We start from the raw sequence: 144,179 nt of genomic DNA on the forward strand, positions 1-144,179 counted from the left end.
CATGTCCTTTGTTTTCCCGCCACTCATCTATCTCCATGCCAACCTTCATTAGTCCATCATCATCACCTGTGTATTGTTAATCACCTTCATCTGTGTCACCTGGTTTATGTTCATCAGTGCCTGTATTTAGTTCCCTCGGTTTAGTCAGTCTTTGTCCGTTCTCTTCAGTTTAACGCTGTTCTGTGACCGATCTGCCTACATCTCTGTGCGCTATTGTTATTAAAAGTGTTTATATTTGAATCTTCTGCCTTCTCGTCATCTTCTACCTGCACAAACCCTGACAGAAGAACGGACCACCCCAAGATGGACGATGGGGTCAAAATAATCGCCCTGGCTCAGGAGAGCCATAACATTTTTTATTTTGCAAGGGACTTTTTCCGCATTGCGGTTACCAGCTATCTCAGAGACGAGGCCCTGTGTACTTTGTTCCAGATCGGGGCCACTTTCAACCAGCGTATAGAACTCCCAGACACCACCGGACTGGACTGGAGAGCGACCGTCATCCGGTGTCTGGAGAGTGTCGGGCCTCGATCAGGGACACAGTCAGCCCCAAGAGATCGTCACGCCATGCCTTATCACCACGCCATGCCGGATCTTCTTGGCAGTCTTGACCCTGATCTCCACGTCTTGCCCGAGCCCTTGTCACCAACCAAGATTCCAGAGCCTTCTTCACCGCTGGTCCCGTCCAGCACAGAGCCTTCACCGCTGGTCCCATCCAGCACAGGGCCTTCTTCACTGCTGGTCCCGTCCAGCACAGAGCCTTCTTCACCGCTGGTCCCGTCCAGCACAGGGCCTTCTTCACTGCTGGTCCCGTCCAGCACAGAGCCTTCACCGCTGGTCCCGTCCAGCCCAGAGACTTCTTCACCGCTGGTCCCGTCCAGCACAGAGCCTTCTTCACCGCTGGTCCCGTCCAGCAAAGCGCCTTCACCGCTGGTGTCGTCCAGTCCAGAGCCTTCTTCACCACTGGTCCCGTCCAGCACAGAGCCTTCACCGCTGGTCCCGTCCAGCACAGAGCCTTCTCCACTGCTGGTCCCGTCAAGCACAGAGCCTTCAATGCTGGTACCGTCCAGCACACAGCCTTCACCGCTGGTCCCGGCAAGGGCCTACTTGGAACCAGCGGATGAAGAGGTCCCTGAATGCTCAGAACCAGCGGTGAAGAAATCTCCGGACTGGATGGAACCAGCGGTGAAGTGGTCCAGCACAGAGCCTTCTTCACCGCTGGTCCCGTCCAGCACAGAGGCCACTTCACTGCTGGTTCCATCCAGTCCAGAGATTTCTTCACCGCTGGTTCTGACCAGTCCAGAGACCTCTTCACCGCTGGTTCCGTCCAGTCCTGAGACTACTTCACCACTGGTTCCGTCCAGTCCAGAGACTGTCACTCACCCCAAGTATTTTTTTGGGGTGGGGCAGTAGACCCTTGCCGTGGGCGCCCAAGGGCCCACGGTCACCCGAAGAGTCCTCTCCGCCATGGCCGCCCGAATGGGGCTTCTCCGCCATGGCCGCCCGAATGGGGCTTCTCCGCCATGGCCGCCCGAAGGGTCCTCTCCGCCATGGCCGCCCGAAGGGTCCTCACCGCCATGGCCGCCCGAAGGGTCTTCACCGCCATGGCCACCCATAGGGTCCTCACCGCCATGGCCGCCCAAGGGGTCTTCACCGCCATGGCCACCCATAGGGTCCTCACCGCCATGGCCGCCCGAAGGATCTTCACCTCCATGGCCACCCGAAGGGTCTTCACCGCCATGGCCGCCCGAAGGGTCCTCACCGCCATGGCCGCCTGAAGGGTCCTCACCGCCATGGCCGCCCGAGGGGTCTTCACCGCCATGGCCGCCCGAGGGGTCTTCACCGCCATGGCCGCCCGAAGGGTCCTCACCGCCGTGGCCGCCCGAAGGATCCTCACCACCCTGGCCGCCTGCACGTCCTGCTCCGCCCTGAGGCCACGCCTACCAGGAGGGGGGTGTAATGTCATGTTGGTGTCTGTCTGTGCTGTTTAGTTCTTCTGTTTGTCTTCAGTATTAGTCACATGTCCTTTGTTTTCCCGCCACTCAGCTATCTCCATGCCAACCTTCATTAGTCCATCATCATCACCTGTGTATTGTTAATCACCTTCATCTGTGTCACCTGGTTTATGTTCATCAGTGCCTGTATTTAGTTCCCTCTGTTTAGTCAGTCTTTGTCCGTTCTCGTCAGTTTAACGCTGTTCTGTGACCGATCTGCCTACATCTCTGTGAGTTATTGTTATTAAAAGTGTTTATATTTGAATCTTCTGCCTTCTCGTCATCTTCTACCTGAACGAACCCTGACACAGATGACCGATAATCAGTAAATTGCCAATAAATGCAATACTCTTTTTTAAAATATTTATTTTATTTTATTTTTTTAAATAAGGCAAAATTCAAATGCTTTAGTTTCATTATTTTATTTAGGCTATAGTTATTATAAGATTGTAGTAATAACATATAGCCTAGTCAATAATAAAAATAATATAATAATAATTATATCACCATTATTTAATCTGTCAGTGAGCGTTATGTGTTAGCACATTTCAAAGTTGCTCTCACAAAAAAAAAAAAAATTATAATAATTTTTGATGGGGAACCATTGACAGTTTCCTCCGCTTCCACGTACACGTACTTCGTAGACGGTCCCTACCGGGCCAATGCACATGCGAGTCATTAATGTTGAATGTTGAAAACATTGAGCAGGATAAAAAACAAATAAACTGTCATCTGTGTTCATTTCTACGTCCTAATACCTTGCAGGTAAACCAAATTCTATACATTATACTCACCCAATCAGGATCTATTGAAGTTTTTAGCAGATGAATATCTGTCTAATGTCAAACTTCCAACGTCAAACCAACTTTATATCGGTTCAATATCACAGGGTAACACTTTTATAAGTTTGCACTTATCTTGATAAATTGACGAAGAGAAAAGCTGAATGCAGGTGAAAGCTCTGTGCTGGCAGGGTCACAGTCAGAGTGAAAATCATCTTTCTGAATTTAATCATCTTCTTACTCGTCCTTCTCGCGTAATACAATATTGAAGTAATGTAATGTTAATCCTTTTTTACTGCACGCCTGCTGATGGCAATTGATGAGTAGTGTAGGAAGTGAAATTTAAGGGTTATAAATGTTCTATGACTTTAAATAGGATTTGGGATAATATCGCGAGAACGGCGCCCGCGATTTAGAGAGCTGGAGAAAAACAGTTGTAGTTGTGATCAGAGAGAGAGATGAGACGCACTCTTAAATCGGCTGCGGCCAATTCACGATATTGAGATTGTTCAATAAACAAGTGTTGTAATCACCGGAGCTCCTTGTCAGTGTTCTCCCTACTGTGGTCATAACTGAACGAAGCCAAGAACCCACGGAACAGCGCTGGGTAAGAACTAAATGCAGAGGATAACTCACGCGCGTTACAAGTAGTGATATTCCTAGAAGTTGTGAGCGGGTTCAAGCACGTGACTAGACTAAAAATATTGTATTATCCTGTAAGACTGAACAGTAGCTTGCCGTTATTATTTTGCTTGTAAAATTCAGCGTCATTTACAGTATTCAACTGTATTTATGAATAACGGTAAATTACTGTTCAAAATGTCCCGTATTTTTACAGGATTTTTTTACAGTGTGGTCTATCTGAGGCTAATAGAATCATACCGGTGTGACCAGATATTGCTCACAGGTACGCAGTACCAGCACTTCTATAGATGTCTGTAGTGTATCTGCAGTTTTTCTAGGGTAGCGGTTTTTAATCCCGGTCCTGGGGACCCACTTCTCTGCACATTTTGAATATCTCCCTTATTTAACACACCTAGAGATAGGAAATGTGCTGAGCAGTGGGTGCCCAGGTCCAGGAGTGAAAGCCACCAGTTTTTAAAGTTTCTCAGTATAATGCAAATTTATACAGTTGCTTGTGGGCCTCTTTTAGAACTGCCGAGGCTTCATAAAAACAATACATGACAGATTACCTCAAAACTTATTTTAAGGCACTCATGACAAAGTTGGCTTTCTAGAATTTTTTTTCAAAAGTGTAAAAAAACCCACTCTATTTGGTTTTGCTTTGCCTGTTCTTGCTTTGTTCTGTAGACTTTTAGCCAATGTTTAGCCAATTGTTCTGTTGAGTTGCCAATCATTACACACACACACACACACACACACACACACACACACACACACACACACACACACACACACACACATTTATTAGATCATGATACTGCAACGTCATCATAACAATTGTTTTGGTAAAATAACAAAAATTGTTTATAAATAGTGCAGTCTTGATAAATGGAATAGTTAACAGTTAATAATAACTATTTAAAAGGAAAAAATAAAGAAATGAAAGTGAAGAAAGCAGTACCTTGGTAGACAAACAAATGCAGAGAAGTAATCCGAATAAGGAACATGCCTAGGAAGGTAAGAAGATCCTTTTCTTTTGATGACTTAGTTAATTATAAGAGAGCAGAGTAATCTGAACAAGCAAAAGGGACTATTGGAGGAAGTTCTGGGATAATATTGGGGGAAAATAGAAGTCCGTGAAGTATGGGGTATGATCAGGAAGATGGGTGGGAAACAAAAATATAACAGCATACACGTGTTAATAATTGAAGAAAGAGCAATAATACCTGATACTGAAAAAGCAGAGGTGTTGGCACAAGTGCATAGTAATCTTTCTGACGAAGAGGAACATTTAAAAGAGAATCCTGATGTTAAAGAACAGGAAAGACGTCCCTCTGCTTGTACATTGGATATTAATTTTACTATTAAAGAGGGGTCACAGACATAGCCAGGAAATTATGAGATATGTAATGAAATGATCAAGCACTTATCAGACATATCACTGAATGTTCTTTTGTCCCTTTTTAATAAGGTATGGGAAATAGCTTTCATCTTCTTGGAAACATGGAATTGTAGCAGTTGCTAAGCCAGGGATCGCTCACAAGCATCCAACTATCGGCCCGTTGCTCTAACATCTAATGCATTTAAATTAATGGAGCGTATGGTCATGATTAGGCTGACTCGTGTGCTAGAGTAAAGGACTAATATCTCATTATCAAAGTGGTTTTAGGAAAGGAAAAAACTATTTGGATGTAGTTCTCTGTTTAGTAGGGCTGTCAATGTTAATGCATTAACACATGCCATTAATTCAAAATCATTCACACGTTAAATTAATTGTATTTCTTTATTGTCCACCAAGGTTGATATTTGTCTTTTGCTCCCCAGCACATACAATAACTATAAAAGCAGTAGTAAAGAAAAAACAAGAAAGAAAAAAAACAGATCATTTCACATTACATAGATGTAAAAATACAGTTCATGCCACTATCATTTGGTTTATCAATAAGATTTTTAATAGCATTTGGAATAATTAATTGATCACAAATAAATTACTAAGCACATGAAATTGTGTCATTAAGGTAATTTATGCCACACAGATGATCTAAGAAGTCAGGAGTTTTGAGATACGTCCAACTGCAGAACGGCAGAACAATATACGTCACTCACAACAGTCTAAGAACAAGCAATACTAACGCCACGCCAGTCTATAACAGAACATATTTATGATATATAAGATCCAACTATATATATATAAATTATAAACCTAACACTTTTGTTTTTGCCCCCATTTTTTATGAGCTGAACTCAAAGATCTAAGACTTTCTATGTACACAAAAGGCCTATTTCTCTCAAATATTGTTCACAAATCTGTCTAAATCTGTGTTAGTGAGCACTTCTCCTTTGCCGAGATAATCCATCCACCTCACAGGTGTGGCGTATCAAGATGCTGATTAGACAGCATGATTATTGCACAGGTGTGCCTTAGGCTGTCCACTCTTAAATGTGCAGTTTTATCACACAGCACAAAACCACAGATGCCGCAAGTTTTAGGAGAGCGTGCGATTGGCGTGCTGACTGCAGGAATGTCCACAAATTGAATGTTAATTGCTCTACCATAAGCCGTCTCCAAAGGCGTTTCAGAGAATTTGGCAGTACATCCAACTGGCCTCACAACCGCACACCATATGTTAACACACCAGCCTGCGTTGGTTATTGCAATGGAGTAATGGTTGTAAAAAAAAAACTATAATGGTTTTATTTCATTATTATTTATTAATAAATATTTATTTATAGATTTATTTATTTATAGAATACAGATTGTTTCAAAGAAGCTTTACAGTGATCAACAGGAAAATGATACATTCAAGTGTTCTTTTTTGGAAAGACGTCTTTCCTTGGAAAGACACTAAATTTACCTTGAAAAAAAGCTTGCATAAAGTACAGGTTTGGGAGTATCACCCTTCAATCTGATGGTATACTTTGCTGGATATAGCAAGCAGGATGTGTTAAACAGGATGAATAGTGTATACTTCATTTATTTTTTTACTTTTATTTACAAATATGTACGTATATATACAAGTCAAATGCAATGTGCTTCGGTTCATGATATGAGTCTTAAAATGTGTGTTTTAAGTGCGTGACTCACATCAGATCTCTTTCCTCCAGGGAAGCAAACATAATGCAGAACAGGTCATTCCGGTTTGGAAGATTTAAACCCTACAACTCTACAGAAGTGCATTCAGAAAATATTCAGACCCCTTCATTTGCATGACACTTGCATGACACTAGTTAATTTCTCTGGTTTATCTTTCAGAAATTATACACTTGGAGTACCCAGGTGAAAAAGACGTACTGTTAAATGTATTAAAAATGCATTAAAGTATATTTGTATTGTACTAAAAATATACTCAAGTACATTTTTAATACATTTAATAGTACGTCTTTTTCTCCTGGGCACCTATGACAAATTAAACTGAAAAACAGCTGAAAAATAATTATTATAGCAAAAACTAAGCCATGAGGTCAAAGGAACTGCCTGTAGAAACAGTCAAACTTTTCGTCTTAAATGTACAGTAAAATACTGGCAGCTGGGTTGCCAGCCACTTACTGTATTTTCACAGGACTACAACAGTAAACAATTACAGTATAGTAGTGTTATTACCAAAATACAGTATCTTGCTGTAAAATGTATTTTACAGTTTTATCTACAGAAACTCATTGCATTTATACTGAAAATACAGTAATTACTGCTTTCCAAATTGTACTTATATTAAATTTGTCATGTAATACAAATGTTATAATGCTATTTGTTATGGCAAAGGAAATGGAAAACAACACACTGAGTTTTAAATCATTTATTTGTTTTTAAAACATTTTTATTTGTTTAAGGAAAAAAAACAGAAAAATGCCTTTTATGAACACATAAGCTGAAATGTCAATATTTAAAAACATTTAAAGTGGAGTAAACAGTGATCAATGAACAATACAGCTAGCATATTTCCTTCATTCTCCCAAATGCGGACTGAAAACAGATAGTCCAAGTTTTTCAATAATATATTTCTTAGTTCTGCTTTTTTTACACAATGTTGCCAGTCTTGGAAGTCACTTTCCCTTTGGTTGTTGAGCCATGTTCAGGGTTGAGGCGCCTAAAATGCAGAAAAGCAGAGAGAAAGAGAAATGTGGGTTGTTGCGGGTTTGCATGTGTGGGTTTAGTAATTGACAGTCACAGATAAGAGCTGTGTGTCATTTGAAGGTTTTCGAGAACCTAAACCTGTCTTCCACCAGCTCTCCACACTGCTGTTAGTTCATTTAGATCTGAGTGATAAACATGCACCTCAACAGGACTTTTGTTGTTTGCAAATGTAATGAGACTTTACAATTTTATTTACATAGCCAAATTTGATATTACTTCAGTCACTGTCACTATGCTGACAGGTGTTAGTCACAAAAAGAATACAGGCTTGATTTAAACCACTGTTTATTTCAGTTGTAGTTTGTTTTCTCGAATTTGTTCTATTATTTATAATGTGTTTCATTCTTTTTAATATCAGAGTGTAAATGTATATGTTTATGGTGTAGTGTCATGCCTCGTTGCATTTCACCCTGTGAAAACATGGTGTTAGTTTTCCCCTGTTAGCAGTCAAGCGCTGTGCACAGGCCAGCCTCGACTCTTCCCATAAACTGGCAGGATTTATCCCGATCTTCAAGCAGAAGATTGCTTCTGATATTGATTCTGTATCCTGGTGGAGTTTTCTGAGAACTGAACTGAGCTGGACGATGACATCATTTTTTGCAGAACTGCTTAATAGATGAAATGAACTAATTTCATAACTGATGAACTTTACACAGTCATTGGACTGAACTCAATCCACACTGAACTGAGCTCAGCTGATCAATTTGATTTTTAGAGCTGCTTTTTGCACTTTTTTCCTATTTATCCCCATAAAGCTGCTTTTAACCAATCTGTGTTGTATAAAGCACTATATAAATAAAGGTAATTGACTTAACTCATGGAGAGTAAGGACCATGTGAAGGAAACATTAGAAAAGTGGAATTAAAGTGCCTAACACTATAGTATTACTGGACAGCATCATAGGTTGATAAAAAAACATCTTTACTATGGACTCAATGTGTTCAAAATGGCTTTTATTTCCAGTATACGCACACAACTTATTACATACACAATATATTACATACACAGCTTATTACATATCACAACATTACCCCTGTTTTAACATAAGTGTGTAAACATCTCCAAGACAACATTTAGCTTCTCATTTACTGTGAATGGGTGATGTCATGCATTGCTGAACTGAATTGTGGGTCCTTGTGGGAACTTGTTCAACTTTTCAAGCTCCCATTCAGGCGTCAGCCAATCAGATCGCCTTTATGCAAAGACCCTAGCACATTGCAGTACAGGCTGGAAGTGATGTGATTGGCTGTTGTCACTATGACATCAGCATCAAGCCTCAGACACGCCCCATGTGAATGCACCTTTAGCTGTGTTCATTGACCTTTTACACAACTTCCGTATTTGTGACCGGAAATACGCAATCATCGTGGAAATCGTCTTCTTCCCCGGTCAGGGCAACAGGGAAACAAATGGCGCAAGCAACGAGCAAGAGTCATCGTAGCGTACCGGGCTGTTGCTGTTATTCACAAAATCAGACATATCTGTCATTTCATTTCTTTCCCTGTTGATAGTGAAGTTCGACGGAAATGGATTCAGGCTATCCGGCGGGATGAGGGATTCATAAATTTTGGGGCATCTCGCCCGGGGGGCGGGGTTACGTCCTGCGTCACATCTCTTCATGCGGGTTCTCGTCGACCAGGGTCAGCGCGCACACAGGCAGGCAGGCACAGAACTAGCTAGCGAACCTAGGTCTTAAATCGAATAAGTTATGTTTACAACACGGTTTTTTGATGGAAAAGTGATGTTTGATTTCCATAGTCTTTGTTTAGTGAACGAAAGCGAAATTAGGAATTGCGGTCTTTCAGTTTGTTTATCGTTACCTAGCTATGGGTTTAAGTTGTACAAGATGTGCTGTAGCCTTAATTACAATGGCCAAGTCGCGTTTCATATTAACAGATGAATAGGCTTCGCTCGGTTTATTAAATACATCCAACCTTAAATGTCTCTTACAAACTATGAAGGGAGAATGAATCAATCAATACACTGACATGGCAATGCTAGACAGATAGCCTACTTTGTTTGCAAAGCCCTACCGTGATTTTGTCACTTTTCTCTCCACTCCTAGACCTACGTCTGGTGACAGCGGGGAAACTTTTACCTCGATAAAGTTAGGCCTACTTATTGTATTGCAGAAAAGTAAACTCCAGTTAACCAGTTCATGTTTCTTCTTTAGGTGATTCAAGCAGTAACGACTAATTAGACTCAATACTGCTATTACAGATGGAATTATGAAATAGAAACAGGCCTTAATGCAAGATTTTAATCATGTAAATACACAATACATTTTTTTTGTAATGTGGGAAATATATACAGCATTTGTCAAATTTTCCCTTAACCCCCCCACCTCCACCCCCTTACCAACAACACATGGATCAGCATTAGTCAGCAGAGTACAAATACATGGGTGAAGTAATCATACAAAATAAACACACACACAAAAAGAAAGAAACAAAAAAGAAAAAGAAACACCTATCTACAAGATATAGTGAAGCAGTGTGGCTGTGCTGATCCTTCAGTACAGGTCCTATTCACCAGGCTTCTTGACCCAGGCGTTGCTTGTGTTGCCCATGAGGGAAGCATGAGAGTCTTGTCTGTCTGTCAGGAGACCTGGTGCGCCTTCTGTGTTGCTCGAAGCCAGGGGAAGATGGAGTCCTACAACATGTGAAGAAAAGGTTAGGGTTACAGTGTGCGAATACAACTTTGTCTTGTGCACACACGCGCATACCAAGGTTATAACCGTTATATAATAAATAATTTTTTACTTTAACACTGAATGTTTGCTGCTTCAATCCATTAATCCAGATGAGTATGCAATTGACTGTATAGACTAGAGTAAATAGGGTGTGAATTCTGTATAGATTTTTGGTACGGCGGTTGGACTTTGTAAGAGGTAAAGGAATTTCAAGGGGGTGTGATTAAAAACAAAACAAAAATTGTATGATGTTTTTGTTGAGTTATTATTACACAATACTTATTCTGACCTTTTTGAATCTTGCCCCTAACAAATAACCCAAAAAAACTAAAACTAATAAAAACTAAACTGAAACTAAGCATTTTCAAAAAAATAAAAAATAAACTAAACTAGCAAACACACTTTAAAAAATAATTAAAACTAAACTGAATTTGAAAACAAAAATTCAAAACGAAATAAAAATAAAACTAATGAAAAATGCAAAACTATAATAACCCTGGCGCATACACACACGCACACACAAACACGTCTTCTTGCATTCTATAAGCTTGTTTTTTTAGTTGTTTTACCTTGAGTGTTGCTTGTGTTGCCCATGAGGGAAGCATGAGAGTCTTGTCTGTCTGTCAGGAGACCTGGTGCACCTTCTGTGTTGCTCGAAGCTGGAAGAGGATCGAGTCCTACAAAGAAGAAGAGGTTAGGGTTAGGGCTTAAAGTGTGCAAATATAATTAAGTCCTACCTGTTACAGATAGCAATGGGAGCAATGGACAACTGGACCAATGGCTTAATGTTAACATTTTAACAAAATATAACCAGCAGAAAAATAACATACCCTGGTTCCATTTCCTTTTCTTCGTTTTTGCTACCCTTCGTTTATTAGCTGGAAGAGCCCGAAGAACTTCAGAGTCCTTTCTAACCATAACTATTTCCTTTGGGTTATTTAACATGAGGCCATTTTCTCTTCTGCACTGGGTTACAAATGATTTTCTTAGATTGATCAGTACTTCTGTTGACCTTGTGACAGTTTCCAGGTCGTTGCATAAATATGTGTCATCACTAAACATCTTCAGTTCTTCTCTCAATTTAAGTTGTGCAGATTTGATCTGCTGTGGCATAATGTCTTTTAGGCTCACTGCTCCCTTCATCGTGCAACCGGCAGCCTACTCCATCTTCCAGGCTCTCTGCCCCTTCGTCGTGCACCAGGCTCTCTGTTCCATCTTCTGTGCTCTCTCCCCCTCGGCTCTGTGCTTCTCCATCCTCCTGGCTCTGTGCTCCTCTGGATCTATCTACCCCTCTTACATCGTCAAATGTATCAAGTGTCAGATATGGAGACAGTGTGTAAATAAGGGGCAGGGAATCCCATGAGTGCTTTGTGTTACTAAAAATGGCAAAAATGTGCTTGCAGGGAAGATAAGAAAGTTGAAAAGCTTCACATTCACAAGACGGCTTTGTGAGGTGCACAGAATGAAATGTGTCTGACTGCTCACTCCTGACAAGACATGTATCATCATTTCTCTCCACTATATCCTGGGCACTGAAATGGGAAGCTGCAGTTATGTTCTTCAGACAGTGTAGGACAATTTCTCTCGGACGGTTTTGGAGAAAGGCTGGTACATCCTTGCTGTATGCTTTGTGGCATGTTCTATACCGGTAATTTAGGCTCTCGTAGCCTTTGATTTTTTCTGGGATGAATTGTGTTACAATAGTTTCGAGAAGAGAAGACACTGTCCCAGTGCCAGAGATCTTTAAAAAAAATGCTTTGAGATTTTTGTTAATTGTTTCCACGCCATTGTTTGTAGTCACTGAAACATTGAAGCCGTCTGGAGCATAAGCTCTGCACCATTTCTGAAAGGAACCAGAAGAACACTTAATAATTCAATCTAAAAATGTATGTCCCTAATAACACCCCCCTCCCTTTGGATTCAGTACTCAGAATTATTTTGTTGAAGTCTTGAATTTCCCCTTGTGGATCAATAAAGTATCTATCTATCTATCTATCTATCTATCTATCTATCTATCTATCTATCTATCTATCTATCTATCTATCTATCTAACCACCAACTCGCCCTTTCTTCTTTAGAAATGTTCATCTATTAGCCTAGTTAATCCTAGCACTTCACAATATTACCTCTTTGATGGAAATCCACCACTGTTCGACGTACGTCCTCACTTTTTCACTGTCTTGGTATATTCTACTCTTCCTTAAATTCTCTATCGCTACCAAGCAGCTCTCTTCTGTTCTGGCCCAAGCAATGCTGCGAAGAAGATGTAATAGTTCTCCCTGTTCCCTGTCGGCAAGGCTATTCTTCCCTAAAGTCACAATTATTTGGTCATTAAATCAGTAAGTCGCACTGTATTTCACAATTAATCAAAACATATTCATTACATCTACTTATTCCACTGCTTGGTTGAATTTCCCATTGTCCTACGTAATTTAGAACAACCATTAACATTGTTATTTGAACACCATATTTTTGGCCGTATCTCACTTGTATATTACTTCGCCGAACTCATTGTGAAGTTTAAATGAACTGTCACGTTGTATCCAAGCTGTAAAATGCAGACATTCAGAACATAGCAACATTGTAGAATATGACGGAGGTGGCTTTTAGCTAGATGGATGGCAGCAGGCTAAATAAAATAGCGATGTTTCAAAGCTAAAGTTCATCAGAATCTTGGGATACGCCCGCTTGACAACGGGAGAGATAGAACTAACGACTGGCCTTTGGCCGTAGCAACCATCCATTTAGAACTAGTAACGGCAGTTTGTCCTGCAAGTTGAGAAATTAGTTGATATGTGTCGGAAGAAAGTAGTTCTACAAACAAAACTGTTTTAGCGATTAAAACATTCAAATTGTAACATGAAATGAACACAGCGCAAGTGGCAACAGTGGAATAAGCGGGATAATGGACTCCACGGTGGTCTGTTACCAAACTAATGCACTTACGAGGTTTAAACGGCCCTCCGCTTTGCGTCGGGGCTGTCTTACAACCTCTACCGTGCATTAATTTATGTTAACAGACCACCGTGTCATCCATTATCCCTTACATAGAACAGGTTTTACTCAGGATTTTAAGATATTTTTAACTACATAGTGTGTGTGTGTGTGTCTGCCTATCTAGACTTGAAGCCAGGACTCACCATCTTTTGTCCACCTGAGCCAGGCCTGTTCCCGGTGGAAGGTGCACAGGTGTGTCTCTGCTGTAGGGAATACCTGGGCAATGGCCTGCATTTCCTGTTCACTGTAATAACAATAATAATAATAATGCATTGTATTGTGTAGCTCTTTACATCTGAAACAGATCTCAAAGTGCTGTAGTAAGTATTAGCTAAGAAATGACAAACAACAAAAACATGCTGAAAAACAAAGTAGAACAAAACAGATATCATAATCTAGCAGAAGGCTCTAGGGAAAATAGGGGGGTTTTGGGCCACGTTTAAGCATTAGTCTGTGGTACCCTAACCTGTAGTCGGTCATGAAATATCTTGGTCTCCACTCAGGGTTCCATCTCTTCAGGAGTTCAAGGGCTTCTGTGATTGATCTGGTTGTTTCAGACTCGCATATGAATTCCGCAACAGGTTTATAACCCACATTTGTTCTCACAACCAAAAAAAAAAGAGGTAAAGAGTATTTTGAAGTTTTATAGGTTGCATCAAGTAAAACCATTTCCCCGTATCACTGAAGGAGCCTGGCTTGCTTTTGGTTTTGGTGGACAAAGAGGAACTGATTTGATTGTCCATCTTCTCCAGCGGTGCACTTTCTGAAGAAAAAGTGATTACCCTGCCCTTCCTCCACTCATTGAGCAATCTTTCTTTCTAGGTTTTCCTGGTCAAGTGCGGAGTACCGGCCTGCCACTAAGGCTATGTGTATGTGGCTCTGTATGGTAGTGTTTGAAGGAAAGTAGGCCTGGTCTTCCTCAAAAGGTCTCTGCTGGTCATTGGGACAGAGGTCCTTCAATACATACTGTTTTAGGGCTCTTTTAACAAATGCGACAGATGTAATACCCAATCCCACCATCTCATGTATTTTATCCCGCACTTTGGGGTGAATTTGCCTCCCAAAGCAACACCCTTTGTCGATAATGTGATTCAAATGAGCTTCTACCAGTGGAATCCGGACATGTATGAAGGAAGATGTTGGTGGACTCCCCTGAGCCAAATCCTCTTTTAGCCTTTTCATAGCCTCTTCTTTTGTAGTTCTGGAGGCATCGCCTTTTACACTGTATGTGTCGTATCTAAAATATAAAAAACTATATTAATGACTCTCATCCCTTTGACCATTGTTGTGAAAACACACTTCAAATCATCCTCTGGCTCACTACCCTCACAGCTTCATGCCCCCAACCACCCCCACCCCCACCACCAACAGGTTTGTTACACCAACAGGCTACACATGAAAAAGGCTGTTCTTACATAACCTGTCTGAATAAAGTACAATAAAAACAATTGTGTGTTGAGAGTCAGCAGTCAGCACCAGTCTACGAATGAGCTGGAATACACACACACATGCCATACTTAACTGGTATACACATGGCTACAGTAGAGCAGCCAGGTGTTTGCAGTACACACACACACATGCCACACCACACACACAATCCTCTCTACCTGGCACACCTTAAAACTCACCTCTTCACATATCTTAAGAAGAGCTTGGCCGGACAATCCACCTTCTTCCCTTTTTGTACATGAAACTTTTTTTTTGTGTACACATGTTCAATGGAATGCTCCTGCAACGATTGGCAAAGCCGCATAATCAGCTAATTTATTTAAATAGTAGATGGACTGTTAAATTATTTGACTGTTATATAAATGGACTTTTGGCCTACATAAATCACTGATTGGTCAATTTACCTCTGCTGTAGGTGTGTTCCGGGATGCTTTCCCATGCTCGCAATCCCGGATCACTCGCTTGGTTACACACAGTGGGGTGTCTTCACAGTAGTCCTCCACTTGCCACACTAGCCTCGCCTTCTCATCATCCTTTACCTTGACAGACCTTAAGAAAGAGATATTTTGCCAAACCAAAGAATGTGGAAGGGGGAGGGGAACTAGATAACGGTGTAACGCAATGTCAGTTATGTTATGTTGAATGACTAATTACACAAAAACACATACACATGTCCAAGGATAACATGAGGAAGGGCAAGCACTTATTTCCATCATGGATAGTTAGTTAATTGTGTTTCATAGTAACTTAATACCATTTGTTGAAAGACGTGAGCGTTGCTCTTTTATGGTTTTCCAACAGAGTTGTCAGATCCTCCTCCGACTTGACAATTACGGAAATGTATCCCCCATCTCTCTTGACAACTTCGGAATGTGGAGGCATCCAAGGCAGATCTATAAATGATTTATATTTTGTTAACACAGACCAGGGGTGCAAACCAAATGAGGCTTCTGTAAGACTACAGGTGAAGAGTAAAAAAAAGTTTTACAAAAGTCTTACAATAACGTTAACTATTTTCACCAAAAGAGGACAGGTTTGCACCACGTGATTTGAAGTTGGTCAAGATCTATCTAGCTAATCTATCAACTCTATCTAACAGTCGAAATCTCAACTAAACAGGAAAACAATCTAACATGATTAAAAACTTATCCTCCATCGTGCAAAAAGATGTAACGTTACACAGGCCGGTCACGTTAACTTCCCACTCAACAGACGGTCAAGATTAAGTTACTCTATCTAGCTAATCTAACTCTATCTAACAGTCGAAATCTTAACTAAACAGGAAAACAATCTAACATGATTAAAAACTTACCCTCCATCGTGCAAAAAGATGTAACGTTACACAGGCCGGTAACGTTAACTTCCCACTCAACAGACGAGTCCAGAGAGACGGTTGGAAAAACTATAGAATCTTTGACGGGTGCGCGCTGACCCTGGTCGACGAGAACCCGCATGAGAGATGTGACGCAGGACGTAACCCCGCCCCCCGGGCGAGATGCCCCAAAATTTACGAATCCCGGCGGGATGAAGGACCAAACTTTACGATTAAAAAGGGGAGCACTTATGTTTGCAGCAGACACTAGCCTTTTTCCTTGGAACGATTTCACCCCTAAAGGAAAAAGGGACCCTATGTATGAGCGGTGCCAAAAACGGCAGCCGTTAACGTCCGTAGGAGTCGAGATAAAGGAAATAGCTTAAGAAAGCTTTGAAACTGGACCTCGATTATGCGACGCCGCTGCCCGCAGGTAAGAAATTCCACTTCCTGTAACGTTATGTCTTCATGGTAGAGTGGTACGTTGCCTTCTTTTATCACTGTAACAGCTTGTCAATATTTTACCACAGCTAACTTAAAGGATTCAAAAGCATTCCTTACCTCATATCACTGTGCCTAATTCCCTGGCTATGTTCTTGTGTTGTAGCCTACTTTGCAAAACTTAGTGTTACCCATCCTGCACCGTGTCTGTCATTATCATCCCCCTTCAATTTCTCCATTTCATGTAACCCATGGCTTATGGACTGTCCTAAATGTGCAGAATTGTGCACACTGCGTGATGTTTAACCTTTAACTGCCCCCACCCCTCCCTTCCTTTTTTCGCATAGACATGAAAATCACTTTCCAAACTTAAATGGTTGTAATTCAAGAATGCTTTGGAATATAGACCTATGGTTTGTCTTATTTTAAAGAAGACATTTGCCGTATTATTGTAGAAGTGTAGGGTTAAGGTTATATAAATATATATATATATATATATATATATATATATATATATATATATATATATATATATATATATATATTACAAAATATATTCGGTTACACTTTATTTCGATAGTCACTTTAGACAGTTTACTAACTATAAGTAACTTTTCAACTACATGTCAACTAACTGTCATTAGAGTATTAGTAGACTGTCAGTAGACTGTTAGGTTATGGTTAGGTGTTAGGGTTCGGGTTAGGAGAACAAGTTGACTTGTAGTCATTGGTGGACAAAGTACACATACCATGTACTTGAGTTAAAGTACAGATACTCAAGGTAAAATATTACTCAAGTAAAAGTAGAAGTGCTGCCTTTAAACATTCACTTGAGTAAAAGTAGAAAAGTATTTGCCTTCAAATGTACTTAAGTATCCAAGTACTATGATTTTTTTATGGCTATAATGTCCTATTATAATTTGTCACAAGACTCTTGCTTAACAAAATGACATTAATTAGTCAGATATATATGTATATGTATATATATATATATATATATATATATATATATATATTTGAATTGAATACATTTTTTGTGTTTAATTTTGGAGGAAAGGGGACTGTTCCCATAAGGTATAATACATTTACAGTATTTACTGTATACATTTTTCTCAAGCGTATATGGTCATAATTATTAACATCCTAAAGTTATGATACATTCACATAAACCTGCACAACGCCATTAAATATATATATATATATATATATATATATATATATATATATATATATATATATATATATATATATATATATATATATATATATTTAATGGCGTTGTGCAGGTTTATGTGAATGTATCATAACTTTAGGATGTTAATAATTATGACAAAATGGGGATTTTTTTTTCGTTTTGAATCCCATTTCCTCTATTTACACACATTTAGGGACTATGATGATACAAAATCCAGGAAATAAATTGATTATCAAAATCCAATCAAAAAGTTGATTTATAATGATAAATTCTGCCAAAAATAAAAGTAGGTTACTAAACTATGTATAACAAAAAGATATCTGACTTTTTTATTGTTTAATAGGGGCCGATTGCCAAGACTTGAGAGAATCAGTTTATAAAGTCAAAAATGTTAAAATGAATGAAAAAATAAACAAATAAAATTGAAATTATGTAAGACCCAATTTACACTGTAATGTAAAAACAAAATAAAGACAGTATATTTTAAATAATTGCTTAATAGCATATTTTTTTTGAATGAAGGCCAGTATCACTGATATTAATATAGCTACTGATGTCTCGATGAAAAGGACCCCCCCCCCCCCAGCCCCCCCCCCCCCCCAAATTTGAAACGGTAACACTTTAGAATACGGTTCCTTCGTTAATGAATAACTACACAAGAACCAATGATTAACACAATATTAACAATCTAGTAACTATTATTAACTAACAAGAAACTCTGATTAACGAACTAGTAAGTAATAGCGCACAGATGAAATTGGTAGTTCACTATTAACTAATCAATAACTACTATTTTTTAATGCTTCCCACAGAACTATTGAAAAAGTTTATTAACAATCTAGTAACTACTATTAACTAAAAAGAAACTCTGATTAACGAATTAGGAAGTAATAGTGCACATATGAAAGGGGTACTTCAATAACTACTATATTCTTTTATGCTTCCCAGAGAACTACTGAAAAATTTCATAATTCATACAAAACTAATCAACAACCAATGCAAGATAAATGACTAGCACTACATTAACATTTGAACTGCTACTGTAAACGAATACACAAGGTTGTTTACATTATCAATATGTAATAGCACAGCAGACTTTTAATAATTGGCCTATGCTGTCTATTTATCAACTGAATAATTTTAAAGAAATGGATTTTTAAATACAGTTCTCGGGACCTTACTGGTCCTGTGGCCAATTTTCTGGCATTCCTTTGGACTGGCATTGAGTCACTAGAGTCACGGTGACGACTGGAACATATTGAGTTATCAGCCACACAAATACCATATAGAGTGATTATATTATTTAACTTACCTCACAAAAAAATTTGTTTTTATGTATGTCTCCTAGCATATATATATGTGTGTATATATATACATATATATATATGTGTGTGTGTGTGTGTGTGTGTGTGTGTCTTGTGAGTGAGAAGATTATACACTTTATTGGCTTTTCATTAGTAACTACTGTAAGAATCATGGGAACAAACTAGTATTGACTCAAGTGTTACTACATACTTATATGGGAATTACTAATTATTCTGATCCATATTCTAAAGTGAAGATCATGGGAACTAACTAGTAATGACTCAAGTGTTAGCCTACTATACTTCTAAAGAAATTTTCTAAAAGTATACTAAAGTTCACCAAAAATCTCAAACGCTTGAAATGACTTTTGTGTTTGGTTGCACAAATCATGACTAGATCATGTAGTAACACTTGAGTCATTACTAGTTAGTTCCCATGATCTTCACTTTAGAATACATATCCGAATAATTAGTAATTCCCATAAAAGTATGAAGTATGACTTTCATCTGAGCACTATTACTTCCTAATTTGTTAATCAGAGTTTCTTTTTAGTTAATAGTAGTTACTAGATTGTTAATAAACTTTTTCAATAGTTCTGTGGGAAGCATTAAAAAATAGTAGTTATTGATTAGTTAATAGTGAAGTACCACTTTCATCTGTGCGCTATTACTTACTAGTTCGTTAATCAGAGTTTCTTGTTAGTTAATAATAGTTACTAGATTGTTAATATTGTGTTACTCATTGGTTCTTGTGTAGTTATTCATTAACGAAGGAACCGTAATCTAAAGTGTTACCTTTGAAACATGGGGGAGAGTGGGGTGATTTGTGCCAGGGGGGAAGTTGATCCACCCCTTGTTTTTGGAAAACCATAGAAGAAATTGGTCATGTGACCACATAATTTTGGAAAGCCATCCATTTTACATATCCTCCAAAGAAGAGAGACACATGGCATGAGATGTAAGCACATTTTAGCTCAAAAAACTGTTTTTTTCCTTTCAAAGTAAAATTTCTATGATTAAGGTTTTTTGATTGTAGTGTCTGAACAATTATAGACAAGTTTGAAAACATTTCACACATGTTTTAAGGCTTTAGCAGGCTACACAATGAGTCTATAGAGTTAGCATGATGTTAGCTCTTAATTGCTGGATCATGCTAGTTTTTCCAAACTTGTGGGTCTGGGGTGATTTGTGCCAAAGGGCCTGGGTTAAATTGTGCCAGTGGCACCTCCACTTATAATTATTTTCAACATATTATTAATTTGTAATTGTACATTGTACTCTTACATTTTAGCGCTTAAACTATGTGACATTCTTTTAGACCAAAACTTGGTGGTACAGGCAGAAGGGAGCAGAAGTTTATATTCCCCTCAGCATTGAATAGTGGGATGTTAAGTAGTAGGCCAGACCACCTAGACCTACATACTCACAGGGGATAATCTGGAGAAGTGAGGAGATGGGCATGCCTCATCAGTGTTTGACTAAGGCCTACCTGCCATTTGTTTAATTTAGCTAACACTGATTTGATTCAGTTTTGAATTTGCACTATGTTATTAAAGAGAAGTTTTATTAAGTTTTTAATTGGCCTAAGTCACAATAGGATGTTTAGAAATTAGCCTAGTCACTTTATTCTTATATGTTACATAATTGACAGACAGCCCAGACATCACATTCTATGTATGTCAACAGGCATCTATTGCCAAAGCCTTCATTCACAAATATCATATATTGTGTATTTAAGTGGACTTATTATAACAGTTTAATAGGGTATCCAAATATCCAAATGAACCTTACATTAGTATTTTTGTATTGAATTTGTCTTGCTTTCATATAGCATAACAGTTCATAACATTACAATGTTCTGTTTTACTTCAGAAATCACTGGCACAATTTACCCCAACGTATTCCCCCCAAAGGCACAACTTGCCCCGCACCAGGGGCAAGTTGTGCCACGACACCACTTTTTTCCCAAAAGCTATATTTCTGAAACAATTTATTTCAGACCCAAAGTTATTGTTCTCAGGGATGCACCACATCCTGAAATATATGTACATCCTTAAGTTGAAGGCATTACTGTCATGGCCTCACTTTAAAGTCACTTTGAGTAAAAACTCACACAACTCACCCCACTTTCCCCCTATTAGGCTTCAAAAATACAACTTTTAATTTAAGTGAACTTTAAACAATCCTCACATAAACCCATAATAAATGTCATATTTACCTGTGCACTTCCTGTCTAACAGGTATGAAATATACAGAAATTGAATAAGGTTATCAAATAGTCTGCACTGCATACATTATAAATTAAATATAGATTAATCCTTATTAAAGCTACAAACGTTCTTTAGTCAAGAGCAGTGAGTAATTTTCTCTGTTCCCCCTTTGTTCTTTGGTTAACTTTACTGACAGACAGAATTGGCTGCTGTCCCTTTAAGATGTGTCGCTAATTACAGGATCTTACGCATTTAATTTTCTCATTTACTCTTGACTTTCATTTAAGATTTGATTTAACTAATTTAAGACTGTTCTTGTGAGGATACAATTGACAAAACTGATATTTTGGCATAAATGTGTGTGTTATTATTCAAGCGCGAAAGAGAACTGGATTGAGAGAACTGGATTGTCCTGACGCACACGACGCACAGACAGCGCCCCAGAATCCAGTTCTCTTTCGCGCTTGAATTCGATACCTTAAATACCAGCGCGATACCTGCTCATTAGAACTTTCAGTGAGCTATTTTTAGATTGTGGACGTGGACGTTTAAAGTATGGTGTGGACGCGACATACATGGACGCGCTCATTGGCACAGGCTATCTCCTGCTCCTCCGTGGCTATGACGGCGTGCGGGTAAATATATTATAAACAACGAACATGAAAGTGGGGGACACACAAACTGGATTTTGAAAAGTGGGACATGTCCTCCCCTGTCCCCATAGGAAATTACGCCCGTGTACACACACACACACACACACACACATACACACACACACACACACACACACACACACACACACACACACACACACACACACACACACACACACACACACACACACACACACACACACCTAACCGAATTCACTCACTTCCTTTTGTTCACTCCTACTATATAGGGATTAGTGAATGAGTGAGCGGTTTCACACACAGCTACTGTGTCGCAACCGTCTATGTTCGCAACTCTCATAACGGCTCTGGTTCGCACTTAGTAGATACCGCCAATTCAAGTTCAAAACAAAGCGCACGCGCTGTACTGTGATCGGTGGCTCGTTTGACCAGTTACGTTTTTATCCACTAATAAATAAATAGGAACGACTGATTTTGAAAATGAGGATTTTGAAGATGAGATTTTACACCAAATTTCCATCTGAGCGCTTGTTTAAGATCTTCTGGGACTCCATTGCACCATCTGCCTCTCAACTGGTCTACTGGAGTAAACCAAAGAGGATAAGTGAAGGCACCAGTGAAAACATCAGTCCCAGTCCCCCTCGCAGCATGCCATTAATTGCTGAATTTCTTATTTACTGTATGCAAGTAGCTGTTGGCATGAAGGAGCAGGTAATTGCTGACATGTTCCTGATAAGTGTAACCACTGTGAGCCGTGTAACCATCACCTGGGCCAATTACCTCTTCTTTATTCTGGGGACGCTTCCTCTTTGGGTGAGTAGGGAGAAGTTGAAGTCCGTCATGCCAGGAAAAATCAAGAAGTATTGTCCCAATGTCCATGTGATACTGGACTGGACTGCACTGAGATTGCTGTGGCAGCAACCTCTTCACTGACCCTGCAATCAGAAACGTTCTCCCACTCCAAAAACAGGACAACCTTGAAGGGACTGATCGGAGTCGCTCCCCATGGTTTGGTGACAGTCTTCTCATTGCTGTAAACTGGAAGCATTTCTGACAAGGAGATAACAAAGATCAGCAGAATCCTTCCCTTACTTGAGTCAGGTGATGAAGTGATGGCCGACAAAGGATTTATCATCAAAGATCTCCTTTCTGGTCTTGGGGCAAAACTCATCATTCCACCCTTCAAGCGTTCAACCAAATTTACAAGAAATTCAAAGCCATTAACTGAATAAACAACCGATTTAATGCAATTCACTTTACATTTTACAGTACCAGTAAGTAAGGCAAGTAGGAGCATTAGCGAGGTGGAGGAACAGTCTTCACGCCAAGCTGCAGATAATGTGCTGTCTGATATAGGAGGGCCACAATGTGTTTGCAGAAACCTTTTCCAGCTACGCAGCTGCAGGAAAAGGCCATCAGACGCCCATTGTCAGCAGCAAGTGATATGTATATCTATATCTAGGGGTGGTGATGGCGCAGTGGACAAGACGCATGCCTTTGGTGTGAGAGACCCGGGTTCGAATCCACTGTGAGACACCAATGTGTCCCTGAGCAAGACACTTAACCCCTAGTTGCTCCAGAGGCGTGCGACCTCTGACATATACAGCAATTGTAAGTCGCTTTGGATAAAAGCGTCAGCTAAATGAATAAATGTAAATCTATACACACAACAACACAAAAAAAACATAGGGAAATACTAATAAGAATGGTGTACATGACATCACTGTTCATAACAGTACATCACTGTCAGCTGTAAACAGAAGTAACAGTTTATGGAAAGAGTTGAAATAGCAGTGGAGATTTATAACTTATGGAATGAGATGGAAGAGAAAGAGTTGAGTCAAAGCTCCTGCACATAATTAAGGTAGATTTCCAGACTAACGGCCGTTTCACACCGCAAGCGTCAGCGGCGCGTGAGCAGCGCATATTTTTTTCGGCGTGCATGTTAATCAATGAGTGCGTTCACATCGCGAGCAGGAGCAGCGCGTGAGCGTCAAGCAGGAGCGTCGCGTGAGCAGCAGTGAAGCGGGAGTTTCGGCTTCGAGTCTATTTATGCTGCGCTGCTCACGCTCAATTAAAATGAAAGCACACTTTTGATGAACAAAATTAATATGATTTCACACAAAAAGTGCCCAAAACGCATAGAATTTGCATGTCTAGTGTGTTTTAACAAGAATTGCAGTATGTCAGAAAAGGAAATGAAAACTAACATAAAGAAAATAAAATTTTATAGAAAATGTAGGCTACCCATTAAACTTTTTTTAATTATTCAGTTTGGGCTTTGAACAAACTTCAAATGTGTTTATGACCACCAACTTCTAAAAACAAAATTTTCAAAAGTCCTTGTAAAGAAGTGCTTGCTTATAAGTAGCCTTATATGTAGCCTGGGAGCCGCTGTACAAACACTTCCAGTGTGAATACTCGCGCGCGTCTGCAGCTTCAGTGACGATGTAGTTGCGCTGACGTGCTGCTCACGCGCCGCTCATGCTTGCGGTGTGAAACGGCCGTTATGCTGCACCTGAGAGCCCAGCGGAGGGGGTTGCACCTGAGACCACCGTGTCTCTGTGGGCAAGGGCGTGGTGAGCTGGTGCCTGCTTACGTCACGCAGTACCACAACATCCAATAGGAAAATTCAACTGCAGTAACCACCGTTCACCCTGAAGAGGGCAGCTCTCAGACGTTTTTACACCATATACTGTAGAATTAAAACACTTTATAAACAAATGTCAATATACAGTCTTATACAGTCTTAAAAGTGTAGTTCCCTTCAGAATTAAAATAATTTACTCTCCCCACGTCATCCAAGATGTTCATGTCTTTCTTTCTTCAGTGGAAAAGAAATGAAGGTTTTTGAGGAAAACACTCCAGGATTTTCTCCATATAGTGACTTCAATGGGGTCCAACGGGTTGATGGTCCAAATGTGAGTTTAAGTGCAACTTCAAAGTCTCGACACGATCCCAGCCGAGGAATGCGAGTCTTATCCAGACAAACCAGCGGACATTTAATAACAAAATAAACATTTATATACTTTTAACCACAAACACTGGTCTTGCACTAGCTGTGATGCGAAACACATCACGTTGAAAGGTCACACGTGTTCCGGTTCATAAATGTAGGGAAGGGCGAAAAACATATTTTTTTAAATCTTATTTTATCATCAAACTTTAAAATTGTCCAACATCGTTTTACCTTTTATTTATTTGTTTTATTTGTAAATGGCGTTTGATTTAGTCTTTGCACGTTTGCTTTGTAAACGTCATGCGTGACCTTTCAACATGATTCAAATGCACAGCAGAGCTAGTGCAAGACCAGCATTTGTGGTTAAAAGTATATAAATGTTTATTTATTTAGAAAAGGGCAGATGGTTTGGCTTGATAAGACTCTTATTCCTCGGCTGGGATCGTGTCGAGATAAGTAAATTATCAGGACATTTTTATTCTGAAGTGAACTAATACTTTAACAGAGTTGCACTGTATATACACGTAATTTTCTTTTATTAAATATGAGCAATTTTCACATGGATTTTGATTGAATCAAAATTTGTAATATTTTCCAACAATACACTTTTCTGTTCATAGATGCATAAGATATCTGTCAGGGATATTTGGTTCTGTTTGTTCTTAGTTTCACTTTCATGGACTTTTAGTTAGTATTTATTGGTTCCTGTCTCCCGCTCCTTGTCTGTTGTCATGGACACTAATATGATTCGTCTATGGTTTCAGCTGTATTATAGTACGTCACTTCAGTACTTCACTCTGTTTCAGATGGCATTTGTCCGGTCTATGTTTACGTTAGCACTTTAGTTTCTTTGTTTACCTGTAATTGTCATGACTGAGGCAAGGAAGACAGAGAGGGTCAAAGTGCGAGTGCAATAGTATTTATTTAAGGTGGTAAATAAACAGAAGTAGATGCTGGTCTGAGTAGAGGTAGGCAGAACACGAGTCCAACTCGGTAACACAGGGACGCAATGGGCAGACGGCAGACGAAGAACAGCAAGCGATCCCCCAGGAAGCATCGGCAATAATCCACAGGGCTGCTGGAGATAGGATCCAGAACACAGCACGGGATCCTCAGGGAGCACCGGAAATAGTCCACAGGAAAGCTGGAGATAAGATCCAGAGAACAGCACGAAACAAGGATTCTGAGATACCAAACATCGTAAAACTCTTTCTAAATCTTGGTTGGCTCGCTCAGCTTGCCCGTTAGTCTGGGAATGGAATCCAGACGAGAGACTGACACTCGCCCCCAGTAACCGACAAAACTATCTCCAAAATTTGGATATAAATTGGGGTCCTTTGTCGGAAACCAGGGCTGGACTGGCCATCGGGCATACCGGGCATTTGCCCGGTGGGCCGACGTGCTTTTTGGGCCGATACAGATCATTCTTTAAAAAAAATATAAAACATTTTTTTTGTCTAAATGGCCCATAATACTCGTACATCGGCGGCCCATTTGTTTAGTTTTGCGTAATTGGCGGCGCTGGGATCTTTGTGCCGGTGTAATGCATTGGACAAAAAAAGTCAGCGTAGGGTTTTTTTTTTAACAGACCGGCCTATGAAACACGTAGATCAGCGGCCCATTGGTTCTTTTCTTGATTAGCACTGGGCTGGTCCAATCACATCTTTAAACTCCTCCCCCTTTGGGCTCTGAGCGAACGTGCAGTGTCAGTGTGTATCTGTCAAAATAATCAGAGATGGAAAAGAAACGCAAGGAATGTGCAGAGAAATAGCGTGAAAAAAAGAAACGGGCCCTTCAAGTGTCTAATGAGGATATTGAGGAGGATCAGGAGAGAATGAGTGAGTGTAGAGAACTGTGGTAAGCAGAACTAGGCAACTTTCAGAACACTGAGGCGATGAGTGTAGGAACCCATTACCCAGTTACGCATTATTTACACATGGGCATAGTTGATGATTACGCATTTTACTAGAATTGTAATGAGACGCGTTTGTAAACCATGTTTTCCGCCAAAGTCAAAGATCATGTGTTCATCTCTTTCAAGCATGGAAATTAGTACAAAACTAATTATGAAAGTTCCTTTTATTTTTCAGTGCATTTGTTTTACAATATATGGCTATTACTGTCATTTAATTAATATTATAACTATTATGCAGTAGTGTAATGCAGACAGACACTATATCAGATTCACAGCTAAAAGAGTTTTGAGTTTTTCTTTGTTCCATTTGCACACTGATTTTGCGTTGGAGCTCTTAATTTTTAACTTTCAAAGTGCACCAGATGAATTTAACATTAAAAAGCACAATTTTTTCTTACCGGGGACGGGGGGCCCGAACCCCCCCGAACCACCCGAAGCCCCCCGAACCACCCGAACCCCCCTAAAGGGACAGAGATCCACCCACCACAGATTTACCAAAAATCCTTTGTCAAACACTGGTATTGCTATGCCAATGCAGCTAATAGCTTGTTTTAGGATTCATCATTGTGGAGTAGTTCGATTGTATTTTACAATTAGTAGTTATTTCATCTATTAACTATTACTCATTCCTACTCACTCATTAGGCTACATGGCATTAGTGGTTTTAATTGGAGTTAGTATACATATTCAGGGGCGTGAAAAGATCCCTGTTTATGATTATATGTAGCGGGCCAGTCTAGGCCAAAATGCCTGGGCCGATTTTTAGTCCCAGTCCAGCCCTTTCGGAAACAACGTCTGTCGGGAGGCCATGAATGCGAAAGACGAAATCTATGTCCGTAACCGCTGTCTCCTTAGCTGAGGGTAGTTTGAATAAGGGGATAAAATGTGCTGCCTTCGAGGCCCGGTCCACTACAGTCAAAATGACTGTATTGCCCTGGGAGGGTGGGAGGCCCGTGACGAAATCTAGTGCGATGTGGGACCAGGGGTCGATTGGAAGTCTTACCACGGGCGCAGACTGAGCAAGGCAAAACAAAATCCCCAATGTCACGAGCCATAGCTGGCCACCAGAATCTTTGTTTAACCAAAAACATGGTACGACTGACTCCTGGATGACAAGCCACATTGGAACTATGACCCCATCTGATAACGTCGGACCGTACTCCCTCCGGCACAAATAACCGACCCGGTGGGCAAGCGGGCGGAGGCTGTGCGGACCTTCGATTTGACCTCTCATGTGAGTGTAGAGACAATAAGTCTCTCAGGTAGAATGCACTCGGGAGTAGATGGGCGTTCGGAACGATCAAAAATGTGGGACAATGCGTCATGTTTGATGTTTTGGAACCCGGGCCGAAAAAACAACCGAAAAAAAGTGCCCACCGAGCCTGCCTGGAGTTCAGTCGTTTAGCTGACCTGATGTATTGGAGGTTCTTATGACCTGTCCAGACGATAAAGGGTTCCCCTGCTCCCTCTAACCAGTGGGGCCATTCTTCCAATGCTAACTTGACAGCCAAAACAGACAGTTCCGGTGTAGGTCAAGGCGGTCAGAGGAGCGGCTAGTTGGCTGTAATTACGAATAAAACGTCGGTAAAAATTGGCGAATCCCAGGAACCTCTGCAGGGCCTTACGGGAATCTGTAATTGGCCAATCATCTACCACAGCCTTAACCTTGTCAGGATCCATGCGCACTCCCTCGGACGAGACAATGTACCCCAAAAACGGGACTGACTGTTCATGAAACACGCACTTCTCCACCTTGACAAAAAGCCCATTCTCGAGCAGCCTCTGGAGCACTCACCTGACGTGTTGAACGTGATCCTGGAGAGAGGAAGAAAATATCAATATGTCATCCAGGTAGATATATATGAACTGGTCTATCGTGTCTCTCAACACATCGTTGACAAGTGCTTGGAAAACGATGGGGGAGTTGGAAAGCCAAAAGGCATAACCTAATATTTAAAGTGTCCCCTGGGAGTATTAGATGGCGTTTTCCACTCATCCCCCTTCTTATGCGAACCAAATGATAAACGTTGCGCAAGTCCAGTTTAGTAAAGAAAGACGCTCCCTGCAACCACTCGAAGGCTGAAGACATTAACGGCAAAGGATAGGTATTCTTTACCCTGATGTTGTTCAGCCCTCGGTAGACAATGCTAGGTCGCAGAGAGCCATCCTTCTTCCCCACAAAAAAGAAACCTGTAAACCCATTTGCTAGGATTAGGGGTGTGAAGTGCGTGTGTATTACACGCCATAAAGTGCATATCATATGCATGCGAAAACTGCGTATCATATGCAAGCAAAAAATATTTTTGGCATAAATGGCACGAGAAATAAAATTTGTGCTTTAGATGCGCACTTTCATGAGATCGTGGCGGGCTTTAACGAGGAGCAGTGGGTCTACGGCATAATGAGCAAGCCAACCTTTGATATGTTGTGTCAACGTGTGTCAACCTTCCTCTCCTACGACGACGCCATCCGTCCCTTCGCAGATGCGCGTCAGGGTTTCTCTCGTCATTAAACCGCGGATACATAGCCTAATGCCTCAGAAAATCCGATCTGCCTGTTTACGTTTCAGTCACATTGGCACATATCTGATTTATTTCCACATATGAACGAGGGCTGAAACCGATTTCAAAATATCCGAATGCATGCGTTTTTTCCCTTTTTACACTGTCATAGAACACATACGATCTGGGTCACATATGACAAAAATCGGAATTGGGTCATATTTCACTGACAGTGTCAACGAGGCCCATGACCTCCCTTTCTGGACCAGAAAGCAAATATAACTTGCCCTTAGGCGGATACGTACCTGGCAGTAAATCTATGGCACAGTCATTGAGACGGTGCGGAGGAAAAGAAGCAGCACGGGACTTACTGAACACTACCTTCAGGTGGAGATACTCCTGAGGCACGTTTGACAGGTTCACTGGTTCCTCCTGCAACATAGAATGAGAAACAGAAGAACAGGCAGACACAAGACATGAGGCATAACACTGAACACTCCAGGCCGAGACTGAGTTCTGGTCCCACTCAATCTTAGGTTCGTGCTCCACCAGCCACGGGTGACCCAAAACCACAGGAACCAGAGGTGACTCAGTGAGTAGGAAGGAGGTTTTCTCGGTGTGGTTGCCAGAGGTAGTCAGGGTGATGGGACCAGTGGAGTGAGTGATTCCCGGGAGTGCTTGTCCATTGAGAGCATTGACAGAAATGATGTGATCCAGTGAAGTGATGGGGATTTGAAGCCGTCGGGCCAACGAGCCGTCAATAAAATTTCCCTTGGCTCCGGAATCCACCAGGGCCTGACAGTTGTAGAATTGGTCCGCCCATTGCAGTCTTACCGGGAGGAGAATAGTGGACGAGGACATTGATAACCCACCCAACAGTAACCCTCGTCCTACTGTCGAGCTAGGTCTTAACGGACAGGCTGTAAGAAAGAGTCCGGCCCTGCCACAATAAAGGCAAAGTCCCTTGACTCTCCGACATTCCCTCTCCTCCCGGGAAAGCCGAGATCGACCTACCTGCATAGGTTCAGGATGGATTGGTGGGCTGACCGTGTTCTCACCCCTGTAAGAGTCATGATCCGGGAAATCGGGCGCCTCACGACCTGCTACCGCGTGGTCGAAGTCCCGTCTCATCTCCTCTCTGAGTGCGTGAAACGAAGAACAGCACTGGTGTTGATTCTCCCACACCACCGTTCCCCAAAGGGCCGTGCGTCCAGAAAGTAAAGTCATAACAAGCGCTACCTTAGACGGCTCGGAAGCGAAGGTCATAGGCTGGAGGGAGAAGAAAATGGAACACCTTGTTAAAAAGGTTCTGCAGAGGTATGACGCAGTGGGAACTCTCAGTTGTTGAAGTAGAGTGGTGAGCTCGGACATCTGCGCTACCAGAGTCTGTACTGCCCGACCAGTGGCGACGATGTTTACATCCTGTCAATCCATCCGGGCACATTTATCAGCGAGAATCTCTTCTAGAACAGGTGAACTCGCTGGACCAATTGATTGGTCAAGGCAAGGAAGACAGAGAGGGTCCAAGTGCGAGTGCAATAGTATTTATTTAAGGTGGTAAATAAACAGAAGTAGATGCTGGTCTGGAGTAGAGGTAGGCAGAACACGAGTCCGACTCGGTAACGCAGGGACGCAGTGGGCAGACGACAGGCGAAGAACGGCAAGCGATCCCCCAGGAAGCATCGGCAATAATCCACAGGGCTGCTGGAGTAGGATCCAGAGAACAGCACGGCAAAGCGGCAAGCAGCACTGGAGAGCCTCGTCAACAATCTGACAAAGACAGGACGAGATCACAAACAATATATAGGACTACTCATTCAAAACAGCTGGCACAAATCAACTCATCAGCCGTGCTAACGAGCCGACACACACAAATACACGCACACACATAGCGAGGGCGAGTCAGTGAGTCCATGAACCGTGACAGTAATTGGCTGTTTCTTTGAAGCTTATTAAAGCATATCTTCATCTTCTGATCTTCGTGTTCCTGTCCTCAAGCCTGGCTGACAATATCATGATGTACAATGACCAATATTTTGTTGTTAGTTCATACTGCATAAGTATTGAAACTAATGAGACAATATTATTAAAATATTGAAAATATTATTATTGTGTAACAATATTGTAAAATGTATCCCATTTGACTGTATTATGTATTAGGCCAATATTTCCTTCTGTCTATTTGTTGTTGTAATTAGCCTGTGGTCAGTTTTCAGATTGGGTGTTGTAAATTGGCTTTGCAATTGAGTTACTGTATGCTTTGTATTTAATATTAATTAATCTAAGTAATGAGCGGTCATTTTTTATTTGCATCTGTAAAAGTAGAGATAATGTTATTAATATAATTCCTGATTATTAATATAAATAATTTTCAGGAATGACTGAGGTCTTCAGAAATGCCATGATGTGGGTTTAAAAGTCAATTTTTAAGTGTATTATTTTTGTATGAAGTTAAGATGTTTGTTTTATATTGAGCTGTTTATACATATTTTTTAATTATTAGCTATGTTTTTTAAGATATCTTATTGATTTTCATATAGAGAAATGCACGTTTAACTTGTTCAAGGCTTTGTATCAAATGTTTATTTTGACTGTCATTAAGTACAGTGAAATTTGACATTAAATGCATCATACTCTGTTTCTTTATTATTTGTAACGACATGAATATGGAGGTAATAATATCATGTGATGCAGTCAGATTGAAAACACTTTACAACACGGTTAGACTTTTATTCATATTTTTAAAAAATAAAAAAAGTTGTATAGGCTAGTTATATAATTGAACTAACAATGCACTATATTGTGTTTGTCTCCATTAATTTTAAACATGATAAATAGGCAAGGTTTTAAAATATTGCTCATTGTAGAACAGAGTGACTTTAAAATAAACTGAAAGTGTGTTTGTGTGCTGTACTGTGTGAAATGCTCAGTTAAACATTACCCGGAAACTGGTGTTGCCCTGAGGCTTCGAGCTCGACAGAGGAGAGGCAGTGCTTACTCGATCCTCTCAAACTGCGCTCCAGATCCAGTTCCAGATCCGATCCCAGTCAGGGTTTCTGTGGAAGGAAGGAAGGAAGGAAACTCTCATTGGACCGTGACGGACTGCGACCGAAGACGGACACATAACGGTCAGGCATCGACTTTCTTACTCGCTCATTCTCTTACCAGTCAATAGCATGCATTATGATTTAAACCTGAACGCGTGCATTTAAAGTTTGTACAAAAGCTGGTTTAGAATAATCACAGAGCCTAATGCACTTTAAACGACGTCTGAATTAAATAAAAGAAAGCATGTATGTCGATGTTTGTGAAACACATCCTGTTGAATGAGGCTATGCGTTCAGTGGCTGAGTATTGCTGATCTCCTCAACATATATCGAAATATATAACAACTTTATATCATTGTCACATATTAGATTTCAATTCTTACTGCTCAGATCAGATTCGGAACTAATTGTTTAAATGTTATAAAATTGCGAATGTAATGAAGTGACAGTTGACATCCATCAAGGAGAAGCATAAAACATTATTAATATTGAAATTCAGTCTTCATTTGTAAGATCTAGCCTTTAATTTATTTGTATACTTTAATCTCCACCCATGAAAATTATGTTGTCATTTATGTCGTTTTAAAACTGTGTGACTTTCTCCTGTTGAACATTTATATCGTATATAAGCGTATATTGTTGTGTACAGTGGAAGTCAATGGGCTCCAATGTAGTTTGGTTGCCAATGTTTATATCTGAAATATCTGCATGACAGAATTACAATTGTAATCGCTTTAAACGTTACACCAAACTCTTTAAAGGTAATAAAATATGTAAAATGGTAAGTTAATTTAATTTGAGCTGCATTTTAAATAAATAGCTATAAAAGAGACTCTGAAAGACCACTTTAGATTGATGTAAAAACTGATCAACACAAGGAGAATCTTCTCTGCTGAACTATAAAGCCAACCATTAATCGAATGACTGTGCATTTGTAACTTTATAATGTTTTTAATTCATAATCGTCCATTGTGGCAACATTGTGGATCATTAATTGTGTTTTGGTAAATTTTATTTGTTTATTTATTAACGGTTATTTAATGGCCAGGCATTTATAGTTTAACCACATGTATGTCCTCATTTGACCAAACTAATTACAGGCGACATCTTAAAAAGCTCCTGCACTCAAAAAGTTCATGTAGGGTAATATTTAATATTTATGTATTTTAATTATATACAATATTGCCATCTATTTGAAATCAGTTGTAATAAAACTAATGAACTTAATGTGACGCATATTTGTCATACATTTGTCAGTCAGTCAAACAAACAATGAAACACATTATGTAGTACTAAACTAATTGGTTTAAATACACAATAACCAGGTGTATATATTCATCATCACTAAATCAAAATTATTATATACAAGCAATCTCATACATATATATATATAATGCGCTATAAATATAGCAGTCAGTCATATTTAAACAATATTCACACTTTTTAGCTGCTTATTTTTTCATAATTAACAGATTTTTTTGCTGATTCTAAAGAATCTGAATAAATGCATTTAGAAAATATTATTTAAATAAAATCATTATTTAAAATTAAAAATGTTAAATATATATATAATATTTATTTATAATATATATAATTATAATATTTATTTTTATTTTTATATTTTTATTTTTGGAGTGTGTGAATGATGAATGCAGACTCTAAATAGCATTTTTTTGGTCACAGTCAAACTGTCCTGGACTGAAATATTGTTCAATGTGCAAATTAACCAATAATGAAGCACAGTTATTTTTGCCCTATGTTCAATAAAGTTGAGAAGTTGCATGTAGGAAATGACATTACAATTGAATTCTATGGATTCCATATTCAGCTGCACTATCAAATTATATATTTTTTAGAATATATTTTTTTAAATTATATTTAAAAATATACATATGAATGGAATATGCAAATATTACTGAAAAAAGCAGTGTTTTCCTTTAGTTGCAGTAGCATAAATCCATCAGGCGTTTAAACTGTAGAGAAACTGTCACGGTTGATCTGTGTTTGTGTTGGACTTTGAGTTTCCAGGGCAGTTTTCTGTGTAATATTAATTCATCTGTTGCCATGGTTTTGATTTCATTAAAGAACTGTTTACGAATAGATCTAGTCTTTTATTTACGTCTTTAATTCAACCCCTCGCTGACAGTAAACGAGGTTCTTGTCTCACAGATGTGGAAGCTTGTTTCTGCTACTAAATAATAATGAAATATCATAAAGAAGGTAATTGTGACTTATCTTACATTTTAAATCTCTCTATTAAAAAAAAAACCCTCTAAAATAACTCCCATTAAAACATATAAGAAGTCATTGTTGTTTCTAGAAACTGTGGTTACTGTCGAATCAGAATGGTGAGCATTTGTAGTTCCTGCTACGGAAGTTTTTGTTTGTGTGTTAAATTTGAGTTTGTTTGTTTTCTCTTTGTCTTTAACATAAATCTGCCAAATAGATTACAGATCAGAATGAGCCATTTTGGCTTTTTACATGTTGCAGTAATGTGTATTGCCCCTGATTAAATAAACAACAATAAATAATTAACCAATTTAAAAAGTCAGAATTATAAAGTCAAATCACAATTCAGACTTCTAGTTTAAATCTATAACTTCTGACTTTTTTCTCAGAATTGCGACAGATCAAAATGTATTCCATGGCAGAAACCAGCTTTGATACTCGGTTATATACGTCACAGCAGGACAGAAAAGATGATCGCAACTTTAATGCCAACTTTACTTTTGTCCTCGTTCACTTTAATTATTCTTTCATAATGGAGAGTGTCCATTTGTCCATTGTGCAAATGAGATTGATGCAATCATTACGACTCTCAGTGAAAAAATAATCAGATTTCCAGAGCTCATAAATTCAACAGCCTTTCTCTACTTTACATTTATTTGATATGACGATAATAAGCTGTCTCCTCCTGTTAAGCTGCAACCCCACTTTTGAAAAATCCCCAGAATGGACATACACAAACTGAAACACATACAGTTCATGAACCCTTTGCACTAAAAGCACAAGTATGATCTCATTTGAAAGCTGACACCTGGGAGTTTATTGTAAATGTAGAATTAACTATTGTCATAATGAAAAAAATGTTATAAATACCTTCAAAGTTTTGTAAAGTTTTTAGAAATTTATTTTTTCTGAAATATCTTCATGAAAATAAAATAAAAGTTGGCATTGTATCAATCTATGAATGCACTGCAGCTAAAGCCATATGTCTGACCATGTTATATTTAAAATCTGAAGATGACAAGTCTAAAACTCTGTATTTAGTTAAATGTTTTTCAAGATCATGTCATATGACTTTATTTTGATTAGACTCTAAAATGCAAACTGATGTTTATTGTCGTCTTCTAAGCATCTATTCAGTCTATTGTCTCTATTGTTTTGTGGTGTAAACGAGCCCCATTCAGTCTCAGTCTCCTCTGCACACATTCACAGCTCTCCGGCCTGTTTATGGCTCTAAATATGTTTTTCTTTTGTCTTCATTATAAATTACTAACGACTGGCTATTCACACGGTCTCAATCCATAATTTCTTTTCTCAAAGTTCTCACTTCACAATTTGAAACTATATCACATTTCAGTAAGCATTCCTATTTAGAAAAAAATCATAAAAATAACCGCTAGGTGGCAGGTGCACCTGAGGGCTAACTAGCATGTTAGCTTAGCACACCATCAATACACGACCATTTATGAGATTAAAACCATGTTTGTTCTCCAAACGTACTTTACAGGGCAAGTCGAGTGTTTTTAATAACCTTCTGTGATCTGATTTGGCTTCAGATAAAAAAATTTGACAGAAAATTTATTATTTTATAGTATTCTGCACAATGATAAAGTCTATATCGATTAGCATTACATTATAAATATAATCTATTATTATGAAAATACCTGACATGGCTTGAAGAACACAGGTAAATCAAATATAATTGCAATCATGTTTATTGTCTTCAAAACGTTTTTATCTGCATGTTACAGCGATCTCTGGAAGCTTTGTTTGTGTCGGGACTTCCTGAATGTCACATGATTATGGCTCTTCTTCATGTGTTCCATATATGGACTGCGCCCTCAGGCTGCTGGTATGGATTGAAAACAGTACATCAGAGTATCCAGCGCTCATAATGATTACATCGGCCAATTTGGGTATAAATTCAATAAATATTATTCCTGTCTATATAAATCTGAAGTAAACCTATGAGAATCTATCAATATTTCTCCAAATCTGCACATGTTTTAGCTAAAAGCCCTGAGGGACGTTGTTTTGTGAAGCGCTGTCATGACGACCTCACAGGAGTTTTTTTTCTGAATGAGACCGGCTAACGCTCATAATTAAAGGTATCGACTAATTTTTTGATTACATAACTCCTGACACAAATTAAGACATAACTGTCACTATAAGTTTCTCAGAATACAATAGTGTCAAATACTGAATCTTATCTTTTTAATGATGTATAGTTTGTCAAGGTAATAACATTAAATCTGATAGTAACTTTGAACTATTTAAAAAAAAACGCTTCAGAGCGTCGACGCTCTGGCAACGGTTAACAGTTAACTTTTAGGAGGCAAAATATGTTTTTGTACTTCTGTGAATTACACTGCGCAAATCAAAAGTAGTACTACCCATCGGATGAAGAAGGGTTGGCTCTCCACAGAACATAAAATATTCATTTTATTTTCTTTTACGTGTTCTCCGTTATGGACGCGACCTCTCTGAAGCGGCACTAAAAGACTGTTTTAAAACTTTCACAGCGACCTCAAACAGAAGACACAAAGCTTTTCTTTAAAGTGAATTTCGATTTGTACTAATTGTATCTTAATTTTAATCAATGTTTCATCAACCAATTGCCTGGATTTAATAAATAAGAAGTAAATATAGCAGGATAGATCCAATAGATAATCAGGACACGGAGGCGCCTGCGTGTGAACTGGAGCGCGTCTCATAAATTAACCGAAACTCAGCGTATAAATTAGCCAACTTCACAGACCTGAAAAATATATCTATATTGAAATGTCTACTTGTAAACAGAACAATTCAAAACGAAAGAAAACGGACTGCTCTCTGCTTATAAAATGTGCATTTCTCTCTGGTGCATTCTAGTGGTCGACCGATATATCGCCACGGCGATATATCGGCCGATATTTGGCTTTTTTAAAATATCGGCATCAGCCAATAAGTTTTTCTGATTTGCCGATGTGTTGGAAGCGGGACTTTAATTTTGACGGCGCTGCAGACTTTTATTTTGACGGCGCTGCAGACTTTTATTTTGACGGGCGGCGCTGAGAACATCACACCTGAGAAGAGAACGGCAGCGCCTGAATCTGATCACACAGCGCTCACTCACATTCTCTGTCTCTCTGTCAGTCATATCTAATAGTTTGTTAGACAGAACCGGTGGCAACAGAACTGGTAATCAAAGAAAGTAAATGGTATGCAAAAAAGTAATGCGTTTGCTTTTATATTATTTGTAAACGAAAAGGCAAATAATCAGGCTAAAATACTTTCTCATTTACCGTCAACATTCAGCAAATGCGCATCTACATCATTTAAACAAATCTCTGAATATCTAATAAACATTTAATTTCACAAACCTTGCAGATTTAATCGAATCCAGCTGTGATATCTTAAGTGTGCGTTTGTAGTCTGCATAAACGTGTTCCTGCGAGTGACGGTCCGTGCGCAGTGAGTGAATGCGAACAGAAGATCAGCTTCACAGGAGACGCGATCGAAACACTTTAAATCCTTCATTTTAAAATATGCTGTGCTATATCCAGTGTCCCACTGTGTCATATTCATGTCGTTTTCACTGTGTGCTGTATGTAAAATTAGCGTTACCTTGTCAAAAGTCAAAGTAAAAAAAATATGATTATCAGTGCGCATGAAATTACTGCCGTTACAGTGTTTACTTCCTTTTTATTCACATATTTTTAAACAATTTCTTCATTTGTAAAAAATACTGTAACAGGATTGCAGATTCAAGAAGTTGCCATCTAAAGTATAGGGCCTAAGCATGTTTATTTTTAAATATTTATTAAATTTATCTAATTTATTAAGTATTGATTTATATAAAGTGTATATATGTATGTATGTATATGTATATATATATATATATATATATATATATATATATATATATATATATATATATATATATGCATATATATTATATGTGTGTATATATATATATATTTATATATATATATATATATATATATATTTATATATATATATATATATATATATATATATACATGTTTGATATATACATATAAATATCGGCTTTATATCGGCCATCGGCCACCCTGCTCTCAAAGATATCGGCATCGGCCATCAAAAAACCCATATCGGTCGACCACTAGTGGATTCACTACTGCGAAGATCGCGAGTCAGCAACGTCAACTTCAATAAGTAGCCTACTTAGATTTTTAATTCGTTAATGTCTCACGCTCTTGGTGTTTTTTTTGTGTTTTTTTTACAATTAAAACTAAAAGTGTGTTGTAACGCAAGCGTTACTGAACATGTACCGAGTAAAATATTACTGAAAATTGATTAGTAATGCCTTACACTACTGCGTTACAGCAAAAAGCAATAAGTTACTGTAATGCATTACTTTTGTAACGCGTTACTTCCAACACTGCCCGGCGGCCTGCGAGGGGCGATGGGGGTATGTTGCGAGTAGGACGAGCCAGAGGGCCGTGAGAGAGTGGCACGAGGCCAGTGGTGTGATTACATTTTCTTCAAGAAAAACATTTACTCTAAGGCTGGGCATTGACCAAAAGTTCACAATTTTATTCGATATTGATTAACTTGGGGCCTATCAGGTACAGGACATAGCAAATTGTATGTACAGTACCATGTATGGGGGATTTTTGTTGGTGTAAATATATTTATTCTGAAGCAATCTTCTCATCAGTGTTCAATCAGCTTTTACATACTTAAATCTGCATATGTGATTAGTGGTCGACCGATATATCGCCACGGCGATATATCGGCCGATATTTGGCTTTTTTAAAATATCGGCATCAGCCAATAAGTTTTTCTGATTTGCCGATGTATTGGAAGCGGGACTTTTATTTTGACGGCGCTGCAGACTTTTATTTTGACGGCGCTGCAGACTTTTATTTTGACGGGCGGCGCTGAGAACATCACACCTGAGAAGAGAACGGCAGCGCCTGAATCTGATCACACAGCGCTCACTCACATTCTCTGTCTCTCTGTCAGTCATATCTAATACTTTGTTAGACAGAACCGGTGGCAACAGAACTGGTAATCAAAGAAAGTAAATGGTATGCAAAAAAGTAATGCGTTTGCTTTTATATTATTTGTAAACGAAAAGGCAAATAATCAGGCTAAAATACTTTCTCATTTACCGTCAACATTCAGCAAATGCGCATCTACATCATTTAAACAAATCTCTGAATATCTAATAAACATTTAATTTCACAAACCTTGCAGATTTAATCGAATCCAGCTGTGATATCTTAAGTGTGCGTTTGTAGTCTGCATAAACGTGTTCCTGCGAGTGACGGTCCGTGCGCAGTGAGTGAATGCGAACAGAAGATCAGCTTCACAGGAGACGCGATCGAAACACTTTAAATCCTTCATTTTAAAATATGCTGTGCTATATCCAGTGTCCCACTGTGTCATATTCATGTCGTTTTCACTGTGTGCTGTATGTAAAATTAGCGTTACCTTGTCAAAAGTCAAAGTAAAACAAATATGATTATCAGTGCGCATGAAATTACCAGATTACTGAGTGCCCTGTTACAGTGTTTACTTCCTTTTTATTCACATATTCATATATTTTTAAACAATTGCTTTATTTGTGAAAAATACTGTAATAGGATTGCAGATTCAAGAAGTTGCCATCTAAAGTATAGGGCCTAAGCATGTTTATTTTAAATATTTTTAAATATTTATTAAATTGATCTAATTTATTAAATATTGATTTATATAAATATAAAGTGTGTATGTATATATTATATATGTGTGTGTGTGTATATATATATGTTTGATATATAAATATAAATATCGGCTTTATATCGGCCATCGGCCACCCTGCTCTCTAAGATATCGGCATCGGCATCGGCCATCAAAAAACCCATATCGGTCGACCACTATTTGTGATATTTACCCCAAGGTGTTACTTTTATAAAGGGCATTTTTTACCTTATTTATTTTATGTGTAATCACAGTCCACTGGAGGCAAGTTTGCAGAACCCAAGTGTAGTTTGATTATACTCAAACATGATCAAGCATAAAACAAAGGCTTGGCTTTTTTATGGCTTGATAAACATGGACTTAAACATGATCTTACCAACAGTGGTTACACGTAACAATACTTGATAATATTTCTCCTGTTTTGGCATCCCTTCACTGGCTTCCCATTAAGTTTAGAGTTGATTTTAAGATCCGTATGTTTGTATATAAGGTGTTGTCTGGCTGTGCACCAAGGTACATTTGTGATCTTATTGTGGCATACTGTCCTGCTAGGGATGTGTCACGATCTCGCTACAAATTAAAGGGTGATCGGGCTTTTTCTGTCGCTGGGCCTAAGCTTTGGAATGCTCTTCCTTATCATGTGAGGTCTGCTCGTTCATTGGATATTTTTAAATCTGCTCTGAAAACACATTTTTATTCTTTAGCTTTTGGAAACTTGTAATTGTTGTTTTTATAGCGTAGTTCTGCTATGCAATATGTACAGCACTTTGGATCAATTTGTATTGTGTTAAATGTGCTTTATAAATAAAAGTTGTTGTTGTTGTTGTTGACAAAGACACATGGCAAACATGAGGGCTTAAATGCACACAAGGTTTTGGCCTGAGTGGACTCACACTCTGGAGTGATGGCCATCTTGGAACTGGCCACACACACCAAATAGTCGTGGCCATGATGATTAGCGTTGCATCATCCGGAGCTGACTCTGGCTCGGCAGGCATGACGTGAAGAGACCCGGCTTGGCCATGTCTGTACCATGGCATCCAACTACAGCGGGGCTGGATGCATGAGGGAGAACTATAGCCGACAGTGTTTTGTAACATAGCTCCCTCCAGATGACCTCCACCACCTCAGGGTGGAGTCTCCACTCCCCAGGCTTCAGCCCCTGCCTCCACAGGATGTCTGCTCCATGAACAGTTCTGCTGTTGTTCATAAATTAAAGTAGTGATGCTGTACAACAAGGTCATTGTCATGTCACCATCAATGTCCCAATGTGTAGCCAACGTTTCATTGTACCTGGATTACTTTTTGTTTTGTTTGTTTAAATAAATGTCTTCACTGCATTTGAATTCTAATCTGCCTATTCCCTGAAACACCCTCCGTTAAATATACCTTAATGCATGTATTTTTAAACATTACACATTTAAAATGTGATCAAAAGCAAGTGACAAATATTGAAATCGGAATCGGCCCAGTGATGCCATTCTGCAACATTTTGTCTATCTCCATTCTTTTGGCATTTTTCTTTATGGGTGACACTCTATAAGCTTTATTCATCTGTTCTTATGATATGGTGAGTTACTTGATTTGTCTTGCCTGATTTATCTGAAGAGATTGTATGCTAAGACATGCAAGAGAGGCTGTATATTTGGATGATGACACTTTATCAAATCACTATTTCCACATAGAAATATTTATACACGTGATACCATGTTTAACAGTACAAGACATTAGGAAAATATGAGATACGGATGTGCCATCACAATAAATTGCTATAAATCATTCAGTAGCCTATCCTTGCTCTTTTTTTGAATAAATAAATCAAAATAGTATAAAACATAGAGAATGTTTTTCTCAATCTTTTCCACTGGCCAAAGAGTATTTTAATTGCATTTTATTTTTAATGGAAACAGATAGGCTTTATTGTGAATATTGATCATTATTTGTGCAAAAAATATTTTCTCAGACCATGAGTTCTGCTATTATCATGTGCTAAGCAATCCTCTCTGTAGTTAAAACATTAAAACTCAGAATGCCACAGGAAAAGTGTTCAAAAGCATTGCATCCAGTACAAATATTTATATTTATTAGAATATAATTTTTTTTGTAACTTCTTGATTATGATTTCTTGTAAATGAAGTGCTTAACTCCATTAATTAGAGACATATTTAATCTAAATGTGTACATATGTTTTTAATACATCACAATCTTTGCACAATCCTCTTCACGTTTATAAATGAGACCCTTGGAGTACCTCGGGAGTGGGCCGTGGAGGGGGTAATACTGTCATGGATTTGCCAAGCTCTAACGTTACTCCCTCACTCACCAGAGTACTAATCTCCCACACCTGCAGCTCATCAATCACTCTCAGGCCCAGTCCCGATTCGCCTACTTATACTACGACCTAAAAGTATGTCCTCTTTTTGTGAAGAAAAAGTAAATACTTTTGAGTGTGTAGCAAAAGAGTAGGCAAGCATTGGGACATACGATCACGTCACCTTTAACGGACAGCTCTGTCGCGTGTTCCTGTCACCATAAACTGCCCTGTCAATCATCTTGTCGAAGTTAAAATCCTCCATTCAATCTAATTTTATTTCCTCCCGTTTCGGAGAGCACGTTCATCTACCAGTCGTGGGTCTTTCATGCGGGGACTCTCATCATGTGTTTGCTATTTGAATATAATGATGCATTTAAAATAGAGCTGCAACTAACGATTATTTTAATAATCGATTAATCTGTCGATTATTTGTTCGGTTAATCGATGAATCGGATAAAAAAAAAGAAAAGAAAAAAAAGCATTAATTTTCAACCCTTTATTGAAAAATAGAACTGACAGTGCAAAATATATTTAGAAAGTGCACAAACAGATTGCTCCTTGAACATCCCTGAGCTGTTAAAGTAAAAAAAAAAGGACTAACACAAACATACACACATCACAGGTATACTTTACATCTGCCAAATTAAATATATAGGCTTTTTTTAAAGTGCACAAAAAGATTTAGATTTTTGTTTAAGGCACTTGAGCCTTTAAACTTTCCACTTGTCTGAGGAACAATAAATAATTTATAACAAATAAAGAAAAATACAAATCAGAAAACATAACAGGATTTGTTTGAACGTCTGAACTTATCTAGTACACTACTACACTCAGACACACACACACACACTCACACTATCTGTTATGTAGCACTTGCTCGATTGCTTTTGTCCGCCTCGCTGCCTGCTGTGAGCTGTGAGTTTGTTTGCGTCGTGGCTGTCTAAGCCTCGTATTAGCTTCGTATTTCCTTCTGTTTTTCCGTATTTCTCTCTTTATTCTGTTCTGAACCATCATTTAACTCATAATTACAACTCGGACTGTTGGCCATTATACGGCTTGAACCGCAAATACGGTTTGAACATTGATTGTTGGTCGTAGAGCGAGACACTGCTTCACTGCTGCTCGCCCTGCGATCGACTGCTTTTGTCAGCCTCGTTGCCTGCTGTGAGTTTGTTTGTTTTCCCGTCTATCGTGCGTCTACATTACACCCATACCACTAAAAACACGGTTTTTACCCAAGACTTGAGTCATAAATTAGTATAAATATTAATAGCATCACTGGTTGCATCATTGCTAACTTACTGTCCATCTGTTAAAATGGCGAATATATCAGGTGTATGTTATCTACCTTTTGGTGCAGATGAGAACAAATCTGAATTGCTCGCGGTGCAGTCTGAATTAGAAGCTGAATGAATGGTTATTGTCATGGTGCAATGAGCAGAAACTGATTTTTGTAAATAATTGGAATCTGTTTTGGGAGCGACCAAGGCTCTTCCGCGCTGATGGCTTACACCCAAGTAGAATCGGGGCAGATCTTCTGTCGGATAACATCTCCAAGATGTTAGTAACCAAAAATCCAAATCACAGTCTCTACTGCACCAATTTAATTGATATTAATACTAGTGTAGAACATTGCATAGAAACTGTGTCTATTCCTCGTTTACTAAGATCAAATAATAAATCTACTGCGGGATCTAGAAAAAATCTAATTGTTATTAAAACAAAAAATCTCGCTAGTAGTGAACAAAAACAATTTCTAAAGCTAGGTCTCCTAAACATTAGATCGCTCACACCTAAGGCGGTTATTGTAAATGAAATGGTCACAGATAATAATTTTGATGTTCTGTGCCTTACTGAAACCTGGCTTAAACCAAATGATTATTTCGGTCTAAATGAGTCTACTCCGCCAGGATACTGTTATAAGCATGAGCCCCGTCTGATCGGTCGTGGCGGCGGTGTTGCAACAATCTACAGAGATACCCTTAATGTTACTCAGAAAACTCGTCATAGGTTTAATTCGTTTGAAGTGCTTGTGCTAAATGTTACGCTCTTAGATGTAAGAAAAAAATCCCTATTATCTCTAGCATTGGCTACCGTATATAGACCTCCAGGGCCTTACGCCAATTTCTTAAAAGAGTTTGCTGACTTTCTATCAGATCTTTTGGTCAACGTCGATAAAGCATTAATTGTTGGAGATTTTAACATACACGTAGATAATTTAAATGATGCGTTAGGGGTTGCGTTTACAGATTTATTAAACTCCTTCGGGGTCAAGTAAAACGTCACCGGACCAACTCATCGTCTTAATCATACACTCGATTTAATTATATCATATGGAACCGATCCAACCGATATAGATATTGTACCGCAAAGTGATGATGTCACTGACCACTACTTGGTAACTTGCATATTATGCACTGCTATAATATGTCATGCTGCGCCACGTTATCGACCAGGTAGAACAATTCGTCCATCCACCATAGATCATTTCTCAAATAGCTTATCTGATCTGTCCCAGCTGCTGCCTGAACCCAAACAAACAGATGAACTAGACGAACTAACTAGCACTATGAGCTCCATTCTCTCTAGAACATTGGATATTGTTGCACCCATTAGATTAAAAAAGGTCAGAGAAAAAAGTATAGCACCATGGTACAATAATACTACGTATGTTTTAAAGAGAGAAACCCGTAATTTAGAGCGTAAATGGAAAAAAAACTAATTTAGAGGTCTTTAGAATCGCGTGGAAAGACAGTATGTCACGTTATTAAAAGGCCCTTAAAACAGCCAGGGCGGATCACCTCAGCAAATTAATAGAAAACAACCGAAATAATCCAAGGTTTTTATTTAATACCGTGGCTAGACTAACAAATAAGCAGACGTCGTCTGAACAAAATACCTCGTTACAGTTTAGTAGTAATGATTTCATGAACTTCTTCACCGAGAAAATTGAAAGCATCAGAATCAAAATCGTAAACGTTCGATCTCTGCTCGCGCCTTACAATTCAGCCGCAATTATCACCCCGCAAGAACAATTACAATGCTTTACAACCATAGAACAAAAAGAGTTAAATAAACTTATCACTTCATCTGGAGAGAAGATGGCGCCCGTGTGTGTGGCTAGCCGTCTGCCCCTGTTACCTGTGTTGTGTATTATTTTATTTTTATTGTTTTTAATTCGTGATGTGTCGCCGTTACTAGTGTATGATCGCCTCACTCTTTTAAATATACGTGATTTTGTGGAAAAACTGCCGATTCAGGGTTGCAACGGACGACCAAACACACCGCCGCCTCTGCTTGTGTCCATACCTCCCCACCTGTGTCATTTTCCTAGCGGGTTGATCCGCAACAGCCGCCGTAGACGACGAGGAAGGAGAGGTGGATTGAGTTTCAGATTGAGAGCTTATGGCCTCGTCCTCCGCTCATCGCTTGGGTCTTCCTGGGAGAGTGTCAGCTATTACATACGAGGAACAACTGATCCCTGCTACCGATGGCTGATACCGACTATTTCCGAGGCTGGGTACCCACGTCCGTGCTGCCGGCCCATGAGGATCTGCAGACGGGGCTGCATACCTGACAATCTTCGCCCGGTCGCTTATGCCTCCGAACGGATGGACCAGAGTTTAATTCGCATGGCCCTGATCAACACTCGGTCAGTTGTGAACAAGACTTTTATCCTCAATGACTTTTTTATTTCTCAATCTCTGGTTCCCCTTCAGGGACTACCGCTGCGTGTAATCGCAGTGGGAACGCCCCCCAGCGTAGCGCGTCTGAAGCATGAATGAAATCAGTCAATGGAGCGTCACAGCGGGTGACGTCACCGACCAGGAAGCTATAAATATCCCCTGAATACACAAGCCACCAGCTTCTGTTACTTCAGCAGCGCTCTGTGTGTGTCTGATATCTTTCGATTGTGTTTGTCTGATTTGTCAGGAGTTTTCACTATATATATATATATATATTAAAAAAACAAAATGAGCGAGCAGTATAGAAAGTGTGTTCCCCCCTGTACACGTTACATCACGGGTAGGGATTCTCACGAGTTATGTGTAGCTTGTTTGGGAGTTCAGCATGCCCAGTCGGCTCTCGAGGGAGTCGATTGTGAGCATTGCGAGCGTTTTCCTTTGAGAACTCTGCGCTCGTGGCGATCGCTCTTTGAGGAGAGTGGTTTGTTGCGAGCTCCCCAGGGCTCGGGTCCCGCTTCTGTTGAGGCAGAGCGGCGGCGCTTGACTTGGGGTTCGCAGATGGATCTCACTGGCGACGCTGAGACGGGCCCCGCCCTATCTCAGCTTTCTCCGGCGGGATCCAGTGCCTCTCACCCGGCTCTGGAAGCACGCGCTGCGGCGGTTACTTCTGCCCGGGTGGAGGCACGCGATGATGTGGAACTTAGATTATCCAGTTCTGAGGATCTGGATGTCGAAAGTTTGGCATCAGAGGAAACTAGCTCACTTCATTATACTGCTGAAGAAGGTTTAATGGATGTGTTATCTCGGGCTGTTGAAAAACTCAGTATTGAATGGCCAACTGATAAACAAGAATCTAGAAATAAAAGCAAACTAGATGATAGATTTCTCTCTGCACGTCCTCAGCCTTCTCGCCGGTGCTTACCATTCTTCCCAGACCTTCATGCTGAGGTTTCAAAGACCTGGGTTAGACCGGTTTCGAGCAGAATATATACCAATCAATCCAATGCTTATGGTAATATTTTTGGTGCAAAGTCTGCTGGATATGTGACGATGCCGAAGGCGGAGGAGACGCTCGCGAGCTATCTCTCTCCTGCCTCGGCATCTTCGCTTAAAGCACCGGCTCTTCCTTCTAGACCACTGAAAAATACTTCTGTGCTGGTGGGGAAGGCTTACTCGGCGGCTGGGCAGGCGGCTGCATGTTTGCATACAATGGCCATTATGCAGGCTTATCAGGCTGACCTGCTCAAAGATGTGTGTGAGGGGGGAGAAATTTCGGCAGATATGATCAATGAGCTCAGGCAGACTGCTGATCTCACTCTCCGGGCCACCAGGGAAACAGCTAAATCTGTTGGCCGGTCTATGGCAGCCATGGTGGCCACAGAAAGGCATTTATGGTTGAGTCAAACCTCTATGAAAGAAAAAGATAAATCTCTCTTATTAAATGCTCCTGTTTCGCCTGCGGGCCTCTTCGGTGACGCTCTTCACTCTGTCACTGAGAGGTTCCAGGAAGAGAAAAAACAGGCGGCTGCTTTTCATAAGTTTATCCCTCTCAAAGTGCGCGTCACTGGGGCTGCTGAGTGAGGGCAGTCCCAGCCGTCGAGTTCGTCTTCTAAAAGAGCACAGCAGAAGCGGAGTGTCGCGTCTCGTGCCCCCCCGCAGACAAACTGGAGGGACGAGGCGGGGCGCTCTCCGGCGCGGCCTTCTCGGGGCAGGACTGATCTGAGGTCGGTCATTGTCGCCAGGAAGGCCGCGTCGAAAAAGTCCTGACGGGCTGAACGTCAGGACTCTGAGGGTGGTCCCCATCGGGAAAGACTTGAGTTCGCCGCTCAAAAACACGGCGCCCTGTCTTTCTCGATGCCCTCAGGGGTCTGTTCTACTAACCCTGCCTATACAGGGCGTAGAGAGACTCGGCGAGCGATTTCCCGAGGGACGCTCGCCCCCTCCGAGGAGGGTTGTGGAGTGCTCAGACCAGCTGTTTCCTGCCAGTATGTTACAGGGCGCTGTGTCTGTCACTCGGGATGTTCATCCAGAGGCCAGCCTCGAGAGGCTGGTTCCCTTAGTAGAGTTCCTGGCGGAATGGGAAATGCTTCCCAATGTTTCTCAGTGGGTCCTGAATATTATAAAGAACGGGGGCTATAGAACGGGTTCCTCCGCCCAGCAGGGAGTTAGGATACTACAGCCGGTACTTCATCGTTCCGAAAAAAGATGGAGGGCTGCGTCCCATTCTAGATCTGCGTCTCTTAAATCGCACTGTAGGGAAGCTCAAATTCAAGATGCTCACTCTCAAACAGATCGTGTCACAAATCAGATCCGAGGACTGGTTTGTCACGATAGACCTAAAGGACGCCTACTTCCATGTATCCATCCTCCCTCAACACAGGAAGTTCCTGAGGTTCGCTTTCGGGGGCGAAGCGTACCAATATCGGGTTCTTCCGTTTGGCCTAGCACTGTCACCCCGCACGTTCACGAAGTGTATGGATGCAGCTATAGCCCCGCTGAGGCTGCAGGGCATTCGTATTCTGAACTATATAGACGATTGGTTAATTCTAGCTCAATCAGATCAGCAGGCGGTTCGGCACCGAGATGTCGTTCTTGCTCACATCAAGAGGTTGGGGTTGAGGCTCAACGCCAAGAAGAGTGTTCTTTCTCCATTACAGAGAACCACTTTTCTCGGTGTAGTGTGGGATTCGACGACGATGCAGGCACAGTTGTCACCTGCTCGTGTTGCTTCGATTCTCGCCGCAGTAGATCAGGTCAAGCTAGGCCAGTCGTCCACTGTAAAACAGTTCCAGAGACTGTTAGGTCTCATGGCAGCTGCGTCCAACGTGATACCTTTTGGCCTCCTGCACATGAGACCGTTACAGTGGTGGCTCAGAACCAGGGGATTCTCCCCGAGGGGAAATCCGTTTCGCATGATCATGAGTTCGCGACGATGTCTTCGCGCCCTGGTTATGTGGAAAGATCCTCGGTTTCTTTCCCAAGGCCCGGTGTTGGGAGCTCCTTGTCGTCGCGTTATGCTAACGACAGATGCCTCTCTCACGGGGTGGGGGGCGATCATGAGTGGTCGCCCAGCTCGGGGTCTGTGGGGGGACCATCACTGTCTATGGCACATAAATTGTCTAGAGATGTTGGCAGTGTTTCAGGCTCTGAAACACTTCCTCCCAGACCTAAGGGGCCACCATGTTCTTGTTCGAACAGACAACACATCGGTGGTCTCTTATATCAACCATCAGGGGGGTCTGCGTTCTCGCCCACTTTACAAACTGGCACGTCAGATTCTCCTATGGTCCCAGGGGAGAATTCTTTCTTTGAGAGCTATTTATCTCCCAGGGTACTTAAATCAGGGGGCAGACATCCTGTCGAGGCAGGGGCCGAGGCCCGGGGAATGGAGTCTTCACCCCGAGGTGGTGGAGCTCCTATGGGAACATTTCGGTCGTGCCGAGGTAGATCTATTTGCTTCCAGAGAGACATCACATTGTCCACTGTGGTTCTCTCTCAGCCTGCCAGCCCCACTGGGGTTGGACGCGATGGTACATCCGTGGCCGAGGTCACGTCTGTACGCTTTTCCCCCGATCGCTCTGCTCCCGGGAGTTCTGGAGAGGGTTCGCCGGGACGGGCTCAGTCTTCTGCTAATAGCCCCGTTCTGGCCGGCCCGAGTATGGTTTGCGGACCTAGTGTCTCTCCTCGACGGCTCTCCCCTAGAGATACCGATCAGGAGAGATCTACTCTCTCAGGCGAGTGGGTCGATCTTTCACCCCCGCCCAGAACTATGGAGGCTGTGGGCTTGGCCTCTGAGGGGGCCCAGCTCATAGATTCTGGTCTCTCGACTGAGGTCGTTGAGACCATCCTCCAATCCAGAGCTCCCGCCACAAGGAAGTTATATGCCGCGAGGTGGAAACTTTTCACCTCTTGGTGTGGAGAGCGCCAGCAGGACCCAGTTAACTGCCCGGTTGGTACAGTGCTGGATTTCCTGCAGGACCGGCTCTCCACAGGGTTATCTCACTCCACACTGAAGGTGTATGTGGCCGCCTTAGCTGCTTACCACGACCCTTCGAGTGGAGGTTCTCTCGGGAGACACCCACTTGTATCTCGCTTCCTTCGTGGCACCTTGAGGCTGAGGCCTGCAGTCCGCACGAGGGTACCAGCTTGGGATCTGGCCATCGTCTTGGAAGGTCTCTCCCTAGCTCCTTTCGAGCCCATCGAGGAAGTTTCGGAAAAGTTCCTTACACTAAAGACTATCCTTCTTCTTGCTATCTCGTCTCTAAAAAGAATTGGAGATATTCATGCACTTTCGGTGGCTCCCTCGTGCCTGGAATTTGCTCCCGGTATGGTAAAAGCTTTTCTCTGTCCGAGACCAGGGTATGTTCCTAAGGTACCAACCACTTCGGTTAGACCTATAGTTCTACAGGCTTTCTGTCCTCCGCCTTTTTTGACGTCAGACCAGGAGAAACTTAATTTGCTGTGTCCTGTTAGGGCTTTAGATGCGTATGTCCACAGAGCTGCCCTGTGGAGGAAATCAGAACAATTGTTTGTCTGTTTTGGGTCACCTAAGAAGGGGTGTCCAGCATCTAAGCAAAGGATGAGCAAGTGGGTGGTCGAGGCCATCTCGCTTGCTTACGGTTCGGCCCATCAGCCTTCACCTTTGGCTGTAAGGGCTCATTCCACCCGGAGTATGGCTGCTTCTACAGCTCTTCTTTCAGGAGCTTCTCTTCAGGACGTTTGTGATGCGGCAGGCTGGTCCTCACCGCACACTTTCGTCAGATTTTATTCCCAATCCAATCCAATCCACTTTATTTCTATAGCACATTTTATAAACAGAAAGTTTCCAAAGTGCTGCACAGAAGATTCGAACATACAGATCAAATTACATACAATAAAAACAAAATTACGAAATTAAGAACATCTCAATCCTAAAATATATTTAAAACAATAAAACAATAAAAGACATCAGAGGACCACACAACTCACAGGGTGTTAAAAGCCAAGGAATAAAAATGTGTCTTTAGACGAGACTTAAAACTCTCAACTGTCGAAGCAGTTCTAACATGGAGGGGCAGCGCGTTCCAAAGTTTTGGTCCCACCACAGAAAAGGCCCTGTCCCCTCGAGTTTTCAGTCTTGTCTTGGGAACCGCGAGCTGGAGCTGGCCCTCCGACCTCAGTGACCTCGCTGGCGCATAAATTTGAATGAGGTCCGCAATATATGTTGGGGCCAGTCCATTTACAGCTTTAAAAACAAACAATAAAATCTTAAAATCAATCCTAAAACGAACAGGAAGCCAGTGCAATGAGGCGAGAATTGGAGTTATGTGTGTGCGCTTTTTGGTTCCTGTTAAAAGTCGTGCTGCAGAATTTTGGACTAACTGTAAGCGTGAAAGTGTGTTATGATTTATACCGGTATAGAGTGCATTACAGTAGTCTAATCGAGAAGAAATAAAAGCATGTGTAGCTTGTTCAAAACTGTTAAAAGACAAAAACGGTTTAACTTTAGCTAAAAGGCGAAGATGATAAAAACTAGATTTCACAACCGCATTTATTTGTTTATCAAATTTAAAATCACTGTCTATTTTAACCCCCAGATTAGTTATCACAGGATGCACAAAGTCGTTTAGGCGGCCCAAATCTATCATGGGGTTTGTGGGGCCAAAATAAATGATCTCAGTTTTACTCTCATTTAGTTTTAAAAAAAAAATTTGTGCTAACCACGCTTTGACATCGTTTAAACAGTTCAGTAGAGGTGTCAGGGAGCTGCCTTCATGCTTTCTGATTGGCAAATAAATTTGGCAGTCATCAGCATAAAGATGATAAGAGATGCCATGTTTTTTAAAAATTTGTCCCAGTGGAAGGAGGTAAATAGCAAAAAGAATAGGACCAAGAATTGATCCCTGAGGGACCCCACAGTTAAGAGGCAAAGTTGATGAGGTAAAGTCGCCCGTTTTAACAAAGTAGCATCTCCCGAAAAAATAAGACTGAAACCATTTTAGGGCAATCCCCCTGACTCCCACACAGTTTTCCATACGAGATAAAAGAATTGTGTGGTCGACTGTGTCAGATGCGTATGCGTAGTTCCCCGAAGGGACGGACGCTGCGTGTCCTGCCATACTCTCGGCATCCCCTTGGATCGCTTGCTTCAGTAACATTAGAAGCTGGTGGCTTGTGTATTCAGGGGATATTTATAGCTTCCTGGTCGGTGACGTCACCCGCTGTGACGCTCCATTGACTGATTTCATTCATGCTTCAGACGCGCTACGCTGGGGGGCGTTCCCACTGCGATTACACGCAGCGTCCGTCCCTTCGGGGAACTAGGGTTACATACGTAACCCGGGACGATTTTTTCCTGTTGACGGAAACCTGGCTGAAACCAGGTGATAACACCGCATTTTCAGAGCTCCTTCCACCCGGATGTTCCTACTTCAATTCCCCACGATCATCTGGTCGAGGAGGGGGTCTTGCTGCTGTTTTTAAAGACAGATTTAAATGCCGGCTTCTTTCTACAAACGCTTACTCCAGCTTTGAGCTGCAATTATTTGTGATGGACCTTGTGAGCCCTGTTCTATGTGCCGTTGTTTATCGCCCACCCAAATATAATAAGGACTTCATTCATGAGTTCTCTGAGTTTTTGGAAGACATCTTTCCAAAATTTGACAAACTCTTGATTTGTGGGGATTTCAATGTTCATGTTTGTTGTCCGTCCGACCAATTAGCCACTGATTTTAAAAGACTTTTAGAAACTTTTAATTTAACTCAATCAGTGGATAAACCTACACACTATCGTGGGCATACCTTGGATCTCATTATCTCTTTTGGGCTTTCAATTTACGTGAAAGAGATCTCTGAGACTGCCATCTCAGATCATTTTCCCATTGTGTTTGAATATATAGCCCCCCCTCCAGCTAGAATGATAACACGAGATAACACTCGTACCATTAGACAACGTTGTAGGCAGGCTGAAAGGAAATGGAAAAGGATAAACTGCATGTCTCTTTTGGACATTTTGCGGGCCGGTCTTGCTGATTACCAGAGGGCCCTACGAGAGGCAAAATCTCAGTATCTTTCTGATTTAATTTCTAGCAACAGTCACTGCCCCAGGGTCCTGTTTACTACAATTAATTATTTTGTGAACCCACCAATTTCTGCTCTTGCTAATGTCTCAACTATCACCTGTGAAAATTTTCTTCACTTTTTTGTTGATAAGGTTGACTCTGTTAGACAGAGTACTAGGAAAGGTTTTAATAAGGAATTTTTTGTTACTCCAGCTCATTCTGCTGTGTTTGAGGAGTTTGAGTTAGTTTCTCTATCTTCCCTTGGCGAGATAGTGAAATCATTGAAGCCTACAAATTGTCCATTTGATATTATACCTGCTAGAGTGTTGAAACTGGTTTTTAACGTTGTTGGTCCTGGGCTTGTGGTTTTCATGAATAGCTGTCTTAGTCTAGGAACCGTCCCAGCTGCCTTTAAACATGCTGTGGTTAGGCCCCTTCTTAAAAAACCTAACCTTGACTCTACACTGCTATCTAATTTTAGACCTGTTTCTCATCTTCCATTCCTTTCTAAAGTTTTGGAAAAAGTGGTTTTCATACAGTTAAAACCCTTTCTGGAAAACAACTCTGTCCTTGAAAAATTTCAGTCTGGATTTAGGTCTCACCACAGCACTGAGTCTGCATTATTAAAGGTACACAATGATATTGCTTTCTTTGTAGATAACAAGTGTCCTGTTGCCTTAGTGCTACTGGACCTCACAGCAGCCTTTGACACGGTAGACCATACAATCCTCCTGTCACGCCTGGAGCAGTATGTTGGCATTCATGGCACTGCACTTAAGTGGTTTATGTCATACTTATCAAATAGAACTTTCTCTGTCATGATGGGGGATTTGTCTTCTTCTTGTGCTTCTCTTTCCTGTGGAGTCCCGCAAGGCTCCATTCTTGGCCCAATTTTGTTTTCATTATATATGCTACCGCTAGGGTCAATTATAGCCAGACACAACCTATCTTTTCACTGTTATGCAGATGATCTGCAAATCTATCTGCCATTGAAGCCTGGTAATGTACAAGGTACCTTAGTTGACTGCATCACGGACATTAAGCAGTGGTTTGCCCAAAATTTTATGCACTTAAATGAGGATAAAACTGAATATATTGTGTTTGGAGAATCTGTGTCTAACGGGTTTGGTCCCTGGTTTCCAACGGCCAGACAGACGGTTAGGAACTTAGGAGTGATTTTTGATAGTTCCTTTAAATTCAACAAACAGATTGATAATGTTGTTAGATTGAGCTTTTATTCATCTGCGCCTTCTGGCAAAGGTAAAATCGTTTTTAAACCGTCATGACCTTGAGAAGGCTATTCACGCTTTAATAAGCTCTAGACTGGACTACTGTAATGTCCTTTATATTGGTGTTTCCCAGTCCTCTGTTGACCGTCTCCAACTTGTCCAAAATGCAGCTGCCCGCCTGTTAACGAGCACTAAAAAACGAGACCACATAACTCCGATTCTTTATTCTCTCCATTGGCTTCCGGTACATTTTAGAATTCAGTATAAAATTTTATTGTTTGTTTTTAAAGCTCTTAATGGCTTTGCCCCATCTTACATTCTAGACATGCTGACCATTCGTAATTATGGTAGGACGTTGAGGTCGTCCAATCAACTTATGTTGGAAGTGCCCAGATCAAAACACTGGGGTGACCGCGCTTTTTCGGTTTCTGGACCTAAGCTTTGGAATAAGCTACCCAGTGAGATGCGTATCGTTACTGACCTGGGCCTTTTTAAATCAAGACTTAAAACGCATCTTTTTAAAGTGGCGTTTTGTACCTAGTAATGTGATGGCACATTCATATTGATTTCACATTCATTCATATTGTTGTTTTAAACTTGTAGTTTAATTTGTTGTGAAGCACTTTGGTTCACCCATCGGTCGATGTAAGGTGCTATATAAATAAAATACATTTACATTTACATCTAAAACAACAACATGTTTATTAGATCCTATACCAACTGAACTACTGAAAGAAGTGTTACCTATAGTGGAAGAGCCTCTTCTCAATATTATTAACTCATCTTTATCTTTAGGTCATGTTCCAAGAACGTTCAAGCTGGCAGTTATAAAACCTCTTATTAAGAAACCACAATTAGATCCAAATAACCTAGCAAATTATAGACCCATTTCGAATCTTCCATTTATGTCAAAAATATTAGAAAAAGTTGTGTCCGCTCAACTTGGCTCTTTCTTGCAAGAAAACGACATCTATGAAAAGTTTCAGTCTGGATTCAGGCCACATCATAGCACTGAAACTGCGCTTGTTAGAATCACAAATGATTTACTTTTAGCTTCGGACCAAGGCTGTATCTCAGTATTGGTTTTACTTGATCTTAGTGCTGCGTTCGATACTATAGATCACACAATACTCTTAGATCGACTACAAAATTACACTGGTGTTCAAGGACAAGCATTAAGCTGGTTCAGGTCATACTTACCTGACCGCTACCATTTCGTCTACTTAAATGGAGAAAAATCGATTATAACTTCGGCAAACTATGGAGTGCCGCAGGGATCTGTGTTAGGCCCTTTATTATTCTCAATATATATGCTGCCACTTGGTAATATTCTAAGGAAACATGGAATTAGTTTCCATTGTTATGCTGATGACACTCAAATATATATTTCATCACGGCCAGATGAATACGCTAAATTATCCAAATTGACAGATTGTGTTAATGATATAAAAGATTGGATGACGCGTAATTTTCTTTTATTAAATCCAGACAAGACAGAGGTAATACTTATCGGTTCTAAAAACCGTCCACAAAACCCTTCACAGCACGACTTTAACATAGTAGGATGCCCTGTTACTTTATCCGCTACAGTAAAAGACCTGGGTGTTATACTAGACCGCAACCTGTCTTTTGAAAAGCATATTTCATATGTTACAAAAACAGCCTTTTTCCACTTTAGAAACATTGCTAAGCTACGTAATATGCTATCAGTCTCTGATGCAGAAAAGTTAGTTCATGCATTCATGACCTCGAGACTAGATTACTGTAATGCTTTATTAGCTGGTTGTCCTGCATCTTCAATAAACAAGCTACAGTTAGTCCAAAATGCAGCCACTAGAGTTCTTACTAGATCAAGAAAATATGATCATATAACACCGATTTTATCATCACTTCATTGGTTACCTATAAAGTTCCGTATTAAATACAAGGTATTGCTTTTGACTTATAAAGCTCTAAATGGTTTAGCTCCAGTCTATTTAACGGATCTTCTACCGCCTTACAATCCATCGCGCTCTTTAAGATCACTAGATTCGAGGCTTCTGGTCATTTCTAGGATATCCAGATCCACCAAAGGAGGCAGAGCATTTTCACAATTAGCTCCGAAGCTCTGGAATAGCCTTCCTGATATTGTTCGTAGCTCAGACTCTCTCTCCCAGTTTAAAACTAGACTGAAGACGCATCTATTTAGCCAGGCATTCATATAAATTTTTTATCTTACAGTTACTGTAAATTCGGCCTCTAGTTCATAAACGCCAGAGGAGAACTGGCCCCCGACTGAGCCTGGGTTCTCCCAAGGTTTTTTTTTCTCCATTGGGTCATTTGATGGGGTGTTAGGACACCATTAGGTCACTGGATGGAGTTTTTTCGGTTCCTTGCCACTGTTGCCTTTGGCTTGCTCAGTTGGGGATATTCAAATTAATTAACCAATCATACCATTGATCAGCTCTACCAAACTAGGATGTCTTTTTTTCCAGTAATAAACAAACATTGTTAAGTTGTTTTGATTGATACTGTGAAGCAGCTTTGATACAATCTGTATTGTGAAAAGCGCTATATAAATATATTTGACTTGACTTGACTTGACTTGACAAACTCACACACACACTCACTCTCTCTCACTCTCTTTGTTCAAACACTTTGCATTGCAATGCAAAAATGTTAGCATGTCCACATGCTCCTGGCTCAGGCTGGCTCTTTTCTTGGAGGCTATGTTTGTTGCTGCAGAAAACAGCCGCTCAGATGGTGTTGAGGTGGCAGGGATGCATAGGTAAGACTTGGCTAGCCTGGCCAACATGGGATATCTGTCATTGTTAGCCTTCCACCACAGTAATGGGTTTTCTTCCTTGGCAAGGCTTTTTTCTCCAAAGTATGTAAGGACTTCTTTCCTCACTTGGGTGTGGACATCCTCAGCTTGGCCTGCTCTATCATCTTCTTCACCATCAGAAGCAAGGAGTGAGTCAAGTAGAGTGGCTAGAGATGTTGTTTTAATAGCTGTAGTATCGGTGGAGGTAACACTGCAACTGCCATGCTGCTGCACATCCATCTTCCTTCTCTCTTAGTGTACCATTGTTTGCACTTTAGTTTGAACACGTAGGACTTCATCAGGTGAAAGAAACTTGTTCAGTTTCTAAACCTTGGGTCAAGGACCATCGCAAGAATCACTGTGTTTGGTGCTCTATCTGAGAAAGCAGTCTCCCTTTTCCATCTCTCCTGCAACTGCTGCACAGCAGTGAGTTGAAAAGCCCGCAGCGGGGCTGACTCATAGACAGCACTCTGGGTGGACTTCAACAGCCCCTTCACAAGTGGAGGTATTGTAGATATTGTTGCATATTTCTGTCCACTCATGAACACAGTGGCACATTCAAAAGCCTTGAGGACTGTTGAAAGCTCTTCCATCAGGCTCCACTGGTCTGGTTTCAGATCCAGGTACCTTTTGCCTCTCTGTGTGACAGAGCTGACAGACAGTATTGCTGTTACAGGCCACCTTTGCTCAAGCAGTCGGCTTATCATGTAGAATGTGCTATTCCACCTGGTGCTTACGTCTTGAACAAGGCTGTGCTCAGGTGTGTTCATTTGTTGTTGTTTCTCTCTGAGCTTACTGCTGGCTAGCTCGCTTTTCTTAAAATGTTCTACCAGACATCTTGCAGCCCCGACAGCTTTTTCAATGCTTGGATGCTTCAACGCAGCATTGATCACAAGTTGCAAAGTATGGCCAGTGCAACGGACAGAGGACCACCCATGCTTCTCCTCCAGGATATTTGCCGCAGCAACAATGTTAGCACCATTGTCATTGACTATGGCAATTATTTTGCTAGGAGGAATTTCAGATCTGGCCACTACCTGCTCCAACCACTCTGCAATGTTAGATGCATTATGTCTGTCCTGCAGTTGCATGGTGGTGAGGCAGATTGACTGCATGTCCCAGTCATCTGTGATGTAGTGGCATGTAACACCAAGGTAGGCTTCAGTTGCTACACTTGTCCAAACATCAGTGGTGAGAGCAAGTCTGCTGTTGTTGGTGTTTATTGCAGTCTTCACTTCCTTGAATGTCTCTTCATATTTTCTCTCCATGAGCTTTGTAAAGTGGGTCCTGGAGGGCAAGGTGTAACCAGGGTTCATGGTGTGGATCATTTTAGTAAAGCCGTCATCTTCAACCATCGACAGAGGCCTCATGTCAGTGACAAGCATGTTGAGGATAGTATCCGTCAAGACAGCAGCTTGTTGTGGTGTACATGAAGCATTTCCCATCAAGAAGCCTCTCATGGTTTGCTGTTTTTTTTTCTGGAATCAAAAAGATAGTATTAGTATGTGTAATAGCACAAATTACATCAACTTTAATACATACTTGCATACATACTTGTTGTTTTAGCTACTAGGGGCAGCCATGGCCTAATGGTAACAGAGTTGGACTGGTGACCCAAAGGTTGCTGGTGCGATTCCAGTACCGGCAGGAATATGACTGAGGTGTCCTTGAGCAAGGCACCTAACCCCCAATCGCTCCCCGGTCGCCACTCAAGGCTGCCCGCTGCTCCGGGTGTGTGTATCCACGTTTGCAGTGTGTGTGTGTTCACTACTCACTACTCTGCTCCTAATGTCTGTGCACTTACTTGGATGGGTTGAATGCAGAGGTCAAATTCCAAGTATGGGTTACCATACTTGGCAATCACGTGTCACTTTCCCTTTCACTTTCACTTTAGTTGTGTAAAGGCAAGAACACAAAGAGCAATTACAGACAAGACACACACACACACACTATATATAAATATATATAAAATAAGAATACATTTTTAAAAATTTACAATTTAAAATAAATATTACAAATTAAAATTAATCGTTTTCTATTTCAATATATCTCAGTATTGCTGTTTTTACTGTAATTTAGATCAAATAAATGTAGCCTTGGTGAGAATTTACAAATGACAACAGATTGAAATATTAATGGGCCAAAAAAGGCAAGGGAATAAAAACGTGTCTTTTTTCTTGCTAACTATAACGTTATACCACCCCTGCTTTAGCCTAGTACTGTTATTAACGAGCTAACACTAACGTTTCATGCTTATTAAGCTGGATAAAGAGTAAACACCAGCACCAGAAGAGCTACTGGAGGGACGTTATATACATTTTGCTTCAAAACGGAACAAAAGTAGTAATTGTAGTGACTTACCTTGCTGTTGAACTCCCTTCCTCATCAAGGACTCCAACATGTTTACGTTTTAGCTGCTGCATCATCTCCGTGGTGCTCCCGTGCCAGGCCATGTCGCTTTTGCATATCTTGCAATTAACACACTTTTTCGATTTATTTAGTGTGAAATATTCCCACACCTCGGATGATTTAGGTCGTACTGATTTCTCTGCCTCCGCCATGTTTCAGAACAATGTTACGGGTCTCTCCGATGGTCTTTCCTCTAACGTTACCTCCGCTCTGCTCTTTTATTTTCTTTCTTCTCAGCTCTGCTCTGCTGCGCGGCGCGCTCAACTTTTTTTCTCTGCTCAGCTGCGCGCGCTCAACATGTGAAGTAATAGTCGCGCGAAACAACGAATCGATAATGAAATTCGTTGCCACCTTTTTTAATAATCGAATTTTATCGGTTTTATCGATTCGTTGTTGCAGCCCTAATTTAAAAGGTAATGGCTAAACGTATCTTTACAAAAGTTCACAATGCTGCTGCAGACGCAATATAATGTAGACAACGTTGAATAAATACCTTTTCATCAGGTTAGATACTGATAATTAATCACTCAAACCTCTTTATCTAAACCTCTCTACATAACCGCCGGACTCGCGCGTCCATGTCTGTAGTTTTTTTTAACACTTTTGTAGTTCTAACCGAATCCTCATCCAACGCGCGATGGATTGTGGTCAGTATTAGCCGTTAGAGTGTGCATCGATCTGCACTTCGGATTCTGACCAGAAATAGTAGACCATCCGGGTCTCTTGAGAACACTCATTTCAACATACTACGATTTGGGACATACTAATTCTATTTTCGAATACTATTTAGGACGGATAGTATGCGAATTGGGACTGGGCCTCAGTATAAAAGCACACACTTCATTTGCACTCATTGCCTGGTCTCAGCTTGGACATAAGGCTGATTTATACTTCTGCGTCGGAGCCTCTACGCCGTAGACAACGCATTGGTTTTAATTTATACTTCTGCGTCGTTGTCCGCGTTGACGCACGCAGAGGGAGCATGTGAAACCCGAGGGAGCGGTTTGAGCAGACCAATCACAGCGCTTGCGTCCGCGTAGAATTGACGCGTTGTTACATTTTTGGAGAGGTGCACGTCAGGGTACGCCGAAGGGTACGCGCGCTACGCACAGCCTACGGCGTAGCTACGGCGTAAGTTCGACGCAGAAGTATAAATTGCGCTTTAAGGTACCTTCACATGCGCCTGGAGTGTATATAACTACCTCCTGTGATTATACTCTGACCTCATTCCTGTTGTGTTTGTCTATTTAAACAATACAAATCAGAGTTGTGACAACAATGGGCAATTCTTCTTTTGTTTACTGTGCAATATCAAAACGACCAATTTTGTGAACACATGTGTCTCTTCTTTTGCATTCTACTCAATACACTACACTTCCTCCCCCCTTAGATAAGAAAATCTTAAACAAACAATATTTCTCTTGTGAAAAAAAATATTTCACTACAAATCCTGTATTACCAGCCCTTGTGATCCTACTCCAGTGTCTCTCCAGCGTTCTCTCCACAGAAATAATAAAAGGTTGTGGTAAAAACTCACCACTTTGAATTATATTTTTTCTTTTGTCTTGATCTGCTACCAAAAAAGTTTGGAGTTGGGGTTGTATATAAAATAAATGCATATCATCTTATATAATAATGAATTAATCTTAATATTAATTTCAGCATTTAAAAATACATGTTTAAAATCAAAATCTCTAACTGTAAGCCAGAGGTCTCTTGCCTCTATAGACTTCCACATTGTCCGTCATTTTTACGGACAGGGTCGTAAAAACTCCGTCATAATTTATTATCAATTGTCATTTAAATTTTCCTGTTTAAATGATAATAAGCCATTTAACCCTTCTATTATCTTCATTTGTGTCTACACTCATTATCTTTGGGGTCTCCAGGGACCCCAGGCAATAACATTTAATTTTGTAACAGTATAATACAATTTTTTTTTACAAATGTAATTTTACTCTGTTTATTAATGTTTTTACTCAACATTTGTGCAGTTTTTGGAGGATTTTTGATATCTTTTAAATTTCTATAAATTAATAAATACATATTTATTTGAATAGGCTTTTTACAAAAAAATAGGGTCACTTTATAAAAGACCCAGATTTCTAATTTTCATTCATGGATCATTTTACATGGTTTAATGTAAGATGTTTGACAATTTTTTGGAAAATGCAGTTTTAAAATAAAAAAATATCACTTTAACCACTAGATGGCCATAGACCTCCACTATAAGCTATTTGCTATTTGCCAAACCAAACTATATATCTTTCACAAGTTTTTACAGTTTTATTCATGTCTAAATATTATTAAATCACAATTATAACAAAACAAAAAAATTTTTTGTCAAAGTTTAGCATTTTTTGTACTGACAAAAGTTTTCAATAATGTTACATTATGATTAGCAACAAGATCTTAGAAAGAGAAATGTTGGAGTCTTTAGATTTTATCATTTATTTCAATTATCTGGTTTTAATATAATTCTATAATTTTAAATCAACGTTTCAGTTATGAACTGTAAAAGAACAAAAATGAACTGAAATTAACAGTTATATTACATATTGAGAAAAAAAAACATAAAAATGCAATGAACTGAACAGCGATAGCAAATGAGCAAATAAAGCAGTAAAAAAATAAAATCGTTGTAATATATAAATGATTTCCTAAAACCTAGTTTTTTTTTACAAATAGGAACAATAACTGGTGGTGCACTGGATGTATTACACACACACACACACACACACACACACACACACACACACACACACACACACACACACACACACACACACACACACACACAAACACACACACTTAGTTCAACAGCTGTTTGATTGCAAAATAAGTATGACACACACTTTATAACTACTATTCACATTTCAATCAAAATAGAAAATACAAAAAAAAAAAATACTTTATCCAGGTTGTCCACTCCTGCTTTGGATTTGTTGTAATCCAGGATGATCTGTGGCTTCTTGTCATCTCTGCGGCTCACTGAGGCCTCCCTGTGCAGTGTGCTGAGCGAAAGCACTTTTTTCCCTCTTCTCGGACAGTAAGACACAAGGGACTGTGTCTCTGTAAAGGCAAACACTGAAGAATAGCGATCTCTGTTTTTTGTTCCAAGCAGGGCAGGTGGGAGCTCTGGCTGATTTTTTCGAATTGTCCCGACCATTCTGATTCTCCTTTTTAACAGCTCCTGGGAAAGGGCATGTGAAGTAAAAAAAAAGGTCACAGAAGATAGTGTGACCCTACAGGCCTTTGGTAACATCCAGCACAACTCTCATCCCCTTGTTCTTTTCTGGCTGTCCACTCACAGACTTCCCCGTGTAGACTTGCATGTGGCAGGCGTAGCTTGTTTCAGAGTCACATGCTGCCCAAATTTTGATGCCGTATATTCCTGGCTTACTCGGTATGTACTGTTTGAATGGACAGCGCCCTCTAAACGGCACCAGGCACTCATCCACCGTGACATTTTGGCCAGGATTGAACATCATCGGCAGACGTTCAACCCATTTGCTCCACACACGCCGGAATGCTGCTAATTTGACATTTAGTCAAACAATTCTTGTTTGCTTGTCATCACATCTGATGACCCTTGAAATGTTCCAGAAGGTTTTCAAAGACATGACAGCACCAAAAATTGCCCTTCCAGAATCTGGATGCCATAAACTTTGCATTGCCTCGTTGTTAGACCGGTAAACACCTGTCAAGAATGACAATTCCAATGGAGGCCTGAATGATTGCCAAATCCAGATCCGTCCACTCAGTAGTATAAACTCGTCTCCCCTCCACATTTGTCATTTCAAGTACAATCTCTTGAATTTCTTCAGTCAAAAATAATTCAAAAGTGGATTTGATGTCCTCACTATGAGAACATGCATACCTCGTTATCCCAGGGGTCATCTGCAGTGCTGTCTTCGAATATTTTTCAGGGGGTGGCGATGATGTCCAGCAAATACTTCCGTTTTTCGAGAGGTAACGGCCGTTTCACACCGCAAGCATGAGCGGCGCGTGAGCAGCACGTCAGCGCAACTACATCGTCACTGAAGCTGCAGACGCGCGCGAGTATTCACACTGGAAGCGTTTGTACAGCATCACAACAGCGGCTCCCAGGCTACATATAAGCAAGCATTTCTTTACAAAGACTTTTGTAAAATTTGTTCTTAGAAGTTGGTCATAAACACATTTGAAGTTTGTTCAAAGCCCAAACTGAATAATTAAAAACAAGTTTAATGGGTAGCCTACATTTTCTATAAAATTTTATTTTCTTTATGTTTGTCTTCATTTCCTTTTCTGACATAGTTCTTGTTAAAACACACTAGACATGCAAATTCTATGCGTTTTGGGCACTTTTTGTGTGAAATCATATTAATTTTGTTCATCAAAAGTGGGCTTTCACTTTAATTGAGCGTGAGCAGCGCAGCAAAAATAGACTCGAAGCCGAAACCCCCGCTTCACTGCTGCTCACGCGACGCTCCTGCTTGACGCTCACGCGCTGCTCCTGCTCGCGGTGTGAACGCACTCATTGATTAACATGCACGCCGAAAAAAATACACGCCGCTGACGCTTGCGGTGTGAAACGGCCGTAAGTGTTTGGTTTCTCTTCATCATTCTCTTCATCTGAAATTTCCTCATCCATTTCGATGAGATCCTGGTCCTGCTCTGGGTTGTCTCCTGTTTCAGATGCTTCGTCTGTTTCAGAAGTGTCCTCTGATGCTGTATCTTCCACATCTTCATCGCTTGAGGCTAAAATATAATCCAGAGTCTCCTGAAGATTTAACCGTTTCACATTGTTGTAACAGAATGAACGGTGAGCTGCATGCAAGTCACAGTTATACCTGAGCTGCAGTCACATGACTTTGTTTTCAAAACAAATGTGCAGAGCCAGACAAAATAGTCTGATAGCAGAAAAGGTCAGCTGCCTCAAACTCTTTGATCCTGGTATTTGAAGTGTGTGTGTGTGTGTGTGTGTGTGTGTGTGTGTGTGTGTGTGTGTGTGTGTGTGTGTGTGTGTGTGTGTGTGTGTGTGTGTGTGTGTGTGTGTGTGTGTGTGTGTGTGTGTGTACATTTTCGTTGTGTCAGTGTCACCAATTTATATTTGTAGTGGTCCTGCATCTTATTTGACAAATTATATAACTTTTATAGCCTTACAAATGTATTCCTGTGTGTGTGTGTGTGTGTGTGTGTGTGTGTATGTGTGTGCATTGTGGATGTTTTTTGCATTGTTGGAAGTGTGCCACTTTATTTCTGTCTAAATGTGATCTGCGTTGTTTCTTCGTTGTTTCTGATTTTAATGATGAATTTTGTATATTTACTATGTGGGGTCTCCAGGGACCCCGAAGATAACAAGTGTCGGCATTTTTTTCACACTAACATAAAAACAGATATCATTCCAAAAAAAAATTTTTTTGGTAGATCTAGACAGTGTTAAGAGTCGTAGAAAGGTTCATACCATTTGGACAAAGAGAACATTTTTTAAAAATTGACCAAAAGTCATTTGCGGGTTAAAAAGACCCCGAAGATAATAGGAGGGTTATAGGCTCTGTTTTGCTCACATTTTCATTTTTATTCACAAACTTACAGCACAAGCAGATAGGCTAGATTATGCATTTATTAATATAAGAAGAGAAAGTTGAACAGAGATTGTGGGTCACTTTTCAAGTTTCATCATGAATGTTTGTCGAATAAATCACCAGAGGTGGAAAGTAACGAATTACATTTACTCACGTTACTGTAATTGAGTAGTTTTTTTTGTGTACTTCTACTTTTTTAAGTAGGTTTTAAAATATGTAATTTTACTTAAGTATGTTTTGTTTGAAGTATTTTACTTTGCTACATTTTAAATCATGTTCGTTACTCAGTAAAAAAAAAAAAATACAAGGGGGAAAACATTTAATTTGAGCGCCGGAAACTACTGCATTAACAAAAAATGTGCAAAAATCACAAAATAAGACGGAGAGTGAGAGACAGAGACGCCAGTGATGCAGACCTATCTAAAAGTGAAACGCGTCAGATTCTAATTTAGCAAATTTATTATTCCTTCTTCATAACTTCATAACTACAGGCCCATTTCAAAATTGCCCTTTTTAGTGATAGTCCTAGAAAAAGTGGTTTTAATCAACTTACACCGTACTTCATTTGCATATAGTCCCTTTCAGTCTGCTTTCACAGCTAAGCACAGTACTGAATCTGCCCTACTAAGAGTGACAAATTATATTTTGTTAACTTCCAGTTGACTCTGGAAACTGTGCAGTCCTTGTTCTGTTGGATTTAAGCACAGCTTTTGACACAGTGGACCATTGCATTTTGTTAAAAAGACTAAATCATGAGGTCAGCATCTGTGATACTGCCTTACAGTGGTTTGAGTCTTGCAGTATCTGTCAAATAGGAGTATATATCTGTAGAAATCTGAGGATTTTCCTCTTCCTCAGTGCCAATAACCTGCGGGGTGCCACAGGGTTCGATCCTGGGTCCAGTTGTGTTCTCTCTTTACATGCTTCCACTGCGCTTGATCTTTGAGCATCATAAGATCTCCTATCACATCTATGTAGATGATACCCAACTCTATTTGCCAGTAGTCTCTGGTAGCAATTCTGTGTCTTCCCTGCTAGCATGTTTAAAGGATATTACAGAATGGATGGATGAAAATGTTCTCCAATTGAATGAAAATAAGACAGAGGTCATCCTGTTTGGCTCCAAACCTCAAATGGACAAATACAGTGCTTCTTGTGGAATTTTCAGTCAAATAATCACTCTTATGTCAAACATTTGGGGGTCAATTTTGATTGTGACCTGAAGTTTGATAAACAGATAAATTCTGTAGTTAGGACCAGCTTTTTTTCAACTAAAGTGTCTTCGTAAGTTAAAGCACCTTCTGACTTTTAAGGATTTGGAGACTGTAATACACACTTTTATTTCCACAAGACTTGATTAATGTAATGCCTTACTGTAAGATCACTTAGATCGTCATCTCAGCTATTATTAAATATCCCGAAATCGCATTTGAAAACAAAAGGAGATAGGTATTTTTCAGTCTATGCTCCAATACTTTGGAATACACTACCGTTACCGATTAGAGCTTCTCCTACATTAAATGTGTTTAAAGCATAAATTTAAAACCTACTATTTTTCTCAAGTTTATTAAAAATAACTTGTTTAAATGCTGTATGCATTTTTGAAATGCTATGGGGTTGCAGTTTTTGTGATGTCGCCAGGTTTGATTTATTTTACTTACTATAAATGTTCTGTTTTATTTTTTAGGTCTATTTGGTTTGAATTTTTTGATATGCTCTGCTTTACTGTATTTGTATTTCTGATTTACCTGTGAAGCACTTTGGTCAACATTCATGCTATAGAAATAAACTTTGACCTTGACCTTGACCTTGACCATCCCTCCGTGCAGATAAAGGTATGTCCCGTTTATAACTTGAGGCCTAATCATTTCCGTAATCCAGTCATAATTAATTTAATTTAATTTAATTTAATTAAAAAGTAATATAAAAGTTAAAAATTTCATTTGATTACCACTGTTTTTGATAATATATTTATTTGTATTAAATCATAAAAAGCAAAATGAATTTTCTGAATGAAATATATTTAATAAAACTCTATTATTCTGAAACATTTTAATAAATTATTAATGATAAAATAAGTTTTTAATATAATTCATAATTAATTATTGAATTTAGTTGATTAAATTTATTATTTAAGTTTTAATAAACGAAAGAAACAAATGGTTTCAAGTTTGTTATAATAAAGCATTTGTTCAACCAAAACACCTGTTTTCATTAATTTAACTGTCATTCTAACTGATAATAATAACCATAGTTTAATATTTTAATTTAGTTTTATTTACATAGTTTTATTTATTTAATCATTTTTTAATAGCGTATACGTTATATCGTGAAACCATGATCTTTGCTGAGACTGTTATTATACCATGAAAATCTCATACCGTTACAACCCAACACGGCCCTCACCCCACTCCCGCTGTTAAAAAAGTTACTCAGTAAATTTTAAATGAGATATATTTTTTTTTTACTTGAGTAGATTTTGAGACTGGTAATTTTACATGTACTCAAGTAAAATTTAATTTAAGTAGTAGTACTTTTACTTGACTAGAATATTTAAAGGGGATAAATCGCAATAACCTTTTTGCTGTCACGGAGCGCTCAATTACGCCTCCCTCTGGTCTCATTCGCTCCACCTCCCCGGAATTTTAGAACTGCACTTCCCATCTCTCTCTCTGATCATTATCAATCTCCATCCCTGCCTGGTTTATCTGATCATCCTCTCGTCACCTGTTCATCATTATCTCCCCTTTATCTGGACTATCCCTTTCATTGTTAGTTTGCGAAGTCTTGTTTTGCCCCGCAGACATTACCAAGCGTCTCTCCCCGTCTCCCGTTATTATCTGTTCCTTAGATCTTTGCCTGGACCCTGGACTCTGTGAACCTTTGCTGCCGGCCTTGACCCTTGCCTGTGTTTCGTCTCGAGTACTGGATTGTCCCTTTATCTGAGCCTGTTTCAGTTCATGTCTGCTTTTCTCTGCTTTATTTCATGTGTGAATAAACTACTGCAAATGGATCTAAACGCCTCTGACTCACCATTACAGAAGACTTCGCCACCACCAGATCCAGCAGATTTTCTCCGCCTAGCCCAGGAGGTGTCTTCACAAGCATCAGAGTTGGCTGCACATCGCCAGCAGCTGGTTAAACTGACTAATCTCACGGAGGAACTGGTGAAATCGATGCACGCTCTCACCCCAGCGATCACGGCCGCTAATCAGGCTCCTGCACCCGCTGCACCTGCTGCTTCACAGCCAGTTGTGAGTACCTCTTCCAGCAATCCCAAAATGTCACTCCCCGAAAAATTCAATGGATCACCCATCCTTTGTAAGGGTTTTCTGATGCAGTGTGAGATTTATTTTAAACAGTCACGGGAGCACACCACCGACAACAGCCGTATCTTTTTTGTGTGTTCCCTCCTCACTGGAAAAGCGCTGGAATGGGCAACGGCGATGTGGTCAGGAGGTCAGCATTCACTATTTCTTATGATATGTTTGTTACTCACTTCAGAGAGGTGTTTGAACACCCGGCGGATGGAAAGGATCCGGGAGAACTTCTTCTTTCGTTACGCCAGGGAAGTTCCACAGCGGCTGATTACACCCTCACATTTCGGACGCTCGCAGCACAAACGGGCTGGGCAGAGGAACCTCTCAAGCTCTTATACCGAAAGGGTCTCATCTCGGAGCTTCAGGGAGAACTAGCCTGCCGCGATGATGGAAAGACTTTAAATCAGATCATGGATCTCGCCATTCGTCTCGACCATCTCATCCGGGCTCGTCGCTCATCGAACAAAACTAACTTCTTCTTTAATCCCTCTGTCAGCACAGAACCCGAGCCTATGCAGATCGGCGTCACACATATCTCTACGGCCGAACGGGAGAGGAGAAAGCGGAATAATCTATGCATGTATTGCGCTCAACCTGGTCATCTGCGAGCTTCCTGTCCAACGAGACCCCCTGGGAGACCCACATCCACAGATTCTATTTCGGTGAGTCCTCATGTTTCTTCTCTAAATTCACTCATGTTAGAGATTTCCCTATCTTCAGATGGAAGGAGTGTTAAAACTACAGCTTTGATTGACTCAGGAGCAGCAGGGAACTTTGTTGATCTTGCTTTTGCCAAAAGTCATCGTCTTTCTCTCGTCTCTTGTGACCCTCATATGGCAGTGGCCGCGCTGGATGGGCGCCCCCTGGGGACAGGGAGAGTGCAGTACATCACACAACCCCTCACGCTTAACATCGGTTCACAGCACACAGAAACTATACAACTTTTTTCCATTAACTCGCCTCTTCATCCTGTAATCCTAGGATTTCCCTGGTTGGAGAATCACAATCCACAGATTTCCTGGTCCGAGAGGAGGATTTCCCAGTGGTCTCCTCTTTGTCAGAAGAACTGCGTGCCCGCTGTCCAAGGTCCTGAAGCATGCCTCGTAACATCGGAGGAGGTGAATCTTCAAGATTTACCGGCAGTTTATCATGATTTAAGCCTGGCATTCAGCGAGAGAGAAGCTGATCAATTACCCCCACATCGAGCGGGCGACTGTGCCATTGAATTTCTCCCTGGGGCAGTTCCACCCCGCGGGAGAGTTTACCCGTTATCTCAGCCTGAGACGGAGTCTATGAAAACTTACATCGACGAGCAACTGTCTAAGGGCTTTATTACTACCTCTACATCCCCTGCTTCAGCTGGATTCTTTTTCGTGAAGAAGGATGGTGGTCTCCGGCCTTGTATTGACTTTCGTGGTCTTAATGAAGTGACGGTTAAATATCGATACCCACTGCCTTTAGTTCCTGCGGCCTTGGAGATGCTTCGCACAGCCCGGTACTTCACCAAGCTGGACCTACGAAATGCGTATAATCTTATTCGCATACGCAAGGGTGACGAGTGGAAGACAGGCTTCTCTACGACTTCCGGTCACTATGAATATCGGGTTATGCCGTTCGGACTTTCCAATAGTCCCTCCGTGTTTCAGGCTTTCGTCAACGAAATCTTCCGAGACATGCTTAACCGAAACGTCATAGTCTACATAGATGACATCCTGATCTATTCTGAGACCCTCGAAGCGCACGTTAGGGATGTGCGAGCCGTCCTGAAACGCCTAATCGAAAATCAACTATATGCAAAAATCCAGAAATGTGAGTTTCATCAGACCCGAATCTCCTTCCTGGGCTACATTATCAGCGCCGAAGGGGTCTTTATGGATGACAGCAAGGTCCAGGCTGTGGTCAATTGGCCTCAACCCTCGTCTGTGAAGGAGTTGCAACGCTTTCTGGGGTTTGCCAATTTTTATCGCAGATTTATACGAAACTTCAGCATTATCGTGGCTCCTCTCACGTCCCTTCTCCAGGGAGGGGGGAGGAGGTTCAGATGGTCCCCCGAGTGCACTTCGGCATTTGAACGGCTGAAAGAGAAATTCACCACAGCTCCCATTCTTCATCACCCTAATCCAGAGAGGGAGTTTATCGTCGAGGTGGATGCCTCGAACACAGGAGTGGGTGCGATTCTTTCACAACGCCATGGTAACCCGGCCAAAATGTTCCCCTGTGCGTTTCATTCTCGCAAGCTCAATTCAGCAGAGCGTAATTATGATGTGGGCGATCGTGAACTCCTGGCCATGAAGGCAGCTTCTGAAGAGTGGAGGCACTGGTTGGAGGGTGCACGTCAGCCTTTTACTGTCCTCACGGACCACAGAAATCTGGAGTACATCAGATCCGCCAAGCGTTTGAATGCGCGTCAAGCTCGCTGGTCTTTGTTCTTCTCCCGATTTAACTTCAAGATCACTTACAGACCGGGGTCTAAGAATGGGAAGGCTGACGCTCTCTCTCGTCTGTTCGATAGTCCCAATGAACCCTCCAAACCAGAGTCTATTCTTCCCTCCACGCTGATTGTAGCACCCGTGCAATGGGATATAATAGCTGAAGTCACTGCTTCGCAGCAAGATCACGCTGCTCCGCCCAAATGCCCTGCAGATCGTCTCTATGTTCCTCTCGAGCTCCGCCATCGTGTCCTTCAATGGGTTCACTGCACACCCAGCGCTGGACATCCGGGCATTTCTGCTACCACTCAGCTCGTCTCCAACCGTTTCTGGTGGTCAACTTTGCAAACCGACGTCATCACTTTCATCCACCAATGTGTCATTTGCAATACCGTCAAATCCTCTCATCTCAAGCCTTCTGGTCTACTACAACCTCTACCTGTTCCTCAGCGCCCCTGGTCCCACATTGCCGTGGACTTCGTTAGTGATCTGCCTCGGTCCCAGGGATTCACTACCATCCTTTCGGTAGTTGATCGTTTTTCCAAGTCATGCCGCTTTATTCCTATGGCTGGATTACCTACCGCCCTTCAGACAGCTGAGGCTCTCTTGAATCATGTGTTCCGACTCTTCGGACTTCCAGATGACATCGTTTCTGACCGCGGTCCCCAGTTTTCATCTAGAGTCTGGAAGGAGCTCTGCACTAAGCTAAACATCAACGTAAGCCTCACATCTGGATATCATCCTCAGGCCAACGGTCAGGTGGAACGTCTTAACCAGGATCTCATTCGTTTTCTGCGCACCTATTGCCACCAGAATCAACACGACTGGAGTCGCTTTTTGGTCTGGGCTGAGTACGCCCAGAATTCTCTGTTGAAACCAGCTACAGGACTAACCCCATTTCAATGTGTTCTAGGCTTTCAACCTCCGCTTTTCCCGTGGGCTGGAGAGCCTTCTGATCTCCCTGCAGTGGACGCGTGGCTTCGGCGCAGCGAGGCTACCTGGGACTCCGCCCACATCCACTTGCGGCGCGCTATCCGCCACTATCAGCAGCACGCTGATCGTAGAAGGCGCAGGGGACCGCAATACAGGCCTGGCCAGTGGGTGTGGCTCTCTACCAGGGATTTCCGTCTTAAACTTCCCTGCAAGAAACTTTCTCCTCGGTTCATCGGCCCATTCAAGATTCTCCGCCAGATCACTCCAGTCTCGTTTCGTTTGGCATTACCCGCTCATTACCGCATCTCACCCACTTTCCATGTGTCTCTTTTCAGACCCGCTATTACCCCCAGGAGAGAGGTGGTCCGGGAGGAGATAGCTCCAGTGCAGGCTCCTCCCATTGAGGTCGGCGGCGCAGAGACGTACCGGGTGCGAGTGGTCCTGGATTCCAGACGCCGTGGCGGGGCACTACAGTATCTCATTGACTGGGAGGGATACGGTCCTTACTAGAGGGATACGGATATTCTAGACCCCTCGTTACTCTCCACTTTCCATCGAAACCACCCAGATCGACCCGCACCAAGACCCCGTGGAAGACCCCGTCGTCGGTCAGGCCCTCGCTTCCGGAGCCGCTCGCAGGGGGGGGGCTCTGTCACGGAGCGCTCAATTACGCCTCCCTCTGGTCTCATCCGCTCCACCTCCCCGGAATTTTAGAACTGCACTTCCCATCTCTCTCTCTGATCATTATCAATCTCCATCCCTGCCTGGTTTATCTGATCATCCTCTCGTCACCTGTTCATCATTATCTCCCCTTTATCTGGACTATCCCTTTCATTGTTAGTTTGCGAAGTCTTGTTTTGCCCCGCAGACATTACCAAGCGTCTCTCCCCGTCTCCCGTTATTATCTGTTCCTTAGATCTTTGCCTGGACCCTGGACTCTGTGAACCTTTGCTGCCGGCCTTGACCCTTGCCTGTGTTTCGTCTCGAGTACTGGATTGTCCCTTTATCTGAGCCTGTTTCAGTTCATGTCTGCTTTTCTCTGCTTTATTTCATGTGTGAATAAACTACTGCAAATGGATCTAAACGCCTCTGACTCACCATTACATTTGCTTTGTTAGTTTAGATATCAAGTTTAGAGTCTCAGCTTTAAAATTCTTTCTATTTTATCACAAAATTCAACCAATAAATACCGTTTTGGCGCTCTTTAATGTGATGTGAAAGATCACTGTAGCGGCTGAGTTCAAGTGGAGTAAACTCAGGCCGTGGCGCTGTTCTATGGCGACACACAGTAGCAGTTGTTCTCGTTATGTTTGTTTGTTTTTTAACGATTATGTGTGACTACTAACATAGTTCATTGTTATTTTTTTAACTCGGCTCATTCGGAAACAATGACTCACCTTAGACTGACTGGTTTTCTGCTCATTCTGACGCTTTTTGGTCACTTTATTACCACCTCCGTTACAATCGGGAGTTCATATTGCTACTTCGGGATATAGGAGGGGGAATCGTGGACCCAGCTGGAACCCTCCCGTTGGAGATCATCGGGCATGGTCCTTCCAAGCGAGACCAGGGGACGAGGCTCAGGGAGCAGGATCTACAACCCGACTTTAGAAATCGATGTATTTGGAGTTAGGGTAAGGGTTAAAAACTGTGTGCGCCCCTGACATCGAACTCATGTCTATCTCTCTCTGTCCTTATTACTTGCCGAGAGAGTTTCCACAGATATTTGTCACACTTGTATACATCCATTTGAGGGCAAACGCTCATATTTCATCAAGGGCAATAGTACAAACAGTGCAAAGGCTGCAAAGCATCGCCTCTGATGCGCCAAACTATATAATAGGCGATTTTAATCATTGTCGGCTTGGAAAGTTGCTAAGTAACTTTTCTCAATATGCCGCCTGCCCTACAAGACATATTACATGTTTTAGACCTCTGTTATGGTACAGTTAAAAGAGCCCACAGGTAATTTAGTAGAGCTCCCCTTGGTCTGTCCGACAATGATGTTGTTTATTTGCTTCCAGTTTATAAAACTGTCCTAAGGAGAACAAAACCTGAGTAACGTTTGGTTCCCGTCTGGTCTGATGAATCTACACAGAAGCTGTTGGATGGTTATTATTCAAGGAAGCATGTTCTAACTTGGATGAACTTGTTGAGACTGTTTCTGCTTATATAAGTTTCTGTGAAAATGAAATAATTCCTAAAAAGGCCATTTCCATTTTTCCAAATAGCAAACCATGGGTGTCCTAATCTGTTAAAAATATTATTAATCAGAGAAACATTAGTTTTAGGCAGGGGGTGCCATAGTCTACAATGACCTGCAGAAGCAAGTTAAGAGGGAGCTCAAATTAGCAAAACTTAAAATATAAGTACAAAGTTGAATCCCTTTTGAGTAGTGGCAAGTCTCGCTCTGCATGGGACGGTGTGAAGTCGATGATGGGCTTACAATCCAATCATAAAAAACCCCTCTCCTTTAATGGAGAAACAGATTCTGAGCTTGCAGATGTATTAAATATTTTCTACAATCGCTTCAACATTTACGACTTCAAGGAATTGTCCGCGTTCAGAGAACCAAAATGTGGCTATCACTTAGCGCTGGGCGGTTTGACCAAAAATTAAATCACGTTTTTTTTTTCAAAGCATTTTCTACTGGTTGAGAGAGGAATTACTGCAGTAAATTGACTTAGGATGGTCTATTTTACTGTCATTAGTGAATATTGTAGAATAGAATAGCGCCCAGTATAACCTAAAATTGTTATTTCTTAACGTTCTAACAACGTTGTTCTAACAACGTTCTTATAACCAGGAAATAACGTTAATACAACGTTTATATAACGGGAGAATTGTACGTTCTAATGACGTTTGAATGATGTTCTTATAACCAAGCAAGAACGTTAATACAACGTTTATATAACGGGAGAATTGAACGTTCTTATAACGTTTTGAATAAAGTTCTTATAACCAAGAAATAACGTTAATACAACGTCTAAAAAACTGGACATTTTTGAATGTTCCTTGAACATTCAGAAATAACGTTAACGTTTTTATAACTTAATTGGAACGTAATGAAAACATTCTTATAACCTAAAATTGTTAGCTGGGGAAGAGGAGAGATTCGCGATTGCACTGAACACGTTTTAAGTGCAGGATTATCTGAGCGAGCCCAGAGAAAATAGACCTATTTTAACAAACGCAGCGTGTATCTGAGAGCGCCGCACATTATATTCCGTGCGCGAGCAGAGAGATTCGCTCGCGCATTATATTAATGTACTTTCGCGCGCTACAATAATGCACTCCGCATCCATCGTCCATGTAACGTAACAGAGCACTGCTGTTTGTTTACACTCACTCGTCGCTGCTTAGAAGTGCAACATTGTAAAGGGTCCGTCTGAAACAGTGTCGCGCAGCGTAACGTTCGTTCCGAACGTTGTGTAATTAAATACACCGGTATGGCGGTTTATTCAAAATCAATATCGTGACGAAAATATAAACCGGTTTTCGGTTTGAACCGGTTTACCGCCCAGCACTACTATCACTATTGATAAGGACAGAGTTCACAAAATTATTAGGCTGGTGAAGGAAAGGAAGAGCCCAGGTCCAGACAATATTGGTGGCAGCCTCCACAAAAGCTGTGCAGAGCCAATGCCTGACACACTGGCCTTTATATTCAGTAAGTCACTTCAATCACACCGGGTCCCTCATCTCTGGAAAGAGTCAGTGATTGTGCCTGTACCTAAGACCAAAGGACCCAAATCACTTAATGATTTTAGACCAGTGGCCCTCGTTTCTCTCATTATGAAAGCTTATGAAAAAATGATTGAGGAGATTTTAGCAATAACAGCCACAACTTGACCCCTTACAGTTTGCCTACAGGGCAGAAAGGGGGGCGAGGACTCTACGGGCAGCCTGCTCAACACAGTTTTTAATCACTTGGAAGGGGCAAAGCAATTTGTGCGGCTAGTATTTATTGATTTTTCATCAGCTTTTAACTGTATTCAAGCGCACATTTTAGCAGATAGACTTTAAAAGAAACACAACATCAACCCAGTTCAAACTAATCAACTAATAGCCTGGTTAGATGACTTTTTAACCTCAAGATCCCAAAGGGTTAAAGTTAATGGCTTTAATGGAGTTTTATCTGGCAATCTTCTATCTTCTACTGGCTCCCCCCAGGATGTGTCCTCTCCCCCCTTCTCTTTGTCTTATACTCAAATGAATGCCGTTCACAATGTGATGTAAGACTGGTTTTTAAATTTGCAGATGACTCTGTCATTGTGTCTCTTCTTAATGAAAGTGGGATTGACATGGACCAATAGTGAAGGATTTTAATGATTGGTGTAAGCATTAATTTTTAAACATAAAACATAAATGTCTCCAAGACTAAAGAATAAATTATTGATTTTTTAGGAAACAGTGCCCCCCTCTTCCCCTCACTATCATTAATGGCCAACCTGTTGAGATCGTACAAGAATATAAGTACCATGGCTCAATAATTGATAGCAAGCTGTTTTGAATCACAGACTGATACTGTTTGTGCCAAAGCCCAGCAGCGTATGTATTTCTATCGTAAACTGAAGAATTTTAACATTGACCTCACTTTGATGAGCAGTGCCGTTGCATGTGGGGCGCGAGGGCCTGTGCGAACTTAGTAGGCTATTTGCAGTATATTAAATCGTTTTTGACCTAATTATTTGGTACTGAAATTACACACTTTGTCGGCTCTGACAGCGTTGCATCATGTGCACCTGCGCTGCTGCGCAATAGTACTATGTCAACTAGTGATAAAAGCACAAGAACTGTTGAGGAATATGCAACATAATTTAGACATTTGTTTTTGTCATATGTTATAACTGACAGACACTATGATTTCAGCCGCTCTGTGCATGTCCTCGCACAGAGAGAGGCTGAAGCACTGCTTCGCGGCTGAGACACGAATAAACTATTAATTTAAAGCTTTTACTCTTAAACACACAAGGCACGTCCACTTTAATAAAAAAAAAAAAAAAATATATATATATATATATATATACTATATTTATGAAACAAACCAGACCAAGACAAGAGCAGAAAATAAACAAAGTGCATAACTGAAAAATAAAGCACAGGCTAAAAACAAAAACAGTGCTATTATGCAATACGTCGTTGCGTGCGCCTGCAGTCATAAAACGATTATTACTAATTGGCATATTTCAATGTTTTATGTCAATTCTTATATGTTCATTCATATAGCCTACTCAAAACTGACGGGGCAACCTAACGCGGACAAGCTCACTGTTTTTAGGTGATATGCCATGTTTGTAGTCGAGCTGTGATTGTCTATGCAAACTGTTGCTTGCAAACTTTGCATTCGACTTTTTTCCGTTATCTATTTTAGCAAAATGCTGCCACACTGCCGATGTCTTTGACATGGTAGAGGAGGACTGACTGTAAATCAAAAGCTCACAATTAAATACATATTCAGCAAACCACCAGACCAAGGCCTTCTAGTACTTTCTTCAGTCTGTCTCCAGTGGGTTGGGCTAATCCAGAAAAGTGAAAACAAGGGGGGTGTTCTGAAGACAGACTGTTACCTGTGAAACGGGTGCTCTGAAAACACACCCATTAGCAGTTAGTGCTTTCCACCTGATGAAATTAACACAGCAACATTTTTTTGAATTTTGAACAGAATTTTGATTGATCCAGAACGTATCGACCAATAAATCGACTAGTCGACTGGGAGATTACAGACAGCCCTATGAGAAACCCGCTTAATTTGTTGAAAAAAAAAAAAACCAGTATTGCGAGTTGCACAGTCTATGCGACGGCTCTGTTGATGAGAATGTTTTATTCTTGTGTTATTGAGTCTGTTTTATCTGCTGGTTTGGTGCTCTCTCCATAACAAAACAAAAAACGACTAGAGAGAATCGTTAAGACATGTACTTTAGCAAGATTGCAGGCATCAACTTCCCCTCTCTCTCCCACATCTACTCTAACAGAGTGGCAGAGAAGGCCCAGTCTATTGCAGCTGACCCTAGCCATCCTCGTCCTGCCAGTTCAAGCTACTTCCCTCAGGCCGTAGGTCCAATAGACTCAGAAACGTCTACGGTTACGTATGTAACCCTCGTTCCCTGAGTAGGGAATGGAGACGTTATGTCGGATGACGATGAATGGGGTTTCGCTTAGAAAGCCTATCAACTTCGAGTATTACAAAACGAGCCAATGGCAAAGAAATGCCATGGGTCTGTGGAATTTGCATGGCGTAACTCCGCCCCACCTCGTGGGTATAAAAGGAGGAAGCCGGCAGCAAGCAGATATGTTTCTTCGCTGAGGAGCCAAGACTGAGCTCAGGCGATCCCCGCGGTACAGCGGAAAGTGGCAGGCAGACGTAACGTCTCCGTTCCCTACTCAGGGAACGAGGGTTACATACGTAACCGTAGACGTTCCCTTTCGTTGTCACTCCGAGATACGTCGGATGACGACGAATGGGGTTACCAGTCTAATCACGCCACCTTCTCAGCTGTCTTCCAGTGCCCTGCGTAAATCGAGATCCCTGTCAGCCTGGACAAAGGACTCCATTTATCACAGGAATACCAAGGTACACTGGGAAGCATATCCCAAGCTTAGGGGAAGTATGCAATTAATGCCAGCCCGGAGGGGGGGGACTTAGAGAATACACATATGACCCTAAGGAAGCATATGGAAAACACTGGGGTGTCCAGCCGCAGGTGGAATATTTCAACCCCAGGGGTGGCAAGGTGGCTTGCCAAGGGAAAGACACATGCTCAGAGAGGCTTACAGTGGAAATACACATGTGGGGGTCGCTCAGAGGAGGGACCGTGCACACGGGAGGCACCTAGCCGACGCGCAGGCAATAGACACTGGCGCCGACGTCAAGAGTGCTGGAGGAGCTCAGGGCTTTCGGGAAAGCTCACCTGAGGAAAATATCGCACGTATCCAGTCCGAGGAGTGGAATGGCGAGCAAGCGAAGACACCTGAGCGGGTCCGGTACTAGCTGGTTGAAGCGAGTACACGAGAGGACACAGGCTCCACTCGGAGATTATAGAATCTGGCGAATGTGTTAGGTGTCGCCCAGCCTGCAGCTCTGCAGATGTCTGTTAGCGAGGCGCCATGCGCTAGAGCCCAAGAGGACGCCACACTCCGGGTGGAGTGGGCAGTCACACCAAGGGGCACGGTCGACCTTGCTGCTGGTAAGCCAAAGCAATGGTGTCCACTATCCTGTCTACATAGGCGCGGAGAGCGCGTACTGGACAGAACAGTGCCAAGGCTGGGTCTGCCTCCTCCGAGGGCAGCGCTTGCAGGTTCACCACCTGGTCCCGAAAGGGAGTGGTAGGAACCTTGGGCACGTATCCAGGCCGGGGTCTCAGGATCACGTGAGAGGAAGCCGGCCCAAATTCCAGGCACGTTTCGTCAACGGAGAATGCGTGCAGGTCCCCAACCCTCTTGATGGAGGCCAGTGCAACCAGGAGCGCTGTCTTCATAGACAGGAACTTAAGCTCGACTGATTGCAGGGGCTCAAAGGGAGCACTCTTCAGGGCAGTTAGAACCACTGAGAGGTCACAAGAGGGAACGAGAGGAGGGCGAGGCGGATTTAGTCTCCTCGCTCCTCTCAGGAACCTGATGACCAGGTCGTGCTTCCCCACCGACTTACCTTCAATGACGTCATGATGTGCGGCAATGGCGGCAACATAGACCTTCAGGGTGGAGGGAGACAGCCTTTGCTCCAGCCCCTGTTGAAGGAAGGAAAGCACAACGCTGATCGAGCATCTCCGGGGGTCTTCTTGGTGAGAAGAGCACCAGTTGACGAAGAGGTTCCACTTCAACGCATAGACGTGTCTCGTGGACGACGCTCTAGCGGAAGTGATGGTAGCCAACACCGCTGGTGGTAGGGTACTCAAACCTGCCTCGTCCCATCCAGGAGCCACACGTGGAGGCTCCAAAGATCGGGACGAGGGTGCCATAGGGTGCCCCGTCCCTGAGAAAGAAGGTTCTTCCTCAGAGGGATCGGCCAGGGAGGTGCTGTCGCGAGGAGTACTAGTTCGGGGAACCAGGTCCGGTTGGGCCAGTAAGGGGCAACCAGAATGACCTGCTCCTCGTCCTCCCTGACCTTGCGCAAAGTGTGCGCAAGAAGGCTCACTGGGGGAAACGCATACTTGCGGCCCTGCAGCCAGCTGTGCGCCAGAGCATCCGTGCCGAGCGTGCCCTCGGTCAGGGAATAAAACTGGGCGCAATGGGTCGAGTCGTGAGAGGCAAACAGATCTATCTGCGCGTCCCCGAACTGGTCCCAAATCAGCTGAACCGACTGGGGATGGAGTCGCCATTCTCCAGGGAGTGGCCGAAGCCGTGAGAGCTCGTCGGCTGCACAGTTCAGCGCTCCGGGAATGAAGATGGCTCGAAGCGACCTCAGATGCTTCTGACTCCATAGGAGGAGGTGGCGAGCGAGTTGTGACATACGGCGGGAGCGTAGACCACCTTGATGGTTGATGTACGCTACAGTGGTGGTATTGTCTGAACGGACTAGTACGTGTTGACCCCTGAGCAACGCCCGGAAGCGGTGCAGGGCAAGGCGTACTGCCAACAACTCGAGGCAATTGACATGCCACAGCCGCTGGGGTCCTGTCCAGGAGCCCGCAGCAGCATGTCCATTGCACATGGCGCCCCAGCCCGTGGTGGAGGCATCTGTTGAGGCAACAACATGCCGGGAAGCTCGTGCCAGGGGGACACCCGCCCTGAGAAAACTGAGGTTCGCCCACGGGGTGAAGAACTGACGGCAGGTCGGAGTAACTGGTACTCGGAGCATGCCGTGTTGCCATGCCCACCTCGGGACTCGGTCGCGAAGCCAAAGCTGAAGCGGTCTCATATGAAGCAATCCGAGCGGCGTGACCGCGGCTGCAGATGCCATATGCCCCAGGAGCCTCTGAAAGAGTTTCAGTGGAACCGCACTCTTGCCCTCGAATTGTCTTAGGCAAGTCAGCAGTGACTGCGCGCGCTCGCTCGTAAGCTGCGCTGACATGGCGACCGAGTCGATGTCCATACCGAGAGAAGAGATCCTCTGCACGGGGCAAAGTTTGCTCTTCTCCCAGTTGACCCGAAGGGCCAGACGAGCTAGGTGCCGAAGCACTAGGTCCCTGTGTTCGCAAACCTGATCTCGAGAGTGAGCTAAGATCAGCCAGTCGTCGATATAACTCAGGATGCGAACCCCTTGTTCTCGAAGGGGAACAAGGGCCGCCTCGACGACCTTCGTGAAGATGCGAGGAGACAGGGCTAGCCCGAAAGGGAGAACCGCGTACTGGTATGCCTGCCCCTCGAAAGCAAACCGGAGGAACGGTCTGTTTCGAGGAAGAATGGAGACATGAAAGTAGGCGTCCTTCAGGTCGATCGCTGCAAACCAATCCTGGGGCCGTATGCATTCGAAAACACGTTTGGCGGTGAACATCTTGAACGGCATCCTGTGAAGGGAGCGGTTCAGCACGCGCAAGTCCAGGATTGGCCGTAACCCACCGGTTTTCTTGGGGACAATGAAGTAGGGGCTGTAGAAGCCGGACCTCATCTCGGCTGGAGGGACAGTCTCGATTGCACCCTTCGCCAGCAGGGTGGCAATCTCTGCTCTCATGATAGGGGCATTGCCACCGACCAACGTGGAGCGGACTCCCCTGAAGCGGGGAGGAGACCGTGCGAACTGAATCGCATAGCCGAGCCTGACGGTACGCGTGATCCAGTGGGACAGACGGGGAAGCTCTAGCCAGGCTCCCAGGAACTGAACCAGCGGGATCATGTGAGCCACAGGCGTCCCCCCGGAGGGGCAGCGAAGCGGAGTAACTGGCCCAGATGTGGAGGGCATAGCGGCCCGGAGTGGGGGCACAGTTAGCAACCGCGCCCTGGCAGAGGGGGCCAGGGGAGGACCAGGCTGGTCGTCCCGCGGGGGCCTGCTCTGCCGGGGGTCTGGTGACAGAGGGGGACAGGGGCGAAGCGGTCCGTGGACGGCACGCCGTGTCAACCGCCTCTGGGACAGAGGGAGGCGAGGAGAGCACGGCTTGTGGGCGGCGCTCTGTGTCGCCCGAGAACTCTGTGAGCTCAGGGAAGAGGGGATTGTTTCTGTCTTTAACCACATTAGGGTGCTGCCCACCCATGGGTGAGCAGCGGGGAGTGGAGAACAAAAGATTCTCCCCCGGCCCTCCACCGGGGGAAGGAGTGGTCCTGCTACCACCTCCTGAGAAACAACCATCATCCCTGAGCAGCCCGTCTAAGGAGCGCGGCTTGGCCCGGCGTTTAGCGGGGGGCGGGGCAGGAGAGGGCTGTGGCGCCTTCTTACAGCTTCCTCCGCGACCGGCCCTGGGTGGAGGCTGCTGCGTGGTCCGGGCGGGAGGGGCGGGAGCCGCAGGAGGGCGCCCTCGGCGGGAAACAGGTCAAGGCGTCTGCCCGGCCGGCAAGGTGGAGGCAGCAGCGGGCCGGCGGGGCAGAATGTGTCTGATGGCCTCGGTCTGTTTCTGGGCAGTTGAAAACTGTTGGGCAAAGTCTTCAACTGCACCGCCGAAGAGACCGGCCTGGGACAAGGGGGCGTTAAGCAGACGGGTCCGCTCGGCGTCCCGCATGTCAGCCAGGTTCAGCCACAGATGTCGCTCCTGGACCACAGCTGTGGACATCACCAAACCCAGGGAGCGCACGGTAACCTTCGTCACCCGGAGAGCAAGGTCGGTCGCGGCGCGCAGCTCATCAAAGAGCGCTGGGTTTGTCCTACCCTCGTGCATGTCTCTGAGCATCTGGGCCTGGTAGACCTGCAGAGTGGCCATAGCATGCAGTGAAGCAGCCGCCTGTCCCGCCGCTCTATAAGACTTCGCCACCAGGGTCGACGAAAATCTACAGGCTTTGGATGGGTGCTTAGGCTCGCCCCGAGAAGAAGCACTCTGAGGACATAGTTGCATGGCAACAGAGCGTTCAACCGGGGGAAGCCCAGTGTACCCACGGGCAGCTGCCTCATCGAGGGGAGGAAAGGCGGATGAGACCAGCGAGCGGTCCCGAGAAGACAGGGGGGTCTTCCAGGACTTTGAGATCTCATCATGCACATCCGGGAAGAAAGGTATTGGGGTTTGCAGAGGACGAGGGTCGGCGGCCTTACCCAAAAACCAATCGTCCAGCCTCGAGCACAGCCGTCAGACTCGAGCACAGCCGTATGCACACCGGAAGGTGGCAGCTGTGACGAGCCCTCACTTCCAGAAGAGTCAAACCCGCCTAATGATGCTGCAACAGACATGGCATCTTCCTCTGTAGCTTCAACTGAAACACGCGGGCCACCAGAGGGTAGACCCGCGGGAATCAGCAGTTCACTAGCGGGCACCGTCATTGAAGAGGGCGGCTGGGGTCGCGGACACATAGTCGGCGCCTTGTTCCAGACCGTAACCCTCAGGTCACCCTGGCCACCAGCCGCAGGACGGGGGGTGGATGAGGGGACTCTCACTCTTGCGAGTTCACTGAGTCTCGACCGTAATGACGCGATGGTCATGTTCCCACAGAGAGAACATGAGTCATCCACGAGCGCTGCTCTAGCATGATCAATGCCCAAACATACTATGCAACGCTCGTGCCCATCAGAGTCCGATACCAATCTGCCGCAACCAGAAGTACACGGGCGAGACATCTTTAAAAAGACGTGCCACGTGTAAGCTCTTTTAGTGAGAGAAAACTCAAGTGTTGAAGCACCCGGGGAGAAACGCACCGACTGGCAGACCACTGCAACAGATCAGCAGGAGGCAAGCTCTCGCCGTAGATCGCCGTCACACCAACACTCGAGGTACTCGTTTGTAAAGCTGACAATTCAGAGATGGCTTGTGGAGAGAAGAATAAACTTGGCTCCGAAGCGAAAACATATCTGCTTGCTGTCGGCTTCCTCCTTTTATACCCACGAGGTGGGGCGGAGTTACGCCATGCAAATTCCGCAGACCCATGGCATTTCTTTGCCATTGGCTCGTTTTGTAATACTCGAAGTTGATAGGCTTTCTAAGCGAAACCCCATTCGTCGCCATCCGACGTAACTCGGAGTGACAACGAAAGGGAACTCTCTTATCCCGACTTATATTTTGATTTTAAACAATTTGCCAGAACTGTTTTAAATGTATTTCTTTAGTATTGTGTTTCAGAGACTGTGGGTATTTTATGTTTTGCTGTATTGTTGTGTGTTTTGTCCTTGTGTTTATCTGCTGGCTGTACAAATAATTGCCCCTTGGGGACAATAAAGTTACCTTGACCTCTTTACTATGTTACAGAAGGAAATTAACACGAATGAACATTAATGTACAGTGAATCAACATGCGTGAAATGAACAAATGTATTTGAAGGACTCCGACCTGGCGCACACATCATGCATATATATCATTTTACTTTAATATAGGATGTATTTGTTTAAAATGCCCCTTGTATGATATTTTAAAGGCCCCTCATTTGTTTTGGAGTCTCCTACATTACATTGGTTTACATTACAAAATCTTTCTTTCTTTCTTATTTCAGACACCAGCGCAAGAATGGCTACGCAGAACATAACATCTCCTACATTTAATAATTCAGAGTGCCCATCAATTGATGACTTCCGTAACCAAATCTATTCTACGGTATACTCTGTCATCACCGTCTTTGGGCTGATGGGCAATGGCTTTGCACTTTACGTGCTCCTTCGCACCTACCGTCAGACCTCCTCGTTCCACATCTACATGCTGAACCTGGCCGTGTCGGACCTGCTGTGTGTCAGCACTCTGCCCCTACGGGTGCTCTACTACATCAACAAAGGCCAATGGAACCTGGGGGACTTTCTCTGCCGGTTGAGTTCCTATGCACTGTACGTGAACCTCTACTGCAGTGTCTTCTTCATGATGGCTATGAGTTTTACTCGCTTCCTAGCAATCGTGTTCCCGGTGCAGAACCTGAGGCTAGCCACTGAGAAGAAGGCATGGATAGTTTGCGTGGCCATTTGGATCTTCATTTGCACCACCAGTTCACCCTTCCTCCTCTCTGGTCAGCATACTGATCCAAGGACAAACAAAACCAAGTGTTTCGAACCACCGGAAACGTCAGGCAGCCTAGATAAACTAGTCATGCTGAATTACTTTTCCTTGGTGGTGGGTTTTATTATACCTTTCCTGGTTATCTTGCTGTGTTATGCAGGCATCTTGCGCACTCTACTTAGAAACAGCAACAGTGTGAAAAAGCAGCGTTACACGCGGAACAAGGCCATTCGGATGATCGTTGTGGTGATGCTGGCTTTCTTGGTCAGTTTTATGCCCTATCATATACAACGCACACTGCATCTCCACTTTAAAACCCGTAAAGACACTACCTGTGAGGAGGTTATCTATATGCAGAAGTCTGTGGTCATCACCCTCTGCCTGGCTGCTGCCAACTCGTGCTTTGACCCAATGCTTTACTTCTTCTCTGGAGAGAACTTTCGTCACCGCCTCTCCACCTTCCGCAGGGCTTCTGGAAACATGTCTTTAACTCACCGAAGCCGGCATGTTCTCCAGAGGTCCCCGCCTGTGGAGGAGAGTGAACTGCAATGCTGTAATGGTTCAGACAAACTTGGGTAGAGAGAAGGAAAACGAAGAAGCAGAAATAGATTTTAAAAAAAGAAAAGAAAAGAAAGCTTATTCTTCAAAATAGTATTAATAATAATTAGAAATTCTTATGTACTACATTCCAGTATTAAGACAAATAGTCTGCTCTGTAGGTCTTGTGCATGACTTAGATTAATATACATTTCAAGAATTATGAGAATATATTTGCAGGTAAAAACATACTTGGGACATAACATTTTTTCATAATTCTGATATCTGAACCCCCAGTAAGTGGTTATTCAATGTGGTCTGGTATTCATTATTTAACAATTTAAAAGAACACTTAATATATAAACAGAGTGCTTTCTATGTACAATGTGTATTCATTGTCTAATATGCACTTATGACAGCTTTTTGGGAAGTATTAATGTAAATGCTTATTTTATTGTAAATAATTTATTTTGAAAACAAATGTAGGACCTTAGAGCAAAACGGGCAGGGATGACATCAAAACTGTACAGAAAAGAGAAAGACGCAGAATTCGAGTGGAATCAGCACTCCATGACCATAGAAACCAGAGACCCTGTCCGTGTGGCACCAGTAAGACTGAGCTAACTACTTATCTTCCATTGACGATTGTATCAATTAGGCCCTCTCCAACGCTGTCAACATTAGGCAGTTAGCCCAAGACAAATGGGTCTGAAGATGGTACATTTAAGACAGGGGTGGGATCCCCACCCAAGAGAACTCAAATATTTAACTATCATGTTTCAATCACTCCTTGTTCATGTCATTATGTATAACTATTGAATAGTTGAAGTATGTGATATTTGGTACCTGTGTGATTGCTAATTCATATCCCAATTGTTAATATTAATCAATTCTGGGTAAAACATTTCATATTCTGAAGGATAACTGAAGTAAAATTAAGAACTGTAGATTTCCAATATAAGGAAATGTAAATGCAGTACATTACAGTTCATCCGCAGTAAATCTATAGTAAAAAGATGAACAAGTTGAGTAATGTCACATCTGTTTTAGGTTTTGTTTCATGTGTTTTAATGTCCTTTATGTTGGTGTTTGGTTCATGTCATGTGATTTCCGGTCACCCTCATGTGATCTTTGTCTCACGTGTCATGTTCTCATTAGGTGTGTTCGACTTCGACTGGATGTTATCGATCGGTGAGATTTGCTACTTGCAGTCGGAGAGTTGAAACCCATTGTGACGCTCATGCGGTGTTTGCATACTTTATTACTGACGAAGTCGATTAAATGCAATATGTGGCAAATTCATAAAAGTTTTCATGAAGCAACAGAAACACTTTCATTCAATACTGTAACAGACACCTGTCAGTTACTTGGTTTTTTAAACTGCCATTAGACTCCTCACCACTAGGGGTATGAGACCTATGTGCTTAGATAAAGAGACAGGTGAGCAGTAGAAGAAATTATCATGGCTGACCTCCTTGGTCAAACTAGGGCTGCGTTCCAGTCCACTTTTAGACACGCACTTGCAAACCTCCCTAAGAACTTCCCCTCGGGGGAATCCCTGCCGCCATTTTGAAGTGCGTTGCACTTCGTGAAGTGGACGAGGGAAGTTTATATGGACAGACTCTCGTTCCCTCGATTTTGACGAAGGGAGCGAGTCTACTTCATATGTACACTTGAGGCAGTTCCATATACCACAATGCAACACGATTGTGACGTCATCGCAGAGCTCGTCTAATCACCACCACCAAAAACAACTCTATGATATATGAATTAAAAAATGTTTATATAAAAACAACCCAAACACACCTATATACATTTGGATGCTGCATTAAACAAATTCTTAAAGGGAAAAAAAATGTTAATAATAAATCAACTCCATAGCTGATTCCAAGTGATCAAGGGCTTAGGACGTTCCAGTTCAGCCCAGTGCAGTTTCCGCCAGTAGTGGACACTCATGCAACGCAAGCAATGACGCACATCCGAGTGAACGAGACGGAGGGGAGTTAGCGAGTGAAGGGCTTGACAATTTTGGACTGGAACGCAGCCAAAGTCCTGGTTGGGAAACGTTCTGTTTCATGCTCAACTGTAAATAAAAAGTAATATGTTGAAGTTTTATTTTCTGGTGAAAGATTATTTTTTGTGCTTATTGAATATAGTGGCTTTAATGCAGATAATTAACAGTGGTCCTGTTTGGGAATTTTCCACATTTGAGTCCTACTACGAGGTTCATGGTTGGGAATACTGTAGCTATATTTGACAGTTTGATTACCGTTATGGACTTCCTTTGACGGGAGAGCTATATGTTGGACTACGGTCATACTTCGTTGGATTTCATTTACAATCAAACCTCCACATCATTTGACTCCTTAAAGACAGTTGAGACTTGCATCTGACTTTCACACTTTCACCTTAACTTTCTACAACAGTAAATGTTATAAAGACTGAATTATATATTGCTGGAACTTCAACTCATATACAGAACCATATACATCTTTGTGTGCTAGGTGTTTTTGTAACACTGTTTGAATATTGTCTCTTTGTTTTGAGTCTATTTTGGTGTTTATATAAAGTCATAAAGGTGTTTACATTGCTATTTTTACTCACTCATTGGATTAAAACATATGTTGATGCTGATGACCCCCCCTATAAACAGATTATTAATTAGCATTTACTCAGAGTAGCACGTGTTACTTTATGCACTGCTAAATATTGACAAGCGCCTGAATGTACAAGAAAACTGTTCAACATAAGCCTTTACTATTTAAATAAAGTGGGTCTATATACTTTTGATCCGGTTTATTTTCATAAACATGCCACAATATAACAACGAATTTGTGAGCATAAGCTGAATGTATTAGAACAAACACGAAACACACGTGATCGTTGTCATGCGGTGGATTCGGCCAATCGTGGAACAGCTGTCGTCATTGGAGAGAAGCTGCTCAGAATGAACCAGCCGCATCTCTCGAGTCACTCTCGCCGACTCTGATGGCATACGCTGCTTCAAGTCAGACGCAGATCGATCTAGACAGCACCGCATCAAGTCCAACACACCTAAAGATTCGTGTTCTTGTTATCTTGTTTAGTACTGTATTGTCATTGGTTGATTTTGTCAAGTGTTTGTCCCATTGTCCTGTATTTAAGCCCTAATGTTTGCAATGTTGGTTGGCCATGTATTGAAGTATGTTTAGCTGTTCCATGTGCAAAGTCATTTATAGTCCAGTCTATAGTACAATTTCATGTTTATGTTTTGGGTTTAGTTCATGGTTTATGTTTCACATTTTTTGATCATATAAAATGTAAATAAACGACACTTGGGCTTCTACGCCATCGTCCTCATCTGCTCCTTTTCCAGGCAGCGTTACAGAATATACGAGCAGCCATGAACCCAGAAGTCTGTCTCCTTCGCCTCCGTCAAGGTGATCACTCCCTGGAGGAGTTCTGTGGACTATGGTACAGGTGACTTTTTTAATGATGTGGGCCTTTTCATAATGGACTAAATAGTTTACTTATTAATCTGATGCCTGAGAGCTATTTTCCCAGAGACTAGTGGAATATATTGACTATGCCCTTTTGATGAGTAGTTCCTTGTTTACTGTGGGAATTGCAGAGGAGGGACCCCACAGTTCCACTTTTCCATGTCAGGGACCGTTTTTATAAGTATGAACTTTGGCGTTGATTTTTCCATAGGCACACTCAGCTCAATCTGTGCAAATGCATGTTTTATTAATGAGGCCCCAGAGCCCTGTTAAATCATTTCCGCCATGACTCTGCCTCCTCCTGATTACTGTAGTGCTTTATATGCTGGAATTAACCAGTCTTCACTATCTCGTTTACAACTGGTAGAGAACGCAGCAGTTCGTTTTTTAACTGGGATAAAAAGAGGAACTATATCTCGCCTATCTTCATTGGCTACTGGTGCAGTGCAGAGTTGATTTAAAGCTTTCCCTGTGCTCCGAATCCCGCGCTTGAGGAAGGCCTCAGTTTTCGTCAGCAGATCGACAGCAACATCCAGCTGCTTGGCCTCTGACTGCATTCATTTGCTGACATGATGTATTTGGATGTGGATGTCATAGCATACTGCAGTGCAGATGGCACAGCGATATCCCCTACATTCAACGCTAAAGTGTCTAACAGTCTGGGCTTGGACACCTTTCTTTTTTCCCTTTCATATTTGCCCCATTATCATACGACTGCCTCTTCTAAAGAGATGTTGAGCTCCTGCAGTGTCTTTAGAATGAGGGATGATTGGGTTTCTCCAGTAGATTCTTCAGACTCAAGGAAACCTATAAAATATCCTTTAACTTCCACATTGAGTACTGCCACAGTTCCAGCGGTAAGTGAGAAATCAGCGGTGCTGTACACAATTAGTGAAAAATATTTGATCTCATTAGCCATTGTCTCCCTAATTCTCTTACCTATGCACTCAATCAACTGGTGTTGAATGATATTACCCAGGGATGTGGTGTGGCTGGCTCCACTTTGAATAAGACCTATATGATGTTTTAGCACAGGGTCAAGTTTTGCCTTGAATTTAAGGAAGTTTCCATTATTTGGGTCATACTGGGCATCCGATGTTCCTCTTAGACCCATATTTCTCTCTGCCAAAGACTGAATGATAGCTACCAACCGTTTGAGAACGTCACACCACCTATTTCACTCATCCTCTAAGCGCAGCTTTCCCCCTGATCTATTGTTTGCCTTTTTTTCCCAAACGAATCTCTAAGCCCTTCCACGGTGCCATGTGCCTGCTATGTTCTCTCATCGTTTCCCAATCATTCACTCCTCTGGGAATTAGATTATAATCTCTATTTGAGAAGATCTGACAACAGAAGCAGTAAAGACCGTTGGCTTTTTTAGAATAGACCAGCTAGCTTCTTTTCATTTTTTTTACCGTTCTGTAATTTTCTAAAAAAGTAATGGTGATGGCACCCTCGCCCAACTTCACTTTTCGGAAATATGAAATCTGGTGTTAACTGACATGGTCTTCAGAGCAGTGGTTGTGTTGTAACTTTGGTCAGTCCGCAGGGTCTCGAAGGATGCAGATGTGTAGCAGTGTCAGCAGCCACAACACACAATCAAGAACAAATGATAGTTGTGGGATACAAAATTAACTAGAAGAAACTGTTATCTGTTTTATTCTAAATCCAATCTAATGAAGATGGTATATTGGTGTTCATGTATAAAAATAAAAATAAATTAAGAATTTATTTCTCCATAAGTTAAAAAAAGATGTGTTCAAATAGAAACACCACCCATTTGTGTCCTATCAGTTTTTGTACCCTGTCCAGTGTATGAGAGAATCTATTGTACTACAGCAGTATTTGATGTGAAACATGCACATGATGGTGTAGTCTGGCCAGAATCCAGTGGCTGTCTCGCAGTTTGATGTGTCGTCTTCTCCTACAGGTACAATCAGACATGGCATTTAAACCCTTCTGAAACTATTCTATATAGCCAAAGCTGTAAACAAGCAGAGAAGTAAACACTTACAATAGGACTGAGGTTTGCATCTGAAGCTTCTGCCTTGTGTTGAGTGCATCTGTCATGAGTGTGTGTACCATTAATATAAAACTCTCATAATCCAATGTCTGTCTGTAACTTCAATTACACTATTACAGCATAAAAAAATGAATAGAACCTTGTTTCCACCACAGAATAAAAAAGCTAATTGCTACTTTTTACTGTTTTCCCACCAATTGCGAGTTTACATCTCGCAATTCAGAATTGCACGTTATAAAGTCCGAATTGTAAAATATTAATTCGCAATTGCGAGATAAAATGTCACAATTATCTTTTAAAATGCTTTATTCTATGGCATCAGTCGCGTATTTGTGGCCCCAAACATCATCAACACCCTGATTCCAACACTCTGGAATCTGAGTTACGTCACTTACAAGAACAGAATATGCCTATTTGTTTAAAAGCATAAAACTTAGATTTCTCGTTTACATTTCTCTAAAGGGAATCACCTTTAAACTTCAAAGATATTTGTGAAAAAGACAATTCAACAGAGAGATAAGCACAATAATTAAGAAAATACAATTTTCTTGTGTTATAAGATTTATGCAAGAAATGATATGGAAATTATAACTTTAATAGGTTATAATGTGATTATTAAAAATTAATGACAATAATGTTACTGTGTTCAGATGACTGAATGTGCATCATTTGATTGAGCTTTTGTTTTGCTTTGTTTATAATTTAGTGATTTAAAACATTCCTTACAAAAAGTGACGCTTTAATTAAATGAATATGCAATATGTATTTCCATTATATTTGTACTTTTCTTTATATATTTTGTATTTTGAGGGGGATTTCGTTGTACTAAACAATATTTATCTCTAAATTATGCACCCTTTATTTCCACTTAAAACAGTGAAAATATTAGAATAATTTATTCAAAACACTATATTTCAACTAATGCAGTATTTACATTAAAGACAGAAATTAAAGACATTTAAAGTCTATCTGGTGGCTTGTGGGCAACACTTGTTCCATATTCCAGATATTTTTATAATTATCAATGGGTTGTTGGCAACATATTTTCTTAAAAGACTGATGGCTGATGTTGGAGACAGCAAAACCTTCTTGCTGAAAGCACTGACGTAAGTGTCTCAACGTTCCCTGAGATTGTAATTGGATATTTTAGTGAGGACAAGAGAAATGTGGTCGTGGCTCCGGGAAACGTTCCCGATCCCATCACCACTTCTCTTCCCATTGATTATCTACAACATTGGTTTTCAGTCCTGGTCCTGGGAACCCATTCTCTACACATGATCAATGTCTCTCTCATCAGACACACTTATGCTGCTATTGGAGATTTCCTACTTCCCATTTCTGAGCTTGTGATTAGGAACTTGTCGTGTTCAAGTGATTTGTTGTCGGAAAGAACAGAAATCATGGACACCAGGTTTATTCTTGCCTATTTATTGGAGAAATCTTAGTAAAGCCAATATAATGTTTAGCAAGATTCTGGAATTTCGAGCAAATACAGGCTATTTTTGCTGTGTATTTAACATTCAATACACTGTAAATAGTTATTCATATATGTACATATGTACTACTGTAATGACTAGACGATGTAGCTGTTGTGGAAAAAAACAAATAAAGAACATTGATCATATCAATTGTTCTTCCCTCTGCCATAAATAAAACATAAAAGGCATTCATGTCCAATTGTTAAAGGGGTCATATAATGGTACATGCACTTTTACAAGTTGATTATACTGAAATGTGTGTTGGCTGTACACAACCATCATATAATGATAAAAATCCATCCAGTGTTTTTGTTTTAATTTCCTTATATGTTTTCCTCTGCCTCAAATTGAGCCGTTCGATTTTGTGACATCAATAAAATGGACGCCCCTCCCACGATTGTTGATTGACAGCAGCGTTTCAACACAGACCCGCCCTGAGCGAGCCGTCATTGTAGTCCGTCATTGTTGATACGCTGGAGCAGAATGGCGTCTAAGCGATTGTGGTGTTCTGTTCTTCTTCTTACTCAATATAATTCATATTCCCACGTTTATTATGAACAACGCGTTATGGTTAATGTGTTATTAAAAACTGTGTATGCAGGTGTACATTTTGTGACATTACGTTAACCAACCATTCAGAAACGTCCTGTTTGAGCCTTAATTGTGGAACTTCTTCGGGGCGTCATCATGTTCCGGGTCCGACTCCGGTTCAAATTGATACGGTTGCACATATGTTTCCTCAGAGACTCCCGCTGACATTCTTTCTCCAAAATATACCCTCAACTGTTGTCAAGGCAACACTCCACGTGCGTTGTGTCAAAACGCCCCACAGAACAGAGGGGCGGAGTCAGCAAGCTTATTATCATTTAAAGGCATATACACTGAAACGGCGTGCTGAAAACAGAGCTGTTTTTGACCAGGTAAAATTTGTGTTTTCTTATAATACTAATGAGAATTTTTAATAAAAGTATATTACACTGTGATTTACACTGTGATTTACACTGGTTTACACTGTGCTTTACACTGTGATTTGCACTGTGATTTACACTGCTTACCCTGATTTACACTGTGATTTACACTGTGATTTACACTGTGATTTACACTGTGATTTGCACTGCTTACACTGATTTACACTGTGATTTACACTGTGATTTACACTGTGATTTACACTGTGATTTACACTGTGATTTACACTGCTTACCCTGATTTACACTGTGATTTACACTGTGATTTACACTGTGATTTACACTGTGATTTACACTGTGATTTACACTGTGATTTACACTGTGATTTACACTGTGATTTACACTGTGATTTACACTGCTTACACTGTTTACACTGTGATTTACACTGTGATTTACACTGTGATTTACACTGCTTACACTGATTTACACTGTGATTTACACTGCTTACACTGTTTACATTGTGATTTACACTGTGATTTACACTGTGATTTACACAGCTTACACTGATTTACACTGTGATTTACACTGTGATTTACACTGTGATTTACACTGTGATTTACACTGCTTACACTGTTTACACTGTGATTTACACTGTGATTTACACTGCTTACACTGTTTACACTGTGATTTACACTGTGATTTATGATGTTTACACTGTGATTTACACTGATTACACTGTTTACACTGTGATTTACAATGTTTACACTGTGATTTACACTGCTTACACTGTGATTTACACTGTTTACACTGTGACGTACACTGCTAACACTGTGATTTGTAATGTTTACACTGTGATTTACTATATTTACACTGTGATTTACAATGTTTACACTGCTTACACTGTTTACACTGCTTACACTGTGATTTACAATGTTTACACTGTGATTTACACTGTGATTTACACTGTTTACACTGCTCACACTGTTTACACTGTGGTTTACACTGCTTACACTGTGATTTACACTGTTTACACTGTGACGTACACTGCTAACACTGTGATTTATAATGTTTATACTGTGATTTACTAAATTTACACTGTGATTTACAATGTTTACACTGCTTACACTGTGATTTACAATGTTTACACTGTGATTTACACTGTTTACACTGCTCACACTGTTTACACTGTGATTTACACAGCTTACACTGTGATTTACACTGTTTAAACTGTGATTTACACTGTGATTTACACTGATTACACTGTTTACACTGTGATTTACACTGTGATTTACACTGTTTACACTGTGATTTACAATGTTTACACTGTGATTTACACTGCTTACACTGTGATTTACACTGTTTACACTGTGACCTACACTGCTAACACTGTGATTTGTAATGTTTACACTGTGATTTACTATATTTACACTGTGATTTACAATGTTTACACTGCTTACACTGTTTACACTGCTTACACTGTGATTTGCAATGTTTACACTGTGATTTACACTGTTTACACTGCTCACACTGTTTACACTGTGGTTTACACTGCTTACACTGTGATTTACACTGATTACACTGTGATTTACACTGTTTACACTGTGATTTACAATGTTTACACTGTGATTTACACTGTTTACACTGCTCACACTGTTTACACTGTGATTTACACTGCTTACACTGTGATTTACACTGTTTACACTGTGATTTACACTGTTTACACTGTGCTTTACACTGTTACACTGCTTACACTGTGATTGACACTGCTTACACTGTGATTTACACTGTTTACACTGTGCTTTACACTGTGTTTTACACTGTTTATCACCTCACTGAACGTTCACTGAGAATATCTATATACCACATATGATGTATCATGCTGTTTTTCCCATTTCATGTGTAGGGTATGAGCGCAGAATCATGAAGTCAGTATTCCTTAACACAATAAACACATGTTAACAAGGGTTTGTAAAGCCCCAACCTATGACTCTTCCAATTCTAAATCTTCCGTTAGCGCCAGCCAGTCTGGAGGGTAGATTAGTTTGTGACACCTTTACAGCGTAATGAGTCCCCAGAGAGATCCTCGCGCAATCCTGATTTGTTCGCGAGCCAACATCCAAGAAGTCCGTTATCTCCAAACCCTCCCCCCCAGCGAGGGAGGGAGGAATGCCAGATGCGCAAATGGCAACACACACACACACACACATATATGCATCTCTAACATTAAAACCCAGAAATGAGTATTTATGAAATGTAAACATGATGTATTCCTGTATGTTTGAAGTTTATACTGTATCGAGTCTATCTAGGACTGTTAGTTATGTAGTTGAACCTTGCGGACTTCTATAAAGGTCTAAGAGTTTATATATATCCTTGTATGCGTAACAAACACAGAGTGATTGGTATCAAACGAAATCGCTCAACTTGCTCGAGCCAAATATATGTAAGAATTTAATGAAAAAAATATTCCACTATGTTTTTCCCATCTTTGTAAGTGAAACGCCAAACGCTCGTCCTCGTAAAACACGCGAATGAGGTCATCAGATTAAGACAAAGGGAATATCTGGCGCCAAAATCTGTGCGTTGCTATTGGACTGTGCTTCCACAGAAAGGGGCGTTTAGTTTCACTTTAAAAGATCGCGACATGGCTCAGCTCCCTCTCTTCTTCGTGCTACTCTTCCTGTGTATGTCCTGCGACCTAGTCGTCTTATTTTATCTTTGGTTTTATTTTACGTTTAACTCAGTCTTTTATTTGATGCTCAGTTCTTGTCGGCAGACCGAACGCAGCATTTTACGTTTTGATAGAAGTCCTATATCCTCTGGGTGAAAGGACTCCTCCACAGCATACCTTTAAGACTTTCGAATTTCCCGCGAGCAAAACACGCTCTCGAAACACCGAAAGACGCTTCCAGCTCACCAACTACGAGGACATCCACACCCACACACGCCTGCTTGTCCAGCGACATAAAACCCCCGTGCAAGTATAATTCAATCCAGATTCAAGCGCGTTAAAGTGTGTATTTTCTTTGTTGGCTCTTAAGGTTCAACTGTGGAAACAATCTTTGTTTTCCTGTCTTCTACTTTTCTTTCCTACTGTTTTTGCTTTTATTATTCGATATATTCATTGTTAAATGTAGTTGTATTTTCTAGTTCATTTTTATTAAACCCATTATACTCTTGATTGTCTCTGTTTGTTGGTCACGGAACAAAGCCTCTTTAATGTATGATCTAAAGCTACGATCTGATACTGTTAAAGTTAACTAATTTGATTAGTAAACTGATACTAAGGATAAACCTTTTTGAGAATTGATAATGAATATCATACAAGCAGCTCGGTGGACGAACTGATTAGTTGGGATAACAGTTACAGTAACTCTATTAAGGTATTCTGAAAATTAATATAGCCCGCCTGCATATGAATTATATACTTAATTAATTACAATTCGTTGTGTTAATTAACTATATATATCTGAAGCAGACGCGTGAGCAATATAATCCCTATTTGGGTGATTTTTATGTATGACGATCTAGTTCAGATCCGTATTCAATCACTGTTGATTTAAAATTAATTATTGTTGGATACTTATGCCCCAAACCTGAGCTAAGTTCCTTACATATTTGGTGGAGAATATGCGAGCACATTTTAAGCTTTGTTTTGTGAACAACTAATGCAGTGTCAATTTTGTGTATTGTGTTGTTAATTTTGTATTCGAGAGCGCCGCCGCAGCGCGACCTCCCTAACGAACTAAGGCACAAGCCGATTGCCAGTTCAGCATTCACGGCGGCTAAATATATGTTAACATTTATTTTGCCACTGTGAATTACTAAAGTAAACTGCAGTTCCATAATATTTGAATTTGTTCCTGTAAAGACAGAGGCTCTTTACCAATTTTGATATCAAAACCGCCTGTTAGAACTGAACATTCTCTCAGCGCGAGTGTAAACCTGACCAGAGCGAAGTTCCTCTCGTCAATAGTAAAAAGGCCTGATATTATAGTCGTTAGATAAACGATAACTCTTGGTTGAACGTTGACCTAGCTAATCAATCGAAACCTAAAACATTTAAATCAGAGTGCTATTGTGATTAAATGTTTACGAGAGCCGGACAACAGAAGTAGAATTCCTGTGACCATATTTATGCGTAGTGCAAACCTGCCCATAAAACCTGCCTTCGTGCAGTAGGGACACCTATAGCACCGAAAATCCGCAGAGATTTGAAATTGTATCTTTGTGATTTGCGCAGAAAGCCTAAGAGTGAAAACTCTCCCAGAATTGAAATCAAACCGAATGCAATTCCGCTGACAAACACTGGAGGGCAACCTTTAAAGTGCTTGGCAGCGTGAACAACCCACACCATATGACGTCATTTTGCGTGAGCAGCAGTACGCCATCGTGTGGACAATAATCGATAAGTCAGCCGTTTCTCAATTCATTGGCCCTGCAACTTAATTTCCTTGTGATTGAAATCGTGCGGTCTAATTCCCAATACTTGGTTGCATTTATAGCTCGCTTGTAATAGTGTTATGGGATATTAGATTCCTTGTTTGCTTTACACACGATTCTACATCGTAATGTTACACTTATTTGAAGTTTGGTGCAAACAAGATTTGACAAGATTTTCAACTTAAAAAGTTTCAGTTCATCCACTGATATCCACTTTAAGAAGGGAGTGCGCCCCCTCATGGTACCCACTCTGCTAAGTCTGCTTACCACCCTTCTTGCTATCATTTCTGTTTTGAATTTGGTCTATATCCCTCTGTCCTTGTGGTTCTCATTGTTATCTTTAATCTTTAATTTCTCTCTTATCACTGATATTTTACAGTAAATCTGATTATTATCAAGATATAATTCTGATCGGTAACTCCTTTTTACACGCTTATTTAAGATTGGTTTAAGTTTAAATTAAGGTGTCTAAGTCAACCAGGTTAACCACAGGGAGGAAGTGCATCCCCTCTGTGGTGAAACCTGCTACTACAGCCTGCCTCTCCTGTGTTCATCCTGCTTGGCTTATTTCTACTTTCTTTGGATTATTTCATAATTGTTAATGATACCTTACTCTTATCATTGGTAGTTATCGGATATTATTCTGATTTTCCTTAATTCTTTTTGCATGCTTATTTAAATTTGATTTAAACTTCATTGATTTTAATTTGAATTAAGTTTGTCTGTTCAGTCAGGTGCACCACCACTGAGGAAGTACGCATCCTGGTGGCACCAACACGCCACTACAGCCTGCCTCCTCCTGTGTTCCATCTGGTTTTCTTTATTTTCTAGTTTTCTCTTTTGGGGTTAGGTTATTTTGGTAAAATACTATCATTGGCATAATTTCCCTTTGTTTATTATTATTTAGTAAAACCTTTGACTCTTATTGCTACATAAAAAAAAAAAAACAATCCATTTGGTTTGAACAAGAAATCCTTAATCCACTTTAATTTACACTTGTTTAACCTTTGTGTGTTCATAGGTGGCACCCACTAGAGCACTGTGGTGAGTTGCGGCATTCTCTGATTGGCACACCGCAGGTGAGGTTACCCGACCGGCGGTACTGACGCTGGCCGTGTGTGAGTTTCGGACACTCCCGAATCCCATACCATTGCTGCGGCACGCAACTGCGACATCAGCAATTTGGCACTCCAATAGGTAACGTCAACCACGTCAGTCGACACACAAGGCAATTTTGGAATAATTACCTAAACCTGGGCCTAAAGAGGGGCCACTCTTTTTGAGGGTTCTAGGGAAAATCCACTTTGCCGTGCCGTCTGGCGGTTGACCACCTCGGGGTGCCGGTTGTGTTTAAAGTCAGGGTTGTTTGAGAGGGCGCAAGCAGGGTACAGGGAGACAACGGAGTTGCCCGAGAACACTGCGGTCAAGTGTTGGGAACCGTCGGAGGGGTGACGGAGACACGGGGTCCCTCCAGAGTGGCCTCAATTCACCGCAGGTAAACTACATTTAGTAAAACCCATTCCGCTTACTATAAGCCACCGAATACTAGATATCTCCCGGATAGTTTAAGTATTTGGGCCCATCTCTTCTCCAAGCCACACCATCGTCATAGGGTTTTTTTATTTTTATTTTTTATTTACCCCGCTAGTCCTCACTCACCTGTTGGCCCTATCTTAAACCCTAGCAGCAGGCTCAGGCCTCCTTATCCCCTGTAACACTTCGTGTGTTATCATCTGTGCCATTTCATTATAGACCTTAATTTTTCTTCTTGTTATTTTACTTCAACTTCCTATCACACTAATTTTCCCGTTCTGCTCTGATTTGTTCCTTTCAGTGCATCTAGACACAGAACCTTTAGGAGACACCAAGGAGAAAGCTAAATCATAGATCAACAATCTTGATTTAGCCCCTGCGCTGACCTGCACAAATTGTTCCCACCTAACTGTCTGCATCAGTTAGCTAAAATTCTCATAGACGGCATAAGCCTTAATAGCATAATTCATTTACCATAGAACGAACTTGCACTGGTCTCTTTGTGTGTGTGTGTGTGTGTGTGTGTTCTGTATTCCTCTTGCCTACAGTGAGCAGCATGTCCCGTGCCTCCAGTCCCGCAGCCCACTGGGACAACCTCGACGCATGGCTGACAGCCATGACGGCTACCTTCCTGCCTAAGGACGCCGGCGACTCAGAGCCCCGGAGCCAAGAGCAGCTGGACGGCGACTTGGACAAACTTATGACTGATGAGCTACAACTACAAAGACTGGGCCAGAGTCGTGGGAAACCTCGCTCAGACCCTTGTTGTCCAGGCACGGCTCAGCGAAAGAAACGTCATCGACCTGGAACAGGAGGCAGCAACGCTAAGGCTCCAAGCGGAGGAGGCCCGGAGTTACCAAGCCAAGACCCAGAGTCAGCTAGATCAGCTCCTACTCGAGACCGAGGAGCAGCGCAAGGAAAAAGAGGAAACGGACCCAGAGCTACAAAAGGAAGTGGAAAGACTTCAAAAGGCCCTGTCTGACCTTCTTCGGGACACAGACCAAAGAGAGAAGTTGGAGAGAAAAACCAGAGAGGAACTCGATGGACAAATCCAACAAGGTGAAGCTCTTCTTGAAAGAGCAAAGATTGAACTGAAAGAAAGAGACGCTAAGGCCAAGGCCTGTGAAAAACATTTGAAAGCGGCCCGAATTGAAATCCATGAGCTTCGCCAGCACAGAGAGGATCTAAAAGATGAACTTGACATTGTTCACAGAGAGTTAAAACTCTCTTATAGACTGCAGACTGACCGGTCAGAGGAAACGCACACCACTGAGTTTCCCCTGACCTACCGGCCCACACCTTTCAGCAAAGAACTCAGAGCTGGAAAGGGGGGCTAGAGCCCACTGCTCAAGACATCACCAACCAGCCCACGAGGACCCTCGTCAGCAGCAAGGGAGGGGGGGCCTTTCCAGCCAGCCACTGACCACGGCATGGCCCCAAAAGAACTTGACAAGCTGGCCCGAAACATCCCTACGATCACTCCGAACCCTGCAGGAGGCCACGACGTGCATGCCTACCTACAAGATATAGACTTTCACTTGCACACTATTCCTAATGTGACCACATGGGACAGATTGTACCTGCTCAGAATTACGTCTAGTCATGACGTCCACAGCTTCCTAGATCGCCAAACAGAGACTGTCAAATCCGATTACCAGCAGCTGCGGCAGGCTTTCATCAGGGAATTCTCTGATCCAGAAACTAATCAGGGACTCATTACTGCCATGGACCTCAAACAGGCCCGACAGGAAACTCCACAGGCCTACTACAGCCGCATCCGACGAGCCTACTTCGGTGCACGGAACGAACCCGGGATGGAAGAAGATTTCAATTTCCGCACTCTATTCCTCCGTAACCTGCATCCCACGGTAAGCCATCACTTAGGGGTCCTGGCCTGCCCTCGGAGCATGAGTACCCAACAGCTGCGAGACTTGGCCCATAAAGCTTTCACCAAGCAAAAGATTGCTTCGGAAAAGACTGTAAAAAATCCATCCATTTGCCCTGTCGCTGATCAGCGCTCCGAGCTGGCACTAGAGGGCGCCCAGCAGCACCACAACAACAGACCTTTTAACAACGAGTCAAGACCGTTCCAGGCCAATAGAGGGCAGCACAACAGTGATGGTGCTCGTCCTAAGCACCAGAGCGGGCGCTCTGAAAGATTCTACGGCAGCCCACGGCCCTCCCACAACCAAAAAGGTGGAGCCACGTGGGAAGCCAGCCGACGGCCCAGAAAGAGCCGAACCCCATCAACTAGAACATCCGGCCTAGACAGCCCAGAGCGGAACACCTCTCGGCATGCCCCAGGCAAGTCCAAGTTTGAGCCTACCTCAAAGAAAAACAGTGACGCCACGTCAGAATCCAGAGAGATCCTGAAAATTCTGAAAGAGCTTATCCATAAGAAACCTCACAAGGAAGACAAAGAGGACAAGCCAGACTCCTCATGACTAAGAGTAAGGCCTGAAACCAACACCCTTCCTGACCGCCCTCCTACCGAACCAAGCACCCAAAGCCCCGCTCTTCAGACACAGACTACAGAACCAGCTGTCACATCACCAAGAGATAGCCTCATCCACTCAGTGCAGTTAACAACCGCACACCCTGAAGCGGACAACACAATTCGTCACACCGGTGACCAAACCCCTCAGATACCAGAAAGCGCTGTGTTGGTTGTGTGTCTCTGCAACGAGCCACAAGAGACCGACACTAACTGCTTATCGATCACCACACAAGCCCAGACACCAAAACTCCTGGGTAATCTGATCGAAAAGGGCGTGGCACGCAAACTATACCTGGCTATCACTTTGGAAAATGAGGTGAGACTCCATGCCCTGGTGGACACCGGCGCAGAACTCACTTTGATATCAGCTGAACTCTTTGAAAGACTCAGATTTGAAACTAAGAGACAAAATCGAACTCTAAAATCTCAGAATTGTGTGCTGAATGTGCAGTCATACAGCCAAAATGACTTCCGGCTTGAACAGGTAGCTCCCATTCAGTCTGCACCTTAGTCAACGAAAAGGAAACTGTCGTACCAGCATACACCAAAGGGGTCGCTGTTCGGCTCAACATGCGATGTGGCAAAACCCTAAAACACATGCTGGGTTTCTTTCAACCTTCAACCGAATGCGTTGAACTTGGACTCACGCTAGAGGCCACACCCCTCACTGAAGTGTCCTCCCGTGTAGTCTACATCCTTTTCAACAACTGCATGGCGATGGACATCACCTTTCCAAAAGCCTATCGGGTGGGGTGGCTAGTGAGCCACGACTTTCCTGACTTTGAACTCACATTACCAGTCATTGGGCCCATCCCATCCTCAATGATGCCCGAAGGGAGCACCAACAACACAGTGTTCACAACACCCTTCAAGATCATCTCCATCACTTCGGTCATGCCGGCGGACAAAGACCAGGTATGCAGACCAGTACTGACAGATGACCAACACCTAGCAGTATAAACAGTCTCCAAACAGCCTGCCTGCGAGACTGATGAAACTACTGCACCTCTGCCTGCCAACACAACAGACAACACACCAACAGAGGAGCCGTACCCAGGATTTGAATCTCAAGTTCAGCAAATCTTAAAAGACGCTGATGCAATTAAAGATGATGCAGATCTACAAAGACTCAGACAAGTCCTTTACAAGTTCAAAGCATCCTTTGCCAAAGACTCTTTAGATTGTGGTCTCACCAAACTCCACACCGTGCGCATCCCAACGCACCTTCAAGCTCCTCCCACTTTCGTCAGGCAATACAAAATCCCCATCGCATCACACAAACCGGTGCAAGAGATCATCGATTCCATGCTTGAAAAAGGTGTCATCCGTCCATGCAACAGCACCTATTCTGCCCCGATCTGGCCCGTAATCAAACCAAACGGCAAGTGGCTACCCACCATTGACTACAGGAAACTGAATCAACAGGTGCCACTGTCACGATGGCCCATGACCCAGCTGGAGCAAGAAATACCCAGAATCAGAGGTGCCACAATCTTCTCTACACTTGATGTGGCCTCTGGAATCTGGACCATACCAGTGCATCCAGAAGACCAGCAAAAGCTAGCTTTCACGTTCGGCAACAGACAATTCACTTTCACCAGGTGTCCGTTTGGCTATTCCAACTCACCTGCTGAGTTCAACATCTTCCTGAACAAAGCATGCCCAGATGCCAGAATGAGAGGTAACCTCATCTACGTATACGATATTCTAATGAAGAGCAAAACGGTGGCTGACCACTTAAAAGAGATAGACTATGTTTTGAAACAATTGTCAACTGCCGGCGCCAAGATTGCTCTTCACAAAGGACAGTGGTGTCGAACAAAGGTAAACTACGTAGGCCTACTGATTGGGTCACAGGGCATCGAACCTCAGGCTAACCGCATTCAAGCCATCCAAAACATCAAGCCACCCACCAACATCTCAGAAGTGCGAAGTTTTCTAGGGGTGTGCAGTTACTCACGGCAGTTCATCGAAAGCTACTCAGACATTGCAAAACCTCTGACAGCCCTTCTTAAAAAAGACTGCCCATTTGTCTGGACTGAAGTTCAAGACAATGCCATGAATGAGCTGAAACATCACCTGTGCACAGCTCCATATCTGGCTTACCCTGATCCACAAAGAGAGTTCTACTTAGAAGCTGGATTCTCCAATCACTGTCTCAGCGCTGGCCTATACCAACAAAAGAGTAGTTGCGTATGCCAGCAAGACACTCCTGCCACCAGAGACTAAATTCTCAGATTGTGAAAAAGCTCTGCTCTGCACCGTATGGGCCATCCAAAGATTCTCCAACTACATTGGAGCCCAGAAGGTTATGGTAGAGACTTGCCACCAGCCTGTCATGTTCCTCAACAGCCAACGTATCAGAGATGGCGTGGTCACCAATTCACGCATTGCCACGTGGTTAATGGCCCTCCAGGGGTGCAATGTTGAGGCACAATATGCTCAGAATCACAAATCTGCGCTAGGCAACGGCCTGGCAGCCTGCCAAAACTGCTCTGATAACACACCAGTTGCGACGGTGGATGTGGAAGAACCCCAACAGAAACAACTGACCTGTCACAGGTACTTTGAAGAGAATGCGTGCCAAGGTATGCCCACAGCCTACGTCGATGGATGTTCCTACAACCACGAGGGCAATCGCCAAGCAGGTGCGGACGTGCTATGGGTAAATGACCAGCCTTGCCCACCACAACACTTCAAGTTGGGCCCGCAGTCATCACAATATGCTGAGGTAGCAGCCATTCTCATAACGCTGCAAATCGCATCGACACATAACATCAGATAACTCCTTATCTGCACAGACTCTAACTATGCCAGACTCAGTTCCACATGCCACCTTCCAGGCTGGAAACAAAATGGCTTTAAGACTTCAAATAGCAAGCCTGTCACACACCAACACCTGTTCCAGGCATGCGATGACATCACAAGAACACACAACATGATTGTCTACTGGAAAAAGGTGAAAGGACACTCAAGGCAACTGGGCTTTGACAAAGACTTGAATGACCAAACTGATGCCCTAGCCAAGACTGGCGCACTACACGGCAATCTCTGGTCACCCCCAACCAACCCACCCACCGTGAACGTTGCAGTGATAACCCGTAGCAAACGAACCTTTCCTGCAACAGTGCCAACCTCACAGCCTCTAACGCTAGCTCCACAAATGTCAAACAACGACATAGCAAACATGCAGGCCTCTGATGCATCCATACAGACTATTCTGCACCACCTCTCAGACCCCTCCAACCACCCTATTACACCATCTGAACTCAGAGGTAACCCGTGCCTCAGACGTCTACATGACATCAAACACATGATGCGTGTGACACACAACATTCTGTTGGATGCACCTGATGGCATCACTGTGCCAAGGCTTGTGGTGCCACAGTGCCTAAGGGGGGTCATGCTGATGTATGCCCACGATGCACCATGTGCCGGACACCACGGTACCAGGGCCACTTATGAGACTCTGAAGCAAGTGGCATACTGGCCCCACATGCAGAAAGATGTTGCAGAATATGTCAGAGAATGCCTGGTCTGTTGCCAGTTTCAACCAGCAAACCCAAACCACAGAGCTCCACTGCAACGCAGAGGAATCACATTTCCATGGTCAGACCTCCAAAACGACTGGGTAGGACCTCTGCCCAGTTCAACGAGGGGCAACAAGTACTTCCTCACGGTCGTGTGCCAGTTCACCAAGTGGGTAGAGTGTCTTCCAGCACCCAACGACACTGCCCAGACCACGGCATACCTCCTGATGAACCACATCTTCTCCAGGTTCGGACTGCCACTGAGAGTCAACTCAGACAGAGGTACTCACTTCACAGCTGAGATTATGCAGCAGATCTGGAAACTCCTGGGAGTTCAAGTACAACTACACATCAGCCATCATCCGATCTCATCTGGCCAAGTGGAACGTTCGAACCGGACCGTGGTCAGTATGCTGAAAAAGTATGTGTCTGCCAACCAGAAAGACTGGGATGTGAAACTCCCGCTGGTGTTAATGGCCCTCAGAGCCACCCCGCAGGACTCAACTCACGTGTCTCCCTTCAAACTAATGACTGGGCGGCAAATGACACTGCCACTGCATCTGCTGTATCAGCCAGGAGACTCCAACCTAGTGACAGCCTGCACCACTCACCAGTACCTCGACGAGCTACACCAGCACCTGAAAGCAACCTTTGCCTTCGCCCAACAACAGCTTCAAAAGAGTGCCGAAGGCCAGAAAGCATACTATGACCGGAAAGCGTCACACCAGGAACTGGACGTGGGCGACAGGGTCTGGTATTATAGCTTCACACAATCATCCCACACAGCCTCCCATCGGCTGTCGAAGAAATTCCTGCCCCACTGGACAGGACCTCATGAGATCGTTGACAAACTCTCCCCGGTGGGGTACTGAATCCAACTTAGCCGGGGACAGAAAGATCCAGTTTTAAAATGGGTCCACCGCAATCAAATTAAAAGACATGTGTCTGCGGGCAGGGAAAGGCGGGGAGGGGCCAATGCAAACTAACCTGATTACCGTCCTAGGAGCGAAAAGACTGTCCTGTCCAGCCAAGGACATCCCTCGCTGACCTACTGCCTCTCTCTCTCTCCCTTTCTCTCCCCCTCTACCCTTTTGCTCTCACCAGGATGCTGCTGTGGTTTGCTATCCTGTGCCTCCAGTCGACCAGGCCAGCCGCAATCGGAGATCATCTCACCAGGTCCGGCATCAGGCATCGTCCTGAGGGAACAACTGGGACTCCTGATCACCAACTGCCGGACCCACACCCAGAAAGTATATGTTAGACTAGACCCCAGTAATGTTTATAGAGCACATTACCCCAGCGCAGTAGCCCAATACAGTTGGGCCGGTGCCCAATGGACAGAGGACTCCCTCACTCACGCTGAGACCGATGTCAGGCACATGCCCAATCAACTTGAAAAAATGACTGTCACATAAGCGGAGCTAAGTGGACACAGCCGCCGCTCCAAACGGTTCCTTGGAGCTTTGCTCGGAGCCGCCGCTGCCGTCGGAACTCTGTTTAACATCGGTATGACTAGAGTCAACTCAGTAAACTTAGCCACCGTTAGATGGCATGTGGCCGAAATTCGGACTCAAATCCCACAGATAAAAGAGCATCTCAACACACAAAGTGCCTCCCTTCGGACCATCGGCAAGACTTTGAGGGGAACTGTGGTGGTTCTCAACACTCACAGCGTCCTGCTGAACCAGACCGTGAACTCCATGAAACAGCTGTTTACGGTTTTCCAGAATGACTTTGCTCAAACTCAGCTGGTCACAGCCCTGATGGCGGACATGCTGCGGGAGGTGAGCTCTTCCATTGACAGCCTAGCCATGGGTAGGATTCAACCGTACCTGATACCCTTAAGCCTTGTCCAAACGGTGCTGGCTTCCGCCGTCACCACGCCAACTGACCCTCTACAAATACCACTCGCCTACTCTCTGGACAGCGCCATCCCACTCTACGTCGACCCCGAGCAAAGGGAAGTGGGTTTTCTCCTGAACCTACCCATCATAGAGTCAAGCCGAATCTACAGACTCAAGGACATTGTCAATGTCGGGTTTTGGAAAGATAACATCCACGTCAAGACGTAGTGGCTTATCACGATAGTGACCCACAGCTGTACCTGGCCCCGAACCTGCACATGTGCACGTTGACTAAAGACATTCATTATCTCTGCCCAAGAAAACCCTTTCTCAGAGACAACACTGATGGAATCTGCGGGTTGCAACCCATGGCCAGCGACACCCGGTGTCCTGCCGAAGACAAGTCTCGCACTCAAGTCACCGAGACACGAGCAGAAATTGTAGGTGACAGGTGGCTCGTTAACACTCCGGTGCGCACGGCGACTCTCACCTACGACCAGCACGACACTGCCACCCGTGTCACCCTGCACGACCAAAGCATGTGGATTCAGGTACCAAAAGGTGCCATCCTCCACTTAGATGATCTAGCTTTGTACTATCTTCCAAGCAACGAGTACGAATCAGAACTGGAAATCCCCTCTTTTTAGAAAAGAACCGTAACTTCACCCTGGATCCAGAACTGAAATTGGGGATTGAAGAAGGGGGATCCCAGCTAATTGACATTGCCCCCATCGATACCGCCCTCCAAGCGCTGTCTCGACTGCCCATCCTGACTACCTCACCTGTTGTCCAAGCCTGGACCGCAGCCGACACCGCGCTGTGTATCTCTATGGTAGTCAGCCACATCCTGTCACTAGGCTTGGCTTTCATCCTGTACAGGAGGCTCAACGAGATGCGAACATCGACAGCCAAGCTCACGAAAGCCGTGTCTGGAGGTTTCCGACGGAACCCCCGGAAAGAGGGGGTCACTCCAGAGACCGCTTTGAATCTCATCGAGCTGAGCCCTCAGCCTCAATAACCACCTGCTACAAGACCCTCATGATTCACCTGCCATCCGCCATTGTGATGATTGTCGTCCAATGATGTCTCCACCGAGACGTCATCCGACGAAAAGGAGGGACTGTAGGGTATGAGCGCAGAATCATGAAGTCAGTATTCCTTAACACAATAAACACATGTTAACAAGGGTTTGTAAAGCCCCAACCTATGACTCTTCTAATTCTAAATCTTCCGTTAGCGCCAGCCAGTCTGAAGGGTAGATTAGTTTGTGACACCTTTACAGCGTAATGAGTCCCCACAGAGATCCTCGCGCAATCCTGATTTGTTCGCGAGCCAACATCCAAGAAGTCCGTTATCTCCAAACCCTCCCCCCCAGCGAGGGAGGAATGCCAGATGCACAAATGGACAACACACACACACACACACACATATATATGAATCTCTAACATTAAAACCCAGAAGATGAGTGATTATGAAATGTAAACATGATGTATTCCTGTATGTTTGAAGTTTACACTGTATCGAGTCTATCTAGGACTGTTAGTTATGTAGTTGAACCTTGCGGACTTCTATAAAGGTCTAAGAGTTTATATATATCCTTGTATGTGTAACAAACACAGAGTGATTGGTATCAAACGAAATCGCTCAACTTGCTCGCCAAATATATGTAAGAAGTTAATGAAAAAAATATTCTACTATGTTTTTCCCATCTTTGTAAGTGAAACGCCAAACGCTCGTCCTCGTAAAACACGCGAATGAGGTCATCAGATTAAGACAAAGGGAATATCTGGCGCCAAAATCTGTGAGTTGCTATTGGACTGTGCCTCCACAGAAAGGGGCGTTTAGTTTCACTTTAAAAGATCGCGACATGGCTCAGCTCCCTCTCTTCTTCGTGCTACTCTTCCTGTGTATGTCCTGCGACCTAGTCGTCTTATTTTATCTTTGGTTTTATTTTACGTTTAACTCAGTCTTTTATTTGATGCTCAGTTCTTGTCGGCAGACCGAACGCAGCATTTTACGTTTTGATAGAAGTCCTATATCCTCTGGGTGAAAGGACTCCTCCACAGCATACCTTTAAGACTTTCGAATTTCCCGCGAGCAAAACACGCTCTCGAAACACCGAAAGACGCTTCCAGCTCACCAACTACGAGGACATCCACACCCACACACGCCGGCTTGTCTAGCGACATAAAGGTCCAGTGCAAGTATAATTCAATCCAGATTCAAGCGCGTTAAAGTGTGTATTTTCCTTGTTGGCTCTTAAGGTTCAACTGTGGTAACAATCTTTGTTTTCCTGTCTTCTACTTTTCTTTCTTACTGTTTTTGCTTTTATTATTCGATATATTCATTGTTAAATGTAGTTGTATTTTCTAGTTCATTTTTATTAAACCCATTATACTCTTGATTGTCTCTGTTTGTTGGTCACGGAACAAAGCCTCTTTAATGTATGATCTAAAGCTACGAGCTGATACTGTTAAAGTTAACTAATTTGATTAGTAAACTGATACTAAGGATAAACCTTTTTGAGAATTGATAACGAATATCAAACAAGCAGCTCGGTGGACGAACTGATTAGTTGGGATAACAGTTACAGTAACTCTATTAAGGTATTTGGAAAATTAATATAGCCCGCCTGCATATGAATTATATACTTAATTAATTACAATTCGTTGTGTTAATTAACTATATATATCTGAAGCAGACGCGTGAGCTATATAATCCCTATTTGGGTGATTTTTATGTATGACGATCTAGTTCAGATCCGTATTCAATCACTGTTGATTTAAAATTAATAATTGTTGGATACTTATTCCCCAAACCTGAGCTAAGTTCCTTACACATGTATCATTTTAAATGTCTCAGAGTGATTGGTAAAATGTTCCTGGAATTATGAGAAATATTGAACACTTTTTTGGGTGGTGTCTCTTCAAGAGATCTGATAATCCTATCATCCGCCGGAACCGGGTGTTTGTGTAGTAAATATTTACAACCTTTTGTTCTGCGGTCTGTTTCAGAAAGGAGGTTAAGTGAAAACTCTGAGTATGTTAACCCTGAAATGAGGCAAACTCTGGGTTTTCCGTTTCAGAATGGGAGGTATGTCAAACCAGAGAGAGCAGAGTTAGTCAAGCCCGTTTCTGAAAGAGGGGTAACTTATTCTCAGAGTCAGTTACCATGGACTTACTCTGTGAACCTAACCTGGTCAGGAGCAGGTTTTCTTATATAAACCCAGAGTTTTTCTTTTAGTAAATGCATTTTGATTTAATAATCTTTAGATATTTTGACTGGAAACAACAAGACAAAAATGCTAAGTAAGAAAAGCATTTTTTGCAGTGCAGTACATTCATTCATTGCACATTTTTCTATATACCATCGGAGAGTGCACATTAGTAAAGCTGCTGTATCAGAGCGGGAAGGAAAGTGTGCCTCGCTCTCACACTCTTTCTGAGAGTTTGTGTGTTGTTTCCTTCACACAAACGCATGAGATCCATCAAAGAGAAGTTTCACAGGATTGCAGGACAGTGCTGGAGAAACCGGTTTAAATGAGGCTAATCTGATAAATGACGTTCCTTTGATAACATCTTGCTGTGACCTCTGAAAGTAACCTAATAATTAGATTTTCCTTTAGGATTTCCAGTGTGGTTGGATGCATTGATGACACGCATATTCCCATCATCGCACCTTCCGAAAATGAAACAGATTACTACTAATAATTGAATAATGGAATAGAAGGACAGTCTGAGATATATGCCGTAACCACAGCTGTTAAATACACACAAATTATTCACAATTTATTTGGTCATCTTTATTTCCTACAAATACAAAAGCAACAGTTATTCTTTTTCCTGTTGGATTTTAATATTCTTCCAGTATTGTGTATCTCCTCTTCATCTATCAGTGATGTACAGGTCCAGCCTCTGTTGGCCCAGTAGAAGTCAAATGTTAATTTCATTAGCCTAATTAAAAAAATGTAACAGGTTGGATTAGAGAACATTTAGAGCATTATACTATGTGGAAACAGCTGCTGCACATTGAAATAGACACTGAATTATATTTATTTAATATGTCAAATGTTTGTAAAGTCATGTAGCCTACAGCCATGAACATTTTATGCTTAAAGATTTAACTGATTGAATTATGAATTTATTGTTCATTTTTAGTTGCTGCAACATTTTTTTTTTTTTTTTGCCTGTGGGTTACCATGAAAATGAGTATTAGTTCAATAACTCACCTTTCTGTCAGTTTTCACCTGATAATATAACAGTGGATAAGAATTATACTTGTGTATTGACTCGGAACATGTGGACGTCTTTTTGTCGGTGCTGTTGCCATGGTGAATCGTAATTTCGGAGCTCCTTTGATCATGGCTTTTCATAGTCGTGGAGAACGGGCTTAACTCAGAGTCAACATACTCAGAGTTGATTGAACTAGCTCAAATCAGCTGTTCTGAAACCGAAAACTCAGAGTTTCCCATCTCAGGGTAAGTCAACTCAGAGTTCAAGTTTTAACTCAGAGTTGGTTGAACCTCCTTTCTGAAACAGGCCCCTGGTCTGGGTATTTAAGATAAAGTGTAAGAACAGTGTTTGGGGAACCTGTATCCAGAAACCAGTGCAGTGTCTTAAAACACTCACACCACTGTGTGTCTCGGCCAGGTGTAGATTTCTCATACTTTAAGCCTGGCTCACACTGCAGGAGTTTCAGGCCGATTTAACCCTGATTCTCCCCTCCTGAGAAATCTTGTCGAGGACCTTGATCGGTTCCGATGTTCGGCACAGATTATCTGGTAATGTGAGGCGTTCACAGAACGAATCCTGCACCTCTCGTTCTGCTCTCACACACATGTTTGATATTTAGGATTTTAAATCAGGATGAGCAAGACTGTGATTACATCAGTACTGTAAAATCCCGTAAATACATGACATCCGTTCAAATGACCTCATCTTTTACGGTGACTGTAGTCACTTGGACTATTTTAACGATGTTCTTACTAACTTTTCTGGACCGGCAAAATGAAATTACATAGAAGCCTATGAAGAAGTGATCCAGCTCTCAGATTTCATCAAAAATATCTTCATTTGTGTTCCGAAGATGAACGAAGGTCTTACGGGGTTGAACAACATGAGGGAGAGTAATTACTGACAGAATTTTCATTTTTGGGTGAACTAACGCTTTAACGGATTAGTTCACTTTTAAAAAAACTTTTGCTGATAATTTACTCACCCCCATGTCATCCAAGATGTCCATGTCTTTCTTTCTTCAGTCGAAAAGAAATTAAGGTTTTTGATGAAAACATTACAGGATTTTTTTTCCATATAATGGACTTCAATGGGCCCCAAACGGTTCACGGTCCAAATGACAGTTCCAGTGCAGCTTCAAAGGGCTTTAAACAATACCAGACGATGAATAAGGGTCTTATCTAGCGAGACGATCTGTCATTTCAAAAATAAATAAAAAAGTTTAGGTTTTATAAGCACAAATCCTTGCCTTGCTCTGTTCTGTGATGCGCGTTTGTGACGAGACCTTTTCAACGTAATTGCGTATTACGTGACGTCACCTTCACCTAAAAACCTTCATTTCTTTTCGACTGAAGAAAGAAAGACATGGACATCTTGGATGACATGGGGGTGAGTAAATTATCATCAGTGCTCAGAATATCATAACCTCAGATCATCAGATCATCATACACTCGGTGCTCAGATCATCAAATCCTCAGTGCTCAGATCATCAGATCATCAGTGCTCAGATCATCAGTGCTCAGATCATCATACACTCGGTGCTCAGATCATCAGATCATCAGTGCTCAGATCATCAGTGCTCAGATCATCAGATCATCAGTGCTCAGATCATCATACACTCGGTGCTCAGATCATCAGATCATCAGTGCTCAGATCATCAGATCATCAGTGCTCAGATCATCAGATCATCAGTGCTCAGATCATCAGATCATCAGTGCTCAGATCATCAGTGCTCAGATCATCATACCCTCAGAGCTCAGATCATCAGATCATCAGTGCTCAGATCATCATACCCTCAGTGCTCAGATCATCAGTGCTCAGATCACCAGATCATCATACTCTCAGTGCTCAGATCATCAGTGCTCAGATCATCATACCCTCAGTGGTCTCCTCCTGCCGGACAATATCAGGACAGGAGTTAAAAGAACGAGCAGCTGAAGTGTCAAAGATGCAGCACTTTATCTGCCAGTTTGTGCTCAACATGCATCTCCAGAAAACCTCAAACCACATCAATACACAGAGCAGAGCTGAGAGTCTGCAGGGACATGTGGTTCCTGAGTATGGTTTTCATGACTGAAAAGCCTTTCTACATCAACATTTGACTGCGTGAGGGAGAGGACAGAAACTGCAGCAGAAGCCAAGGCTTTATTTGGCTTTATGCCCTCTGAATCCCTGTATTTCTCACCTTCAGCCCAGAATGCCTTAGTGTTTGTTGTTTCTTCTCATTCCTGAAGTCTAGTGTCTCCCTCTAAACATGACATGTGCTGCAGTGTCTCCACATTGTCTAAGAGCTCAGGTCACGGTGTAGCTCACACATGCCTCCTCATCGGGAGAGAGGTTCAGCTGTGCTACCATGGCATGCGTGGGAGATATGTATCTATTGGCTCTTTAAGAACCTACATTTTTGCCATTGGGTGAATGAGTTTATGAGCCTTATTAATCAGTCAAGCAGATGTTTCCCCTCACTAAGGCAGCGTGAAGCACACACTAGGGCTCCCCTCAGCTAAAGGTTCTTCTAGTCGACTAGTAGTCGTTCATTTAAGCCCTTAGTCGACTAATCACACATTTATATTCATAAGCCATAAATCATAATAAAGAGCCTTTAATTACCTATATAATATATAGCTATCAGTGCTCAAATGCACGCATAAAGCCACAGCGCACCGGCAAACCTAATGATTATGAGTGTGTCGTGAAAAAAAAAAGAAGGAGACTGTCTAAACATTTTAATTTATTGATAATGTTTTCTGTGTTTTCAGCTGCAGATATTAAGTCGACGATGCAGACTCGTCATCTCCGCAGTAGTGGACTCGCCTATATGCACGTTTCATAATCTGAGAATATTTGTTTTCTATTGGAATTGGTTAATTTAAAAGTAGACATTTCAAGCTTTCTATAGATATATTTCATGTCTGTGAGGCAAGTGTACGCTGAGTTTCGGTTCATTATTGTGACGCTCAAGTTCACTGAGACCAAGACTGAAAGCGCATCCTGGTTGTTTTCATTATTCTACAAAAGCACAACTTTTGTTGTTATTGTGAGTTAATAGAAATAAAAGTAGACCCTTTATTATCTCCATCAAAAATGTGTAACCATCCCAGTTACTCTGCACTGGTCAAGCTACAAGAATTCAAGAAGGGGGAGGAAGGGGAGGCCTTCTGTGCAAATACTTCAATTGATCTAAGTTGAAAGTAATCTATTAATACATTCTTTAACAAACAAGAGTGGTGTTTCTTTCAGCATGTATTCAATCTATTTACACATTCGTTAGACACAAACCTCATATATAGCAAGTCATACACAAATATATACAGAGATACAATTCAATGATTTTGCCGTGTGCATGTGTATGTGTGTGTGGTGAATCGAAATGTCCAGCACAGTCCACTGCTGTTTGAGAGCATAAACAGAAAATGAAGGAAACCGGTCGTATCTGTAAATGAGCAGAGTTACAAAGGTTGATGATGATGAAGTAGATTGTTCACCATTTAAGTTCACCTGAGCAACGCATACAAACATTAAACTTAAGTTTGAACAGCTAATGATAGGATGTTTGATAGGCCACACAGAGACAAGGCCACAATAGGCCACAAGACCGTGATAGGCCACACAGAGGCAAGGCCACGATAGGCCACAAGGCCACTAGACCACACAGAACCAAGGCCACAATAGGCCACTCAGGAAAAGGCCACTAGGCCACACAGAACCAATGCCGCGATGGGCCACAAGGCCTTGAAGACCTACACAGAGACAAGGCCACTAAATGGTAAATGAACTGCATTTATATAGCGCTTTAACAGACCCAATGGCCACCAAAGCGCTTTACATATTGCCTCACATTCACCCATTCACGCACTCATTCACACACTAATGCCACACAGATACAAAGCCGCTCAGAGACAAGGCCACACAGAACCAATGGCACAATAGACCACAAAGGACAAGGCCTTCGAGGAGGATTTTGGAATCGGGTCTTATATAGAATTTAAATGCAGAGGAAGACCATGCGTCAATGCAACTCTGCGTTCGGCCACTGTAGTGGCTACCCCAATCCTGAAGGAATGTCCAGTATAAAGAGAGGGAGATAGACTGCAGTTTTACAGGACAGTAGCTAAATGAGTCCTAAACCAGGCCTTAGAGAGAGGTGATCCATTAGATAAGATAAATAAGGGGGAGTGATCTGAAGTTCTAGGACGGACTTTAGTGGGTTTAATCATGGATGTGAAGCGACATAAACTATTATTAGTTTAAGAAGGGAAAGAGTAACACCAGATCCTTGAGAGTCATACTTAGAGTGCTTGAGAAAAAGAGTAAAGAAATTAGGTGAGAAACGTAAATCAGAAAAAGACAGCGGGCAAGATCGAAGTATTCAGATTCTGAAGTAAATTCCCCTGGATGCAAGAAGCCATGAAACGCTGTAAAAAACATGTCTACAAGCTGAAAATTAATATATGAAGAGAAGAGACCATTGCGGACTGAGGTGATTAAAGAGGGGTTTATTATGATTTCGCTTTTCTAACTTAACCCAGATAGCAATGAGTCGGCGGACCACCGTCGGTCCTCCGGCGCCAGTAGAAGCGTCAGAATGGCGACATCGCAAACACGTTGGACGGCGCACCGCCGGCGGCAGCCGCTTTTTAAAAGCGGCAGCCGCCTTCATACCGCCTTCGTTAAGCGGCCGGCCCGCGGGCCAACCGCCGTTCCGCCGCCTTTATATTGAAGGCCGTCCTTCCGCGGCCCGCCGGAGGCAAACGCTATTTTCGAGCGCTCTGCCGCCGCTTATTCTGGCTATATATATTTTTATTTTATTTATAGCATGCAGTTTAGCAAGAATAATGATTGCTCAAACCAGACAAATTTACAATTGGCATTTTTATTCCACATTTCAAAGTACAGTAACTGTCATTTAAACAAGATATTTCAGATCACTGAAACATAACAGAAAAATAAATAAATCAATATACTAACATGCAGGTTTCCAATTCAATTTTGGTTAAACAGCCTTACAAGCAAATTACAACACTTACAATAAGTGTTCATATAAAAAGGACAGCTCTAGGGTAAAAAATTACCAGTAAACATTATGACAAGTAAAGAGGATATTTGATACCAAATAATGTGCAAGATACCAAATAAATAAAAGTATAACTACATTTACAAGCCATTTCTAACAATATGATAAGTGGTAGTAATTTATAGTAAAGCTCTGGAGTAGAATAGGCCATTATAACGGCAATGCTGACCTGTGGCACAAGGATTTACAAGCTTTATTTGAAAAAGAAAAAAAGAAAGTAATTTCCACAGTGAGTGAGTGTAGTCTGACACTTCTGACTTCTTTAGGGGTCTTGATTCTACTGACTGCAAGATAAAGAAAGGATTCCAGTTGTCAGTGATTCTGGGGTGTCAGTAGTCAGTCTAGTTTTAAGTGGTCGGCTGTGGGTCCCTCTCAGCTGTGCGGCGCCTTTTTCTGCCTTCACGGTCAGATGCTCCTTTCAGGTAACGCGTAACGTTAACCTGGACCGCCTCATCAGTGCATCCTGGGTTGCCGGGTCCTTCCGGATGGCTAATATAGAAAATACAGATCTGTCATTTAATTTGAATTGCATGAGGACAATAGGACATACACATCTACTTAAATCTAAAAAAAATATCCAACTTACTTTGAACAATGGTCTTCAGGAACATGTCTCTAAAACATGCTTTATCCCCTACACCAAGCTGAAAATCCAAAAAAGTGTTACAAATTACATTTCTCTGAAGCTTCTCATAAATAAATAAAAAATGTGAAAGGCTAAGGATTCAGACTGTAATATATGCAGTATACAATCTTAAATTTTACTTTATATCTAGGTCTACTAGATGTACAGGTAGCCCCAGTGGGAATTAAACAGACAACCACAGGTGCTGTTTGCAAGTTGTGCCTAATTGCTCAGTGCAAGCAAACGTCTTCAACATTGTTTGTTGAACTTGTTTCACCTGCTCTTGAAGTAAGATTTTACAATTCGTATTTTTACATGTAATATTGTAGTGTTTATTATAAATGATTTATCTGTGCACTTCATTATTCTTTTAAAATTCATGTAGCCTTATAATCTTTAATCAAATACGTTACCCTTCCCTCCCCCCTCGAAACGACTTCTCTTCTCTTCCGGTCATGTGCTATGGTGCGAGGGCGTGGCAACTCCCCTCAAACCGTGCTATGAGCAGAGATGGAGAAGAGGAGCGCTAGAGTAAAACCCTGCCCTCCGTTCAATATACCGTTTCACTTTTAAATACGTCACAACACTGGAGAAAAGTCGTTTGTAACTTCCGGTTCATGCCGACATCAAATAGAAGCAATAGTTTCCAAGACAAAAAAACTTCACAAATAACATCACTTACTTGTACTCAAACTCTTGGCTCTGTGAAGTGGAGTCTGGATTACTGGGGAGAAACCTGGTTGCGAGAAAGAGGAAACAGAAATTTGAAAATCTAACAAATGGTATAGTTTAGTGGCAGGATCACAAATCCAGCATCACAGCAATAGATTTTACAAACCAGTTCAGCATTTTTCTGGTTTTCTGGAATCGATGCATCTTTCTAGAGTTTTTTTCTTTTCTTGAGACTTCCAAGATTCTAGAGTAGGGAATAATGAATGAAAGAGTCAGTTATCCACAATAAACAGAAAATAAATTACACAGATGAAATACAGGAAAATCAAATACACAAGTCAGACCCATTTAACTGCTCCCTTCATGAACTTAAAATGATGTTTCTCCCAGGTGCTGTGTGGAGGTGTGCAGAGGATGGCTAAATTGTTGCCTTCGTCTTTTTGCTGAGGTTAAATGGGGGCCAATGGCACATGCTCTCGCTGAGCCACTCTTGCGGAACCACTGCAAATGGCAGATCCTCCTCGTTGATAAACTGAACAATGTGAACCATCTAAAATAGAAGAACATTTTGCATAAAGTATACTTTTTGATTAATTTCCAGGCAAAATCAATAACATTAAAATGCTCACCCCTTCAAAAAAACGAGTCATTTTCACAAGTGGATCAACAGAAAACCATGTTCAGACAAACACAATCATATACATATACACACACATATATACATATAAACACATATATACACATTATATATATATATATATATATATACACACACATATATATATACACATATAAACACCAAAAGTTAAACTTTCTAGATGTAAAGCTTTCTTTCTAGATGTAAAGCATTGGCGATTTACTGTAGCTAGATACATTTCAACATGTCGAACATGCTTGAATTCAGTGAGTAAAAAAGGCGAAGCAGCATGTGTTAGCTAACACTGTAAGTTAAACTAGACTAGCAGCATGGTTGTCGAATCAAACAAAACATCATTATGTTTAGTTAGAAAACAACACAAGTTATACTGATCAGTCTTTCTTGTCGTAAAGATTTTGCTAACGTTACCATTCCCACGTGGGCGGGAGAATTGTCCTTCAGGATTTGGTTACGTAAGTTAGTTAATTATTCGACTGACCAATACTATCTTAAACCACATACTGTAGTACTCACACTGGCATAAACATACGTAAATATAGTTAAAAGAAGAAAAGAAAAAACTAACGCCAGGAAGAAACTAAGTAACGTTAGCCTAACTAACGTTAGCTATGTCAGAAACATGACGGAAACTTTGTAAACAAGGCTAACTTACTAGCTTGACTAGTAAGGCAAGAACATATTTGAAAAAGATGAACTAAAAATGTAAAAAATGAACATAATATTGCGTTACACAAAAAGGAAAAATGTACTTACTTTAAAGATCGTAGTCAATGACTAGATAGGATATCCTCTCCAAATACTGAAATCGTGTGACGAGTGGCCACTGTTGTGTTGGTAAATCTGCTTCCGTTTTTTAGGTACTGCCCCTCTCGGCCGGTGGAGGTACTTCTCTGTTTGTGCTTTAATACTTTCTTAAACATTTGTACAGATTGCAAAACTCGCAATTGCAAATTAATCCCTTATACCTGTAAAAGGTCAAATAAATAAAAAAATCGAGCTTGTAAAAAAATGAAAGACATAAACGAAATTTCCTGGGGTGACAGAGAGACAAAATATTTCTAAATATTTCACTTTATCTTTCAGGTCAAAACAGGGATTTTCATGTTTATTATAAATATTACCATGGTTGCAAATTAATAAAAAAAATCTAAAGCATACCCATGCTTTTGGCCAAGTTGCAGATGTATTTCACTGTTCACTGATTTCAGGCATTGGTGAAAAGTCTAACTTCATCCATTTATTCTGCTAAATTGTTCATACCATGAATGAAATATTTATTTTAAAACCTAATCAGAAAGATATTTATTGCCAAGTAAGTTTTACAAAAGGAATTCTTTTTGGACTATTTGTGCATCTCAATTGTGCATAAATCAAAGAAATGTAAAGAATTGTCACCTTAAGTGACTAAAATAATTCTATATATTTTACATAGGCATATCGCTTCAGAGTTTCAACGTAATTTAAATGTATTTTCCTAAACCTTATCATGGAATCAGACTGAGTCAAATCTGTTATAAACCCTAATGACTTTGGAGCAACAACAACAACAAAATTTGATATAATTCAAATAATAATTATAATCGCTTTAAATGTGAAAGTTAAAATGCTGTCAGTTCCACTCATGCCAATGACATGGCTGGTCGATTTCAAAGCGGCTTGCCGCCAGCCGGCCGCGGTTCATTTAGACGGCGGCAACCGCCAGAGAGAATGAAGTCGGCGGCCCGGCGGCTGTTCGCCGGCGGCATCTCGCAAGAAATGGGAGTGACGTATTCGGCGGCAAACGTTTCATCTCCGCCAGCGGGGCGCACCTATAGCCGACAGTTTGGGGCCGGCGGCAAAAAGAAGCCGTGCCGATATTTTTTGCTATCTGGGAAGTTAGTGTGTAATGTTTCTGTTTAAGCATAAACAACATCTGCAAAGTTACAACACTCAAAGTTCAAAGCAAAGGGATATATTTTCATTTAAAGAAATTTGTTTTTTAACAACTACAACAAACGGCTGGTAGGAACTACACGATATTCCTCCCGGGTTAATGATTTCTAGATGATCAAAACAGAATATACTAATCAATGACTAGAAGATTACTACAGATAAGTTACATAAATGCGTCAATTAACCATTCAGAAATATTGTCTACATGTTGACGCTTCTTCTTGAGTCTCTCAATCTTTGTCTGACTCTGTTTTGAACATAAAAGGCTAAAAGTTTTTTTAAAAATGTATCTGTGAGAGATAATCGAAGCTGCACAGAACGAGCTGTTGAAGCTCCGCCCCCTGTGCCGGGATCAGCAGCTCATTTGCATTTAAAGGGACAGACAAAAATTATCCGTTTTTGCTCAGCCTTAAAAGTGACAATTTTAACATGCAATATAAAGTATCTGTGTGGTATTTTGAGCTAAAATTTTGTGTGGTATTTTGAGCATACACAGTCTGGGGACATCAGAGATTTATTTTACATCTTGTGAAAAGGGCATTATACCACTCTTTAATCTTTGTAATATATACAATGTGATAGGCAGGCGTTTATTAGAGGTTTATTAGAGGACTTGGCTAAGTCTTTGAGTAGCAAGCGAATAGAAGGTACGGTGAAAATACTTGGATAATTAGGATTAAAATACTTGCGTAATTTTGAATGCCTGCGAGCAATCTACGAATTGAAGAAATATTTAAATTACGATTTTCGTAATTTAAATGACCAAGCAGAAGTAAGCTTTTAAACTGGAAGGAGCCACACCTTAAGTGATGTATGGTCTAGCTGGATTGAGCAGATCGACTAATTTAACATTATCTCTGTTGGGGAGGGCAGGGTGATGGATCCGGGTTGGCTGAAGAGCAAAGCCGTCTGAAAGGCTGAAAACAAAAGCGCGTACCTATGGCATTGCAGTGGATTGCAAGCCTCCAGGAATGAGTGCGACCTTAATTATAAAATGAAAGACAACTGATTGCCAGATTAACGTCTCAGGAATGGCATGATCTGATAAAATCATCTCACATTATCTTGCAGACACCTAATTCATGTGTTTCAACCGCTGAATTAGGTCAATAAAACAGCTTCAGAACAATTTCACGTGACGTAACATTTACCTCAGGAAAGCCATTTAATGACCACAGCATAGCTTGAAATATTAACTATAGAGAGGAGTATTTTGCTAAATATATGCCCTATGTTACATAAGATATATTGCATATATTTGTTATAAAAATATTATAACTTTATTATTATAAAAAATGCATTATATTTATTTGAGTTGGTATTTTTAACTTTTAATAATAGTAGGCAGCTCACTGTACACTGCATTCCAAATTATCATCCAAATTGGAATTAAGTGTCATAAACATTAAATATTTTGTTTTTCAATCAAACTCATCAATGGTATTGTCTCTTTGGATCACTGAAATCAATCTCAGATACCTGTGATGATTAGTTTGCCAGGTGAGCCCAGTTAAAGGAAAACTACCAAAGAAGGATGTTCCACATTATTAACCAGGCCACAGATTTCAAGCAATATAGGAAAGAAAAGGATCTCTCTGCGGCGGAAATGCGTCAAATAGGTCTTGGACGAGGTATGAAAACATTAGATATTTCACGAAAGCTTCATCGTCATCGTACTGTGAAGAGATTTGTGGCTGATTCAGAGCGCATGGGTTTGTGCAGCTAAAGGCATGATGGGGAAGGTTACTGCCAGACAAATTCATCGGATTAAGAGAGTCGCTGCTAAAATGCTTATATTGTAAATATATAAAATATAAAAATGCTGCTAAAAGGTTTGCAGTTGTGCACAAACCTACTATTCGGCCACCCCTAACCAATGCTCACAAGCAGAAACGGTTGCAGTGGGCCCAGAAATACATGAAGACTAACTTTCAAACAGTCTTGTTTACTGATGATGAGTGCCGTGCAACCCTGGATGGCCCAGATAGATGGAGTAGTGGATGGTTGGTGGATGGCCACCATGTCCCAGTAAGGCTGCGACGGCAGCAAGGAGGTGTTGGAGTCATGTTGTGGGCCGGAATCATGGGGAGAGCTGGTAGGCCCCTTTAGGGTCCCTGACATGACCTCGGCAAATTATATAGAGTTTCTGACTGACCACTTTCTTCCATGATACAAAAAGAAGAACCGTGCCTTCCATAGCAAAATCATCTTCATGCATGAAAATGCACCATCTCATGCTGCAAAAAATACCTCTATGTCATTGGCTGCTATGGCCATAAAAGGAGAAAAACTCATGGTGTGGCCCCATCCTCCCCTGACCTCAACCCTATTGAGAACATATGAAGCATCCTCAAGCAAAAGATCTATGAGGGTAGAAGGCAGTTTGCCTCAAAACAGCAGCTGTGAGAGGCTATTCTGACATCCTGCAGAAACTCTCCATAACCTCACAAGTTCAATGGATGCAAGAATTGTGAAGGTGATATCAAAGAAGGGATCCTATGTTAACATGTAACTTGCCCTGTTAAGATGTGTTTGATTGAAATAGCTTTTGATTTCAGTAAATATGACCTCCTTATGCTGCAAATTCAACAAATTACCATTTTCATTTCTTTACAACCTATAAAATGTGTTCAAACTCTGTTGTGCATAATAATTTGGAACAGTGCATTTTGAGTTTTTTATTTTCGTTGGTTGGTTTGTTCAATGAAATTCTACTCACTACTTCTGGCCACAGTACCTATTGCGATTTTGGGCATGTGCCACACAAGATTCGAACCCACGACGTGAGTAGTTCAGGGCTTAGCAGCTTGCACCACTCGGTTGAAGCTGATTTACCAAACTGCCGAGGACAGGCTTCAGTGTAAGAATTAGCACAGAAAAGCATTTTAACCAGATTAGCATGCTAAGCTATCTTAATGCTAATGTAGCTTATGGTTAACCTGATAGCTGAAGAGCCACAATACATTCGTAAAGTAAAGAATTGAATATCATGATATTTGATTGTAATGGCAATGTCCTTGTTTTTTCTATTATAGCGCCACCAAGTGGTGCAGTTCCACCGCTTTTTGTGTTCTCAGATTGAGACAAAACATGTGTTTCTTAAATTTGGTGAAAATATCTCACTTTCTTTTAGAGTTATAGACATTTATATGTATGAGAGCATAAAAAATGACCCATGGGTGACTTTTATTGTATTTTTTTGCCACTTACAATGAAAATTTTGACATTTAGGCTTTCAATCATTATCAACGACCTATGTTTCCAAACTTCCTACGGTGGTTTTGTCTCAATTGGTCTAATCGTTTTGAAGATATTGGCAAATGTTTTTTAAGCACTAATTTACAACATTGCGCTAACCATAAGGCAAAACCTAGAATGTTTGGTATCGTTAGACTCGGCAAGGATTCAGGACTGTAAGGAGATGACTCCTGTGAAAATAAGCAAATCCAAAGTTATAAGCACTTTACGCACTTTCAGTGCTTGGCCCCTAATTATTATAAGTCATACTAATATATGTGACCCGTCACAGAAACCAGGGACACAAGTCGGCAGCACAACTTTCGAGCAAAATGAGAAAGAAGAGTTTTTTTTTTTCAAAATTAGTGATTTTCAATTTTTTGCAGAATCTGTTAATTGAAATCACGAAGAAGCCTCTCCATGTTTGAGATAGCAGTATTGGTATATTTAAAAGCTTACATTTTGAGGTTGAAATCGGCTTGTTTTCGGAGATTCTAGAATGCAGTAGGGGCGTGGCGTGTCATTGTCTGTGTGTATATCCATACTGAATAACCCGGCGCTTTTGCCCCCGCCCTCCAAGTGAACCACATGGCTACTTATTATGCTGTGCTCTGGCCGGCTCTCTCTGATATCAAAATTCAATGAAGATGGATGCCGCAAAGATTGTCGCAGACGAAATGAACCGTGGCAGTTACACCGAAAATGTTTTCGCCGCACTTCGTGGGCTCGGGAAACTGAACCGGAGGTATGGGTGCGGCGCGCGCGCCCTCAGTGCTTGAATACGGCGGCTTGGCTCGCTGACAGCGGTGGCTGGCTGTTTCATATGTGACGTCCCGATTGCTTTGAATGGGGAACGTTTTGTGAACAGGGAACAGAGTTAATGGACTGGCAACAATCTCCATAGAACATGAACTGGCACAGAGAATCGAAATAGAGGATGCAGTTAAGACCTTTGCTGCGATGAAGGCCCGCCGTGCGCGTTTCTGAAATGTAAGTTAAGCTTCATTTGCTCTTTAGTCGTTATTTAAGATGCTGAACCTGCTGATGATATAATGTGCTTGCGGACATTTCATTTGTGTGTGTATACGCACATAAGAAAGTGGTGTAAAGAGATTTGCAACAGTAATTTGAGGAGGTGAAATGTGATTATTTGGAAAATTCCTGTCATAACTGCTTAAAGAAAAATGCCAGCAGGTATTTGCCTCCTGCATAAACTTTAATAGTGTTGACATTTTTGGCACACGAGCGTTGCGCACTATTTGCGTTATATGTAGGCCTATGGCTTATTGGTCTTTGTGTGTTGTTGCTGGTTTCGCGTTATATGCAGGCTATATGGCATTATTGGTCTTTGTGTGTTGTTGCTGGTACGTTGCAAATAGAGGGGCAGCACAATTGTTTTTCGCCTAGTGCGGCAGAAGTCCACTCATTCGAAGTGCAAAAAAAGCTGTAAAAGCACAGGGGGGAGCTTTACAGGGGGTATGGCTTATCTAAATGAGATGTAAATGAGCCATATTGTCACCCCCAGCAGCAGAGACAGGTGAGAACTGCACAATCTTTAGAGGTCGTTTTCTCATCTTTAAGCTTTTTTAAGTGCCTAGCTTCATATGGCCACAACTTCTCCAAATATTATCAGATTTCCACATGTTACACACCGTTGGAAAGCTTGGAGATTACACTTTCAGAATCTATGAATAACTCAAAATGCCCCAGAACCGACTTGTGTCCCTAGTTTCCGTGACCGGTCACATATCAGCACAAAGTTTTTGTAAATTTTAACCAGGAAAAAAATTGCAATATTTTTTTCCCCAAATTGTGCAACTCCAGGAAGTTATGATGATCATGAATATTCAAACTGTTCTCACTGAGGCCTCAAATCTCACCATATATTTTCATAATGAACTGAAAATATTTTTAAACTTCATAACATAAGAGGTTTTTAATGGTGTGTTTTGCGCCATTGCTTTGGCAAAGTATTTGTCAAACAAACTAAACTTATTAGTCTAGTGGTAATAGGTATTATAATCTGTTTGGACCAGTCTTTTCGAGTGCTGTAGCTACTAACATTTGGTTTGACCAGTAAAAAAATAAAATCAGTCATTTCCAATATACACTGCTTAATTGCCTTTTTATTTGAAGGTGCATCTTTTACAGTCGTTCAAACAAGGGTAGAGTGAAGGGTGTAAGTTCAAGTAAATCAGTATGCTAAAACATACTCTCTAAGCTCATTTTGCTGGATCATTTAGAATTTAGGCAAAAATAAAAAATTAGGCCGTTTTAAAATGTTGTCTCACTTCAACTTAAGTTGTATATAAATAGTTATATTCCCAATAGCTTTCATGCAATGAAAAAATCTCAAAGAGTGGTTCAAATAATTATAATTTTAAACAGGATGGGACAATAGTTCTATAAGAGGTTTTAGGGCCTTCTGTCACGGTTGATGAATCCGCTGTCTCCTTTCTCGTCTGGTGTGTGTGTTCGCTGATCAGCCGCTGTTGATCATCAGCGCCAGCTGATTCTGATCAGCGGCCTCTGTTTAAGCTCATGGTGTTTGGTCGTGTGTTTGTCAGATCGTTGTTGGGTGTTCCGTGTATCCTGCCTGTCTGTTCCAGTTCCTGTGTTCTCGTTCGTCCTGCACTTCGCTCCGTCTGCTTCCTGTTCTCCGGTCTCCGTTCCATTTCTAGGATCTCCCGAACTACGATCTACCTTTTCATCATCATCATCTTCACCCTCATCATTCCATCTAGATCGGGTTGGACCTCAGCGTCTCTGTGTTGCCTTGTGCATTTCTCACTGGACTTCACTACCATCAGCCACCATACTGACGCAATAAATATACATTACTTGCAACTGGATCTTCTGTTTATTTTGCTGACAGAACGATCTGACCAAGGATGGATCCAGTGAGTAATACAAACCTGGGTGAGTTCCTATCCAAGAGCATTTCCAGAATGCCTTCCGTCTACCTTAGGCTACTTTGATCTTGCATAATTGAATTCAGCTCTGGTGCAGGTAACGTAAGGTAATACAAAAATAATTATTATTATTATTTAAATAATAATAATAATAATAATAATGGAATATACTTTTCAGCTCCACTTTATGTATCTGTTGGCCAATCAAGTCCATCATCAGCTATGCTGTCACTGTTTGCGACGCTCACAGCCAGTATCATTGCACTTCTGGACTAAACTGTAAGTAGCTTCCAAAATAGGTGAATTATAAAATATATAACAATGACACATGAAAAATAATCGATTATGCCAATAAGAATATATTAAATATATTAGAAAAAATATTTATATAATATAAAAATATATTAGAAACAGTAGTACTAAGGTATTTAATGCAATTTTTTTCAATAGGGTGGAAAATAATGCAGTGGGAATAACTAATGTTTGCTGTCTGCATTTATTTATTACAGGTGAAAAAAATGAAGTGCATTGGGCTATGTCCCAATTCTATTTTTTGGCAAAAAGGATAAGGCCCCTGGAAAGTGGGTGGCCACCATGAGAAAGGCCTACAATTTTGTATTGATCAAAGAAGGTAGGATTTGTGTAATTTAAGTCATGACAGTTTAAAACAGGAGTTTTTTATGATGGGGAAATATCGAAAATTAACATACACATACAATATTGTAGGGAACTCCACGACGACATTGCCAGAGCTCCCATCAGCCCCAGCATCAGCCCCAGCATCAGGCCCAGCATCAGGCCCAGCATCAGCCCCAGCATCAGGCCCAGCATCAGCCCCAGCATCAGCCCCAGCATCAGGCCCAGCATCAGCCCCAGCTCCAGCCCCAGCATCAGTCCCAGCATCAGGCCCAGCATCAGCCCCAGCATCAGGCCCAGCATCAGCCCCAGCATCAGCCCCAGCATCAGGCCCAGCATCAGCCCCAGCTCCAGCCCCAGCATCAGCCCCCGCATCAGGCCCAGCATCAGCCCCAGCATCAGCCCCAGCATCAGGCCCAGCATCAGCCCCAGCTCCAGCCCCAGCATCAGCCCCCGCATCAGGCCCAGCATCAGGCCCAGCATCAGCCCCATCTCCAGCCCCAGCATCAGCACCAGCATCAGCCCCAGCATCAGCCCCAGCATCAGCCCCAGCATCAGGCCCAGCATCAGGCCCAGCATCAGCCCCAGCATCAGCCCCAGCATCAGGCCCAGCATCAGGCCCAGCATCAGCCCCAGCATCAGGCCCAGCATCAGCCCCAGCATCAGCCCCAGCATCAGGCCCAGCATCAGGCCCAGCATCAGCCCCAGCATCAGGCCCAGCATCAGGCCCAGCATCAGCCCCAGCATCAGGCCCAGCATCAGCCCCAGCATCAAGCCCAGCATCAGGCCCAGCATCAGCCCCAGCATCAGCCCCAGCATCAGGCCCAGCATCAGGCCCAGCATCAGCCCCATCTCCAGCCCCAGCATCAGCACCAGCATCAGCCCCAGCATCAGCCCCAGCATCAGCCCCAGCATCAGCCCCAGCATCAGGCCCAGTATCAGCCCCAGCATCAGGCCCAGCATCAGGCCCAGCATCAGGCCCAGCATCAGCCCCAGCATCAGGCCCAGCATCAGGCCCAGCATCAGCCCCAGCATCAGCCCCAGCATCAGCCCCAGCATCAGCCCCAGCATCAGGCCCAGCATCAGGCCCAGCATCAGCCCCATCTCCAGCCCCAGCATCAGCACCAGCATCAGCCCCAGCATCAGCCTCAGCATCAGCCCCAGCATCAGCCCCAGCATCAGGCCCAGCATCAGCCCCAGCATCAGCCCCAGCATCAGGCCCAGCATCAGGCCCAGCATCAGGCCCAGCATCAGCCCCAGCATCAGGCCCAGCATCATTATTCATGAAATACAGAAATCTTCAGGTGAATTTAAGTCCAGTCAATTAGTTATACGTACCCTCGCATACATACCTTTCAGTACTGAACACACAGTCTAGGAGTAAAGCAATGAGCAATACACACTTGAGGAGAGATGAATGAATACACACACACACACACACACATATATATATATATATATATATACATACATCAGTGGGCCCAGGTAGCTTATTCCCCTACCTACCACTGTTCACAAGTCTGCTTCAATAACCTTTAGGCTAGGATAATGAGGGTACATTTCGGATATGAAATCACTGAATTTGATGGCTAAAGGGCAGTTCATTCCAGGAACTATAACTATAACCATAACGATAAAAGCGTCCAGACTGACCAAAGATAAGCAAAGTCTCACCTTGTTAATAAATGTGATGGCTAAAATGTGATGGGTTCTTATTGGCTGTTAGCTTTTTATCGTTCTCAAAATCGCTTTAAAAGTGATCCCCAACGATATTGTTCTCCGTGTCGTTATCGTTATAGTTTATCATACTAACGAGAACAATATTGTTTTAGAGTTATCGTTCTTGGTGTGAATGGCCCTTAATATATGTATTCTTTAATTATTTAGCTGTATTTTCTGACGTTTTCAAAGTTCCCAGACACTGGTTAATGTTCTTCCCCAGGTTTTATGAAACTTAGATAAGAATTTGTTAAAGTTTGTTTGCCTGCTGGTTGCGGATGTGACGATTTTAGACGAGAGGGAGGAGCCACGTTACGTTACACACTTTCACTGGGAATCTCATCATAGCCACTAAAAATTTGCGATTAAGACCATAAACTCATTATGAACATGTTTACTGAGTTAATAAATTAAGTTACAAGTGGGACACTTTCTCATAGAGTTCTACAGAAACCGACTGCTAGAATACAGGTTTAAGGCACTTCCGCATTTGCAGCATTTTGCCGAACTGGATGCTTTGTCCATTAAAATTTACAGTCAATGGTTTCCACCCTAACATGCTGTCATGCTAACATAATTTTTCTTTATTATTATTGATTTTTTTTTAAAAGCTGTGTTCAAATAAATCAAAGTATACCTATATTTCTGTTTGTCTTTCCATTCACCTTGTGGGTTAGCCAATCAGCTGAAATCTTCTTGAACACGTCAAAAGATATATTGCAATATGATGCACCAAAGTATGTAGGAAGGTGGGACATGTTTTCATTCATATTAATTGACACCATTAAGAGACAGTTGATTCCACCAGCTAAACCATACATTTCCTATATAAAGGGTAGCTGAGGTTAGCCTGACTACGTCAGACTTCCTACTTCCGCTAATTTCATTTCGCTCCTGTAGTCAGTCTGAGATAGCAGCCTATCTTTCTGTTTTCCACCGGCCTGAAAACAGCCTGGCCAATCAACGAACAGAGGGCGGGCTGAAAGCCGTGACGTAGTCGGTAAGCGCCGTGTTTAAGATTAGGTCAGGGAAATCGAAAACGACCGCTGATATGGAGACGCGGATGCAATTCGCTCTGTTGTGGAGAATATTCCCGGCATTAGCAAACTGAAGCCCGAACACGAAGAGTGTGTATTAAACATTTTGAATGGAGGTGATGTTGTGGCCCTACTCCCTTTGGGAAAAGTTTAATTTATCAACTATTACCGATCGTCAGCGAGAGACTGGGGAGCCTTTTGACAGGTCAGTGTCTCTTTTTTATTCCAGGTCTTAAATACCGTAAAACTTCAAATAATAGCCTGGGCTTTTATTTGCCCAAATCGTCGAACTGCACCGGCTTGTACTTGAGATAGGCGTCTAACTTATATGAGACAGGCCTTTATAGTTGAGATGTTGTTCATTGAGATGTTGTTCCTAGAGTCTATAATCTCTAAAAATCTCCAAATGCTCCACGGGAAACCGCGGTCTTCCGACCTCTTACTATCTTGTCGATTGATTTTTATGAATATGCGCGAGGGAGAGAGAGCAAGACAGCGCTCGTGTTGTTTGTAGACGTGGGAGTGCGCGCGCGCGGCCGGGGCTCTCTCTCTCTCTCTCTCTCTGCTCGTTTGTGCCCTGTCAAGCGCAGCAGTCATTCTATTACATCACTCACAGATCAAAAAAGTCGTTTACAGCCATGTTCTCTCGGGTATTTCGCTCGCATCATCAAGTGTTTACAGTGGAAGTTCGATCATAGATTTGAGTTCGATGCATGATGTCTGTGGTTCGATGCGGCTGTGTCGGCGCATAACATGCGTCATAAACAAACTTATCTGATTGGCTTACGGGTAACCAATGATTTTAAACTTCAGTACGCGCCCCCTAGCGAGAGAGAAAACACTTCTCTATTATGCTATCCCAGACTCTGTGTACGAAGCAAAGTGAAGTAGCAGAGTCTGGTAATACCAGGCTAAGCTGAGGTAGGCAGGGGTGGATAAATGAACAGGCTTACCAGGACCAGGGGATAAGAGGGTCCAGAAGCCTCTGAAAATGTGAACGCATGGTTTCTAATTCAGGAAGGTTTCTAAAGGCTTTTATAGAAGGCTTCTAAAGGCAAGGCACATGTAACATCTGCTGCTGCACTGTGGCCTTCCATTGACTTTGACGCACTGAATGTGTGTGTGTGCAAGACTACACTGTCCCCCGGATGGGTAAAAAGCAGAAGACAATAATCATTTTTGTAACTTTTAATGTTATTATTTCAGTCTATTTGGGCCAGGGAAGCTGGGTTTCTTTGTTGTTTATTTATATTTTTAAAACTATAACGCTACATCTAGCGCTACATCTGGTGAAATATTACAGTATGCTGTAATACAGAACATTACGATATGATCCGAGCTAGACGCATTCAAAGCCCATATCCCACAATGCAATGCGGGCATTCATTCACAGAATCGGACAGCGATCAGCTGGTCTTTAACGTCAGTATCGCTTCAATGTACATATATATAGTCATTGGTTTGGTCACCAGCAACAACACGTTGCTCAGCTTTGTTCCAGTAAGTTATGCACCGCAATACCGTTTTTTTAAATAAGCTGTAGACTCTGGAAAAATACATAATATTCGTAATATTGATGTTTTTGTCTAACGTTGTATTTGAGGATTTAAACAATGAAGATAACAATAATACTAAAATACAGTTTCATGTATTTGTCTCATGTATCGTGTGCTCGGTCGGCCGACGGTCCATCTGAAAGGGAAGGAACAGCAGAAACACAGGAGTCGAACATGTCCCCCACCCACCCCGGAAGAACTACAAGTGCACACGCTTTGTAAGCTTCTGTGGCGCGTCTCTTATGGGAGTTGTAGTTTAAAGTATATTGGTATATTTCTCATAATTAGAAGTTAAAAGTGTAAAATATTGGATACACCCTGGGGTGTTTTGTTATGGGGAACAGACTGGTGTCATCAGATTTTAAAAATCAGTGCTTACAGTGGGTAAACTTTAGTGACCATATCTACATGACAGCAGAGGTCCAGAGCTTTCTATAACAGCTGGTCATATGTGTGTAGCACTTCTGTTGCTAAATCACAAGCCTTCAAAGATGGACTGGGTTCAAGGTTCAGAGGTCAATATTTCAAAGCAGGAGTAATGTATCCTCTCCAGACAGACATATGTTACTGTCCAGGTTGAGACCTTTCCAACGATGTGTTTGCTATAGTCCTCCGACAACGTTTTAATTTTTACATATCAGGCGATAGCCTCCTTTATTGCCCCCAGAGGGATATCTGCCTTGAGTTCAAATGCTTCACACATAACACTTGACATATTGTTTAATCATACAGCTGACATATACTTACAATAGAAAACAACATAAACAAAGGGATATGTAGTCAGACTGAAGCACATCACACAGCAACAATCTATTGCTCATCTTTCACAAACAGTGACAAAAGCAACACACAACCATTTGCATTTTATCATGAAGCTATTGCACAACCAGCCTCAAGCAACATTATTTAAAGTTGTAATGGAGGTAGGTCCAAATAGGCGTAGTTTAGAAATGTTATGTTTAGATTGGGGTACCCATATCTTCTGCCGGAGGATAAGAGCTCATACTCGGTATGGAGAATAAAGATGGATCAGACCACATTCTTTATGCTTGCCTGGAGAGACTGGTTTCTATTTCTCTCCACAACCTTCATGACAGTCGTATTAAAATAGTCTGTAATGCAGCCTTGTATAACATAAACCCTCTGATTCACCGTGAGTGTTTGCTCTAAATGATAACACCCACTTTCAACACGGGCCTTTGTTGTGGTTTTCAATCTTTCTGAAAAATAACTTCGCAGAGATCTTTGATGCCAGAAATAATTAGACTTTATTTTCGAATGCCGTTCCGTTCCATAGAACGACACTCTAACGCTCTCTGGCCCTCTGGCCTTCCAGTGCGCTCCCGAGTACATTTTGGTTCAGAGTTATATACATACATCTTCTTCCAAAGAAGGTAACACACCCTATAGATAGTTTTGGGTAAAGGTCTTTTACCATGTGACTTCTCAGAATAGAATTTTCTGCAGCAAACAACATTCCATTCAAGGTCTTTCACATACACAGAGGAAATCCAAAGTCACAGACAGAAGAAATAATTGTGTCCAAATATATAGCAAAATCACTTGTTTTCTAAATAATAAAATCTTCTACACCTTCCAGCCAAAGGTATCGTCCATATACACATCAAGGTGCCTGTAGGAGCAGAGCTGATGGATTGGTTCATCATTTATGACCTCTGATACCTTCTGACCCATGTCACGACCCTTTCCTCAGCTTGTGAAGGCTTGAATGAGATGTGTGAGTTGTGTCTGTGTGCAGTAGGCTTAGGAAGAAGTGTGCCAAAAATGCCAAAACACATGTTGTATATGTACACATACCCATACAAAGCTATATACATCTTACTCCGTGAACAAAAACTCGGCAACAATCTGCTTATCCTTTTACTTTCCTGAAAAAGCTTCCTAAAACTAGTCCCTTCTTAATTTTGAAAAGGTAGTCTGTCAGTAAAGGCTACAAAGGTAAGGGTGGCTACAATCTGTAACCATGGTGAGTGATATGAGGATCATCTTATGAATATAATAATTAGTATGTTAGGCATACCATAAATTGATATTTCAAAAAAGTCATTCATTTAAAACAACTAATAATGCAGTGTGATTTTAAATCAAACTAAGTCCCACACATAAATACGCTCATGTTTTTTTTCCCCTTTAGTTTCTGCTATTAACATTCATCAACCACAAAATTAGAAATTGCCTTTTTTAAATAACTATGCATGGAATATAAAATAAACAAAATGCTTGTCTTTGTATATAGTTTATTTTTTGTTTTTCATAACAGTACAAGTTAAAACAAATGCAAATTAGTCAAACAAGCCATTAGGCTTGTAAAGACTCTGGGGCGGATCTAATCCGTGGGGAATTTGCATATCATAATTAATAATTGGTAATTAATAATTATTCATACATGTTTGGATTAGATCAGTCTTACATGTTAATAAAACTCCCGATAAGGGATGATATGTAATTTTACCTGCATGCATGTCTGTGTATCCTTGCACTTAACCACAAGTTGATTGCAATTAACTACACGGACCACGTCTTACAAAACAGGCTAAATTAATTAGCTCAATTGTCAGACTAATATCTGTGGGAATCCACAATATCATCTTACTTTATAGGATTTCAGGAAAAGCAATTCTGTGGCCACAAGAATTGGGTTTCCTGCCCTATAAACACATACTCTTTAAAGTATCTTTAATTTGTAAGCTTGTTGCTATAAGATCTTTTGGCACTTAAGGGACTTGAAAATGAGCCAAAAGGCAGTACCTCAATCAGATGAATATAATGAATTTAATAAGGCAGAACTACTTATGTATTTACTACGGTTACATGGGATATATGTATTTACAAACATAATAAACAACAATACACGATAAGGCATCGATGAACAAGAAATGCATAGAGTGTGGACAATGGAAACACGTTGGAGAGGGGAAGAGGAAGAGAGAGAGAGAGAGAGAGAGAGAGAGAGAGAGAGCATTGGCAACATTCCCCTGACAGTCCCCTGCCTGTGACAACACGAAAACATCATCTTAATGCTTCTTAGAAGCTCTATAAAGAGATATACTTAAGTTTCTGGGTCTCTCTGTGTCGCGGCATTCCTGCGCGTGCGTGAGCGGAGTCCTTTAGGAAGCGTCACTGGGTGCTGCTTGGCGCGCGTTGAACGGAGTTTCCAAGTCTTTGGGGTAACATTACCAAAGGAAAATAGTTCGGCTAAGTTTGTTTCACTTTGTGGAAGTGAGCAGAGTCGACTACGGAAAACAAAACTTTGACTAACAAAGAAAAGAAATAAAGATCTCTACGGGGAAATCACGCGGAGTTAACGTCACATCTTCGCATGGCTGGTGAAGAAGCGTGTGTGCGTCTCTCGCCACGTGGTCACGTGCGCGTGTTTCTCCTTCAAAACGAGCGCGCGCTCGTTTAAAGGTCCCTTGTAGATGGATTTGCTGAAGAGATATGTCACGCGGTGTTCTTTTCACTCGTCGATTGGAATTAAACACGGAGACTTATCTAAGACTGAAAAACACAAACTAAACTAGAAACAAATAAAAGAAAGGCGAAGAGCTCGCCCGGAGGCGAGACCTTACATTATGACACAAAGACAGGCGAAGTAACAGAGCGAGCGGAGGGGGGAAGCGTCATTTATCCCCTTGGAGAAATCCGGCCTCTTCCTGTTGACTTGGCCAATTAGAGGGTTGGAATTTCACAGGCGGGACTTTGGTTTTTATTGCTCTTTGTCTAGGAGAGAGACATTTGAAACCCTAATTTCGTCGGTGTTTAAGAGCAGAATCTTCACAATTCTTATAATACTAATGTGTCACAAGTTTAGCAAAATGTAATGTCAATTAACAAATGGGGAATGAAGATTGGAGTTTATCGAGACCAAACTTGCCACAAATAGATTTGGTTAAACATTAGTTGGCAAAGTTTAAAACATTATCGCATTAGAGTTGTCGAGAAACATAGACCAAACCACAAAAAGGCAACTCATGAAATAGGGAACTTAGATACATTGTTCATACAATTCTCAAGTGGATATATAATAGCATATATATATATGAATACAGGATTCATTTCTCCTCCTTGGTTAGAATTCAGAGAGGGTGGCAGTTCTGTGAACATTCCTTTGGGTCGTAAACGCTGTTATCTAAGAACACAAGTGATGTTAGTTTTGGTCTCTTTTCACTCCAAAGATGGAAAACATAGTAAACTATATTTTACTGGATATTACTGTACGTATTCTGATTGATCACACCGAAAGCATTCTGGAGGTGTCCAGAACTATGTGTACAAGTTATGGGAATAGACAGTTATATTTAAAATGCATAATGAAGGTATTTATAATTCACCTTAAGCTACGATAAAATCATAGTCATTCCAATGTGACATGGGCAAATGGACACACAAAAAAAAACACATCGAATATATCTGGTTAAATGTCTTTTAAAGAAAAGAAGTTCCTTTTCGCTTTGGAATCCACTTCCTTTGGGACATTCCGATTAGTCATAAAATGTCTTGTAATCGGACACCACACTCTGTCCTGAGTGTGGTCTTCACTGGTGGGGGAATGTGTGTGTGTGTGTGTGTGTGTGTGTGTGTGTGTGTGTGTGTGTGTGTGTGTGTGTGTGTGTGTGTGTGTGTGTGTGTGTGTGTGTGTGTGTGTGTGTGTGTGTGTGTGTGTGTGTGTTTGGGTTAATTTACATTTAGAGATTTTTGGTCTTTAGCAGAATGTATTTAGTTATTCAGATTCACCCACTTAGCCCAGTCCTTACAGGCTGTATTTCTAAACACTCAACTGTAGGTTTTTTATATAGTATATAAGACAAATCGGTAACACTTTACAATACGGGTGCACTAATATGCATTAATTCATGTTTAACTAATGCACAGATAATCATGAGTTAATGTATGACTCATGAAGAACTAAACCATTAATTAATTATTACTGCATCAGCAACTAATAAAGAGTCTATATGATTAATAGATTAAGTAATAAATGAATTGCTATTAATTAAACGTGTCATCCTGTATTAATTCCTTAATAACATATTTTATTAACTAATAGTGTAAATTAATGTGTTAATTACCACAATTAGTCAAAGCTATGCACTTCAACTTCCAGTTGTCTGCTTTAATTAATCATTAGCTAATGGTTTGCAAATCTATCATTATGTTATGACTTTACTTGTTGAGGCACATTACTATTAACTAATTGTTAAGTAATATGTCATTATGGTTATGGGTTTTGTCATCCCCACTAAAGGTCTGTTGGGCAGTTGCACATGCAGTGAGTGTAATGTCAGAGAGTGTTTGAAGGATGGGTAAATTGGGCCGCACACAAATATCAGCACACCAGAATCTGAAATACTGACGCTGTTACACCGTGTACACTGGACGAGACCATTACAGCTGTCTACACTGGACATGACAGACCATCGCAAGTCCATTTGTCCTTCATAACAGAAGTAGCACAAGAGCTTGGAGTACGTCAGAAATAGGCCCCGTTCACACCGCAAGTCCTAATGCTCAATTCTGATTTTTTGCTCAGATCCGATTTTTTGATTGGCTGTTCACATTACCTTTTAAAATGTGACCTATATCTGATTGCAGTGTGAACTGTTTGAGGTTTCAAACTAACCGGCATGCGCAAAAGAACAATAACAATGACATCAGACGCAGCACGTGGTTGCACTAAAGTTCGGGAGGTTATGGAGGAAGTAAGCATATTCGCATTTATTTCATAATGTTTGTGTAATGGAAACTTTTGCGGGTTTATGGTTGCAAATTCACTACAGAGATCTGTGTGAATGCGTAGACGAAGCCAGGAGTGGTGGGAATATGATGTGAATAGTTTCACTGAGACGCTGTTCTAATGTGTCCCCGTTCTTCCATTTCGTGTGCAATTTTTTCAAAAACGGAGCGGTTACGGTAGGTCCTTCTAGCTTGAATTGAAGTATCTCCCCATATACTACTTAGATCTAACACCTCACTCTCATTGACTCGCTTCATCGCTGTTCCCTTTCAGTCGATAACGTCGGACGTAGTCGACGCGACTGAAATGGGATCACGCTAGGGAGCCTATCATCTTCGAGTACTATTGAACGAGCCAATGTAATTGGCGTGCGTGATTCGCATCACACACTCCGCCCCCGCGGCGCGGGTATAAATACGGAAGTGGATGCACGCACTAGTTGCCTTTCGCTTCGGAGCCGATCGTTTGATGTCTCTGAGAGTGCTGTTGTCTACAACGAGCGAGTGTGTCGGTGTTCTTCAGGAAGACTCTCCCAGTGCTGGTGTTCTACAGCGCGAGTGCAGCGGTGATCGCGAGCTTTGAGCTCTCAACTGCTGTTTTAACAGCAACAAATTTCTAAATGTTTGTGTGTGTTGATGGCTGGTTAGAGGGCGGAAAAGTGAGTGCTTCACTGTTTCAGTTCTCTGTTCAGTGTTGCCGCGGTCATTTCCCTGTGTGCTCCGGCACTGGTGACGGTCCTATTTTCTGAAAGAGCAACACGGGTGCGTTTGCGTCTTTTTCAAGATGTCATTCCGCCCGTGCGTTTCTGGGTGCGGTCGGTCCCTGTCTCTCTCTGATGGTCACAACTGTTGTGTCACGTGTTTGGCTTACAGCACGCTGAGACAGCTTTTGTGGACAGCTCATGTTTTCACTGTGGGAACATGACTGTCGCAGTGTTGAGGGCGAGACTCGCCTTCGTTCGCGGAGAGCGAGTCCCCATTACCATGCCCCACCCTCTGGTGCTGTGTGGGATGGGTGACCGGAGGATAGTGTTGGATGTCCCGCCCGGTAACCATTCCCTGTGGGCTCCTCACTCCTCCCTTCCACTGCAACCACTGGAGCCTCCTGTGTTGTCTGCTGGTCCATCTGTAATGGGTGGGCCAGCGATTTCACTCGGGGCTCCCCTGGAGGACAGGACGCCGATTGCAGCATCAGAGGGTGAGCTGACTTCTGGAGATGATGACTCGGCTGCATTGTCTCCCTCCGGGAGTTCAATGTTGCCCGAGCCGGATCCAGAATTATCAGCTATGCTGAAACGGGCCGCCGAGGCTGCCGGGCTCGAGTGGAACCTCCACCGTGTCCCGTTCAGTCTCGGTTGGAATCTGGAGTTTGGTATCTTGGGGCGGGCCGAGCTGGTTCTCAGCTCGCCGCCCCAGTGCCTTTCTTTCCCGAAATGCATGGAGAGCTTATCAGGTGGTGAACAAGCATCTTTCTCTGCCAGAAACTGCCTGAATAGCTTTTCCCCCTCATTACCCTTGATGGAGGAACGGTGAAGGGTTGCGAGGTGTCCCTCCATTGGAGCGGTCTGTCGACACAGGTGCACCTGTGTCCGGCGGCCGCTGCCTTTTGGGGGGATCCTCGTCTCCCCCCTAAGGCCTGTGAGTTTCGTCCGTTCCGACGGGCAGAGCTTACAAAGCCTGTGGGCAAGCCCCTTCCTCTTGCGTGCCATGGCGTTGCTGCAGGCTAGGGCACCCATGGCATGCACGAGGGTAATCCAGACCGTGCGCTCATAGGTGAGCACCGCACTGCATCCGACCTCACCCTCCGGGGTACGGGTGTCGGAGCGTGCGTGATCGGTCTGGCGATGTCCACCTTGGTGGTCCAGTAGCGCCTTCGTTGGCTCAGCCTGGTTGGTATGGCGGATGCGGACAAGGTTCGGTTCCTGGTCTCCCCAATTTCCCAGGTTGGGCTGGTCGGCGACGCGGTGGAGAACTGCATCAAACAGTTCTCTGCCGCTCAAGCGCAGACGGAGGTCATCCGGCACATCCTGCCCCGGTGGCCAGCTGCTGCCTCCACCCGCCGCCGGTGGCAGCTCCTCCGCCTGCTCGTCGCCGTGGGCGTTCTCCGGCCGCCGCTCCTGCTGGGCCTCCGCAGCAGCCTCCACCCAGGCCTCAGCAGGGAGCCGGCCGCAGTAGAGACGCCCAGCCCGCTCCAGGCGCTGCCAAGCCAGGTGGCAAGCGACAGCGAAAGCATTCCGGAGCGGGCCGCCCAGGAATGGATGAGATGCTCTTGGAGTGGCACGATCACTCCCTCCCCCCGGGTGAGGGCCGGGTTTAGCCTTTGTTTGTGTGTGTGTCTGTTCCGCCGCTGGCTCCCTAAAAAAAAAAAAAAAAAAAAAAAGCGGAGCAAGCGGTACCCACACTTCAAAGAGAGAGCAATTTCATCTGTTCCTGGGTCCCAAGAGGGCCAGTCTGGCGGGTGTGACCCTGTATAGCCTTACACCCCTCAGCTCCCCCTTGGTCGCCAGCAGGCAGCTTGGTGCGTTCGAGGACCCGGTCATCCGCCTTCTCACGCGCCCCCTGCCGCTTGTGGAGACAGGTAAGTGTTGCACAGCACACTAACACCACTCTCTCTACTTTGCTGCCCCACCTCAGGCTCGGCTACCCCGCTCAAGTCAGTGATAGTCATCACATTAGGTGTTGAGCAGACGTGCTCCTGAAAATTCAGTGATATTCATCACACCGAGTGTTGAGCAGTGCTCCTGACTTGTGCGTGCTTATCTTATCCTGTTGGCGAAGGATTTGATATAGCCGCTCCTCCAGCCGGTACGAAGGCCAGTTGTAAACTCGTTCTTCGTGCTACTAGGTGGTGGGTCGTGACCATCTTGGCCCAAGATTGGTCTGCAGCTTTGACCTGAAAGACATGTGCTTCAGATCTCTACCTCCCGCGCCGCAGGCCATCCTGTGTGTTGCGTCTAAGGGTGGAGTATCAGTACAGTGTCCTTCCCCTCGAGTGCTCCAGAGCCCGTTGGGTCTTCAGGTCAACTGGAAGAGAGTAATCTCACCCACGGGCTGAGTATCTCTTTTCTAGTTTTGGAGAGGTACTCGGTCCAACATGTCTCTCCAATGAGGATGTGTTCAGCTGGTGTTGAAGTGAGAAAGGGTCCCACTGAAAGAACTTTCAGAGGCTCCTGGGGTATATGGTAGTCGCAGCCTTTGGCTCCCTCCATATGTGACCGCTTCAGCGCTAGCTTCACGATCGAGTCCCGAGGTGACCGTGGCAGAGCAGCTCACCCTGTGTGACTATAGTTCATCCCGGTCTGCTGCCAAACCCTCTTCAACAGAGCGGCCATGTACAAAGGGCGTGTTTTAACGGGGGCCTGGGCGACCCCCGACTACACGGGCATTCGTGCCTCGAGTTGTTAGACATTGCGACCGTTGCGCAAGCTTCCCCTGCATGTCACAAACTCACCCGTCACCTCCTCCTTGGAGTCAGACGCTTCTGAGGGCGCCTTATTCCACTCCTCCCGCTTACTCAATCGTGCCGCCATCGAGCCTCACGACAGTTATAGCCAGGGCAAGTGGAGACTCCATCCCCTGGGTCCGGCTGGGTCATGACCATTCCGGGGCCGCTCAGTTGCCCCCCCGGTTTTATTTTTCCGCCAGTGTTTGGGTAAACCGAGCGGACTACCCTTGGACAAACACTGGGACTCAGCGGCCCCAGGGGCCCGCAGAAATGCGTTTAACCCCAGTGAGCCTTCTAAAAGTGACTGCGACTCATGGTCGCCTTGCGCCTGCAAGTCAGTGAAATCATCACTCTTCATGTTGAGCAGATTTGCTCCTGAAACTCAGTGAAGTTCATCGCACTCTGGTGTTGAGCAGCAATGCTCCTGTAGCTCAGTGAGTCCATCACAGGTAGCTCAGTGAATTCATCACACGCAGTGCTGAGCAGAAATGCTCCTGGTGCTCAGTGAAGTTCCTCGCACTCAAGTGTTGAGCAGAAATGCTCCTGAAGCTCAGTGAGTTTATCACACTCAGGTGTTGAGCAGAAATGCTCCTGAAGCTCAGTGAACTTGTCACACTCAAGTGCTGAGCAGAAATGCTCCTGTCGCTCAGTGAGATTCTTCGTACTCAAGTGTTGAGCAGAAATGCTCCTGAAGCTCGGTGAGTTTATCACACTCAGGTGTTGAGCAGGAATGCTCCTGAAGCTCAGAGAACTTGTCACACCCAAGTGCTGAGCAGAAAATGCTCCTGAAGCCCAGTGATCTTCACATGTTGTGTTGAGCAATGCTCCTGTCTTTTGCGCCCGTCACTTGCACCTACGTGCCATGTCAGGAGAGGACCAGGTCTTCATAGTTGCCCCTTATTGGCCCAACTAGACCTGGTTCCCTTCAACAGCCTTCCTGACTTCCCCTGGAAACTCTTTCGGGGACGGGGCACGATGGCACACGCGTTCTTCCCCCGGAGATTCCGGGCGGTCTTACATCTGAACGCGGAGGTTCAGGTGGCTATCACAAGAACATGTGATAGTTACCATCACTTCTGCGAGCACCCCCTAGAATTGGGTAGCGTGCTTACGCCTTTAGAAGTGGAACCTAGTCGTTGAGTGCGTCTTCTCCCCTGAGGAGATCCTGAAAGCTTTCGATCACTTCAGTGCTCTCTTTCCTGCAAAATGGGTTGCAGTAGGCTGTTTTCCTAAATCACCCTCAGAATGATGTTGCCTCGGTGTTTAAACGACGCTCATCTTGTTGCAGAAGTATGCAGAAGCACGTTCTGATCGTCAGGTTCCTGAGGAGCAAGGTCTTGTAAATCCTTGTGTCCCTCTTTATCCTCTTGGGCCTTGTCCCTGGTGCGACTGCACTGCAGAGACCGCCCCTGAGCCACTGCAGGTAGTGAGTTAAAAATTCTGTTATATCAGTTCTCCTGCTCGCGTGGTCTCTACTAGAGGGTAGGGACTTGCTCGCTTTCGGTCAACGTATTGTGCCTGGAGTCTGGGCCGGCTAACTCTCACAAGCTGAGACCCCGGCTCGGATTGTGCCCAAGGTTCCTACCTCTCCCGTAGTAGGAGCAGGTGGTGAGCCTGCAAGCGCTGCCCTGGAGGAGGCAGATCCAGCCCTGGCTTCTCTGTCCGTTCGCTTGGACGTGTACAGAATGCAAGTCATAGACCTCAGACCAGCTCTTCAAATATCTGTTGGAATTCAGCAGAGAGGGAAGGCTGTTTCCATGCAAAGTTGCACTTAGTGCTTGCCTTCATTTCGGCAAAGATCCGAGATGCAACATGTCCACTTAGGTGTTGAGCTCCTCTATGATGAGTGTAAAGTGCTCCGCCTGGGCGTTGACGATATACTTTGCTAAACAGATTCTAGAGTTGGGGGCTGGACGACACCTAGTTGAACCGCTGCTTCCCATGGGCTCCCTTCTCATGAAGCCAGTTTCACCGTGAGCCCGGTTCAAGTGTCGGCTTGCTGCGCCATTCCCCTCCTATGGACTGGATACGTGCGCCTTTCTACTCCAGTTGAGTTCCCTTAAAATTGAACCCTGTTGAGTTCCTCCACACCCCTCCGACGTCGGACGTGCGGAACGTCTGGTGTTAGGCCTACCACTCGTAAGCAGTGTGGAACCTGTGTTAGGCTGGGTCCATATGTTGCGGTCCCTTCGGTGACCCCATGTGTGTATTCTTCCACGATACGGCTCCCTGCGGTGAGCCCGTGTCTTCCCTCGGCAGAGTCTCTCTGCCGTCACTGTCCGGTGTGTCTCCCCCCGTCTTAGGCTGGAGCCACCCCAGTGACATTCCATATGTTAGACTGCCCGGTTTCCGCCCAGTTCATATGTGTATTCTCCACATTTCCTCCCTCGGGTTGGATGTGGCTTCCGCAGCGTCCCTTCCTTCCAACGTACGGGGAACGCTTTCCCAGTGGTCCTGTAGGAACAGCAGTGACTTCCCTGGCCTAAGCCCTGTCCTTCCCCGCGTTAAGTTTACGGGGGCATCAGGAGGCTTTGGTTTAGGCACTGGAAGGTGGCAGCGTTAGTGGCGTGTTCAATGGTTGATCCCATTTCAGTCGCGTCGACTACGTCCGACGTTATCGACTGAAAGGGAACGTCCTGGTTGAGGGAACGGAGGACGTAGTCCCCTTGCCACTACCGCTGGACCACCGCTGACCCCGGGTTACTCTCGGCTCCTCAGCGAAAAGCAACTAGTGCGTGCATCCACTTCCGTATTTATACCCGCGCCGCGGGGGCGGAGTGTGTGATGCGAATCACGCACGCCAATTACATTGGCTCGTTCAATAGTACTCGAAGATGATAGGCTCCCTAGCGTGATCCCATTTCAGTCGCGTCGACTACGTCCTCCGTTCCCTCCTTCAGGGAACGGTGGGTTGCATACGCAACCAGGACGTTCTCCATATCTAGTCAAGTTTTTAATGTTAGGCTACTTTTTCTGTGTCTTCGCCGGCGCATAATTGTGACAAATGTCGACGTAGATTGACGTAAAAGTCGCATCAAATCCGCCTTGATTGTTCACACTGCGGCCGCATTGAAAAAAATCAGATCTCGGCTAGATTTGAGTGTTCACACTCCCTCTGAAGAAGTCTAACCTGGTCATTTGACCCCAAAAAAATCAGATTTGGGCCACTTTTGCCCGCAGTGTGAACGGGGCCATAGAGTAAGGCATCAGTTTACTGTCGGGGTTTTGTTGTGTCGTGGAGCATTGTGTCGCATCCAGTGTTGTATCACTGATTATAATGCGTTCTAGTTTCTTTGTCTGGTCTAGACACAGTGTTATGAAATAGCAGAGCTCGGCCGCATGTTCTCAGTGTTCTTCCTTTAAATCCTAGAGCTCAAGCTTAACCTGACACACTCCTGTGCCATGAACTGTTGGATGCGGTGGTTCATCTGGCACAGTGAATCCCGGTTGTAAAAGGCGGGAAATTGAAATCCATAGTGTGGATGTCAAAACCAAAATTACATATTACTTAACAATTAGTTAATAGTCATGTGCCTCAACAAGTAAAGTCATAATATAATGATAGATTTGCAAAC

At 42.5% G+C, this 144,179-nt stretch overlaps 2 protein-coding genes, 2 long non-coding RNA genes and 1 pseudogene across 5 annotated transcripts; 3 read left to right on the top strand and 2 right to left on the bottom strand.

Moving 5' to 3' along the window:
* Positions 1-12,357: 12,357 nt before the first annotated feature.
* On the bottom strand, positions 12,358-13,976 carry LOC143745569 (uncharacterized). Its single transcript, XR_013206023.1, has 3 exons — positions 13,688-13,976; positions 13,365-13,465; positions 12,358-12,532 (listed from the first exon to the last, which is right to left on the bottom strand). It is a non-coding gene; the product is annotated as an uncharacterized LOC143745569 (long non-coding RNA).
* A 264-nt stretch (positions 13,977-14,240) lies between these two features.
* On the bottom strand, positions 14,241-15,214 carry LOC143745571 (uncharacterized). Its single transcript, XR_013206024.1, has 3 exons — positions 15,075-15,214; positions 14,850-14,950; positions 14,241-14,458 (listed from the first exon to the last, which is right to left on the bottom strand). It is a non-coding gene; the product is annotated as an uncharacterized LOC143745571 (long non-coding RNA).
* A 16,892-nt stretch (positions 15,215-32,106) lies between these two features.
* Positions 32,107-86,681, top strand: cysltr1 (cysteinyl leukotriene receptor 1). The gene is made up of 2 exons (XM_077237749.1): positions 32,107-32,267; positions 84,356-86,681. Exon 2 carries the CDS (start codon positions 84,370-84,372, stop codon positions 85,423-85,425), a length of 1,056 nt encoding a protein of 351 aa, XP_077093864.1. The 5' UTR covers positions 32,107-32,267; positions 84,356-84,369; the 3' UTR covers positions 85,426-86,681.
* A 13,119-nt stretch (positions 86,682-99,800) lies between these two features.
* LOC143745573 (uncharacterized) lies at positions 99,801-100,581 on the top strand (annotated as a pseudogene). Its single transcript, XR_013206025.1, has 2 exons — positions 99,801-100,038; positions 100,090-100,581. The product of XR_013206025.1 is annotated as an uncharacterized LOC143745573 (transcript).
* Positions 100,582-100,674: 93 nt separating this feature from the next.
* Positions 100,675-102,031, top strand: LOC143745572 (uncharacterized). Its single transcript, XM_077237695.1, has one exon. The coding sequence runs from the start codon at positions 100,675-100,677 to the stop codon at positions 101,686-101,688; it is 1,014 nt and encodes a 337-aa protein (XP_077093810.1). The 3' UTR covers positions 101,689-102,031.
* The last annotated feature ends 42,148 nt before the right edge of the window (positions 102,032-144,179 follow it).

This window comes from Siphateles boraxobius, unplaced genomic scaffold, assembly GCF_051911475.1.
Source record: "Siphateles boraxobius isolate OS27281-9 unplaced genomic scaffold, OSU_SipBor_1 207, whole genome shotgun sequence".
Lineage (NCBI taxonomy): Eukaryota > Metazoa > Chordata > Actinopteri > Cypriniformes > Leuciscidae > Siphateles > Siphateles boraxobius.

Bases quoted from the DNA above. Each gene is read 5' to 3' on its own strand.
- LOC143745572 (XM_077237695.1), top strand. From the start codon at position 100,675: ATGGCCCCAAAAGAACTTGACAAGCTGGCCCGAAACATCCCTACGATC.
- cysltr1 (XM_077237749.1), top strand. From the start codon at position 84,370: ATGGCTACGCAGAACATAACATCTCCTACATTTAATAATTCAGAGTGC.